This window comes from Vanellus vanellus (genome assembly GCF_965231255.1).
Source record: "Vanellus vanellus genome assembly, chromosome: 2".
Lineage (NCBI taxonomy): Eukaryota > Metazoa > Chordata > Aves > Charadriiformes > Charadriidae > Vanellus > Vanellus vanellus.
Window position 1 is genome coordinate 76,783,817 of NC_138906.1, and position 144,179 is coordinate 76,927,995.

The following is a 144,179-nucleotide window of genomic DNA, read 5'->3' on the forward strand; positions in this document are numbered from 1 at the left end:
TGCTGAGAGTTTTGGAAAGATTCGTAATTCTAGATAGAAGAGATTGTTTTTATTAGATGGGGATAATCTGCAGCTATCTGGGGTAAATGAATTTGCATTTGTGGTAAAAGAACTGCAACGATTTGGAGTAGCAAGGATATTTTTGGATGGAATATTATTGCAGAGATTAAGAAGACAGATAGCTCAAGGCATGCACCAGGTGGTCAGTGGAGGTGATTAACGAGAGTTGTGGACTAAGAACTTGGTATTTTAGATCCAGACTAGGAACAGTGGTACAAAAAGGCTATTCCTCCAGAATCACTGGTTGCCTGAGAATGAACCAGCAATCCAGCCAAGAAAAGTAAGGTAGAGCACTGTATAATTAGTTAGCTCCTGATTAGAGTTCATGTTTATATTTCTCTGTAGATAAAAATCTCTGTGTAAGTAAATGTGTCCAAGTCCAATTTCTTCTTGGGTGTCGGGAACTAAGCATATGCTGAGGTAAGAAAATGGTCCACATAACCAGAGGTTTCCAAAACCAGGCTTACAAAGACATCGGTGATTAATGCCCTTTGCTAACATTGTAGTTTCTTACACTATTCCCTACATTGCAGCAAAACTATGAAAACCTCTTTCCCACATGTATGAAATGGCTTGTCATCATCAATGCAAAAAAACATAATAATATCATCACACAAGTAAGTCCTGTAGGATTTATTGAACTGATTTTCAGGGGGATGGTGAACAAATCATCAAGATAACTTTCTGTTAAATATGTATTAAAGTTCCCTGTAGTGATAATGCAAAATCATTTGCCATGGAAATCAAATTCTGAATAATAAAGTACCCGAAACATCTGCTTCCTGGATAAACAATTTCTATCAAAGAGAGAACAGCTGCCTTGTCATGGTAAAGGATGACAAATATTCAACTCCTTAATAGTGAGTTCAGTTCAGTGACATTACAGAAAGCATATTTCAGAAAATCTATGAGAAAAACTGGCAAACACCCAACATAAAGACTGCAGAAATTATTGCAGAGATGCAAGAATTATCATTATGGCAAAAAAAGATGATTGTGCTGGTCAGATTGTAGAGTATTTTGCAATCTTGAAGAAACCAGGGGTGCAGATGATTCAGTGATTGCCTTGATGAATCAGAATCAGTTCCCATCACAAAATCACAGAATGCTAGGGGTTGGAAGGGACCTTTGCAGATCATCTAGTCCAACCCCCCTGACAAAGCGGGTTCACCTACACCAGGTTGGACAGGAACGCATCCAGAAGGGATTCGAATATCTCCAGAGCAGACTCCACAACCTCTCTGGGCAGCCTGTTCCAGTGCTCTGTCACCCTCAAAGTAAAGAAGTTTTTCCTTATGTTCAGACAGAATTTCCTGTATTCCAGCTTGTAACCATTGCCTCTTGCCCTGTCACCAGGCACCACTGAAGAAAGTCTGTCCTCATCCTCTTGACACTCACCCTTTGTAAGCATTGATGAGATCCCCCTCAGTCTTCTCTTCTTCAAGGTAAACAGACCCACGTCTCTCAGCCTTTCTTCATGAGAGGTGCTCTGTTCCCTTCACCATCTTTGTAGCCCTCTGCTGGACTCTCTCCAGTAGTTCCTTGTCTTTCTTGAACTGAGGAGCCCAGAACTGGACACAATACTCCAGATGCAGCCTCACCAGAGCAGAGTAGAGGGGGAGGATGACCTCCCTCGACCTGCTGGCCACACTCTTCTTGATGCACCCCAGGATGCCATTGGACTTCTTTGCCAAACGGGCACATTGCTGGCTCATGGTCATCCGGTTGTCCACCAGGATTCCCAGGTCTCTCTCTGCAGAGTTGCTTTCCAGCAGGTCAACCCCTAACCTGTACCGATGCATGGGGTTATTCCTCCCTAGGTGCAGGACCCTATGCTTTCCGTTGTTGAACTTCATTAGGTTCCTCTCTGCCCAGCTCTCCAGCCTCTCCAGGTCTCGCTGTATGGTGGCACAGCCTTCTGGTGTGTCAGCCACTCCTCTCAGTTTTTTATCATCAGCAAACTTGCTGAGGGTATACTCTGTCCCCTCATCCAGGTTGTTGATGAATACATTCAACAAGACTGGACCCAGTGCTGACCCCTAGGGAACACTGCTAGTTACTGACCTCCAACTACACTCTGCACTGCTGATCACAGCTCTCTGAGCTCTGCCATTCAGCCAGTTCTCAATCCACCTCACTGTCCATTCATCTAACCCACAATTCCTAAACTTACCTATGAGGATATTACAGGAGTCTGCATCAAAAGCCTTGCTGAAGTCAAGGTGGACAACGTCCACTGCTCTCCCCTCATCCACCCAGCCAGTGATGCCATCACAGAAGGTTATCACATTGGTCAAACATGATTTCCCCTTGCTGAATCCATGTTAACCACTCCTGATAACCTTCTTTTCCTCTACATGCTTAGAGATGACATCCAGGATGAGCTGTTCCATCACCTTTCCAGGGATGGAGGTGAGGCTGACCAGCCTGTAGTTTCCTGGGTCCTCCTTCTTGCCCTTTTTGAAGACTGGTGTGGCATTAGCTTTCCCCCAGTCCTCAGGCACCTCTCCTGTTCTCCATGACCTTTCAAAGATGATGCAGAGCAGCTTTGCAATAACGTGATGTCAGCACCTTTCCTCCCTTCCACTGTGAAGTTATACAAAACACTTCTTGTTCATGCTTGCATCAGCATGTCAAAGAACCTGCAATTATGCTGAAACACACAGCACTTAGGTATAGATTACAACAGCCAAACCACTCATTCTGCAACCAAAACATCAGGATCCAGTGGTGTGAAAACTTACTGTGTGATTTTGTGTTTTGTAATAAGGGCACAATAGTTTCTCTAGCATACACATAGCTTATAGTTATTATGACAGGACATATATGGTAAAATGTACTCATGCACATATACAAAGGGACGGAACAAAACTGTGTAACATTAAGCCACATTTAAATCCCATCCTGTGAGGTATGTGACTTTGGTCCCCCAAGATCCCACTTCCAGGAGCAAGAATACATTGCATAGAAGAAATGGTTAAAAGCATGACAAGAAAGTAAGTAATATCATGTACATAAGGAAAAGATATCACCACCAAAAGAACAGAAAGATGTTTATGTGACATGCTATTCACAAAATGCCTTTTTAATATTTTAGCTCACCCGAGCACTCAGATAAATGCTAAGTAGCTAAGTAGTTGAAAGGAAGTCAAGAGAAGAAAAAACGAGAAAAGAAAAAAGGAAGGGGGACATCTGGAGGTATAGGTTTCTAAAGACAGATACATACAGCAAATTTCACTCTTGTAGGCATAATACCTGGATTGTGATATGTACCTTACAGAGGTGATGTGAAAAAGAATTCACTGCAGTTACTACTTCTCTCTGACCCTCTCTGGTGAGCACTGAATACTGCTGGTGTCTGTATTTAATTCCTATAGCATACAATCCATCTTTGACTGAACCCAGAGATGCCTTTTTGTTGTCTTCAGGTAAAACTGGAAAATGTTCATTCAGTCTCAGAAGTTCCAGTGGGACTTTATTAAAAAAGGTAGGCCTATTTAAACAGACACGCATTCAATCAAAAGAAATTAAGAAAAATAAAATCTCAGATATTTAACAGCAAAAGCTTTCTGCAAGTGGAATTGGGTGAGAAGGAAGCTCCCAAATAAAGCACAGCTGCTCTGCTTTGTATTCAGCTGCATAGAGGCAATAGAAAACATACTGCAAGAGACTATGTCCCTGTCTATGGCAGGGGGGTTGGAACTCGATGATCTTCAAGGTCCTTTCCAACCTAAACCATTCTATGATTCTATGATTCTATGACTATTTTGCCTTGGAATTCAAATGGGTGAGCTAGGTCTAATGGGTCTCTTTCATTACTGTTAGTTATCTTCAACTAAGCACATATATAAAAGGCTCTTATGTTTTTAAGAGGGTGATAATTTAAGGACAAAGAGAACTGAGAAGTGCACTTTTTTTTTCCCTCCTCATATCGCTTCTAAACAGCAGCACAGAACATGAAGCTGTATTATTTTGAACTGAAGGAAAGAAAATGAGAATTTTACACAAGGATAAAAATACAGCCAGGAAAACCCCTTCATCTTACCATTAACAATAAAATGCTAGAGAGGGCATTGTCATTAGGGACTTGTTTGTCAAACAATAAATCTGAAGCAATTTACCAAAATGAGTTCTCTAGGGAGTCCTCTCTAGATTCATTACATTAGTGCTAACAGTACTATTACAGTAAACTTTCAACTCATGTTCATTATATTACATTTCTGCAATGATTTTTCTGGCCTTTTCAAGCTATGAGACTAAAACTGTTGTGTGCATAAGCTTTCAGTAAAAACATTGTAGTTATTTGACAAAACAAATGCTAGTATTTGAGAGCCAAATTCTCCTTTCTTATTCACAGAAGGCCTCATTCCCGTATCTCAGAGCAAAATTTAGCCCATAGTTTGGTTTTATGCATTCAAAATACTGTCTTTGTCTAACAAGATACGTACTTAAAAGCCATGAGTTTTGTTTCATTAGGGCTAAGTAAGGACAATACATTTGCAACAACAAATTGCATTTACTACATCTTCAGGAAGGTCCTTTCCTCCAGCAGGTCTTCTACAAACATGAATTAAATTCACCTCACAGCCCTGTGTAGCAGAGAAGGAAATAGACCCTGAGAAGCTAAAATACAAATTAAGTACCTATTTTAAGTAGGTCAGCTAGAGGTGCAAACCAGTAAAGGTTGTGTCTGAAATTGAGAAATGCTAGGCTTTTGGATCTGTAATCATAAGCAAAATTCAAGGTGTTATCAAGTTCAAAGAAGAACAGCCGTAGCTGAAATCCAAGGCTATGTTAGAAAAAGTCAGCTATGTGCGATTTGACCAGGGTCACACAACATGACCTTGGCAGTATGAGAAAAAAAAAAATGCTGTCCTAATTGTTAGTCCTGTTTGTTAACGTCCTAGATTAATGTTCTAATAGTTACGTACACTTTTGGAAAACTGCAATCAAATATTTAAGAAAGGAGAAGCCCACAGGTCATTAATAGCTTTGAAACGTTTATCCTTGAGGGAAAATTCGAAGTCTTAAATGCATTTACTTGTGGAGAGAAGAAAAAAAACAAAACAAACAAACAAAAAACATCAACGAACCAAAAAAAAGCCCACCAGGAATAAAAGGTAATTTTATTGGATGTGTTTTGAACAGAGATTGACAGAGCCAAGTATTTCAATTGTGAAGATCTTCCCAGCACCTGACCGACCACAGAAACATCTTTCACAGAGCAGATAACGCTGGCAAGGAAAAATTAAATATAACTTCTGGAGCAGAAGCTGAAAGAGCAAAAGCTTAGCAATAAACAGCAATATCTTCTAAGTTAGATGGGGCAGAGACTCCTGTTTATTCCACCTTTGCACGGCGCCAGCCTTACTGAGGTACAGACACGCACGGGGCTGTTCAGCAGCCCACCAGGTGACTCCTGTGGAAAAATGACAACGCAAACCTTTCCGACAGCTACATAGCACACAAAAATAGAAACATAATACAAGTAACGGCCCTGACTAATACCGGGATGTATGTCACAAGGCACTTTTGGGGGACCTGTGACTTTTTGCCCATGGAAGGTTCTGCTTTCACCCCCGTTCGTTTACCCCAAGATCGCTCTGGCGACTTTGGCCGCCCCTCCGGTTTGCATGGCCGCCTACTTCATTTCAGACTCCAAAGCCCCTTCTCTCGGGGTATGAGGGTGGTGAGCCCCTGACCCAGGTTGCCCAGAGAAGCTGTGACTGTCCCATCCCTGGAGGTGTTCAAGGCCAGGTTGGACAGGGCTTGGAGCAACCTGGGCTGGTGGGAGGTGTCCCTGCCCATGGCAGGGGGCTTAGAACTCGATGACCTTCAAGGTCCCTTCCAACCTAAACCAGTCTGTGATTCTATGGCTTCACAGCGCTGCCACACAGCCCTGCCTGGTTGCCTGTACCGACGAGGGTAGAGAAGGGATCCCGCCGCCCGGCCTCTCCCGCCGGCGGAGACCCACCCCGCCGCCTCACGGATACTTCCACCGACTCGCCCGTCCGCAGCCCACCCGAACCCCACCGCCGCCCCTCAGCGGCTCCCGGCCAAGCCACCACCCGCAGCCCGGCCTCCCCGCGGCGCTGGAGGCGGTGCCCCCCGCCTCAAGGGATGGTGTGGGCGGCTGCCAGCTCCTTAGCTGAGGGCGCGGCTGACTCCATTGGGGCGGGGTTTGCCGTCTCCTACTCCCGCCCTCACGCTCCCTTGTCATGGCGGTCCCGGCCCTGACCTTCGTCCGGAGGTTGTGCTGGCGGCCGCTCCGTGAAATAAGGTGAGGCTCCCATCTCCCTCGCACCGTCCCAGCGGCCTGGGGGCTCTGGCGCCGTCCTGCCCCGGGGAGGGACCGCTCCGCGAGCCGCTGGTCTCCTCGCCGCGCTGCCGGGGTGAGTGGCCGCCAGCGGGCTCTGGGCGGCCTTCCCCCCGCTCCCGCCGACCCGGGGGGATCCCCCTCGCAGGGGTCGGTGGCAGGAGGGGGGTGGAGGCAGGGGGAGGCCGGGGTCAGGCAGCGGTGGGGCCGGGGGCTGTAAGTGCGGTGGCGCGGCGGGAGGGCCGGCCGTTGCCTGAGGCCTGGGCAGCCCCATCTTCCTCCTGCCAGGGCCCGGCGTGGAAGCCGGGTGCCCTCCTGCCTGTGCCGCCTGGTGAGCTGGGTTAGCTGTCTCTGCGTGGCCCTCCGCCTGTGGGGTTTAACGTGCAGGGGGGGGGAGGCATTGCTTTCCTCCTGAGGCGAGGGAGGGAGACCGCTTTCTGCTTCGGAGACGGACCCTTCCAGCCATACTGCCTGCCCTCGGGGCGGCTGGAGCCGCTATGGGAGCGGGAGAGATGCCTTGGAGGCCTTCGGCAAGCAGGGCCTGCACCCTCGTATCTCTATCCCCTGAGAGAAATGTTTACCCACCGAAGAAACTGATGGTTAGGCTGGGGGTACAGCATCGGAAACCCTGCTGAAATACGAAGAATATGTGCTTCTGTTCTCCTGTTTATCCTCCCCCGTCCCATCCCATCCCACAAAAACAAGCTTAATTGTGTGTCCAACTAATTAAGGCTTCTTGCTAAGGCTACTCCGGCTTTCCAAATAGTGGTGTAATGTCTCCTGCCGCGTCCCTTTATTACATAGCACTTTTAAGCTGTTTCCAAATAAAGTGTCACATGCAGTAGTGAGCAGTGTGGCAGCTTCAGCATTAGTTGGGCTGTGGGAAGCAGAAGGGATGGCTTGGCTTGCAGATGGATTTTAAAAAAAATTGCAGGATCGCTGTTTTGTTTTTATTGAAAATGGTTAAATTGGGAATTCCGCTGTAAAACTGCTTGTGTATGAATCAGTATCACAACAGGTGCCAATTTGTAGAATTTCCTCTTCCTTTCAAAAATAAATATACTGTTAAAGAAAAGTAAGCATTTGGTGTGTTAAGTATACTCAGTGAGCAAGTTCCTAAGTAGAACGGTGAAGCAGGTATCATCATACCAATAGGTTAAAGACCTGTGACACTCTGTTAACAATATGCAAATTCCACTGTTATAATGTACACTTTCAGAATCGAAATGCTTTTACTCAAGTATGCAAGTATCTCCGTTAGGCATGAGTGCATCTTGACCAGAAAACTAGTCATTTATGCATGAAATTGTAATATCTTTCTCCCAAAGCTTTGTGAGAAATTGTTTGAAGCTTGTACATGACCATCTTAAGATATAGGGAGAAACAAAGAGAATGCGAATTGTGTGATCAGCTGGACTTCTGCCCTCATTTCAAAAAAATAACTAGGCAATCTTTCTACAGATAAATATTAATTTAATATAGCTAGGTTGCTACGATGAGAGGGAGGGAAAGCAATACTAAATTGGAAAACACGTAAAAGACTGGCCTGCTGGACTTCATTAGCCTAGTGAAATCAGATATATTTGAAGTGGCAGGATTTTGTATGTGAAATAAGGTCATAAATCAGTATTAATAATGGGCTAATGTTTTTAGTATATAGTACAGGAAAATGGTGTTTTTCCAATGATGGAACACCAGACAGGTGGGCTTTATTTTCTGTATCAGCAGTATACTAGCAGAATTATATCAAAGACACTGGCAACGTTGCTTCGCCAATGAATTTAGGAAGCTTTTTTTGCAGTCTAAACTTGAAAAAAAAGAGGCATGTCCTTTGAGTATTGGGAGGGGAAGACTCATACAAATATAAGGACAAAATGCAAGAAAATGCAAGAATTCCTCTTACTTTGTTGTTTTTTTCTGTGTGGTCATTTTTTTGTTTGTTTGTTTGGTTTTTTTTTTTTTGTTTGTTTCCTATGCATGACATTTCTAATCCCTTCAGACATGGAGCTGTGAGTTCCACAGGCTCTTCTTCTGTGTGCCCACTTCTTGTCTTACCCTGTCGCAACATGTAACCTCTCCAAGTTTAAATTTGCCTGGGGAGGGGGATCGCTGACACAAATGCACTTGCAGAAGTCCTTACTCAGTCTCTGCAGCCCTTGTCTATTTCTGTCAGAGAATTAATTGAACCTGCTCCCTGCATTGCTTATCCTTTACTTGGTAGTGCAGTTGCATTCTTTTGCCATTGTATCAAGGGCCCTTTGATACATTTATGGCAAAGCAGGACATTATAACCCTTGCATCTCCTCCTTTTCCTTTCCTGTCTCTCATTGCAGCCTTTAAGGCTCTTTTCTGCCTTCCCTCACACGAAGCCGGTCAGATGACGGTCCTGGGAAAGGGCCCAGGGGGTTTGTCGTTGCCTTGGAACTGTGTGCGTTATGAGGAAGCTCCTCTGTTGAGGGTGGAGGAAGAACTGATCTCTTGCAGCTGAGAGATTATTTCTGGCTTCATCGAATGGCTGTCATCTGGGGCCTCTCTTGGTCAGAAGAGGCTCAGTATTCCAGGTCATCCCCTGAAAATGCTTCTTTTTTGCTGTTAACGGTCTATCAATTGCATCATGGGTTTTTGTTTGCTTGTTTTTAATATGTGAGGAGGATAGAAACACAGTCTTCCCCTGCTACAGATAGGCAATAAAGTTTCCTGCATTTGAGGATAATTGCAGATGTCAGCACACCCAGAGCACATGTAAGCCTTGCTTTGTGGAAAACCTCTTTGACGCTACTATCATCCTGGAGGTGACCAGTAAGTTTAGTGGTATCCCTTCTTCTGTCCTGTTTCTTGTCCTGTTTCTTTCCTCCAGGTTTGGCCATGAGGAGCTAAGAGGCCTCAGAGGGAGTCTGCCTTGTATTCCTGTAGTGGGAAATGTCTTGTCCTTTTTGTCAATCCTGTTTGGATAGCTGTGGTTGGATACGGACATACAAATTTTAGTAGCTTTGTTCTGGTGTTCTCATGCTGGCTGAGTGAAAAGGACATTATTGCCTCTTCACTTCTCACCCACTTTCCCACTGCCAGGCACTATTTCTGTATTGCAGCAGCTGCTTTCCTTCTCTTTCCTGCTGCCTGCTCTCGCCCCCAGTCCAATCCCCTTTTTACAAGGAAGAGGACTGGATTTTTGTAGTGTTGCTCTCAAGTAATATATCAGACTATATTCTTAAAAACCCTATGTGCTAAAAGTCTTCTGTGTTTCCTGTGGGTCTGTACCAAAACCTCTGGTGCTGGCAGTAGAAGTTGCTTTTATGGCTGAAACTTTTGCCCAGATGTTAGGTCTTGCCTGAGTTGGATCTGTGGCATAGGCAGCAGGTGTCCTGCAGCCTCCTGAACATCTACCTGCCAACTTCCCCACCCACTAGCAGTTGGGTGGGAATGCATCCTGGCATAGGAAATGTGTCCATGTACAGACTTGTGTTTTATCCACAGCATAAAATGCCTACTGTGATTGTATATCAGGGATGCTTTGCGGAGTATGCTTTTTGCTTCCTGTTGCTGTCTTACACAGGTTCTTGTGTTTTAAGAGTCTTAAGTCATGCCTCTCGCTGCGGTGTCTCAGGCTGTACTAGCTTGCATTGCTCAACTGCTTGCTATTCCCTATCAGCCACCCAACATTTTTTTTTTTTTTTTTTCCTGTGACAGATTTCTCTTTATCAGCTCTCCTTGGCTTATGCTGGATTCTGTAGGTCTCAGGTACTCTGCTCTGTTCCTCCTGCTCAATATAACTGTGCTTATCTTTTCAAGCTTCCCCTTGATGGGTCAGTCCTCTATTTCTAGCCTGACCACTAGAAAAGCAAGCAGAGCACAGAACTGCAACTGTGCTGATTTTTAAACCTTTTTTTTTTTTTTTCCTCCCCAAGGTTAGTCTTTTCTCTTTTGGTGCAGAGCAATAAAATGTTTAGAAAGCTTGTCATACTTCCCTTACCTTTTAAGTAGTAAAAATTTTCTCTTTATCTGTATTTAAGAAAAAACACAAAACTTAATCACCTTTCCTTTCTTGAAACCTTGCTCAACCAGTTTGACTTTTGCAGTAACTTTTTGCAAAATAGCGGTAAAATCAGCTTCCCCTAACATTGTGACTGCAAGCTACTTTCAGAATTTTTCAGAAGGGGTCTTCACACCACCGATGAATCTTCAACTTCTCTCTTCGTTTCAGGGTTGGGATTCTGAAACATAGCCATTAGAGTAAACTCATCCACTGTCTTTTGAATACTGATCCTAACTAGTGAATGGAAAATGAACAGTTAAATCACTTAATGGGAGGCTTATTCTGCAGATACTAAAGCTAATTGCATGAGTTACTACAGCTTGTTTGCACATGCTGGTTTACCAATGAGGCTTAAAAGATGAAAGGTAGTGGTGAAATGATAGAACAGTGTCCACAAAACCATCTTAATAAACTTAAGTCCTTATTTAAGCATCCTCTTAAACTGTTTTGAACAGAAATACATGCAGCAGTTGAAATCAACAAAATGAAATCCGAAGCAGCAAGCACACTAACTGTATGTAATCATAGAATGGTTTAGGTTGGAAAGGACCTTGAAGATCATCAAGTTCCAACCCCACTGCCATAGGCAGGGACACCTCTCACTAGACCAGGTTGCCCAAGGTCATGTCCAGCCTGGCCTTGAACACCTCCAGGGATGGGGCCTCAACAGCCTCTCTGGGCAAACTGTTCCAGTGCCTTACCACCCTCAAAGTGAAAAACCTTTTCCAAATGTTTAATCCGAACCTGCCCTCTTCTAGTTTAAAGCCATTCCCTCTCGTCCTATCACTACATGCCCTTGCAAAAAGTCCTTCCCCAGCTCTCCTGTAGGCCCCTTTTAGGTACTGGAAGGTCGCAATAAGATCTCCCTGGAGCCTTCTCTTCTCCAGGCTGAATAGCCCCAACTCTCTCAGCCTCTCCTCATAGGAGAGGTGCTCTAGCCCTTGGATCATCCTTGTGGCTCTCCTCTGGACATGCTCCAGCAGGTCCATGTCCTTCTTATGTTGGGGACTCCAGAGCTGGATGCAGTACTCCAGGTGGGGTCTCACGAGAGCGGAGTAGAGGGGCAGAATCACCTCCTTTGACCTGCTGGCCACACTTCTTCTGATGCAGCCCAGGATGCGATTGGCCTTCTGGGCTGCTATTGCACATTGCTGGCTCATGTTGAGCTTCTCGTCAATCAGCACCCCCAGGTCCTCCTCAGGGCTGCTCTCCAGCCATTCCCCACTGAGCCTGTATTTGTGCTTGGGATTGCCCCGACCCAGATGTAAGACCTTGCACTTGGCCTTGTTGAATTGCATGAGGTTGCCTTGGGCCCACCTCTCCAACCTGTCCAGGTCCCTCTGTATGGCATCCCTCCCCTCCAGCGTGTCTACCTCGCCAAAAAGCTTGGTATCATCAACAAACTTGCTGAGGGTGCACTCGACCCCATTGTCCGTGTCGCCGACAAAGATGTTGAACAGTACAGGTCCCAGTACCAACCCCTGAGGAATGCCACTCATCACTGCTCTTCACTTGGACATCGAGCAACTCAGCAACTCTGAGTGCGACCGTCCAGCCAGTTCTTTATCCACCAAGTGGTCCATTTGTCGAATCCATGTCTCTCCAATTTAGAGACCAGGATATCGTGTGGGACAGTATTGAATGCTTTGCACGAGTCCAGGTAGATGACATCGGTTGCTCTTCCCTTGTCCGCTGCCGCTGTAACCTCTTTGTAGAAGGCCACCAAATCTGTCAGGCATGACTTGCCCTTGGTGAAGCCATGCTGGGTGTCACCAATCACCTCCTTGTTTTCTACGTGCCTCAGCAGAGTTTCCGGGAGGATCTGCTCCATGATCTTGCCAGGCACAGAGGTGAGACTGACTGGCCTGTAGTTCCCTGGGTCTTCCTTGTTACCCTTTTTGAAAATAGGGTTTATGTTTCCCCTTTTCCAGTTGGCAGAAACCTCACCAGGCTGCCACGACTTCTCAAATATGATGGCTAGTGGCTTAGTGACCTCATCTGCTAGCTCCCTCGGGACCCATGGATGTATCTCATCAGGTCCCATGGACTTGTGCACCTCCAGATTCCTCAGGTGGTTTCGTACTTGATCTTCACCTATAGTGGGTGGTTCTCCATTTTCCCAATCCTCATCTTTGCATTCTGCGTCAAGGGTAGTGTGGCTGCATCTTTTGTCCTTGCCAGTGAAGACTGAGGTAAAAAAGTCATTGAGTACTTCAGCTCTGTCCCAGGTAACCAGTTCTTGCGTTTCCTTTCGGAGAGGGCCCACAGTTTCCATAGTCTTTCTTTAATTGGGCCGGATTTGACATTTCACAGCTAATAACAAGCCAAGGAAGTCTTGGAGATGGATTGGCTTGGAACACAGCTTTCTGTTGTAGTTAATTTGCTTTGTAGCAACTGTTCATTGAAGTCAGCGTGACCTTGTCAGCTTTGTCTGCTTAAGTCAGTGATCACTAGGTGGTTCTGTAGCAGCTTTGCTGCCAAGTTCAAAAGAATCTGATAATGTGAATGCAAATACAGTGGTGATTAACTGCAGTTTTTGTCGTTGAATTTTGCTAGGCTTGACCAGCTATTCTGTCCAAAGTGGGCTCTCAGGTAGCTCTCACTTGACATGATGAACCGCAGTTTGTTTCTGCTCTTGCCTTTTAAAATTTCTCTCCCCATCAGAAATTAGTTAGGAGTTTCTTGTGGAGAATGTAAATATGCTTTCAAATGTTTGGGTTGTTGGTTTTTGGTTTTGTTTTTAATTTAATATGGTGCTAGGAATTAATTTTGAGCTTTTGCTAGGGTAGAATATACTGTCTTTGAATAGCACCATTCTAAGAAGCTACTTATTTCTCTCTTTCCTTGTACTTCTTCCCCTGTGCAAATTATGTTCTGTCTGCAACCATGATCTAGTGAAGAGAGCAAGCAAGCTATACTTCATTCTTGCATAGTAGTCCTCATTAGGATGGAAATTGATCTATTTAGCAAATTTTTTTGGAACATTGCATGTATGAAGAAATGAAAAATACTTGAATGTCAGGAAATCAGAATTCTTAGTGCAAAACATGACATCTACGTGGGCTTGATATGCAGACTCAATTCACTGTAATGAACCTTGTTTACAAGTAACCTCCGTTTATAGTAATGCCAAAGTAGATCCCAGAGGTTTCACCTTTCCCAGAGGTTACCTTTGTTAGAGTGAACACATACAGAAGATTGAACCAGTTATGTCAGTCTCTTCTTTTTTCCAATTTATTGTCATATTCAGTGTAAGAATATTTGTATTTTTTCCTATTTCCTGACTGATGCATTTTAAAAGAATAATTTAAATGTTGATCAATGTGAAATAATCTGCCTAAAACTATTATATATTGATATTCAGTTCAGATTGCATGCCTCTTCATTATTCTGAGGTAGTAAATGATTGAGCCTTTCTATTGTGATGAGCCCACTGATTACAGCAAACATTTTTCAGGTTCCCTTAAAGTTCATTATAATAAAATTTAGACTGTAGTCAGTTAACTCCAGCAAAACCTGTGAGCTAAGATTTTAAAGGTCTTGTTAAACCATCCTTGATTTCACAGAGAAACAGAAATCATTGCCAAATAATTCAGTACTAGATGCTCCACCAGCAAAGAGGAAGCAAAAGCTCTCTTGGAACGGGTTCTGGAAGGCTGCTTTCTTCCATCAGAACTCAGCCTTCAAGTCACTGAATAAGTGGTGCTATTTGTTCGGCTTTGGAGAGGTCTGTCAGTGATTAACATATAGCAACTTGACAGTTTGCCAGCATCCTGATTGTTAACTTATCCTGGCAGTAGTCCTTTATCTCTGAATGCAATGATATTAAAAAAAAATCACTCTTGCAATTGTGAGAATAGTATTTTATCAGCTAGTGCTTTTAATATGAGCAGCATTAAGTAGTGCAGGTTAGCCAGCCACAGAAAGGAGACCATAAGCATTATCGGTGAGCTAATAACTTCATTATTTTGTTCATAAGCTACTGACTTTTCATGTTGACATAAAAACCTACAGAAAGATAACAGCACTAGATAGCATTAAATTCTGTAGGTAGACAGATTGCATTTGTGCTGAAATCCAAAGAGAACTTGTGTAATGTGTTGTTTTGCTGTTGTTCTGCTGTGTGTATGAAAGCTACCTTTTTTCTGATAATGTGGAGTACTCCAAGTGGAAACTTCTGTGATCCAGTCAGTAAATGAGATCTATTTTAATCAAGTATTAAATGGAAATTATCACTGTGTTGGTTTAGAAATAAGTAAACACAATTTGTGCTCCGTGCTATCTAACCACATAGTCCATAGCAGCTTTTTGACCATGGTAGTGCAAAGCCACCTTTAAAACCAAACAAATTAAAAACTCCACCCCTGAAACCAAAACCTTCCTCCTATCTGAATCTCATAGAGTCCCTTTAACCTGCTCACAAGTGTTGTCTTCTGTTGGTGTCTGACTCCCCAGAGAGAAAGGTTGGGGTTTTTTTTCCTCTTCTCTTGTCTTTCCTTTACCCCTGCCTGTTTGGTTTTTTTTTTTCCCCTCCTCCCTCCCCTCCCCAGTAATCTTATTGTTCTGCCAAAAATAAGGTTAGGTTGGAGAAAGAAGCCACACTAAAGTTGTCCCTTGTAGGTCCTGATGTAATGCTTGGTATTTCACATATTTTGTCTGTAGCTAGGGTAGCTTTCAGATTTTCATCTTTCAGATAACTCTTTCATTGTGGCAGAGGAATGCACAACTCGCTCTTCATCCCAGCCTGGTCTGTGATTGTCTGAGCAGTGGCAGAGGGGGGAACTTTGCTTTTAGCAAATATTATGATTTCAAGGCGTTCATAGTGCATTTTGCTCTTTGGGAGATCTTTACTAATTTTTTTTCTGTCATGATCCTGCCAGTTGATCTTTGAGTGGACTTCCTGGCTACAAAGACTGGAAGTGTACATTCATCTCAGTCCTGGTTTTGTCCTTGAATATAGATTGACTTAGAGAGTGAGCCTGCCAGCTGAGAATTTAAACAATCGCAGTTCAATAGCAAATGGAGTCCTCCTAGTGTCCTAGAACAGATCATCCCCGTTCTTCCCCTGAAACAGACTCTGAAGGATTTCACATGAAGGCTAGAAGAGCTATAGCTTCGAAGTCTAGTCTAGCAGTGAACTGTTAAAAGTTAATGGGTCGCTTGTGTACTGCTTCAATATAGCTAGCAGGCTAAATGTGTTTGTTTTTCACAGAATCACACACTGGTTGAGGTTGGAAGGGGACCTCTGAAGGTCATCTGGTCCAACCCCCCTGCTCAAGCAGAGCCACCTAGACCTGGTTGCCCAGGACCGTGTCTGGACAGCTTTTTGATATCTCTAAGGATGAAGACTCTGCTACCTCGCTGAGCAACCTGTGCTAGTGCTCAGTCACCCTCACAGTAAGAAAGTGTTTCCTCGAGTTCAGAAGGGACCTCCTGTGTTTCAGTTCATGCCCACTGCCTCTGGTCCTGTCACTGGGTGTGACTGGAAAGAGCCTGATTCTGTTGTCTTTGTACCCTCCCTTTGGCTGTTTATATACATTAATAAGATTACCCTGAGTCTGTTCTTCTCCAGGCTGAACAATCTCAGCTTTCTCAGCCTCTCTTCATATGTGAGATGCTCCAATCCTTTAATCATCTTCATGGCCCTCTGCTGGACTCTTTCCAGTGTGTCTGTGTCTCTCTTGTACTGGGGAGCTCAGGACTGAACAAAGTGACCCAGCTGTGGCCTCACCAGTGCTGACTACAGGGGATTTCATTTTTAATTGGGAATAAAAATGATTTTTTGAGGATTAGATTAATTGTGTTGTATGGATTCTTTGCTGACTCTGTGGTCCTTCAAAAAAGTGTCTGCTGTTTTTGTAGTAAGGTGCTCTAATAATATTTATTCTGAAAATACGGTGTAAGAGGTGTATAACCTGTAGAATGCACAATAATTCTTGACTAATTTGGTCCTTAGAAGCCTACCATTAAAATGGAGTAAAATTTTTATTTCAAATGTGCTATCATTTTTATACCATGGTAAATGTGCTTGTAAAATGTGTACGCTTCAAACACATCAGTGTAGAAAGACTGTTCCTGAAAGAAAAGAAATCTCTCTGGTTGGTTTTGTGCTGTTTTTCTTGATTGCCAGTACAATGCCAGATGAAACACACTCTGGGGAAGAACTTCCAAATTATGTGGGTTGTCAGTCAGTTTCCCAGACCGATAGTTCTTCATAATATCTGCAATGATAGCAGAAGACAGTATGACTCTGTACATGTTGCATCCCCACTAATAACTGCCATGATCCAACGTGAGTCTCTGACCTCTGTCTTGGGAGCTGCTGCTATAGGTGCAGCCTTCTAAATGCTATGATGTAAGCTTTTTACAGTGCTTTAGTAAGACGTGACTTGAAGTCCCTTGGAATGTGTGTAACTTCCATTTCTAAAAGTGACAAATGTTCTCAGTGGTTTATTTCGTACACAAGTCTTAGTAGTGTGTCAAATCTAGAAGCTCATCTGTTTCTCTGATAAAACTAAGAGCAAGGTGTATTACAGAGAGTATCTAAAGAGAAAGTTATCACTTGGAAATTGATGAAACTTTTTAATAACGTTATTATTCATAGAGCAGCTGTAAATTCTGCTGCGACAGATATGTATTTGCAAGTCTTGCATGTACGCAAGAACTTTAGCTCTAAACCCAAGTCACCATCAGATTTTTTTATAGACTGAATTGGCCCAGGTCTTTACAGGACATCTGTAAGTTTGTCTGGTTGTGGGTGCTGGAAGTAGTGCCAAAACCGAGACCAGTGTGCTACTTTTGTGTTAAGACCTGATTTGCTTAATTCTAAAATATCTGGAGCTCAACAGGATAAGCCATTGTCAGATACTGTTTCAGTGTTGTCATATAGCTTGTTCAGTATTCTTTGTGTCCATCCTGATTGTATCTAGGTGTCATGGATTCAGGAGAGAAAGTAAGCTTCAGACAAATTGTTTGTCTCCTTTCACTGGTTCAGCTGAGCTAGCAGAAGTGTCAGTGGGTTTTCTAACGGAGATGGGAACTCCAGCAGCTGATTGTGTCCTTGTCAGAAACCTACCTACATTGGCCAAAAGCCATTAACATCAAAGTGTACACTTTCTTGCTCTCTATACAGTCATCAGGATTTGTCCCCAGAAGCCAAATAAAAGTGGCTTTTTCCTTTCTCCATTAGCAGCAAAATTATTTTGAGTATTTGTTCATAACTGTTTTATTAAAGTCACCTTGGATAATGATGTATAAAGAACCTATTTGAGTTTCTTGATCTCCAAATACTACAATAAACTTTTAATGATTCTCAGCAAATGTCACACGTAGGGGTATCAGAGTTCTATGTTTTTCTGGTAAGATTCGTGTTTATAACTTTTGAATGTGTTTCAGAGGATATCTGTCTATAAATCTTCCTGCTTGCAGAGATGTTTTACGTGGACTGAGAATGTACAGGAAATTCTCTCATGCTTTAGTCACTCGTCATTTCCAGTTAACTTAAGTCTGCTGGAAAGAGAGCTCTTGCAGAGATTTCGGGAGACGATCCCAGTTTCCCTCCCAGCAGCTGTGATGAGAGAATATCAACTGTGGCTGTATAGAGCACAAACAGCAGACCACATCTGATCTCAGTGAATGGTAATCTAGATCTTTGATTCTTAGCTATTCTTTAATATTGAAAAAAAAACCCCACCCAACTGTCAAGCACAGCTGAGCCACTTAAACTAAACAACAGTGATTCAGCACTTCAATTTGCCAACAGACACATCATTATTTTCTAGTTTTATATGTCAAAACAGTGTAGGCATGTAAAATAGGAAAAGCTGATAAGGATTTGTACACCAAACTTGTGTTTAGAACAACTATTGAAATGTTGTAATGTAAAGGAAGAAATAATTTGACTTTCATTTCTTTCTGTTTATTAAAGCAGCAGTAAGTTAAACGAGTGCAAATACTCTGTAACTCATCTTTTCTGCTGGCTAGATATATTGGAAATACAAGAACACTAGAAACATTCCTATTACCTGATAGCAGTACATTTTAGTTACTCCACACTAGGTACAGCATAATGGGGTACTGCCAGGGACTGTGCTGGTAGAACAGGGAGGGATAGTTATTTTCTTATGTTTTTTAGGAAAACTGGAGTTCTGTCTACTGAGTCATCGACACCTCCATGTTATCACAGTGATTAATAAAACTTTGTATTTCCCCAAGTGAACCAAATGCATTCATTTCTAGAGAATAACTTTGGTGCTGATAAGACTTGCTTAGGCTACTGGGTTGTTCTTTTGTCTAAGAGGTGATGCATTGTTACGATAGGTCTTTGCAGGAGCCTGGTGAAGGGTAGCATTGCTTTACCAAACAGACCTGTGCATTAGTTCTTGTTGCACGAAGAAATAAAACAACTCTGGCTGCTAAGCTGGTGTTAACCTACTGCTAACCTGCTGTGACCTACTAACTTGGATTACTACTATCTTCCTGCCATGGTGCATGTTAGCAGGTGATAGCAATGCAGGGCTTAACAGAGTGAGCCTATGAACTTATGTGGGGAAAGTACAGGCTACTTTGGGTGCAGTAGTTGCTGAGGGTTAGTTGACATGTTGATTGTAAGGTGTAAAAGTTGCTGTCATGAAAAGCGTGGGGGTTTAGGTTTAACTCAAAGGAGCAACTCAATTATTTAACTGTGTTTTATTCTTTTGTAGTTGCTAAATATTAGAAAATATACCAGTTACTGAAATTTGAAGAGTCAAAAATTATTAGAGGTAGTATCTGCTTCTCCATCTTCTGAATGAAGACTGAATTTCATCTGCCCATGTTCTGAATTCTTTTAGTTTTAACTAATGGCAGAAGATCTTGAAAGAGGTGCATACAAATGATGGGAAGTGGAAGTTTTCTCATGGGATGGTTGTGGAAACAGATGCAGGCTTTTCCAATGTAACAGAAGTCGCAAGGCAAGATGTTCGTGTGTTAAACATGGTTACTCCACATTTCTCAGTGTAAGAGAAGAAACTTGAAAGGACAGGACTAGAAATTAACAGCTGAAGTAATTTGACTTTATTAGTGTAAAAACTGTCAAGCTGAGGTTTCTCTAGTATGACACTGTCACTGCCTACTACACAACTCCTATTTGTAAGAAAGTCTCTCTGTACAACTTACACAGACACTGCTTTCCATTTAAGTCTGACAAAATATTGTAACAGACATCATATTCATTTGATAGACACTCATGAGAAACAAAATATTTCTGCAGGGTAAAAAACAACAACAACAAAAAACCACCGAAAAACAACCAACCTGAAAAGAGTATATGACAAGAAATAGTGTCAGATCAAATGATCGGAAGTTTTGTGGGAGAAGCCTGTAAGAGAATGACATAAAGAAAGAGAAGGTTCCTTTGTTTCTACAGCCAGAAGAACCTTCACCCAGAATTTCTGTATTAAATAACTATCTGCACCACTCCTTTTTTTCCTCCAGCAGCAAAGGAGGAATGATTGCTCCAAGCATGCCACAGGCTGCTCACTTTGCTTTAGCACTGTCTGGTGCCCCTTCTTTTCCCAGCTCGGCTTTAGGTAGCTTGTATGGAGAGAATAACCAGAGGACTGAGCAGTACAGCAGAAATGTGACGTGTGACTCTCTGCCTTCAGCTACATGGGAAAAGCTCTTATATTGCCATGTAATTGCTCGGACTACATGAAAACTTATGAATCCTTAATGTTACATTATTATGTAGGTAAATGTCTGTTTGGATTCAGTAGTATATAACCAACGGCATGACAAATGGTGATTTAGGCAACCTGCAGATTAAATTTCTAATGATTTTTGTGTTAATAGCATAGACAATAGCCTCCTGTTGCTCAGCAAAATAAAGTGAAGTTCAACTTTAAATTTTTTGCATGCAGAAAATACTGCAAGAGAATATTGAAAGCCTGCTTTATTTTCTTAGTTACTGAGAAAGCTACAAAATAGTGGTACTGCTGATGCTTTGCTCATTGTCATTATTAGGTTATCAACCTTTCTTTTTCCTTTTTTAATCTTCTTTTTAGAGGTTTTGATATGAAGTATTGGGGGGGGGGGGAATAAGAGACGTCGGTGTCAAGGGTTGAATTTCTTTTTCCAGATGGTCCACTTATTTTCTCATGGTTACGGTTTAAATACTGATTTCTATTCCCCTCACATGCCTCATTTCCTAACAGTTGCTGCAATTGCCAACAGTGGCAACCTTTCCCACCAGCTCTGCTCCTGCATCTCTTGATGTAGCTGAACTAATGATCAAAGGCTGCTATTCCTTCTCCAGATCCTTTTCTTTCTCCTCTGTCGATAAAAATCAGGATAATTTTGAGGGAGGATCAAAATGGGAGAAGTGCTACTGAAAGGGGGACTGAAGCTTGAGACTCTGCTTGGAGCGGGAATACTCCATGGCCAGGTGCCAGCAGGCGAGGACTACCCTGGTCACCCCACCAGGGAGAGCTTGTTCTTCCACTGTGGATGTGTGTGTCCCAACAGCAGTAGGACAGGGAGCAAGGAGGTTGCATTTGGCTGCTCCACTGCTTGACTTAGAGCAACCTTTCAAAGCAGTGGTTGCTGGTGCCAGAGCAGACCAGGTGAAATGCTTGGGGTAAGTTTCGGACTCCTGAATGTTGTAGAATGGTTCAGGCTCTGGCTGGTGCCTCCAAAATGGTGATGAGCTGGACTGAGCAATGTGTTTTCTCCTCATTGCTGGGACTCTGGAGAGGCACAGAATTAGAAACTTGGTTTAGGTTATAAGCAAACACTCGGCACCTTGAGGTTATGAGAATTGGTTGCTTTGTATCCTAACTAAAAAAAAAAATAAAATACCACATCCCATACAACTCTTTCTACAGTAGTAGAAGCAAAGAGGCAAAACAATATTTTAATTTTCTCTTAAGATGGAAAGAACATAAGCAGAAATATTGCCACTTTATGAAGCTGTAATACCAGGTCTGTGTGAAATGGCAAAAGGACTGTTACTGTGCTGCTCACTGTTCTGCATGAGGAATGTCTGGAAAGAGCAGCACAAAAGATCACAGCACCCTGAAACAGTGATCATTGCAAAGAAGACATCGTTTTGCACATAATGTGCAAAAGATATCCACATCTTCTATTAAACACATGTTCCAGGATTCATCCGAGTGACAGCTCAATGTACTGCTTGTTTCTGTCTAACACTTCCTATTCCTTTTTTTTTTCCTTGTCTCTCTCAAGCTAGTTACAATAATGCAAAATGAGCATTTTCAAGTTCTGCCGGGAGTTTCAAACCCACGTGTTTCTAGCACCACCCGCTGCTTTTAATTCTAATAGGACTTTTAACTGCTTTTGTCTGTGCTTTATTTCCCCAGGATCTACTAACGTTTAAAGAAAACCTTTATTAAGTAAATGGAAGATGGAGTTCAGGTATATCCGTCCCTTTCTTTTGCTGAGCATGTCGATGTTTCCTGTGCAAAGAGATCTTTTGGCTTCTGCTTAGTCTTAATGAGGAAACTGCTAAGTTGCTTTAAAAGTTAAAAAGTGAGCAGTCGGTATTTTACAAAAACTTGGTAATTTTAACTCTATAATAAAGACCTATGCAATAACAGAACTACACTAAAATGAGACGCTCCATCTTTAACAGGTTTTGTAGTCTTTGCTAATCATTTAAACAGTGAGGAACTACTTTCAGTGTAATTGGCTTTTAAAATCTTAATTAAGAGCCTTATGATTGAATGTTTATCAGGACAAGAGGCTTTTATGTGAACAGGTAGAGTGAATAGGATGAATGGCTGGCTTGCAAGATATCCTGAATGACCGAATGGCAACAAAGAGATGTCTGAGGCCAGGGAATAAATATGAAATGATTGTCAGCATGGGTGTTTCAGGTTCAGGCAGTGATGCCCAGGATTTATTTCTTTTTTCAGAGTGTACAGCCTGCGAAGTACCAAGTGAATGATCTTGCAGAAGTGCACAGGCATTTGTCGTGGACTCTGGCTGCTCTGCCAAGTTGTGGCTACTCTTGCTTCTCTCTTTCTGGTGGGAGCTGGCTTTTTACCCAGCTGGGGGAGGTTGCCAGACCCTCACAACTCTTCCATGGGTGCCAGTACAACAAAGGTAATTTGTAGTAGTAGGGCAGTGGCAGCTAGTTGCCCACAAAGCGCAGGGCAATAAAGAGGAAGCTTTGTGAAGGAAGTCATTTGGCTTAGTTGCAGCAAGTAGATGAGAAGGGGGAACACAGAGGGGGTTTTGATTACCTTTCCTTGGCTTCTTTTTCTGTGTAGATTGAAACAAGTGCAGGTTCGACACCAGTAGTTTATAGGTCAAGTTCCAGGCTCCCTGCCTTCCTTCTTTGGTTTCAGCAAAGTCTTGTGTGGTTTCAGTGAGGCCGCTAAAATGGGGCATGGATTTGCTCAATAAGGGATTAAGAAGGATTCGGTGTTCACAGACAGAGAGCGGCAGATGGAGGAGCAAGTCCTGCCTGTAGTGAGCTTCAACAGCCTCTCCTGCTCCTCAGTCTTTGGGATCGTGGCATGACATACTTATGTGGTCCCAGAGATGGCAGTGCTGTTGCATGTGCTGACAGGTGGCGAGTCATCTCCTCCTCACTCCTCATATGATCTACTTGGGGTCAAGGAGCTCTCTTCCTGCTATTCATGTGTCTGTCTGAAGAATGAGGTCCTGCTCGAGATGAATAAATTGTGAAATAACTTAATTTTTCCTTTGTGCTTTCATCCTTTGTTATTTTAATAGAGATATAGTAACAGTCAGCTTAGCTTTAGCATGGTGAGAACTGGTGATCGTCACTACTGTATAGTAAATGTCCTCTGAGATCAGAAGGCAGAGAGAAAGGAGTGAGTCATAGATATCCTGCAGAGAACTGAGCTACAAGCAGCAAGGAAGAACTAAAGAAAAGAGGCCTTTTCTTACAAACTTTAGACTTCAATAAACAGCTGAGTTGCACAGTCTCCTATTACAAAGCAGTAGGTAAGGAGGGAAAGAAGAATGAGAGTATTTGAGAGTATTTGAAGTGGATAGATAATGTATTTTAGCCAAACATTTTTGTAGCTAAGAAGTAAAACTGGATATAACCAAACAGCAAAGGAAAGTAGCTCTGATTCTGGACTTACTGAAAGATCATACCCCTTTTCCGCAGCCAGATGTTTTTATTCACCTAGTTGTTTTCTCATAGTCTTCTAACTTGTCCACTTTGCATCTTTAATAAGGAAGAGAACTTGTGACCTGCTAAATGCCAAAACCCCTGAACCCTGAATATACGTGCGTACATACCTTCAGACTGGCTGCTATGCTGTTCCCCTCCCCAACTCCCCATCTTCAACTCTTGTTAGTTTATGGTCAGTATCAAATTGTATATAAGAGATTCTTAAAATCTATTTATAATATTGACCATAGCCAAGCTGTTGTGAAGTCCAGATTTTCAAACATGTTGTAAACCCAAATCTCCCTTTATAAACATCGAATCCACTTCAATATAGTCATTGCCTAGACTGACAACATTTTTACCAGGTACATGGATCATCAGCATTTAAGTAGTTCCAAAGATGGCTAGCAAAATTGGAGGAAAAAAAAAACCCAAAGCCAACATAAACCTCTAGTCTCCTTCCTGCACTCTCATTTTCTTCTTCCTGTAAACGTGACTTCAGTAACATGTTTAGGGATAGGATCAGAAAGGACATATGTTCTGTGACTCCAGGACAGACTAATCAAAGAAACTCAGTATTAAACACTTGTATCTGTATCCATTTAGGTACACTTTTTCCTGTCAAAGGGCTTTTATTGATGCTGGAGGTAAAGTCCACAGGTTGGCGAAATAGCCTGCCAGTTGGTTAAGGGATAAACTTGTTGAACTCTGGCACAGTCTTCTGAACACATCAATTTGAATGTTAGTTAAATTGGCAGATGGTTAACCCATGTCTGTCTGGGTGCACTGCTGTGTTAATAAAGGGCTACAGCTGATCAATGTAAGGAAGACTTTCTGTTCCTGCAGCCTTTTTTGATAGCCAATTCCATTTTGTATTGTTCAGATAGATTCCTTTTTTACTAGCATAAAATTTTTGAAGCAAATTCTGTAATTCTCTCTTTTTGAAAGAATTTCTGTATATAACAGAAAACATTCTTTCCAATTCTTTCTGTCATCCAAACTCGGTAGCCCTAAAATACCAGGAACTTGGATTTTATTAATACAGAAGGGCTGTAATAGGACATAAAACCAATTGATATTACAAACATTTTTACAAGACAACTAAAACCTTCTATCTGCATGAAATGAAAGAGTAGTAAAATTAATTGGATATAGTTGGCATTCTTCACACTTCCTGCCTACAACTTTTAGACTTGCAACAGAAAATAATTTTTATTTAAGAAATAACAGCAATGAGGATGTTTTCGAAGTAGGCAGTAGAATTTCTCAAAAATTCTCATTAGGTGTGTATAAAAAGGCAGAATTTTCGTGTTGGGTATGATTTTTAAATGATGGTTCTGTAACTGAAATGTTGACAGTTTAAATTAATAATTAAACATTCTACCAGTTTGCATTTGAGATAATCATTGATTTTTCAAATGTGACTGGTAATGAAATCTGTCATATATGATGTTCTAACATGACAGCTGTGTCTGTAAGTTAGAATGGGGAAAGTTGGGGGGTTTTTGTTCTATTTTTACTAAAATAGAGAAGGAATGTTGATATATAAACTGCTAACATTTTAAAAATAGCAAAAATAATTAACATATTTTACAATTTAACCAAAGAAAGCTGAGACAACATGCTTTTGCCCTATTGAAACAAGCCGGGATTATTAGACTTTCTTGGCTTTTGGTTCCAAACTCTGTTCGCATAAACCTGCTTTTACAAAGCATTATAGGGTTGGGTTAGGTTTGATTCTTTGGAGTGGGGTTTGAGGTTTTGTTTTGGTTTTTGGTTGGTGTTTTTTTTTTTTTTTGATGGAATTACCTTTTTTTGTGGTGGAGAGTTTTTCTTTCAGAATATTTTGACCACCTTTTTCTCCCCCCCCCCAAGTGTCTACAGGCTGTTTTACAGCCAGCTCTTTCCAAAGTACATTTTGAAATTAGCCTTCACTTACGCTGCCCTGATTGGAGAACCAGGCTTTCAGACTGAAGTGTTTCTACATAGAAGTGCACAAACTTGAAAAGATCACCAAAAACAGGTAGTCTGTGTAGTTGTTTTAATTCCTAGATAAAGATGTTAATGTTGCATACAGAGATTTAAACCATTAAGTAAAATGTGCTGTGTTTCTTATTTGTTTGTCCTGGACAGAACCTGTAGGGCTCTGATTTATTCCAGAAACAGCAAAACATTAGTTTACCACTACTGCCATTTAGTGGTCTATATATGATTATCTGGTATATTACTGCATAGTTTCTTTGTCATCTGGCAGGATTAAATCTAGCACTTTACATACTAGAGAGTGATAACGTTGTGTTCTCCAAAGGTTAATTATGTTGCAGCTAAAGCAAACTTCTAAAGCAACTTTCTTGTAATTTTTAGTATCTTGGTTTTTGTTGTTCTTGTTTTATTCAGTGCAGGTACAAATACCTTTACTTTAAATGTCTTTAAAAACCAGCATATTTTTTTCTCCTCTAGTCTTGCACAAAACCCAAGCAATGGGATTTTTCTTCCAATTGTTAACAGGCAAACGCAAGCTGTTTGCGTTCCAGCAATTCACCTGCACATGACTGCAGCCACCATGCAAGTCAGCCAGAAGGACTTTGAAAAGGCTCAAGAACAACTGAAGCTTTTGAAAAAGGATCCTGGGAATGAAACTAAGTTGAAGCTCTACGCTTTGTTTAAACAGGTAGGTTTGACTTATTTTGTTTTGTAAGGGGCGTTTATAATCCGAGGGGATGGACCTGTAAAATATTTAGTTAAAATAGGCATTGTTCAAATGTATTGTGTCTTAACAAGCTCTTCATTTCAAGTGCTCAAATTCTGTTCTTGAAATGCCAGCCCCTCAAACCCTGTCTGAATTCTGAGGGAAGCCAAACCTGTTTCATCTTATAAATCATGCTGTGAATAGAAACCTATATTCAAAGAAATAGAGCCAATTTACATCAATTGTGTGATGCCTTCCATATAATATAGCATATATTGATGCGGCTCTGGAAAATGGCTTATGCCTAGAAAAAAAAGTGTGCCACACGCTTCCTCTTAAATTTATTGTGTCTATAGTCAGTCAGCTGGGCCTATAATATAATGGTGTTGGCATTTTAAGGTTGATTTCTGGGGTTTTTTTTCTTTCTTTTTTTTTTTTTTGTGTGGTGATTGTAGTGGTGGTATAGTTTGTTTTTTGGTTTTGTTTTTTTAAATTCAAGGAACTATTCCACACTTTGAGTGAAGGTTATTCTTTACTACAGCATGGAAGGAGACCTTTGTAGAAATAGCTGCAAGTCCTTAGCAGGGTTTGTACTGGTATTTGGGGGGAAGTATTTGTGTATCAAGATTGGCTGCAAGGTCAGTACAGGCTGTGGCTTGTTATATTGAAGAAGGCAATCAATCTCTCCGTTAAATAAAAACTTAGACAGCTGACTGTTCGAGGTAGTTTTATTAATTAATATTAATGAGCTCATAAATGTATTCTTTCTTTCCTGCCTCCCACTTGAAATGTTTCTCTCTGATAGTGTACTTTTCTTCTGGAAAACTGATCCTAGAATACTTCGATAGCTCAGACTCTTGCAGTTCAACTGGTTCAATGCTCTTGCTCGTAGTAGGGCCAACTTTGAAGTAAGGTCCAGCTGATTAGATCCTATGCAATGGTTTTCTCACACAACTTACAAGTCTTTTACGTATAAAACTTCCACAGTTTTTGAGATAGGACAACTTAACATGCGTTGGCATTTTGGAAACTAGTGTCTCATATTGGTTAGGTGCTTCTGAAAGCCCAGCACCAGGTATTAAGAAATAGCACATACTGAAAACTTCATGGTATGTGAACTGTCTGAATATTGCCCAACCAAGGCATATGAACATTAATCAAAGGTTGAAAGAAGTTTTGTTTCACTCTTTTCAGGCTACTGAAGGTCCCTGCAATTCTCCAAAACCAGGTATGCTGGACTTCGTCAAGAAAGCCAAGTGGGATGCTTGGAATTCTCTTGGCACTCTGTCTCAGGTGACAATACTTATAATTTCACTTAAATACTTTGTAGATTAGTCTACCTTGAAATGCCATGTCTGTAAGTGAATGGCTGATGTCTAAACATATTACATACTCATTGATTGACTGCTTTAGACACCGAACCATTTTGCACTGTATTCTACAGTCATTTCACTGCTTCAGTGTTTGGAGGTGGTTTGTTGTTTTGTTTTTTTTTTTTTTTTTAACTTTGTAAGCCTAGTTCTACATTATTACTACCAGCTTGTACCAGTGTAAGATATCTTACATATGTGTTGACTTTCAATATAGCGTTTTTCACAATGTTCTATTCTGCTCTTCCCTTTAAGAAAGATGGATTGAGTTTCTCAGTTCTTACAACAAAGACCAAGTTTGTGAATCCAGCATATTGACAACTTTGTCATTTTAAAAAATCAGTCTCTTATGCCACTGACTAAAAGACTAGAAAAAAGTGGTGTATTGAGAGCCTCTCATTCTTTCTCAGTATATCTTAACATCTTTAATACTTTTTGTAACCTTTAGAGAAGTCTTTACTTCAGATACTACAGTCTGCATGAAAAAAGAACATTTGTAAGTTTGACATCGCATATAGCTACCACAGTTTCTTCAGCTACTATTAAACGAAGGAAGCATACGCTTTACAAACCAGCGGTGTCACTGCTGCATTAGGCCTGCAGGAGTAGTTTCTGAGGTCAAAGATATTACTTAATACAGAGGGGGTTTTTTGCGTGTTTTCTTTTAAAAGAAATAATTTCATGAACATAACATATTCTAGTGCTGCTTTGGGCTTTTCAGGGTGTGTTTTGATTTTTTGTTTGTTTGGTTTTTTAGATGGCTCTGCAGCTTTTAGGAATAGCCAAGAAACGCTTCAGCAAAAGAATCTGCTCTTGAAATTATAGTGGAGAGGGAGTAGACAATTTCGTGTGCTACAGATTATGGATTATAGAATTGTTCAAAGTATATCATCCTTTCGAGAAAATAGGTTGTAACAACCAAGAACTTACAATTCTTTTAAGTCACTGCTTACTGTAGAAACAGGGAGGCAGGATTCTTTAGGCTTCAGCATGCCATGTTTGTGCTAAATGAAAACCAGTGTCTTCAAGCAATTTTAAAATGCCATAGACCCACTTCAGCTCTCTTATTTTCAGCAACATGTGTTCTAAAATAAATTTTTATTTTTTTTTTTTATTTTGTTGGAGAAATGTCCAACTGGAAAGAAGAAACAGAGGGTCCATACAAATGTGTAAATGCTGGGTATATGACAAAGGTCTCTCTGGTAGTCTTTGGTGTGGATGGGGACACGTCTCCAACAAAATAAATGTCATCATCCGAACATCTACGCACTTTTATTTTGTGGATCCATTGCTGCTGCTTTCCAGATGACTTTAAGCATGCTCTACAGTGTTTAAATACAGCGTGTTCTTCTCTTCCGAACTAGAATGCTTTCTAATTGAGGGTTGTTTTTTTTTTTCTTTTTGTCCTGAAACACAGTCCCCTATCCTCTCTCCCCCCAGGTACCTATTTTATGACTAGCATAACAAACTGATTTCCATTTCAGCCTTGGATAATCTTGTGTGATTTTTTTTTTTCTTTTTTTTTCCCTTTTCTTTCATTATAGGATAATGCCAGGCAGAAATATGCTGAGCTTGTCTCAAGTTTGGTCTCTGCAGAATCTGCTGGCCAAAAGAAAGATGCTTCTCCAGAAGAGGGCAGACATGATGGCTATGAAACAATACTGGTTACCACCAAAAACAATATCACAAAAATAATGTTTAACCGACCTGAAAAGAAAAATGCCATCAACCATAAGGTAAAGAAACTAACCTGGGAAGAGTAATGATTTTTTCCTTTCCTGGGCAAGCTACTTAAGTTTTTAAAGAGTCATTACTACAAGTTTAGCAAAACTGACTGAAGCATGGTGGTCTGAATTTTATGAGGGCTTGGTATCTTGACTCAGATGACAACCTAAGGAATAAATATCTAGTACAAAATTAAACCATTCAGTTAAAATTTAATGGATTGGGCTTTCCTGTGTCTTTTTGGTTTTGTTTTTGGGTTTTTTTTTTCCAATTTATTATAGGATTACAGTCTGCACTAAACTAAAATGGCAAACTGCAGGAAGACTAGCCTGTTTTGTGGATACAAGGTTTGCCTGTAGCCTTGTGTATAACAAAGCATGTGTGCAGCCTACTTTGGCTCAGCACTGTTATGCATATGTCTGGATAGTCTTCTGGTTCTCATAGCTGTCTTCATGAGGGAGTCTATCCTGTTGGAAACGTGATCATCCTGTTTCACAACTGCAAAAATACCAGAACAGGGACTACACCCCATTGCTGCAAATTCATTAATATATTATTTTGCCCGCCTTAACTACTTCTCAGTTTTTAAAACTAGCTGTTTCCAGTTATTGTCTGTTTTCCAAAGGACCTTATTTTGTCCTTTAGATTTGCATCAGAAGTCTTGAGCATTGCAACCATGTGCCTTCATGGTCAGAAGTGCCTCACATGTAATACTTAACTTTCTGTGGATGCAAATTTTTTTTCATACTTAAAAGGATCATAGTTAATCTGTCTCTCAAGCTCCTTGTTGTCAGTATGAATCTCCTTTTTTATGATGTCTTGCAGCATCACATTTGTACTTTGTTGATTTTCTTCTGATGCAGATGTACAGAGAAATTATCAAAGCACTTGAAGAAGCTGGAAAAGATGATTCTACCATAGCAGTTATTACTGGTAACGCACTTCATATACCTCTTTCAGATTTGTTTTATATTACGCCAAAGCACAGTACTGATGTGAACTATCTACCCGTATTTAGATTTAGATAGAATTGTGTAAGGGATGAAATTCTTTCTTCTAGTATAGACCAAAGATTTTCCAAAGTGTTTTGGCAAAATTCAAGGTGGTGTTTCAAATTCTTTGGCAAGCTTGCTGTTATATCAAAACATCTTTCTGAAATGAGAAGATAGACATGGAATACTCTTAAGAGTTTTATGGCTTTTAAGTAGCTGATATATCTGCACTACAGCATCTTCACTACTGCTTTTGTGGTTCATTGGTATGGGTTTAGTCAATTTTCTCTGCTGCTGTGATACACTAGAACATACTGAAAACAGGGCCTCAAATCCTGCACTGGCATGGCCAATAGAAAGTTTACACTGCATGTTTACCTATGATCATTGGAAAAAAGTGATGCTTTATATTGATTTTTTAAATCTTTTTTCCTGTGACTGCCATAGGACAGGATTCGCCAGGCAAGCTGCAACCTGGCCCAACTGTATACATCCCAGTCACCAGATGTGTGCAGCTGGATGACTGCAGTGACAATGTGAAAGGGCAGCCCAACTCATGCTGCCTTTAAAGTCTAGCTGCTCTGGAGACATATCATTTGGATCCTCTAGAGGACCTGTTGGTCCATCTCTGATGATGACTGAGTGACACAGTGGCAAGAGCAGGCAGAAGGGAAAGAATGGCTGAGAGCAGACGCTGCCTGTCTGGCCCATCCTTGTTGCAGATAGTTGTGCATTTAGGAAGTTAGCCAAAGTTTGAGCTTTGGCTGGTGGCTAAGTAGTGTGGACGCAAAGTGAATGTGGGCTTAAGCCCATTTACTCGTTACTTCTGAGGTAATACGTATTCTTCTCCACTTTCTTCTTTACCAGCACCTTGTATTCCCAGGATGCTGAGCTTCCTTTCAGTAGCAATGACTAGGCACAGCCCTTGCAAAATGAGAAGGGTAATGCACACACTGGAATGTCTAACACGTGTATAGCTAGGAGTAAATGGCAAACGCCTCTGCACAAATCTTTCTGTTCCATTTTACATAGTAAGAGCAATGCAGCGTAAAGTAATGGATATGCTAACCAGTGAAGGGTCTCATCCTGTGAATGTCCTCATGGAACATAGGATGATTTAGGCAATTAAATCATGCAGTCAAGCTTTTAAATACTCCTTGCTTTTTTGATGGTGCCTCAAACTGACTTATACGTTCACTAACAGGTTATCTGCTTCTTATTGAAGAGTATATATTTCAGTACAATGATTTCAGTGCAGTGCTGTCAGTCTTATCCTTAGAATGCTATACCTTTTTCCTTAATTGGTCATAAAAAACTTCTACCACATATTAAATAGGTTATTCTGTCTACTTTTGATTCCTTCATAAGTTTGAAGGGAGATGCATAAACTTCCATGTCCATTTTCCAGTTTAAAAAAAAAAGCTTCTCCCATCTTACTGTGTGAATGATTGTGAATTGACAGGAAAAAAAAACCAACAAAACAAAACAACAACTGAGCAAGTATGGAAGGAAGGAAATAAAATATATTTTTTTTTTCCATCTGACACTGTTATGGAAAAAAGAATTATTTTCTTTCCCCGTCAAGTCTTTCAAATTTAATATTCTTTGGCTTTTTGCCCATTGCTTTTCAGTGAATTGTCAGTCAAAAATTATTTTTAAACCGTAGATGTCCTTTAAGGTAATGTTGAGACAGTCCCTCTAATTACTTAATAAGGTTAGACACTTAGAATGAATTTTTTTTGTAAATATAATAAATGGAAGCTTCTCTGGTCTTACCTACTCAGAAACCATTGGTGCATTTATTCATATGTGTTCTCTGCAGGAAATGGAGACTACTATAGTAGTGGAAATGATCTGAATAATTTTGCTAATATCCAACCTGGGGAAATGGAGAAGATGGCAAAAGATGGAGCAGTATTACTCAAGTAGGACATCTTGGTTTCATATATCCATAAGTTACTGTAATGGGTAAAATATAATTTGCAGGCATTGTTAGAAAACATGACAGCAGGCGCCCATTTATGCTACAATACATCCATTGAAATCACTGTGTCTAAAGCCTCACCATGTATATAAACACAGAGATCGTGTGGGAGAAGTAGTATTAATTGTGTGAAATAAATGAGGAAATGAGATGAGTATTATAAATCTTCTTAAGTACAGTGATGCTAAAGACTCAATTTTGTTTTTTAGTCCCTGAAGTACATGCAGATATAATGACAAAAACATTATTTTGACTGTATAGTTTGCAAGCTGCAATGAAAAATTTGTGGGTTTTTTGCTGTCCAACATTGTCTACACTGGCAGGACATGCCAAAATACCTTCACTGTCAGACTTCTTTGAATAGAGGTGAGGTGTGATGAACTTGTTCAAAATAGACCAGGAATTCTGAGATCTTGGTTCCATCTTTGAGTCTGAATCTACCTGTTAAACTAATTTATTTTCTATGCCAAGGAGATCGGGTGTGTCATCTGACACAGTGGCTGAAATATTTTTTTGGGACAAACAACAGGTTTCTTTCATCCCTATTGAAGCAGATTTTGTCTTCTCTTTTACTTCTGTATGTGATGTTTACGTCTGAGGGATGCTTGCAAGTTGGATTGCTCCCTCAAGCACTTGCAACTGATGGAAAATCTAAAATACACAGAAAAGCAAACAATATTTTTGATTTATATTTTAAAGATGAACTGCAATTAAAGTACTCGGTTTTGCAGCTTTTACTTAGGCAAGCTGTCTGTGGATCACAGCTGTTCCTACAAAGTGATAATCCTGCAGTCCAAATCTGTTGCAAAGATTTTATTCAGTGGTATCTGGCAAGTGTTCCAGCCTGCAATGTTTTGTAGGTTGTTCAACACGCATAGTTTCACGTGGACTTTATGGTCTTTCATCTTGCTCTTCTGAGAAGACTGTATTTGCTATGCTGTTACTATTACACAAGCACAGTGCTTTCTTACGACTGAAGCACAAAGATGCCAGAGAAGTGGAGTTCTTACAACATGGAATCACGGAATTTTCAGAGTTGGAAGGGACCTCTAGAGATCATCTAGTCCAACTCCCCTGCTAAAGCAGGATTGCCTAGAGCACATTACTCAGGACTGCATCCAGGCGGGTCTTGAAAATCTCCAGAGAAGGGGACTCCACAACCTCCCTGGGCAGCCTGTGCCAGTGCTCTGTCACCCTCACCATAAAGAAGTGTTTCCGTGTATTTGAACGGAACTTCCTGTGTTCTAACTTGTGCCCATTACCCCTCGTCCTGTCACTGGGAACCATTGAAAAGAGCCTGGCTCCATCCTCCTTCAACCCACCCTTTAGATACTTATACACCATAATAAGGTCTCCCCTCAGCCTTCTCTTCTCCAGGCTACAGAGTCCTAGCTCTCTCAGCCTTTCCTCATAAGGGAGTTGCTCCAAGCCCTTAATCATCTTAGTTGCCCTTTGCTGGACTCGCTCCAGCAGTTCCCTGTCTCTCTTGAACTGGGGAGCCCAAAACTGAACACAGTATTCCAGTTGTGGCCTCACCAGTGCAGAGTAGAGGGGGAGAATGACCTCCCTCGACCTACTGGCCACGCTCTTCCCTATGCAGCCCAGGATTCCATTGGCCTTTTTGGCAACAAGGGCACATTGCTGGGCCATGGATAATTAACTGTCTACCACGATCCCCAGATCCTTCTCTTCAGAGCTACTTCCCAGCAGGTCCACCCCTAACCTATACTGGTGCCTAGCATTCTTCCTCCTCAGGTGCAGGACCTTGCACTTGCTTTTGTTGAACCTCATTAGGTTCTTCTCTGCCCAGCTCTCCAGCCTGTCCAGGTCACTCTGGATGGCGGCACGGCCCTCTGGGGTGTCAGCCACCCCACCCAGTTTGGTATCGTCAGCAAACTTGCTGAGGATACACTCTGTCCCCTCATCCAGGTCATTAATGAATATATTAAACAAAATTGGACAGAGTATTGACCCCTGGGGGACGCCACTGATTACAGGCCTCCAACTAGACTCTGTGCCGCTGATCACAACCCTCTGAGTTCTGTCCCGCAGCCAACTCTCAATCCACCTCAATGTCACCTCATCTAGCCCATACTTCCTCAGCTTCCTAATGAGGATGTTATGGGAGACAGTGTCAAAAGCCTTGCTAAAGTCAAGGTAGATGACATCTGCGACTCTCCCCTCATCCAGCCAACCAGTTATAACATCATAGAAAGCTATCAGATTGGTCAAGCACGATTTACCCTTGGTAAATCCATGTTGACCACTTCCAACACTGCTCACTTTTGAAAAATACTATTTTTTGAGAATGTACTTTACACTTCTTGGATGGTGTAGTGGCTGTCAAGTGAAACAAAGCACTGTTTCTCAAACCCGGGCAGAACAGCACTTGGAAATTCTGTACTGTGGTAGCGTCATAATTTTGGTGCCTGCTGGGGCTTCACTGCAGAACAGAATCTGTGAAGGGAATGGATATCCCATGGGTGGACTTGGGATGGATGTATAGGCAGATAGTCTTTTGCCCTGTCTATCTGTTCTTGTTAGTGAGCTGTATTCAGTAACTGTAGCTTAAGAGGACAGCACTTTCATAACTTGATTGCAGGAACTAGGAAAGCTGTGCTGACATGTACATGCTTGATTCTTAGTGGGTTAGGAAATGCAGGTATTTCAAATAGTTCTTATTTTCTTTGTCAGAATTCATTTGGGAAAGGGACAAAAACATATGCCGTGTAGAATCTTGCTCAAAGTTTTTGTTATGCAGTATCTAATCACCTATTTTGAAAGTTGTTTATATTTGATGAAAAAGACTAGGATGTCTCTCTCACATTGTGTCTTTCCTTCTCTCTAGAGAGTTTGTGGGTCATTTTATTGATTTTCCCAAACCACTGATTGCAGTGGTAAACGGCCCAGCTGTTGGAATCTGTGTAACAGTCCTTGGATTGTGTGACATTGTCTATGCTTCTGACAGGGTAAGTACATTACATAGCTGATCCCAGGGCAGTCTTTAAGCCTCTTTCTGTAGGAAATATTATTTTGGTTTGGGGTAATCTGACAGAAAAGTACACACAGATGTAAAGGCTTTTTATATCATGTCAAGGAACACCTATATTAATTACCATCACAGGGGTGCATCAGCCGGTGGTTAACATGCATGAAATTTCCCTACTGTAGTTGAGGTTATCAAGTTACTAACTCCAGTTTAGAAACTCTTTACTGTATCAGTGGGTAAAGTAAAGAGTAGCTGATGTGAAATAATGGTTATAAGGCCCCTTTCCAGTGTGGGAAGGGGAGCAAAAGATTATTATGAAATGGAAGTGCAGTAACTGGCATTTTATCTAATCTGTGTCCCAAGTAACTTTGTAAGAGCTTTGGTTTATTCAGCTTAAGTTTCTTTTTAAGGTAACTTGCCAAATACATAACCAAAAGCTATATTAAGGCATAGCACAGAATCCCATTTTATGGCTTATTTTTTATATTTTATACTGTTCATTTGTATAAGGTTATTAAACAGATACAGAACTTAGCCCAAGGTCTTAATTAATTTTAGGCAATCTTTTGCTTGCAGAATCATAGAATCATTTTGGCTGGAAAATACCTTTAAGATCATCAAGTCCAACTGTTATCTAACTCTACCACTTCTAAACCATATCCCTGAGCACCATATCTAGACAGCTTTTAAATATGTCCAAGGATGGTGATCCCCAACACAGAGGGACTGGTGGAGGATGTTAAGGTTGGGGGCACCCTAGGCTGTAGCGATCATGAAAAGATAGAGTTCAGGATCATGGGTACTACACACAAAACAACAAGAAGCAAAATCACAACCTTAGACTTCAGGAGGGCTAACTTTGATCTTTTCAAGAAACTGCTTGGGGAGATCCCGTGGACTAGGGTTCTGGAAGGCAAAGGGGCTCAAGAAAGCTGGTTGGTATTCAAAGACCACTTCCTCCAAGCTCAGGATTGGTGCATCCCGAAGAGCAAGAAATCGGCCAAGGGACGCAGAAGGCCTGCCTGGTTGAGCAGGGAGCTTCTGAACAAGCTCAAGTGGAAGAAGGAAGTTTACACTCAGTGGAAAAATGGCCTAACCCCTTGGGAAGATTACAAGAATGCTGCCAGAGTGTGCAGGAATGAAACAAGGAAAGCCAAGGCTGCCTTGGAACTAAACCTGGCAAGGGATATCAAACAGGAGGGGCTTCTTCAAGTATATTGGAGGCAAAAGGAAGACCGGAGAAGCTGTGGGCCCACTGTTGAATGAGACAGGAGCCATGGTGACGGAGGATGCGGAGAAGGCGGAGTTATTGAATGCCTTCTTTGAGTCGGTCTTTACTACCCGGCTGAGCCCTAAGGAGTCCCAGGCCTTGGAGAAAGTAACGGGGAAAGAGGAAGACTTCCCTTGGGTTGAGGAGGATCAAGTGAGGGACCAATTAGGTCAATTAGATATTCACAAGTCCATGGGCCCTGATGGGATGCACCCGAGAGTGCTGAGGGAGCTGGCAGAGGTCATTGCTGGGCCACACTCCACCATCTTTGAAAGGTTCTGGGGAACAGGCGAGGTGCCTGAGGACTGGAGGAAAGCCAATGTCACTCCAGTCTTCAAAAAGGGCAAGGAGGACCTGGGGAACTGCAGGCTGGTCAGCCTCATCACCATCCCTGGAAAAATGATGGAACAGCTTGTTCTGGGCGTCATCTCAAGGCATGAGGAGGAAAAGAAGGCTATCAGAAGTACTCAGCATGGATTCACCAAGGGGAAATCATGCCTGACAAATCTGATAGCCTTCTATGATGGTGTGACTGGATGGATAGATGAGGGAAGAGCGGTAGATGTGGTCTACCTTGACTTCAGCAAGGCATTCGACACGGTCTCCCACAGCATCCTCATAGGGAAGCTTAGGAAGAGTGGGTTAGATGAATGGACAGTAAAGTGGATAGAAAACTGGTTGCAAGACAGAGCTCAGAGGGTTGTGGTTAGGGGCGCAGAGTCTAGTTGGAGGTCAGTGCCGAGTGGTGTTCCCCAGGGGTCAGTACTGGGTCCAGTCCTGTTCAATACATTCATCAACGACTTGGATGAGGGGATAGAGTGCACCCTCAGCAAGTTTGCTGATGATACAAAGCTGGGAGGGGTGGCTGACACACCAGAAGGCTGTGCCGCCATACAGAGAGACCAGGACAGGCTGGAGAGTTGGGCGGAGAGGAATCTTATGAAATTCAATAAGGGCAAGTGTAGGGTGCTGCACCTGGGGAATAACCCCATGCAGCAGTACAGGTTGGGGGCTGACCCTGCTGGAGAGCAGCTCTGTAGAAAGAGACCTGGGAGTCCTGGTGGACAACAGGATGACCATGAGCCAGCAATGTGCCCTTGTGGCCAAGAAGGCCAATGGCATCCTGGAGTGCATCAAGAAGAGTGTGGCCAGCAGGTCGAGGCAGGTCATCCTCCCCCTCTACTCTGCCTTGGTGAGGCCGCACCTGGAGTACTGCGTCCAGTTCTGGGCTCTCCAGCTCAAGGAGGACAGGGAACTGCTGGAGAGGGTGCAGCATAGGGCTACCAAGATGATTAAGGGACTGGAACACCTCTCTTATGAAGAAAGACTGAGGGAATTGGGTCTCTTTAGTCTGGAAAAAAGATGGTTGAGGGGGAACCTGATCCATGCTTAGAAATACTTAAAGGGTGGGTGCCAGGAGGATGGGGCCAGTCTCTTTTCGGTGGTGCCCAGTGACAGGACAAGAGGTAACGGGCACAAACTTGAGTATAGGAAGTTCCACCTAAACATGAGGAGGAACTGCTTTACCTTGAGGGTGGCAGAGCACTGGAATGGGCTGCCCAGGGAGGTGGTGGAGTCTCCATCTCTGGAGACATTCAAAACCCGCCTGGACGCGTTCCTGTGCAACCTGCTCTAAGGTGTCCCTGCTCTGGCAGGGGGGTTAGACTAGATGATCTCCAGAGGTCCCTTCCAACCCTATGATTCTATGATGGTGATTCAACCACTTCCCTGGGCACCATGTTCAGTCTTTGATAACCCTTTCAGTGTAGAAGTTTTTCCTAATGTCTAACCTAAACCTCCCCTGGCACAACTTGACACCATTTCCTCTTGTCCTATTGGTTGTAACTTGTGAGAAGAGACCAACTCCCACCTCTCTGCAACCTCCTTTCAGGTAGTTGTAGAGAATGATAAGGTCTCCCCTCAGCATCCTTTTCTTCAGACTAAACAACCCCAAGTCCCTCAGCCACTGCTCATAAGACTTATTCTCAAGACCCCTCACCAGCTGCTTTGCCCTTCTCTGGATCCTCTCCAGCACCTCAATGTCCTCCTTATACTGTGGTGCCCAATATTGAACACAGAAGTGTCTATGATGGGTGGTACGTTGATTCCTGCCTCAGCACTGTGTCACGTTTTTCCTTAAGGTCCCTGCTGGATTGAGTTTGTCACTATAAGACTTAAGAAAATTGAGCTGCAAGGGACCAACTACTTTTGCTTGCCCCATAACATGATCAGCTAGGACCATGTCACACCTGACATATGCTTGTATAATGTGCATGATTTATGCAGTCTATTCCAGTCCCTAGATATCTTCTCTTACTAGAGAATTGTTGGGTTCTCTCTCTTGCTCCTCTCCCATATGATCTTTTTTTGCTGCAGGGTGAACCTATTGTTTCTTGTTCCTGAATTTAAAGAATAGACTATCCTCATCCTCCCTTACAATAGCCATCAGTGTACTTAGACTGTTAGATATATCTCAGCTTTACATCTACTGTTTCAATCTTTTCTTTTTTTGAGCTAAACAGCTGCAATTCATTCAGTTTTTCCTCATGTGCTTTCTTTTGCCTGCAGTAATGTTGTTCTGGCTCCTTCCAGTTGTTCTGTGTCTCTTTAAACATAGTCGTACAAACTGGACACATCACTCCAGCTCATGTCTTAGTGATGTTAAGTAGAGCAGAACAACTTCTTCACGTTCTGCAGACTGGATTTCTGTTTTGACATCCCACAATGTTACTTAATTTACATACTTATGATCTGCCATAGCACCTGGAGTAAAGAGTTGCCAGTTAAACAGTTGTCCCTATCGTATATGTATACTGTATACCAAGTTATTCTTGCCAAACTTTTAACTTGTCTGTATTAAATAGCAGCTTCTTACTCATACCTCTTCAGTTTATTAAGACTATTTTGTATTCTCATCACTTCCCCCTCAGCATAATATCTCCTACAGCCATAAGACAGTATAGATTTAGTTGAAGTTTAATCCAAATAACCATGTAAAGTTTTGTCCTATTAATAGTATCCTTCTTTCTTGAAGGACTCATACTTTGAGATTCATACTTGAACTTCCTTTTACTACTCTTATACTTAATCATTGGTAAATGCATCTTAATTTTGCCTCGTAATTCTATTTTTTTAATCCCTGCATGCTTGTATTCATTTCATACTTATTGTCTGATGTAGTTTTCACTTGTATTATTTTCACTTGTATTTAAAGTCAGTGATGAACTCATGATTTAGCTGAGACAATCTGTTAGTACCTTCCTACCTGCACTGGGACAGCTTTTGCTTGTACCCTTTGTAACAGGATTTCTGTAGGGTCTAACAGCTTTTCACTTAGATCAGTCTTCAGAGAACTTTTCCATTAACTTCAAGTTATTGAAGCCTTCTAAAAGGTGATTGTTCTCTATTCTTCCCTTTCCAGAATTGTGAAGTCCAGTGCAGTAAGGTTATTCTCATCCAAATTACTGCTTAATTTCACATTCTCCAGTAGTTTGGTTGGAGTGCCTTAGGCATTGACTACCTACTCCAGACATGGCCACCTTTGCTATGTCCAGGATCTGGTTTTAATTCTCAGCCAGGTATTCCCAGAGCAGATCATTACCAACCACATTTACAGGACACTGCACAGCCCAGTCTGACAACAAATAAGGATTTTGAGTGGACAGTTAACATTGCCTTCTGCACTGGATTTTCCTCCGGTTCCTGGGGCACCAGTTTGTACCCCTGGTATAGTTCATCTCCCCTTGCTAAAGCAGGGCCAATTACACTAGCCTGTATCCTGGCAGATGTTGTCTAATCTTTTCTTACGATGATATAATTGTCACTTTCTTTCTAGGAAGTCTGTTGATCTGTCTTACTGTACAGCCATCTGCAGTAATGTAGGAGATTATTACCTTCTATTAGAGTGAAAGCTGCATTGGCAACTTCTGCACTCTTTGTGTATCAGTTCATATTTTTAAATAGAAATAAAGGCAATCATTTTGTCTTCCTTGCTTAAAGTCAATGTAAGTTGTCAAAACATAAAGTAGTGCAGTTCAGTTCTAACTTGCAATTAGGATATTGTTTTGTACGGTTGCATGATGCATTTCTGCCATAGGTTCTTTTTAAATTTGCATAAAATTTGAGGAAATAAGATTCAATGACTTGAATTTTTCAGGAGTAGAATAAGTTGAAGGCACTAAGTTGTGTGCCTTCAGAAAGCAAATTGCTCTTTACCTCTTAAGTTATTTGAGCTATGTATTTAATAACTTTTAGCGCAGATGTGTGTGAACATCTTTTCTGTACAGATTTTGCATATGCAAATTAGTTTCTTTAAGCACTGTATTCAAATAAGGTAACTTCAATGGGGTTGTTACGATAAGGGAATTGAATTATACAGACTAAGTCAGCTCTTAGGTGCATTGAGAGGATGAAGCAGTGTTACCGGATGGTATTTAAAGAGTATTGTTCAAATGTATTTCTGGTGAACTCTGTCACAGTAAAAACTTTAAAATGAAAACTAAATTCTAGTACATTAGTCTTGTGCTCTGTTGTGAGATTTGCTTTGTTTTGTTCTGTTGTTTGGTTTTTTATTTCTCCAGGCTACATTTCACAGCCCATTTAGTCAACTTGGACAGAGCCCAGAAGGATGTTCCTCTTACCTGTTTCCAAAAATCATGGGCTTAGCTAAGGTAAGAATGTCTACACTGTATGTGGGACCACGTGACATTTGTGTGTTGGTACCTCCACCAGTGGAGCAAGTGGAGTCACAGCAAGAGCCCTCAAAGAAAGCTCCTGTTTGCATCTTTTGAAACAAAGATCAAGAAATGTAATGACAGTGTCAGCACAGGCACTGTAAGAGAGTATTGACCACTTGTAACGCCGTACTGTGATACTGATGAAGGTTGTTTTTTTTCCTCTTGCCTTCCTCCACATTCTTGAGATAATTTCTGTATGGCGAAAGGCAGTATCTTTCTTCCAGCAATGGGAGTGAATGATGCAAAGAAGGATTAAAAAAAGAAAATAAGAGCACTCAGAAGAAATGTCTTGGTAGGCTGCATTTATCAGGCAGGGGAGCAAGTGTTGTGGTGGTTTCTGCCAACCCTGTGGGAAACTTGTATTCACCGATTATTCCAAATGCATGTGAAGCAATCCATTTATATGTTTACTTACAGACTTTTTAGATTACCTGTTTTGTTCTAATATATATTGGTCTTCTGTCCAGACTCTTATTTTCTCTGTCTATTCTAAAATAAGGAAATTAAATAATATTAATTAAAAAAAATAGGAAAAAAAAAAGAGAGCAGAATCTAAATTTTCTTTTCTTAGAATGGGGTAATTCCCTTTCTGCTTCTTTTGATGTCCCACAGAAAAAAAAATGGATAGTTTCAAACACTGCATTAATATAGCGCATTTTTTCTGAGCAGAGTTTAAATCTGTAAGGAGTAGAGCCAGTGCTTCGTGAACATCCAAGTATGAAGGGTAGTCTATTCAGTGAGATATAACCTACCAGTATGTGTTCTAGAAATCTTGAAGTCACTGCAGGAAGTAAACACACACATTTATGATGAGGTAATTTCAGGTGACAACCTTGGAACTCTGCTCACAAAGACACATAGACTCTTGGTGAACAAAAGGAGCTGGACAGCAGTCACTAGTGATGTACCCCAACGGTTGATACTGGGTCTAATACTTATCTGATCTCTTCATTGTGGCCCAGTTGATGGGACTGAGTACACCCTCAGCAGATGATACAAAACTGAGAGGAACGATTGATACACCAGATGCATTGCCATTCCAAGGGACCTGGACAGTCTGGATAAATGGAGAATCTCATAGACTTTGGCAAAGGAAAAGGCAAAATCCTGTACCTGGGAAGAAATAATCCCACACACCAGTGCATGCTGGGGGCTTACTGGCTGGAAAACAGCTTTGCGGAGAAGGACCTGTGTGTCCTGGTGGACAGCAAGTTGCTCATGAGCCAGCAATGCACCCTCGCAGCAAAGAAGGCCAGTGGTATCCCTGGGTTGTGTTAGATGGAGCGTTGACAGCAGGCTGAGGGAGGTGACTCTTCACCTCTGCTCAACATTGGTGATATCACAGCTGGAGCACTCTGTTTCGGGTCTGGGCTCCATCTACAAGAGAGACATGGACATACTGGAGCAGGCCCAGCAAAGAGCTGCAAAGATGACTAAGGCACTGGAGCATATCACATGTGAGAAGAGGCTAAGAGAGCTGGGACTGTGTTTCCCGGAGCAGGGAGGGCTTGGGGGAATCTTACCGATGTTTATAAATACCTGATGGGAGGGTGTAAAGAAGATAGAGGCAGATTCTTGTCAGTGCTGCCCAGTGACAGGACAAGAGGAAAGGGGTACAAATTCAAACACAGAAAATTCTATCTGAATGGAAAAAAAAAATTATAGTGAGGGTGGTGAAACATGGGAACAGGTTGTGCAGAGATGCTGTGAAGTCTTCATCCTTGGAGATACTCAGAACCTAACAGGACACAGTCCTGGGCAGCCTGCTCCAGCTGACCCTGCTTAAGCAGAGGATTCGAACTAGACAATATCTGGAGGTCCCTCATCTATTCTGTGTTCTTTTCAGAGGGCAGACATTAAGGAGCAAGAGAGTAAAATAAATGTGACTTGGAAGCTTGTACGTCTCCTGTTAGATTACTCAAGTCTTGTGTCTCATTGAATCACACTTTCTACTTTTCTTTATGTAGGCAAATGAGATTTTGCTTTTCAATAAAAAGCTGACTGCAGCAGAAGCCTGTGCCCAGGGAATTGTGACTGAAGTCTTCCCCGACAGCACTTTTCAGAAGGAAGTTTGGACAAGATTAGAAGCTTATGCAAGCCTCCCCAAAAATGTCAGTATTTTAAATTTATCTCCACTTTGTAAGCCTGTAACATTCCCAGTCCTCCTGCCAAACCTATCCTGTTACTTGGTTTCACTTCATCCTTAATTGAAATAGCAAGGCTCAGTATATTTTCCTTCAAGCACAGATCTGTCTCTGTCTCTCTTGCATGGTGAAACAAACCTTTCTTCTACCCTGGCTGAATCTAAGACAGTGCACCAGACAGAGATTCAATGGCTGAAAAGCCTTAAAAACTAATTAATCCTCTTGTAGTCTGTGTGTGAATGCCTTGGGTGCCTTCTCTTAGATTTTTATTTTGGCAATAGTTTAGGTTTAAGAGCCTTACCACTGGTTCTACAATATTAATTGTACTGTGTGCACTGCAAGTGCTCAAGATGAAGCTGGGTGGCTTTACTTTTTGCTGAATTCATTCATCCTGCTCACTAGTTGAGGTTTTTGAGTCATAATGGTATTAACGTTATGTTGGACAAGAGGAGACACTCCTGCCAGCTGCTGATAACATAGGTTTCATTTGGCACTGCAGACAGTTGAACAGGTTTCACTTCTTACACCCATCTACTCTGATTATGAGCACTTAGTGGACTGCTGTTTGCTTCCCATGAACCTCCTCCACCTTGTTAGCAGTCTTAATAATTAAATGCAGTAATTACTTGCAGCGAAAAGGTTGACTAAAAGCTAAAAAGTACAACATTAATACAACTCTGAATTCCAATGTGTTTGTTGTGCTATTTTCTGAAACATTAAATTAAGGTATAGAAAACATAACTTCCTAATGTTCCTGTATTTCTCCTCCAGTCTTTGGCAGTGTCAAAGCAACTGTTACGAAGTGTGGAAAAGGAGAAGCTCCATGAAGTCAACAGTAAAGAGTGTGAAGTCCTGAAGGAGAGGTGGTTATCTGATGAATGTGTAAATGCTATTGTCAGCTTCTTTCAGAAGAAATCAAAACTCTGATCTTCACCAGTAGAATAATTCACCTTCTGGCAATAGCTTAGTCTGCCCTTATCATTAATAAACTTTCTCTTCAAGTAATAATTCTTATACCTTTTGATGTGGTATATTTCTGTTTTCAGTACTGGGTTAAAACTGGTTCATAAAATTAATGAAATGTTACGTGCCTTGGATCCATTATGGATATTTGGGTTGGGGAAAAAAGGTTCATTATTCTGTAGGCAGCAGTGATGTTTCTGAACAATACTGAAGCAGATTGTCTTCCAAAAGAAGCAACAGATTCAATAGCACCATATTTTGATAGCTCTTCAATAAATCTTATGAGTGATTCCTTTTATTCCTCTGTGGGGAAGGAAATACTGTATTAATGAAAAAATAAATGGAATCATTTAATTACTGTTGTGCTGATTCTTACTTCTTCTGTTAAACATCTATAGTGAAGGGAAATTAGTTCCTGGAGGTGTATTAATATGATAGTTAAATGAATACTTTTTTGTAAGACTAACTTGAAGATTCTCAAGCATGTTTGTTGTGAGCTTTATGGTTCTAGTCTTAAATATATTTTTCCATGAATTGCTACTGCTTCTTCTGTGAAAAGTCCCATTAAAGATAGTATGACCTCTTCATGTGGCCATTTTGGAGTTAAAGTAACAAAAGAATTATTTTTTCAACAGAAAATTTCACCACGGTTTGTGGGTGCCTTTGGGTAGAGAGTGTACCAGGCACTGCAGAGGACAGGGTCATGCTGCTAGAAGTAGGTACGCATTTAGCTCATGTCAGTGAAAGGAAACTGTGGAGAAGCAGCAGTTACTTGTCAAGAAAAGCCTCTTGGTGACAAGGAGCTGATTGTTGTGTAAAAATAAAAAAAAAAAAAACACAAACAAACAAACAAAAAAAAACCACCAGGCTTTAATTTCAGTACTCTAGACTCTGATCTCGAGAGCAGTGGCAGTGAGGAGCTCAAAATGTCCTGGCCCCGTGCACGTAGGCGGGTACGTACATTGAAGCAGGGGTGCAGCGGCTGCCTACAGGCAGCACAGAGGGCAGCTGGTGTAGGTGCAGCAGAGGTTGAGGTGGATGCCCATTTCTCGTCTGGGTGCGAGCACTGGGGTGCAGCACAGGGGTGGTGGGAGCTGCTGGAGCAGAGCAGCGAGCCACCAGAAATGGATGGCTTCAGGTGCCACCAGAGCCGAAGCATGGAAGGTCTCCTGCACCGGGGCAGCACAGATATGTAGGGTGGCTGCTCGGCAGTGGCACTGCTGCCTCGCGTGGTAAGCAGGTCTTAAAATCCAGAATTTGCCACCAACGTGGTACCTGGCCCTTGGGATTTGACTACTGAGAAAGAAAAAAGACGAATGGGATCGGAGAAAAAGAAAACGAGAAGTGTGGATGTGCATCACTCAGGTATGCTACAGCAGTTAAATTTGATGCTAAGGAAGTATTAAATGTATTTGGGGTTCTCCTTAACCCTCTGCAAGGGTGGATGCTGCCACACAGGATTACCGGCAAAAACAAGTCTGCCGTTGCACACAGGATGGCAGAAGCAGGGACAGCAGAAACAGGGAGAGAGCAGTAGCGGAGTACAGGGGAGAAGGAGAGGGTAAATCTGCCAGGGAGACCGGAGACCAACCTTCCACCCAGCTGACAGGAACAAGAGGGAAGCCAAAATAACTTCCTGTTAACATGAAATAACATGGAAAAGGGCCAGAAATGGCGTGCTTCCAGCAGATGGGAAACAGCTGAGGCGCAGTGGGGCTCTTCCAGCACCCGGAGAGGGGAGGTGGCCCCAGGCCCCAAGGCATGGCAGTGGGAGGAAGAAGGGATGTCTCTGTGGGGCCACGTGCACGGGCAATGCTGCAGGGCCACTGCCGTGGTGGGACTGAGGGGTGGCTAAGGCCCAGGGGGTGGTGGCAGGAGAGGCAATGAGAGAAGAAGCTGAGGGAGAAACCCAGGTGGGAAGCGAGTGCTGCCAGCGAGCTCAGGACCACACATCCTTGAAGGTAATGTAGTAGATCTCATATCTAAACAAGGACCTTTAAGTTTTTCAAACAAATGAGAATTTATGATGAAAAACTCTAAACCATTGCCATTCTTGAAAGGTTTCCTCCATAACCAAGAAAGGTTATAACCTTTCTTAGATACTTAAGGACAGACAACTGTACAAATTATATAATCTTTTTGTAGTAACTAAAGAAAACATTTCATTCACAAAATTTTCTTGGAGGATTAGTTTTCCTTTTTGATTTGCAACCGAGCAAACTTTAAAACACACTCCATATTGCCTGTAACAAATGAAATATAATATTAACACATTTTAGCACTAAGTAGGTGGAATAGGTTGAGAATGTGACATCTAAAACCTGGGGAAAAAACACCAAAACCGAATTCTTTTGTGACTTATTAACCACTTCCCCATTCAGTATCATCAAGATGCATAAAGTTGAAAGCAGTTTGTACAGAGTGTTTAACATGATATTGCTTTAATTAATTAGGTGCGGTGGAGCACAGCTGCGACAGCAGTTCAGCAGCTTCTCACCAAGAAGGTTACACAGCACAAGACAACGATGAACAGAACCGGCAACAAAGCCTGCAGAGCTTTGCAAGGCAACCAGTTCAGGGTTTGCAGAGGGCTGGAGCAAAAAGATGCCGTTGACATATTGACTGAACCTTTGGGATTAAAATATAAATCTGTACAGCTGAAAATTCAATAGTAGCTGGTTAGGCAGTAGCTACTCTCTGAATCAAAGGGTTGTGGTTTTTTTCCCTTCTTCTGACAGAAAACCTGCAGACTCTCCTCGGGCCTTCTCTCATCACCACCCAAAGGGCAGGTTGAGAGCTGGTAGGACGCTGATGAGAACCTCATAGCTATTAGTCTGCCACAAGGGGATACAGGTGAGAAGTGTCATGTGAAGGAGTGCCAAGGTGCATATGGATGGTTGGTCACAGCACTGCTGCGCAGAGGTTGCAGCGCAGTGTTCGTCCCTACCTGAATCCTCCTGCTGTCCCGGGGTGCCCTGAGCTCTGCACTCCAGCCTGAGATGTTCTTTTCCGGGACTTGCAGACCTCATGAACCAGCGCTTTTCATGAGTGCAAAGTTTACGCGCACCTATATTACCTTAGAGACACAGAGTGCTAAGAATATAAACAAAACAAGGTTTGTAGGAAGAGATCCTTTGCGAGAGTGGTTAGTGTAGTGTAAAAAGTGGAAAATCTTTCTGGCACATAACTCTTTCTTCACGCGTCCTCAAAAGCACACCTCTTTTCTCCACCTATGGTAGGTGGTTCTGTAGGAGTTATTTCTCCCTACCTACAATCCCCACCTTGTTCAAATGCAGACACAAAATTTGGGGCATGTTGTTAAAAGCCAAGTTCAACTCACTTGATACTAACAACTAACAACTAACAGATACGTGCTTGAAACAGGTTAAAACTTTCTAGTAAAAGATCAAAGAAAAAAAGTAAGTGATAATTTCTGAGAAGTGTTTTCACATGCACTGTATCCCAAATTGTTTTGTTCTTTTCACAGGGCTCTTGCAGACCTATTGCTAGATTTGAGGTCATCTGAAAATAAGTGTAGCACAACACAGGTGGACTTCATTGGCCAAACAAATTAGGTATCCTGTTTTATTTTTTATTCTTTATGCTCATTCTGAAACAGGTTTTTGATATATAAACAAAACTGTTTTCCTTACTTTACTTAACTCAAAATATCAGCGAAGAAGGAATGTTTCGTGCCTGGAAGAAGACACACAACAAAGGCAAAATTGCTGTGAGAAGGTAAAAAAATGCTTTAATAATTATATGAAATGAAATTGAGTAGTTAATATTATAGGCATCCAGCCAGGCTGAACAGGTGAGAGCAATGCATGCAAAGACATGTTACCACTCTGTGGAATTAAATATCAACAGGTAATTATCAGCTTATGTATTTTCTAATTGGAGTGCTCAAAGGGCTTTTATTAATTGATGTAAATTTGTTTTCATTTAAGTTAGGGAAGGGCACTTAGGAGCTTACAAACAGTACGTTCAAGTAAAGGCCTTTAGTCTCTTCTAGAGCATATTATTTTGTACCATAGTTACACCCCGAGGATGCTTGTAGATATCTAAGTATACGATTCACTAACTTCATTATTAGTGTAATTTCTTCAGTAGATTCTCTGTATATTCTGCCTGATGCTGGTTTTCATTATTAAGGGAGTAGCATACAGCAGAAGGGGAGATTTTTGTTTGTCTGTTTTTGTTTTATTGGTACTGGGCTTTCTTTTCCAATTAGTTAAGACCCTAGAACTGTAAGAACAACATCAGTACTTTCGGTTACAAACATTTCTTATGTACCACATGTTCTAGTGTACTGGAAATCGTTATGCAGATTGAAAACTTCAACTTTGAATAATTCATTTGCCTTGTTTTCCCCAAACATATATGTAAATAAACTGATGGTATCTCCAGTTGTATCCCTCATGATAGTATATGTTCATCTTAATTAACCTTTTGTGATGTGTAGGGTTTCATATTTTTCAGCCAGTAAAATATCTATTGCAAATGTATTTTTTACCTGGCGTTTCAAATAAAAGTAGCATAGCTAATTTTACAGATATGAAATAAGTAATTCTTTACCCATTGATATGAAGGCTAATTTTAAAATCTAGAAAAGATTTGCATAGATAAAAAAAAATTAGAAATTAAGTACTTACAGAAATTCTGTGGAGTGTGTAACAACATACCTAAAAGGAGATAACGAAACAATTTCTAAGTTGTTACACTTTGCATTGATTGAATGGATATTTTTGCTGTCTCACAGCACTGCTGAATATTGTTCTGTTTCTTTTTGACATCTAAAGTGATTAGATTTGAGTAACATTTAAAAACTTTTTTTAAAAACAAAACACTTGAGCAACAAAAGGGCAGAAGCTAACTTCTGATCACATTGTTCCATTAGCCCTGATCTTCCAAATATATGTGACTTTACGTTTCTTTTGTGATACAAGGACAGAACACTAAGGGTTTTTTTTTATCAAGATCTACTATTGAACAAGGAGAAGAAGCAGAAGGTACGGTTAAGTACATAAAGTTAGTGGAGGAGTTTCTTGGAAATCTCCTCCCTATTCTGCAGTAATAAAACAGAAGAAAACATAGTCTGTATTTGTCAAGGACAAACAATATCAAACTGATCTAATTTCCTTCATTAGTGTGACTGGCCTGCTGTGTAAGCGAACAGCAGTGAATGTAATTTAAAGCTTAGAAAGGTTTTTGTGCTGTTCTGCTATGCAGCTGCTGTAAACAGTTCCAGGAAATGTGATCTAGATTAAATCACAATTGTAGAGTTGTAGAATTGGCCGAAACACTCTACTAAGCAGGAGCCATCAGGTTATCAAAGTGAGAGGGCACAGGCTGGCATCTGACAGGAGTTTATTCTGGTGTTGCTTTTGCCTAGCGCGTTCAGGAATGAGTTGTATGTCAGGAGAAAGCACTGTATTATAAAATGTGTGTCTAACACCAAGCTTTAAGATCATCTTGGTGAGTTGGATTGTTCATAATTAACAGGATGCATTTCAATAAAGAGAAGCACCTTTCCACTCATACTACTACTGATGAATTTTCTTTTGATGATCAGATCATCTCCTAGTGATGCTGAAACATAGCATACAGACTGCTTGTTAATTACAGTTGTAGGACTTAGCATAAATACACTGAAACTGTAAAAGTGGTGGTATGACTTAGATATGGCCTCTGGACCACATTCCAACTGCCTAAAACTGGTGCGGGCTGAAAGCTTTTCAGGTTCCAGTGGAATTGTTCGTATTTACTCCTAGCTTGACTGTTGCCTGAGACCAAATAATGGGTGGCCTTGTAAATCAAATACATATGTGATTTAAATAAATACATTTACCCCTCTCTCAGAATGTAGGACTAGAACATGTTCCGGTGGACTCTTGGATTTTGCAGGACGATAACTATTCCAAGAAAACTTCCTTAAACTTTTATGAGTAAGTTACATACTGGATTTCATCTTTTTGTCTCTAAGAGGGGCGTTTATATTAAGTATGTATTTAGAATGCATTCATTTGTCTGTGTACAGGAGCTTCCCACACATGAATTTTGCTAGTTTTGTCGCTTTAAAATTCATCTGTGGCTTCAGGTATGCAGGTCTTCTGTGAGATGTCTTAAATTGTTCTTACTTGCGTATACGCAATTACTGCATAATTTACCACACGGTAAGAGAATTCCCGGGTTAATTTAAAGAAGACCAAATTATTTTTAAAGAGCATGTTGATCTAGGCATTATTTGGAATCCTCATGTAAACATAGCTGATTTTTTTTACTAAGCCTTTCTGAACAGAAATAGATTAAATGCTTGCAAATAGGAATGTACTTGTTATATTAGCTTTAATGAGCTAGCAGAGCAATTTGGGACAGCTTGTGAAATCACCCGTTTCCTATCCCGTCAGAGCGTCTGGACAGCCTGTAAAAGAGGCAGGGAGCTCCATGCCTCAATTTGCTCTGCCAGATTATTTAATTTAAGGCTCCTAGGGGAAGACAATGGATAGGCATTGTCCATGTTTCAGATTCAACTTGAAAACTCCCAGAAAGGGTGACTGAACTGCGTGATCTTCCAGCGTGTAGGAGACCATTCAAAGGAAGAGCGATTGCAGACAGTCCTCTTGTTCGGCCATGATGAGGCATCTTCATTCAAGAGGCTGAAGGGAATGGTGCCATTACCGGATTCAGCCAGCTGGCTTAATCTCTCTGGATATTAAATCCAGACTAAATTTTGTAAAAACATATATGGAATTCTGTGTGTTACCTTTCCAGATGGCTAGTAGATACGCAAGTAGGCATGGCATGAATGTCAGCTTGGCTTTAGTTGAGCAGAACTTTGTTCTTTCCCCTGGAAAGACTGCAGCCCAAAGGTAGGGCTGTTCTATACCGAGCATCTCATCCAGATAATGTTTTTAGGATGAGCTTTTATTTTAACATAGGAGATAGATTTGTAGAATGTCTGAGCTGTAGGTGTATTCAGATAAGGTAGAGCTCCTTTTATATGTAGCACTTGAATTTCAGCTTCCCCATTTGAGAATAAGGTTTAGGAGCAGAAAGAACGCAGATAAATTCACAGATTGGTGAGTGTGACAGCTCAAAGCCGCTGTCAAGAGTATTTGCAGAAGAAACTTGTTTTTGTCAAAAATCATGAATATTAGTTCTGCTGCTCCTTCTTGCAATGTGTTCTGTGCCGTTCTTACTCTTTGCTAGAGTTCAGCTACAATTCAATACATTGCAGGAATAATATTCTCCCATTTATTCTAATTGAGGTTTTTATACATTGGGTAAGAATTATGGTAACAGTGAGGTATGGCACTTATGAAAGGATAAGACATAAACATTTTTATCACTTTAGAACCAAAACTTCACTCATCGCAAGGAACTTAGCATAAAAATCAATGTGCTAGTAAACGAAACTTTACAGATAACAGAAAAAAAGAACACAAATCATCACAGTCCTCTCAAATCTATATTCTACGGGTCATTTGGTCTTGCTCCATGCTTGAAGCAGGGCCAGCTGTGCAGTTAAATTAATTTGCTTGGCATCATTGTGTCTTGTTCAACGCTGAGTGCCTCCAAGGGTGGACATTTCACAGCCTGAGTCACCAGTTTGATACGTGCTGCTGGCCTCCCATTACATCGCCATAATTCTCCGCAGCCTACAAGGCAGGCTGCTTTCCTCTCCACGTATTTTCCTTCCATTGTGATCTGCAGAAGAGGCTGCACCAATCCATTTTTAGACCCTTATGCTCCACTCAGAATGCAAGGAATGAAGTGGCTGTATTTCCAGCTTGTGCTACAAAAAAAATCCACCTCTACAAGTGGCAGAGTCAAGAGCAGCTATGGAACTGTTAGAAAAGTGGATATGCAGAATGTCAAAACCAGATTATTACCATTTCTTCTGCTTAGACAGTGGAAGACTTAAGGTGGGTGCCAGTCTTTCAATAAGTGCAGAAATTCACTTGCATCCTCGGTCTAAGAAATTGTACTTCTGCCTGATAATGTATCCGTTTCTATGGTAAATCTACCTACTCAAAGGAAGAGGTCTGTTGTAGCTGCAGGTCTAAATAGGCTTCAAAGAATTGTAGAACATGTCAGAGAGACAGTTTAACCAATAGTCTATGAAAAGATCCTTTCCTATAACACTATAGAATCAGGATTTTTGACATGTTACTGGAAAGCAGAGTGCTTTCTTTTCTGAAGAGGAGGATTGGTTTGCCCCTTATGAATGCAGAAGGGTTGTTATGGGGCCGTTATTGTGTCTCCATGGCAAGATTTTGGTAGCAGGGGGGCTGCAGGGGTTGCTTCTGTGAGAAGATGGCAGAAGCTTCCCCTGTGTCCGATACAACCAGTGCCAGCCAGCTCCAAGACAGACCTGCTGCTGGCCAAGGCTGAGTAATCAGCGAGGGTAGTAGCATCTCTGGGGTAACATAGTTAAGAAGGTGGAAATGTTGCTGCACAGCAGCAGCCAGAGGAGAGGACTGAGAATATGTGAGAAACAACTCTGCAGACACCAAGGTCGGTGAAGAATGAGGGGGAGGACCCCATACCAGAGCAGGCGGATGCCTGAAGGAGACTGTGACCCCATGGGAAGCCTGCGCTGGAGCAGGCTCCTGGCAGGACCTGTGGACCCATGGAAAGAGGAGCCCACGCTGGAGCAGATTTGCTGGCAGGACTTGTGACCTCGTGGGGGACCTACACTGGAGCAGCCTGTTCCTGAAGGACTGCAACCCATGGAAAGGACCTATGCTGGAGCAGTGCGTAAACTGCAGCCCATGGGAAGGACTCACGTTGGAGAAGTTAATGGAGGACTGGCTCCTGTGGGAGGGACACCACGCTGGAGCAGGGGAAGAGTGTGAGGAGTCCTCTCCCTGAGGAGGAAGGAGCAGCAGAGATAACGTGTGAACTGACTGCAATCCCCATTCTCTGTCCCCCTGAGCTGCTTGGGGGGAGGAGGTAGAGAAAAATCAGGCGTGAAGTTAAGCCCAGGAAGAAGGGAGGGGTGAGGGGGAAAGTGTTTCGAGATTTTTTTTTTATTATTTATTTCTAATTACTCTAATTTAATTAGTAATAAATTAATTTCCCCAAGTCAAGTCTGTTTTGCCCATGACAGTAACTACTGAGGGATCTCCCCATCCTTATCTCGACCCACAAGCCTTTCATTAGATTTTCCTCTCCCTTCTCCAGCTGAGAAGGCAGAGTGTTAGAGCAGCCTGGGTCCAGCTAGGGTCTACCCACCACAGGATAGCCCAGGTTCAGGTGCTGGCGTCCTGTCCTTGCTTTTAATGGGAACCCTTGGAGAGAAAGCAGCCCCCCAGAAACACGGGGCACCTTGCACTTGCAGCTAGTACAGGGCAGAAGAGTCCAAAGAGGGCTCAGTTTTTTTTCCACTCTGGCATGACTGCAGATGCCTTCTTGTGCCCAATATCCTCCTTTACCAACTCTTGTGTTTCTTTTTAAAGCCATACAGACTTTGCCTATTATTCTTGGTAGCAACTATTAGTCATATTCTTTTAATAGGGGGTACTGTAGTTGTCCTCAGTTACACCCTCCTAGTTTCTTTTTACAAGAACACAGCGCCACATTTCTTGCACTCTTAACTTAAAAGTGCAACACTTCTGAGACTGAACTATGAGCAGTTATAGAGAGTGACTGGGTCAGTATCTACTTTCTGGGTTATGACCTATTTATTTCTACCTGCCCAGAAGTAGCTTTACATTATGTCTCATTAACTAAACATTGAATCTTCTTAAACATCCTTCACGCATTTTCACTATTTTAGGAATAATTAGCTCATACCTACTTTATAGAAAGATCTGGGCCACAATCATAAAAATTGATGTTTATACAGAAGCAACTAAGATGATGAAACATAACACGGAAGGAAGGGCCAAGTTTTTCATTTGGAGAAAGTAACTGTTTGTCACAAGTTTAAATCAAGTTTTACTTATTTAAGTATTTAGCTGAACAAAACATGAAAAGACATGAAAGACTGAGACTTACATTAGTTTTGCTTCTGTACCCACAAAATGAGCATAACAAATACTCAGATTCATAATTTGATACATAACTCAAGAAATGAAAGTACACGCTCTGTCCCACTTCACCATGCTGCTTCTCCTATGTGACTAGCCTCAATTTTTTCTTATAAAGATTAATCTATAAATATATCTGGCTTCCTGTCCCTGTAATACAATGTAATTCTTTCATCCCCTAACCATACAGGCTAGTACCTCCCTGTAAAAGCTAAAAAAAGGCATGGGGAAAAGCAAAGTGAAATCCACACAAATTCTCTGGCGCTCACAGGGCTTCCAAAACCAGGAGAAAAGCAACTTCACAAAAGACAACAGCTCCATTTTACACATATTCAAGAGACTTTTTCCACAGATTCTTTAGTACCTCTGATAACTAAGCAGACAACCCCATTCAAAGAACTATGCTTTGGTTTTAGTGTGTTTAAAAATTGTTCATATATTTAGCAGCTTCACAGTATGACATTTGTAAACACAAAAGAAGACAGGATGCAAAGTAAGTTTTAAGCGTTTTTTATTGATCTCAAGCAATTGCCACTTCCCAACATCCTCCACCCAAGTTACAGTTTTACACATACTGTAGAAGATCGCTCTATCTCCAGTAGTATCACAGACGGGTCTCCCTTCCGTGTATGGGTCAATATACACATAAAGGTTCTTCACAGGTTTAATGCCACTTACCCTATGTATGGAGATAAAGTATTACTAAAAAGGTTTTAAAGGAATCATTCTAGCAAAAACTCTTAAACAGTTTTTAATTTTTAGATTATAGTAATATACACCAAGGTAATAAAATCACATTCTAACTGCATAATGCTGGTATCTTGTTTGTTCTGAATGACTGGCAAACTAAGTACGTTAAATGTCAAGCTCCTTGTCACCATGAAACAGAAATTAGCACAGTAGATTTAGCCAAATTTTCTGTACGTAGGACCTTGGGTGAAGATACAAATTACATCTTCACGTACAGGAGGAAAAGATAAATTATCCTCCCTCTTAGATCAGTTGAGAATTAGTTTAACAAGAAAACTGTTGCACAGCTGCTCTGTTTGCCACCAGCTGCAGCCGCAGGAGTTCAGCTGGCTGCAGCGGCACTAGCAGCTACTCTGCTCTCCTCAGGGACCACAGGCTTCTGGGATAGGCACTGCCTACAGCTGGAGAGGTTCCTTAACAGTGTCTAAAAGTCCTCAATTCCTGAGGATTTTGAAGCCAGAACTAAAGACTTTCTATTGTTGCCAACAAGAAGTACCAGCTGAAGCCGATACTGGATGGAGGACTGAAATACACATTCTGAATAACCCCTATCCGCTAGTCTCTGTATCAACAATAAAGTCTGACAGATTTAAAATAAATAATGAACCTGCTGAAGTCAAGGAAAAAAGTGCATCATCTGCTTGAATATTTACTAGTTAACAGATGCATTTTAACCAAATATAAAGGCAGATTTTTTCCTAAATTTCATAGGTTTTGTACATATCATTCGATCACTTTAAGAAAATTGCATTTAAACAGTAATGCTTATTTACCTACATTAAATCACAATAATGAAACCTCTTCAACCAGAAATTAAGCAAACACATCTATGTAACAAGTTCTGATACAGTAAGTATGTTTGAGGAATTATCAGTACTGCAGCAGTGTTAATCAATTCTAAATAGGAATGCTGGAAACCAAAAGATTAAGACAGAACTACACAAAGAGTATTTTTCGTATCATTTATAGGACAGAAACCTTTGTTCATGTCTTCTGGGAGCCATCATCTTCTTTTGAGCTGCACCTACAACACAAAGAACAAGTAAACGAGCAACTTTATGCTTCTCCAGAATAGCTTAAAACAGTTCTGTAGGCATTAAGGGGCATCTTTTCTACTGCTTTGTTTCTGTATCACCAACTCATTTCATTGGTTTATACTCCAAGAATAAATTACAAAGCAACAGAAAGAATAAGCTATTACTACATCTGTGTAAAATTGCCCTCAGAAGTGCTGCCTATGCTGTAAAAGTGCAAGTTACTTTCTATACTTAACTAGCAAGCAACTAGTATTTCATTAAACGTGAAAGTTTTTTTAAAATCTCCTGGTATGGACAAGATACCTTCATACGTGGAAATAAGGAGAGATTATTTTTTATTAAGACTTTTACAATATAAATTGAGAAGAGACAGGTTGAAGGTCCCAAATAAGCATACAAAACCACCCATCTCCTGCTTGTTTTCGTAGTTAGTTCATTACATCTCCTTGGTGGGGTATCCCCCACCAGCAGAATGACTGCTTTGTGTCATTTTTCCATTCTTGAGTGCACTAGAGTGCATGACTGTTGCCATTATGTACCTAGATGGATACAAAAACCCTTCTTAGTTCAAAGTAGTATTATAAAGTACGTGAAACCAGTGGGGGTTTCACAGCTTTTCAGAATATATTAATAAAAATGAAAGATGAACATCTTAATTCAGTCAGAGAGAACATTAAAACAGCAGTATGGACCTGCAAAGTTTGATTCTGGTTTCCTCACGCTGTATAACCAACTCAAATGTTTCAAGCTGTTCTAACTTGTTGCTAAATGTTTATCTACACATGCTGTCAGAAATAACCTTGTTAGGAAGGTGAAGTTGGTGTCTCAGCAAATCAGACCCATGGAGTAGGCGTTGAGTGGCCTGTGACTCGCTTTCCTTTTTCTCTTTCAGCACCATCAAAAGGAAAAGTGAGAAAAACAGCACAAACATTAGTTAAAGCCTGAATTTAATCCCACATCCTACAGGAATAATTTCATTACAATGAAAGCAGACAGACATTATCTGTAGGGCTTTTTGCTTTGTTTTTGTTTAAGCAGTGATAATTATATATCTAATTAACATAGCCTATAGCTCTCCCAAAGATCATAATGTTTAATAATCCCTTTAATTAAACGATTAATAGGAAATGCAGGGGCGGTTCTTACAAATTACCTGATTTACCATCACTGAAGACAGATTCTTTTAAAAATGGCTACAAATGCCTTGTTCACAAAAGACTTTATTATCTAATGATGCATACTGAAAACATACAGAAATCTGCATGGTCCACTTTACATGCAGCAGAACAATCTTCACTTTACAATAAGTAAGTGTCAACTGTTTTATGCAAGCGACAACACTTTAAAGTCACATTTCTTAAAGAAAAGCTTCATTTACAAAAGAAATAAAAGGTAAAGAAGCAATTACCGCTTTTAAAAAGCAGCTGCTTTGTTCAAGAGTGGAAGGTTTATGCCTGTATTGAAAGACAACATGATCACAAATAATGAAAACAATGAACAAATGAAACACTTTTAGCATAAAGCAGTACACTTTCAAAATGACATACAAATAGTTAAAAATCTCATTATGTTGTCTAGCTATCCTTTAGATAGAAGGTCTTTCGAATGAGATCCCAACATATGTAATTACTAAATGAAAACTCTTCTGTAAGTATTGGTTCTATGTCATAGTGAATTGTATTTAACAAAATGTATACAAAATCTATAGCAAGTTGATTAAAAAAATTAAAGTAATAAGAAACAGTACACTGAAGGCGCTCTATCCATCAAGTGCGCACTCTCGAAATTTTAAATGTGATGAACAGAACAGAAGTTGTAACTATGCCACGGTTGCAATGCCAGAAAAGAAAACAAGATCATTTATCAAACATGCAGGGAATTCTGCCACAACGCTATTGTCTCTCATTTGTCAGTTGTTCCAGTAAAATAACAGCTTAAACACCGGTGATGTTGATGGGTTAGCTTACCTTCAGTGTACTGAAAGTTGTACACAACCTGCTTTAAAAGAGGAGACCATCCCTGCGGGCAGGCTCAAGAAGGAACAGACCCCCTTCGGCACTGACTACACCAAGGGCATGCTGCTGTGGCCTGCACACACACACCTAGGAAAATGTGAATATAAACAGCATTTATGCTGGCCATTTTTTAAAGACAAAAATGAAGCCAAGTCTGCTAAAAACAAGTCAACCACCCAGTATTACTGCTCTTTTTTTTTTTCTTTCTTTTTTTTTTTTTTATAACAGATGCTTTTTTCTTTTTATAATATATACGAACTGCAACCATATACATTAGCATTTGTACTTCTGTGCAGTCTTGGCAATTAAAACAGTTCTACAGTGAAAATTTTCACATAAGACACAAAACAGAATTACTCTAACATTTCTAAAAGAAATATCAGCCTTGATGTTAATTCAAATGTATCATTTCTTCCTCAACTTTGCAGGGGAAATATTTATGTTTATATACATTAATAACTGCTGTGAGATTTCTTCAGTCTTTGTATCTTAATTACTCAAACCCTTTGAACTTCTTCATCTGGTTTATATTTTTTCCTGGATGAAGGCGTGCTGCAGAGCCTGGTTGATGCTAATCCGTTTAGCTGGGTCTAACATTAGAATCTGGTCCAACAAGTCCTTTAGCTGGTGTACTTTTTTACGCTGGTCTTCAGGGAGTCGTTGGCACCCAATCAAGTCTGCTAATAGGTCCTTGGTTGGATTAATGGTGCTCATAACAGTAACTTTCTCCTACAAATACAAAAAGGGCAACCTTGTAGAACAGAAGTAACGCACGAATCCCCTATCCCTTTTACAGAGCTTCAGCAGCAAACTTTCTATGGGCTTATCTCATATCTGGCCAGCAATGCCCTTCGTCATCATACGGCCTCATAAATCCTCATGCAGGCAAAGGAAAAGAGTGGAAATAACGCTGCCAGGGGTAGACCAGGCCACATCTTTCACCAGCAGCAGGCACACACGTGAACCTAACATCCCAGTTAACTGAGAACATCCAAATTCCACGTGGAAAGCTCCCACATCTGACACCTAATTCTGTGATTCTTGATAAACATACTATGTTAAAATGATACAGAAAGTAATACATACTACATATGTAGTAATGTAATTACAGAAAGTAATACATACAACATAAGCACATCATACTGAAGTTGGACATACATCTCTAAAATGAAGGCAGAATTTCTTTTATTGGTAATTTAAGGATAGATTATGCGGAGATACCCTGCCCACCTACCAAGATTAAACTTCAATTTCTCTTAAACGCGTTCCTAAATCATAGGAAAAAAATCTCTGTTGCCAGTTTATAACTATGTATCCTGTCCATACTGCTGCAAAACAACATTCTAACAGTTTATAAAATCTTATTTTTAATTAAGATGTCAAGATACATTTGGAAGACTGCAATAGTAGGAAAGCTTGGATGTAGTAATAGGTTAGTTGACACATTAAGGACTTACCCTTTCTGTCACTTTATCTACTTCTATATACATAAAGTTGAGATTTTGATCAAAGTGCTGATCTTTGAACACACCTTTTCGAATCATCTGGAAAATGAGGAAGAAGGAAGAGTTTCAGGGAAGTTCTCCGTGTTTTACAAATTCCACAATTAGCATCAATGTCTACTAACTTATTGCAACATGAATAATTTAATACTACTGAAAAATATATCAAAAGGACAGCAAGAAATGTCTAAATTGAATAAAAAAAATACAGTTCAAACCAGCTGAAAAAGAACACAGTATCTTCCATTGACTTACGTATTTATTTTTCAGGTCAGTGCTTCTGCTTTCACTTTATACTTAGTCTATGAAAAAGAAGCTGTATACTTTCACTTCAAAAGATTTTAAATCAATATTAATTATACAGTCAGAGAGATGTCTGATATTTACTTGCTATTAAGAGAAGATATGATAAGAAACAGAATTCAGGAAGAAAAAAGAAAGTATGTTCTACTGTTCACTACAGCAGTTTCAGATATTAAAAATCATATACTTTTCTTTCTTACCTTGTTTGGCATCTTTCCTTTGAGATCCATGGCTAGTTTCAACATATGGTTATTGGTTTTGCCAGGAAAGAGTATTTTTCCTGTATAAAGTTCATATAATGTGCAGCCTACAGACCACATATCTATACCATAGTCATAGATTTTTCCTATAACTGAAACAGAGCAATTCCAGTTAATTCCATAAAGGCAGACTTAAAAAAAATATAGTATCACAAAACCAGACAGATGAAAAAATTCTGATTCATAAACTATATTGGTGCTCCTCTTCTTAGGAATAAGAAGTCACCATAAAAAAAGGGATGCAAACCTTTTAAATTTTACAGTATCCCTATTTTAGATAGGGAGATTTTTACCTAACACCCAGCATGAGTTAAGTTAGTAAAAAGCAAGGTCAGAACAATACCTCTAAATTAAAACATAACTATAACCAATCAGAACGACTCCTCCCTGTCCTCACTGAGCTGACCACCAACATACATGAAGAGTCACACACGCATGCTTTCAAAGTCTGAATTTTTGACTGCCATCATATTTCCAGAGTGGTGTTTTGCTAAGACCAAACAGAGAGTAAATTCAAGTCAAATTCTCATTTGCTAGTACTGGTATATCCTGCTACTGCTTATGATACATGTAGCCAATCCAAGTGTACTTACTAATTTCTGGAGCTCGATAAAATCTACTAACTAGATACGGTGTGATGTCATTATCTGCAACATGTGAAGCTGATCCAAAATCACAAAGCTTTAATATCGTTTTAGACTCATTCACCTGAAAGTTAAACATAAATATCCATGAGCACTGTTTGTAGAGACAACTACCAATAGCACTGTGAAAGTAACAATAAATTTAAGTCAGAGATAAGAAAAACATTCAGCTTTTAAATTGTAAGTTCTTCCCATATTTCAATCTTTCCTCTGTGTACTCTAAGGAAAATGTAAAGCCTTCTTCAATTGAAAGTGACAGTTAATGTCTTCGGATGCTAGGAAGTACAAAGAAGGTCAGTTTCACATACTTTTCCCTTACCAAAATATCCTTGGTGGACCTGCATTTCATTCCAGATACTGAAATTATATGTTTAGACTTCCAGCTCCAGTATACAGAGTACGACTCATAAACCAGCATATTATTCACATATCTCACGCTTACATAGATTTTATTGCTGTGATGGCAAAAAGCAAACATTTTAAATAAAGTAAAAATTTGACTTCTTCACAGGGATGACCACCAAGAAAACCAAAGGAAACAAGGTTGATTCCTCTGATGTAGCTCTCACACTCTGCTAAGCAGAATGTTTAATGGAAACACAAAAGAAAAAAAAAAAAGGCATTAAGGACTTTTCCCCATTATCTCATGCACATAAACAAATTCTCCATCCAGACTCAAACAAACTACTTCCATTTTGCAGAAGGCAAGAACATTTCGCAACTATTCATGGAACAAGTCCCAACAGTTCTCCTACGAGAGGATACCATCTTACTTTGGAAGATACGCTTTCTAGAAAGATACAAGTGCATGCAGGTTTGTTTGAGAAAGATTGTACTAAATAAATTATTTTATTTAGATGCTGTATTATATTTCTTATGTACTATTTACATCACGATAGCTTTTTGTATCAAACACGAACCGTTAACATTTTCAGTTAAGGTAAATTTTGACTTCACCTAAATTAACAGAATTATATTCATTTCAAATAATTAATTTTACACAGTAGACTGTGAAAAGTAAGTTTCAATTATTTATTACTTACCAAAATATTATCTGGTTTAATATCTGCATGTAGGATATTACATCTTTTAAGAAGTTTTAAAGCCAGGAACAACTGCTGGCTGTAGGAACGCACAGCTTTAATATGGAGTCCAACATCTTTCCCGTACTTTTTCAACACTTCTCGTAAATTCATACTATTTTAAGAAAGGGAGAGAGAAAGAATAGAAAAGAGCTTAACAAGGAAAAATATAGTGGCCTCCTAAACTGTAAGACAAACTTGAGGAAACCAGTTAGCTTTAAACATTTTTGGAGAAAAGCAACATTCAACTTAACATACATACCACTCTGTCAGCTACAGCAATGAAACAAAAATGCTGGTCAATCAGATCTGTCCTATACTGTACAATTACTTACTAGACTGGACTTACTTAGTTCAGAACACATTTTTACTCAAGATTAATCTGAAAGGATTTATCTGCACAAGAACAGCATTTTCTTAACAAGTCTACTGCCCTTGTATGCATTTTCTGAAGAAATAAATAAAAAATTAAGTATGCAGAAGATGAGGTGTTGAGGAGGTGATTTTTTGATGTCTTAAACAGCAGATAAAAAGACCACAATTTCAGGACAAAAACATTACTGGATATAAATAATATACAAGCATGTCATAAAGAAATAGTGCAACACAAGAAGCATATATAACTTATCTTCACCTCAAATACAGCAAAAATTAAAATATGACACACACAGGACACTTAGGATACAAAAAACATGTTTCTAAGCAGGAATGGGAACTAAGGCAATGACTATATCCAGATATATCACGAAACACAGTGTCTACAATTAACCTGTCGAAAGAGCCCAATTAATTACCAGAAAAAGTGGGCATGTAAAGCACTAACAATTTTTTTCCTTAGGCTATTATATATGTACTCTTCATAGAATATCTAGTATTTGCTGAACCCCTCTGGGAATGTGTTCTTAATCCAAACCCATAAAATAAAGAATAAGTACTTTACTTTTTGCAGAGAACCCCAAACTTTTTTCATCTTACCTGAGTGGCTCAAATACAAGACAGAGATGTTGTTTGTGGTAGAAATGCCTGAACAATCGTAGACAATGAAACTTGTCATCAGGATCTGCATCATTGAGCTTCTTCAAAAATTCCAGTTCTTTCAGGCCAGTTTTTTGCCTGAAAACAAAGAAATATGATTAGAAAGCAAAATCAGTGAAATTCTTTTTTAAATCTAGCCATTCACTTGCATGGTTATAATTATCAGGAAATGAGAAGTGTCTTGTCATTACTTAAGGTACCACTGCTTAAACCAAAATAAAATAATAAATCAGACCAGTGGTTTGCTGTCAGTGTCTACACATTGGGTAAGTTTATTTAATTCTTTAATCTTCACTGTGCCTTTGTAACCTACTTATCCTCTTGTCCTCCCTCCTGGTTGCACGTAAAGCTAAAATTAGATTTCTTCTTGTAATACAACACTCTAGTTTCAAACAGCACTCACTTGAGAAGCTTACTTTTTTTAAAAGAAGTACTTAACCATGTACATTATTTAAAAAGTCTTAAGCTAAACTGACTAGAGAGTCAAGTACATGCCCCAAGTGATTATCTATACAACATAAACTGAAATAGCTTATAACCCCCCTATCTTTTTAGACTTTTCTAGATACTTATTCAAATAACTCAAAATAATCCAGTTATACACACAGCAAGACAACTTTTGAAACTTTCAAGGTAAAATGCATGGAAAAGATTTTCATTTAAGTTGTCTTTAATGGAAGAGGACATAATACATGACTCCAGAAATGTTGCAGCAGATACTGAAAATTAATATTATAGACAAGTCCTCACCTAACGCAGTTTAATAGATCATACTTAATGTTTGCTCATTCTGAAAGACCTAATTTTTTTTTTATTTCGACAGGGAGAGTCCCATCCCTTTCTAAATATCTTGCTTACATGCCAACATGTAGAGAATACACAAAAACGATTAATGTACAGATGTCTTTCTGTAAATTGCAGGTGATCAATTAGGATCCAACCCATAGCCTGCCAAATCAATTTGGGCCATCAAAACGAGATTTTTTTTGTTTTACAGTCCACAACTCCCATCTCAAAAATTTCAGGGCTAGGCAGGCCTTATAATGAACTGTAACCTTGTTTCTTGCTACCACTGTTCCCTGCAGTTTTGAAAATGAGAAAGTGCCTGATGAAAATGCAAGTACCCTTCTCCTGTGATAGCTGTAAAGAAGTGTGGATACATAGTCCTCAAGCGCTTCCCATTATCTGGCTCATATTAGCAGAAAAGGCAGGAATCACAGCTGTAATCTGTTACTTCACTTGAAACAAAGGGAGATTCAAATCACATCACGAAAAACTTCCAACTGTTACATATGCTTTATTATCATTAAACAGAGAAACATTACTTACATAAGTTCATTGTTCCTGATGATTTTAACCGCTACTTCTTGGTTTGCTCTTGCCATGTCCCTGGCTCGCACTACGTTACTGAAGACGCCCTGACCAGTATAACCATAGACATTGTAACGCTTATCTAGAACTTCGCCTATATTAACACCTGAAGAATAAAATCAAGCAATTTAAGAGAGTTATGAGTGACATACATAACGAAACTTTTTATGAAAAATAAACCATTCTGTATAATTCAGAAAAACAGGATAAATGATATAATCACTTAATTTCATAGCATACAATGTTCTATATCACCTAGCTTTGTGGAAATTATGGGGAACAAACTGATTCTGTAAGTCTGGGGTCTTTTCATAACTGAGGTTAAAACCTGCATGCTCATTTCATGCATTACGTTACACACTCAGCGAAGTCACTGCAGTACATTTATGTTACATTTCAGTACTTTTTACATGAGGGTCTTTTCCATTCAGCACAATCATTCTAGCTGTCCTTGCAAATCAACAAATAAAACTTACGGTAATAGCCTTCCGCATCAGTCCAGTTATCCCTGAGATTGGGGTTTTCTTTGAAGTCTTTTCCAAACCCAGCAGCCCTTAGACGAGCACTCTGAAATAAAAAGAAAAGTAACAGCTTTGCTTGTGTGCTCTATCTTTTCCCTTGATGTTTAATTACCAAAAGCCCTTTTTTCCCCTACCAAAACACCATTCTTCTCCACAGTACAAACACACTTATCTTGTAGGACGGAGAAACTACTGAACACAAAATGCTATTTACATACCAGTATCTAAAGACTGATGCAAGGAAAGAAGATGGGAACAACCAACAGAACTATTATTAATCATAAATAGGCAAAGTTTCAATTAATATCCACAAGAAATCTATACAAGTCATGCTGGAATGCACATTTAGGACCATCTAAGCAAGACTTTTTACTTATAGTATGTTTGTATAGTATGTTGTAGTCTATCAATTTGCAGGGAAAACATTAACTGTTTAAGCCCTGAATTTCTGTTCATTCAACGTACTTGTGATCATAAAATTACTACAATTGCTGTTGACATCCCTTAAGAGATTTGGCAACGTATTACCACAAATTCAAACCCATGAGTAGTAAAGAATATCTTCAATTGAACAAGAGGTTCTGGAAGGCGGAACTATTAACTTACAAGCCATTTAAATCCCTAATTCTAACTTTCAAATTTTGAAAAGCACATCCCCCACACTATCCTTCAAGGACTTATCTTTTTCCAGGTCAAAGGAATTTTGATTTTTGTAATTTTATTATTATTATTACCAGTTTTACTAGAGTGACAACAAGGCAGCCTTTTGTCACCAAAACTTCTGTCATAACTAATAAATTATGTCTGGCATAAACCAAAATTAACTGGAGAGTAACTTGTCAAGTTATTTCTCAGTATTGTGCAGCAGCAACAATGAAGTAGATTTACAGCAAACAGCAAGTCAAGTCTCAAAACTAGTCACTTGACTGCCAAGATTTGCAGGCCACTTCAGCATATTTAGAGAAAAGCCACTGGAATAGCGCAAAAGTAAAAGCAGGAAATGCATCTCTTCAGCCAGAAAAACCCCACTAAAAACCCCACTGCATTACTCCAACACAGCATCATTAGCAAATTAAAACTTCTTACACAGACACCTTAATTAACCATACATGAACCTCTGAAAAAAGCAGATATTTAGAACAGTGCAGCATGGTAATGTTAACATAAAGCACAACTTATAAATAAGTTTGTTACTGTGTGCCATTATAGGCCCTATTCAAACAACAGGTGAATTCCCTAATTGATTACCACTGGTAAGACTCCCACTAATTTCAGCAGGTATTCTTTCACCGAAATATTAATTAAGAACTAATTTGCCTTGGCTGATCAAAAGATGCAGAACATACTATCCACTCAATTACACATGCTTTTCCAAATCAAAGCTCCCACAAACCTCAAGTGACAGTAACTCTCTAACAAAAATAAAGAAGAAAAAAAAAATATTCATACATTTCATCTCAAGAATTACCTACATCAAAGTACGCAGCGAACATATCATCTGATTCTGTGAACATATCAGGAGCTAGCAGTTTCTTCTGAGCTGAACCTTAAAATGAAATTTAGATTACTCAACATGAAAAAGATGACAAACTAATAACTCTGTTATCAGTATAATTCATGACTTGGTAACTTTACAATATAACTTAAGATCAGTATGTTGGCAAACAGGTAGCTCTACTAATGTTTCTAGCAAATACCATTTTACATTCTAGAAACATAAAACTCAGATAAGTTCTTCAAAGCACTCAAAAATTTACACCTCCTTGAAAAATTAAGCATTATAGCTTTCAAATCACACTGCAGAGAAAGTACATACTTACACGATCCCTACAGATAATGACTCTATATATGTATAAAAAGAAATATAAAATGACTGTGTGTGTATATAAAAAAATACAGACATGTTTTCAATATACAAGTTCCAGCTTTTCTGCTGATCACAAGGTATTTTACTAAAAACCAAATCTGTAAAGCCCAGAGGTTGGTTTTTTTTGAAAATGTTTTCTTCAACCCTGGCAAAAAGGACCTCGTGTAGCTTTTAGTCAGAGACAATGTTAACTATTATGTTTAAGAGAAACATTTTTAACGTGGGCAAGATTATCCCTTTCTCACCTTTTAATCATCTTTAAAGTCCCAAAGACATTTTACTTGGTTGATAAGATAAAAGCAAAGAGATATAAATTAAGTACATGTTAGTGAAAGCAAGTGAACTTCAAATTATTTCATAACACACATTATGGTAGCATCCCTTCATGACCATGGTAAATCTCCCTTCAGGGTGTTAAGCAACAGAGAAAAAGCAACAGTTAACCTCAGATTCTTCAGGTCTCACAATGCATATAGCCAACCACTTTCATACAAAATAACTACACTGAAATCTTCTGACAGCACCAAAAACTCTCACTGATCATGCCGGCACTGTCGTTTCAAGGTATAGACCTGTCACCTGCCACTATAGGGAGACAGGTTACACCATTCTTTCAAGATATAGCCCCTTCCAGCAACTTCCTCAAATTTGCTTTTTAGTTCCAGTTACAATTGCACTGGGCTACAATGAGTTATTAACTAGTTCCTTTACAACTTACTATCCTGCCTCTATATGAGCTTAGGATATAAATAAAAAATGGATTTTGCAAAAAAAGGTGATCCACTGCTTCCATCTGTTGTTGTAGCCACCTCCAACCCAGAATCCTACCAATAGATGAGTTACACTCAAATCTGGGAATTTTCATATGTTTTTAAACACAACCCTTTTTCATATCTTAAAAACATCTAGGTAGTTAACAGTTATATTTTCATATACTTCAGTGGACAAAATTAGAAAGAAGCACATGCCTCTGACAAAAAGGAAAACGATAATGTCTGTTATACATAAGAAGACTAAGTCTAGATTTGTCGTATGCAAATAAGGAAGAGTGCATAAGATAGTTCTTTCCACCTACATTGCAGGAGAACATCTGAAAACATATTGCTGAAGGGAACACCAGGACAAACTACAGAGCAATACACCAGTCCCAAAGAGCTGCAGCTTTATTACTTCAAGGAGAATGATCCACTATAACATAGCACATTTAGCCCCCAAGGGTACATCTAGTGCATGACATGAAATACAAGCTAACTGTCCAACCATTTCCTGAGGGGTTGGGCAGGTTTCACAGCCCTTGTCAAATAGTATGCTGTTGCAATTAAACTGTAAAGAGAAACTGAAGAAGTTAAGACTAGCTCAAGTATGTTCACACAGCAACGAGTCACACCTTTTCACTACTTGGAAGGTGTACAGTAATCCCATTTCAAAAGAAAAAAAAACAAAACCAACAAACAAGCAGATTTTCGATATTACAGGGTACACTAGGAAATGGTCTATGTTCAATAGACTATGTGCAGGGAGGAAGAGGAGGAAATAGCCATTTCTTCAGCAAGAAGTTATGTTACCAAAACTGACTTAGTAGCAATGAGTCTCAAAAGCCTTAACCATTTGAAATTACTATAGACCCACCTATACGCTTCTAACACAGTGGCTTTAAGCAAAAAAAATGGACAAAAGGGGCATGGTTTCCAACCCATCCCAAAATAAAGACTAGGACTATATTAAGCTTCTAAGAAAACAAGAAACTAAGAAAACAAGAAAAATTTGGAAGTTAGAAAGGGTGATTCTTAACTATAAAGACAGACACTGTTATTTGCTCTTCCAAGCTTATAGCATGAATTAAGATTTATTAGAAATACAGAGAGGATATTCCATTCATATCATCCTCCTTAACAAGCAAGCTTTATTTTAATGTTAAATTTTTAAGTACTGTAATATTAATGGAAACATTCCCAAATTCTGTCTAAAAGGCCAATCTACTTCCAAGTCTGGAAGTATGTAAGGAAACTAAGCAAAACATCTCTTTTGAAGTGCTCTGCATAAGAGCTGAGCTTTCATAAATTGCATCATACAGTGAGATTTCAGATTCTTACCATTGTTCTGTTCAACCGTCATGAGGTTGTGCTTGGCTTTTACTGATGCCTCAAATGTGTCCACGTTTTCCCGTTCATACTCCTTAACATCAGCAGCTACTCTTTCTAGGATGTCATCTGGCGAATTTGAGCGACTACGTGTACTACTTTGAGGACTGCTTGGTTCAGATGGTACAGACATATTACTGTCTTCCGTCTGGCCTTTGTATTTCTAAAAAGAAACTTAATTATTAATCTCACCATCACAGCCTACCACAATTTAAATATTTTTATATTCAGTCTTTCAATGGTTTGTGCTAAACCTTAATCTTTGCTGTCATAATCACCTACATCTCTAATGGCAACAGATTATTTGCAGAATACAGCTTTTGAAAACTCATTTTGCTACAATGCACAACAGGCCAGACCACAAAAGACAACTGAAAAAATCATGTGCGTCCTTTAGGCTTTTACATTTCTGTAAAAAGCAATTTTTATTGAAGATTACCTATTACATTGTGTGACAAAATGTCAGTACCAATAGATTTATTACTAAACCAATCTGGCACACAAGTAGTGAAATAAAGTCTTTAAGGAAAAAAATCATGGTGTTATATCGTACATCCTAGAATCTTTTCCATTTTTATTAGTGTTATGGTACAGAAAAGTAGTCTTTAGGTTCAGTTCTTTCACTTGAATCGCAAATTCTGTTTATTCATTCACTCTTGTTGAAAAATTTCAGATGCATTAAGAAAGTTCAAGACAACACCTTTACAAATTATTTCTTTTTTAACTCAAGTAGTATGAAATCATAGAAATGTCACTTGCTCTCCCAAGAGTTAAAAATCAAACTTAACAAATGCCTATACCACTCAGTTATCAAGGTTGAACTATTCAACAATACAAGCAGAGGCTTCCCATTTAGGGAATGAAGCTCTGGAATTTCCTTCCTGCATGGACCAACAAGAAGCGTAACCGTCCTTTAAAAATAATTCACTTTCTATGGTTTTACTCAGTCAGTGTTCTGAAGGATTTTACACTGAGCTTTTCATACAAGTCAAATAATGAACAGTATTTTTAATGCTGCTTATTTTAAGCAGCATAAACCCCAGTGGCTTTATAACTAAAAATTAAGTAAATATGCTACAGCATTTTTGCTTACTATGTTCTAACTGCATACCAAATCCCAACTTTAAAAAAAGATACCCAAACTTGTACTGTAGAATTATATTCCTTTGGCCACACCTTCCTTTCAGGGGTCTCAATCGCATATTACCTGTCACTACTGTTACTTTCTTACCAGGAATAAGAATTTCATGGGAACTCACATGCGTAATTGAATACATTATCTACTTTCATGAAGAGGGAACCCGTGTCAATGGCTTTATGAAGTTTTGGAAATGGACAACTACTTGAAACAAACTGAACAGTTAGGTTAATTGATATGTAACTTAATGCTATATTGATTATGATACCAATGATACAGCTACAAAAAAACCCTAGAGGTTAAGATAATTGAAGAACATTATTTAACATGTCATAGGACTGTCATAGAAGGTTTAATCATAGCACAAAAATGAGTCACAGAAGAGTTGCTTAAGTCTCAAAAGCAATGCTGTTGCAGTAGAAGTGTAAAGTTTAACTGAAACTAACATTTGCAATCAATTAATTGGAAAAAAACGTAACTACTATTGTAACATAGTATTAGGCTAAGAACCTTCCTTTATCACAACATTTTACATGAAAAACCTAAAATTAGTTTCTGTAACCCATAGGATAATATAACCATGTACCTGAACAATTGCTTGCCGCTGTAGTCTTCTTTGTCTTATCTCTGCTTCTTCATCCTCTTCTTCCAAATCAAAGTCTTCAAGACTATAAAAATATGATTACTTTTTATATAACATCATAAACATGATTATCTACTGAATTTTACCAAATGCAGTTCTTTGACATAGAAAGCACACAATATATTAAACAATAACTGTTCAACTGACTCAGAAAGCAAAGGTGTATTAAATCCCAGTGCACACATTTACATCTCCTTACAGAGAAAATTTCTTTTGGTATTTCATTGGGAATTTTGAGTATTTCATTTTTAACTAAAAAAAAAAACAAACAAACCAAAACAAAAAACAACCCACAAAACAAAACAAACCCAAAAAAACCCTTGTTCGCTTTCTTTCCATCATCATTCTTCCTGGACAATTTGATTAAGAATGCATACTCTTGTGCAATTGGATTAACTAGATATTTAGCATATATCAAAACAATTTGCAGATAGCAATTAATCCTTTCAACTGTTACAATTTTTTCTGAAGCAATAAGCTTGATTAAACGGACCAAATATTTTCACAAGATACTCATCAAGCTGAATTTAGAAACCAAACAATGTATCATCTCCTCGGACCTGACCACTAGCCAACAGGTCTTGATATTTCTTGCATACTCCAAAGTTTTCCAGATCATCCCAACAGTAAGTTGGCAAGATTACAAGTACTAAAACATGATTAATGTTTTAGGTGACAACCCGTAAACTACACCATGAAGATAAATGTCAGTTCATTGTCAATATCAGCAAATCCGTATTTTTGGATAATCAGTGCAAGTTAGAAATTAATTCTTACTTTTCATCTGATGAAGACTCCTGTTCAGCTTTCATACCCTCAGAAAGACTACCTTTAAATTTGTCTTCTTTAGCTTTGCTTCTGCTCCTACGTCTATGGCCACCACGTGACCTGGACCTCCTTCGAAGGCGAGATCTACTTCTTCGGCCTCTATCCCTGGCAACAATAAGAGGGGTTTAGATTTGGGGGGATTTTGGTTTGGTTTTTTGAAGAAAAGAAGGAAAACCTATTCATAAAACAAAGGTACATAATGACTCAAGTAATAAAATAAATGAATTCATGAAGGACAAAATGAATTAAACTATGCTAACATACATAAATATGGACAAAAAATTTATTGTCTTTTTACACATAAGACAGCAATCTTTATTATTTTAGCAATATTTTACAGGATACACTAAAAAAACTGCAGTGTGTCTTTACCTCCTCCGAGGAGATCTACTCCGCCTTCTTGGAGATCGGCTACGTCGAAGGGGTGAACGAGACCTCCTTCTAATGGGGGACCGAGACCTTCTTCTGGATGGGGACCATCTACTGGGTGGGCTAATATCTTTTGATCTTTCACGTCTAGACAAAATATCATCTCTGGTCCGCGTTCTTAAAATAGAGGAAGAGAATGGTAGTAAAATCAGGAGCAAGCTGAAAACAAAAATCACAATTCCCTCTAAAAGCTCACTTTAAAATCTTACTGCAGATCACCAGATGGGCTTTGAAGGGAGGGATGGATAAGTGTGCTGCAGAGCTGGCTGCTTTTATGCGTTTCTGCCCAACCTCGTAAATATGTGCCCATACATAGGTCTAGTTCAGGACAACTGTGAAAACAGAACTTCTTAATTACTACCACAAAGCTAAGAGAGGTTTTAAAACAAAGCTTGTATTTAAGTCTTACACAAATAGCAGCCTGTTTTCATGTTTATCAGAAACAGTATTTAAACATTAAACAAACCCTAACAACTACTTATTGAGTATTTTCTCAGCAACTTTACAACACTATTGAAATTTAGGACCATGCTACTCTGAAGCAATGACTTTAATATCTATTTGGATTTGGGCACTAGAACTGTACAGCTTCAACATTTCACATATTCTAATACAGCAGCTGAAAACTAAAATTTGTAATTACCATGTAAACTAACCCATCTCAAAATAAAAAATAATTCAAGTTTGACACTAATATCATTCAAAAATTTGCTCATTGTTGTCTATACAGATTCACAATTATGCAAGAAAAAAAATCCTCGATGGGAAAATTACATTAAAAAGCTTAATTGTATTCCACAACAGCAAGACTCCAATTAAAAATTGGAAAGGATAGAAGTTAAAAAAATTTAACTAGCCTAATGATGCTGCAACACAAATTCTTGGAAAATATTTCCACACCATTGTTCAAAGAAAATGTTGCTACTTCATCTCTTCTCACCCCGCCTTGCCTCTTTTTTTTCTTTAATCAAACTGGGACAAGTTATTTCAGGTGGAAAGATTTATATTCCCTTCAGTTACATTAGCTACATATAATGACCAGGCATACAGAGCTGATGCAAAATAGTAAACAGTGGGACAAAGAGAAAATTTATGCATATCAGAAGTACTGGCAGTTTCTACAAGAAATTACTGAAGACTCAAATGATGGAGCAGGCTGATCTCTTTAACCCATTTAATTTATGCTATGTTCTTGTGAACAGTATTACAGAAAAAGTCACAGGATGAACTGACAGTTCCAGGTTTCCGGGCTAACAAAGTGGTTGTACTGCCAAAACCCAATCAAAATAACTGCAAAAAAATAAAATCACTTCAACGATCACAGGCATGAGATAAAAGGTAGAAGCTGACTAGGAATTCATAGTAATGTCATACAACAAGTGACTTCAGTCAAAGACCTGAGAAATATCTTACATGATTAGAACAATGGAAACAAACATGAAAAATTAATTTACTGGGAATTTTGGTTAAAATGTTCATTAAAGCTCCTGAAATTCTCTGGCAACCTGAGTAATTACAGGTAGTTAAATCTCCCAACACAGTTGGAGTTAGTTCAGGATGTCCCACAACGAAAGATTATTCCTGCTGATTTGCAAACACTTTCAGCAAAAAATATTTCTTAGTAGTCCCCCACTCCCATACTGTTGCAGAAGTATGAATTTTATAGCAAAATTCTAGACACACGCATCACTTGAAATAGTGTCTAGACAACTAATTCAAACTGTCTGCAATGCAAGCTGTCATGAGAAATGAAAACTGAAAGATGCAAAATGCCACAGAAGAAAAGTCAAATACTATGTCGAAGAAACGTAGTGGTTGCGGTGATACATTCCTGATTCACCAGACAGCAGTCAGATAAACTGCTAGCATTTACAAGACTTGTTTACTCTGGTTAACACCACTGGAGTCAACCTCCAAAGTACCTGCAGTATTGCTAAGCAGTAGTACAGACAAATAAGCTGATAATGTGCCTGTAGAAGATACCTCATACTTGAAACCAGGATAACCTTCAGTGATGCAGCCAGAAAGACTTTCACAGTTATAAGGCACTTATATACTGAGCTAGATCTTTGTGGTTCCAATACCCAGTTTTGAATTCATGCTTCCTTGCTCTTAATTGTCAGAGTGGGTGAAGCTAAACCCCACGATAAAACATTTTAAATTATTCATTATCCAAAAGTAATGCTGAACTCTTCTGCCTGTTGAACTTCTTACCTTTAATGAATTAACTTCCAAAAATGTATACACTTACATTGTTCTCTGCTTGGGAACTTACCATCCAGGCCTTATCAGCTTTAAAGAAGGAAATGTTAGTAATTATTGTCTCATGGTTTACACTAAATTTCAAGGTAACTGCTCACAGGCTAAGCCGTCTTTTTAAAAAATGCTAAAGACTAAAAATACATTAAAAATATTTCAATCTTTCTCCTTTAAGTGTATGCAAAACATAGTAATGATATACAACAGACCAATAACGAAGCAACACTACCATACCTCTAGCAAATCAAAAATACAAAATATAAATATTTTTAAGAAAAAAATTACTGTGAGAAGGACATCTCGATATAAAAGATTTGCTTACATTCACACATGCTGACTCTATCTTTAGTTTTGTTTTTTGGTTTTGGGGTTTTGTTTTTTTTTTTTGAGAGCAGAAAAGGAGTTAATTACCCACTTTTAGCAAACACTGATATCTAAGACTGGATGGGACTCTCACTCCACAGAAATTCCTGAAAGCAACAGAACTACTAACTGAGAAACAAAGTAGATGCCAAATTCTGAATCCAACTGAGTGACAAACCCAAAAACCTGAGCTACAAAACTTGTTCCCAGCAATGGTGTGAGCAGCAAATAACTCAGCACTTTAACAACCAAAGCTGAATTTGCATGTCTGACAGCTGGGGGGAGTATTTTTTAAAAGATGTTTACGTACAAAGCAAGGTCATAATATAATGCACAATCTGATTACCTTTTTTAATAGCTATTTTCAGTACAAGACAGATAGATAAACACCAAATAAGAATACAGTTCATCCTGTAATGCATTTTTTTGACAGTTCACGACAAGTTACCTGGGAGAAGAAAGACGCCTCCTTTCCGATTCTCTTCTTTTCCTTTCTGCAGACCTACTCCTCACTCTTCTAACTGGAGATCGGGTTCGAGAGGGGGATTTACTCTGTTTAGATCTACGATCATTGAAGAGAGGAGATCTGCTTCTTCTTGACTTTTCACGTTGTTTGGGAGATAAGCTTCTTCCTTTTGGGCTACGGCCAGGTCGTCTAGGGGACCTGTTTTCTTTCCCTGAAGAAGCATCTTTAGAAGGAGATTTAATTGGCTTTTTTTCTTTGTCAGTCTCTGATCTCCTAGGTTTTCTATCTTTGGACCGTGATCTTCTATCTTTGGATTTGCTTCTTAGTTCTGTTGGAGATTTAGATTTTCTGCCACGATCTCTACTTTTGTTTTCATTTACAACTGGAGACTTTCTGCGATCTCTTGATTTACTTTTATCTTCAGCCTTACTTCTATCCTCTGGGGGAGATTTAGACTTTCTGTTTTTCTCCTGAGATCGCCTTTTAAGCATTGGAGACCTGGATTTCCTTGTCTGATCTTGAGACTTACTCCTCTTGTAAGGGCTTTTGGATTTCCTCCTCTCTTTTGACTTGCTTCTAGCCGTCTTCTCTTTGATTCCATCAACTCCTACCTTGCCTTTCTTTTTGTCAGATCTGTGCCTAGTCCTTTCTTTTGATTCACTCTTACTTCCTTTCTTGGAACTAGTTTTATTGTCCACAGGTTCTAACTTCCCCTTAGTGTTTGATTTAGCTGTAGGTCTCGTTCCATTTCGTGCTTTTTCATTAATCTCCCCCTCTTCTTCAGATCCTGACTCATAACCTTGTAATATTAATCCCATGCCAGACTGTACTTTTCCTTCCATTAATTCATTTTCAAGCTCAGCTTTCAATAATGCTCTTTGTTTCTCCAAGTCTTCCAGAGGAGCTAAAAAATCAATTTTAGTTCTTTTAGCTGGTCCATCTTCCTTGTCAGAGGTATCAGCTACCTCTTTCCGTTTATGTTTCTTATGTTTGTGTCTGTGTTTATGTTTTTTGTCCTTATCTTCTTCTGAAGAATGTTTATGTTTCTTGTGTTTACTTCGGTGTTTGTGTTTCTTTTTTTTGTGTCGGCTGTGCTTGTTCTGAGGTTGGTCTGCCTCTGATACTTCCCCATTTTCTTCATTTACACTTTTCTCAGATGCATCAGCATCCTCAACCCTGCAAAAAATAAAAAATACAGATCAGTACTATCAACTCGCTGCAGTCCTTAATCACATGTTGACAGTCTTTTTTATGATAGAAACCAACTGCCATTTAATTACCTACCTTTTGGAGAATTAAAAAGGTACGATTAATATAACTAAGTTATAACAGCAGATACACTTCCCCCTGAACAGACAGCTGTGATGGCAAAAAGAAATACTGCGGAAGGGAGATACAGCAAATGCACTAACAAAACAAAACGTGTGGGTGCAATCAATGCTTATGCTTTTAGGTTCAATACTGACTATATCTGTTAATAGTATACAACAGTGCTGCTTATTTATGCATCCTGTCAGTCCATCATCTACCTGCTGCTCCACTCTGATGCCTAACCCAAGCTATGCCTTTTAAAGTATTTTCAAATGGCAGAACACAGTTGCGCTCCAAAGATCAAACTTATTTCAAGGGATGACATTGACTACCTTAATGAAACCATCTTGTAAAATCTCACGCAGAGTTGACTGATTCTCTTAACTGCTATTTCTTTTTGTAAATGTTCACACCTGTTAGAAAATGAAGAACTGTTCTTGCATTTCTATTATTGATGCAATACAGGGAACAGGATAAATTAAAGAAGCCTAATTTCAGAAAAGCTTTCTGATAGTATACAGCAGACTTGCAGCTTCCCAAGAAAAAAAGCTGTAATCTTCAGACTTGTAAAACGGCATTGGCCAAAAAAGCAGAAAATAAGACTACAGCAGGTTATTAAAGTAATAACTCGAAGTGTTTCTCCTAAAAAAAAAATAAAAATCATTTCAACTAGCTAGTCACAGCAACAATTTAGTGTATTTCTAACTTCAAAAGTTATAAACTTCAGTCCTGTCATTATGCATTCACTTTTCCTTAGATGCTGAAACTGGCTTACCAATAGATTTTTTTAGCGTTTAGCAAATACCTCCTGATGTCCTCCAGAACATCAATTAAGTTGCTGTCTATGGTAAAACAGGTATTTGCCTTTTGAAATCTGTTGCCAAATATTACAGGTGCTAGAGTTCACCTTTCTACAAACTCACCCCATCTAAGCTACAGTTCTGGAATTTACTAGCTAACACTTTAATAACTTAAATATAGCTCTTTCTGTATCCCAGGCCTCATTCACTGAAAAGAAATTCCCTAAATATGATGGTCTGGAGTGGTGGAGGGATGTACACAGATATCTTCCAAACTCTACTAGTTTCATATGACAGACGTTTCTGAAGAATATGATCAACAATCCAATAGAATAAATATATCAGAGGTATTCTAAGCCAGGCCTAAAGGAAGACACTTCACTATAAATCCAGTTAGTGCCTTACTAATTAAAGATAGGATCTTCAAACAGCACAGTTACTGATTCTCTCCTGCTTGAGTTAATGCAAATTCTAGTACTAGTAAATAATTCAGACTTTTCTGCAACATACACTAGAATTATTCACTAAAACCATTAACACTTTAGTACTCTGAAATGAGAAACTTCCAAAGGGAGCAGACTGAGTTAAAAAATATGCAGTATTCAGAGGCTTAAGTCGGAACGCTATATGCTTTTTCTTCTACATATTTCTCACTACTTCTGCTTACCCAAAGCATAAAGAAATGTGTTTTTCTTAATTGCTTCACCTTGACACTCTACATCATTATGACAACAAAATAACAGAAAGAGGACAAACTGCTTTGAAATAAGTTTGTTCTACGTTGCATTTAGCACAAGACACATAAAGAAGGAAAAAGTACTACATGTAAAACTTGCATGTGCAATCCAGAGCAAGTACGTCAGTGATATAAGTGGGCTAATGGGCACAGAAATGTCACAAGGAAAATCTTAAATCTTGAAAGATGCACAGTTCCCTTCTTTTAGTTTGATACAGGATGCTGGATAAGTCCACAACAACACATTAATGGTACTTCAATACATTATAAAAGTATTACAGAACAAGAATCATGCTCATTTAAGCTGCTCCAGATTAAGTCTTCCTTCTCCTAATAGCAGAAAGTGACACTGAATCTATAAGGAAGTTATTCTGTTGTTATACGTATGTTAATGTTATATAATAACCTCGCCTTACATTCCATAAAAGCAAGCTGGTAGCGAAGGTGCCAGATGAGATACAGCACCACAGCAGCATCTCAGGCCACTACAGACCACTAATACAACTGCCACCTTTCTTTGCATTTGTACCTCAACTATAAAATTACTATTAATTTAGTTAATATGCACGAAATATTTCAGAGTTTATTCATGTACAAGAATCTGTTTATTTCAAGTAATTCTATCAAAACATGGATAAACCTTAACTTCATTCAAATGCTTCAGATGTATAATGACATGGATGAGAAACCTTTTACGGTTTCAGAAGGTGATGAGGCAGATCCTCGACTACATGTTTAGGTGCTAATGGCTTTAACTAAGGAGGAATTGTGACGTGATCTTATTATAGCCCTGCTTTTTCTTACTTCTGAATTCAAGAACGATAGGAAATTCATTAAGATCTATGAAGATATTTCACCCATCATTTCCTACATTCAGGCTTCATATTGCCAGTTTTTACCATATTGCTCTGAGTTATGTTTCTCTGTACCATACTAAATACTCTTCATGTGCTCATGTATTTTACGCAGTTCACATGTACATCAACTGCTTTTCCTCACCTGTTTTGTACTCCCACGATTAACAACAACAACAACCAAAACCCCTCAAATCACTACTTTTAAAGGGAGAAAAAAAATATAGAAAGAGGTTCATATGACTAAAACATTTCTATAGTGAAGAGCAGCAATAAAATAAGCACCAAGTTGTCAACTCCGGGCAAAAGTTCCAGAGAATAAAGTGTTCAGGAGCTCGTCAGCGTCGACAAACTGAAACCTCACGGCGCGAACCGGGGTGTCAAGAAAACGCACCCTGGGAGCCCCGGTCCGGCGGGGAGGCGGCAGCTCCATCTTCGCTTCCCAACGGGAGCCGGGAGTTGCCAGTCATTTCGAGGGCTGGAAGGAGGGGCTGCCGGCAACAAATCGCTTTTTTGCTTCCACCACAGGAAATTTTTCTACCGCGAGAGCGCCCGGGACTCGGGGGAGGTGGGCTCGCCGCAGGGCGGGCGGGCGGGCAGCGGCTCGGCGGCAGGCGGAAGGGAAGCCCCGAGTCACCCGCCGGCCCGGCTTCCCCGGGGAGGCCCGGCTCGGACAGACAGCCGCGGACTACAGAGGGGGGTGCGCGGGGAAGGAAACCGGGGAGCGCCGGCCCGCCTTCCCCTCCGGGATGCCCGAGCTCCGCCGGGCACCCACCCGCCCCGGGAGGGCAGCGGCCTCCCAGCCAGCCGGAGGGCGAGGATCCCCCCCTCCCGCCTCCTCCGCCCCGCGGCAAACCCGCTTCCCCGGGAGTGGCGGGGAGGTGCCGGGGCGAGGAGGGCAGCGCCGGAGTCCCCCCCACTCCCCCCCGCCCCGAGGCGGGAAGGCGCACGCGGAACTGAGGACACGCGCCCGCAGGTCCCGGCTCCGCTTCCCCTCCCCCCACCCCCAACGGGCCGGCCGCCGCGCGCCCGGCTCGCGGCCTCCTGCGCGCGCGCCCCCCCCCCTCCCCTCCCTTCCCTCCGCCGCCACCGCCGCCTTCCCGATCCAAATCCGGCGGGAGGTGGCTCCGGCGCCCCGGCCCCACTGGGCCGCCTCACGGCGGGGCGAGCGGCTCCTATAGCAACCCCTCTCCCTCAGAGCGGCCGCCTTTCCCCATCTCCCCCCTCCCCCTTCTCCTCCTCCCTCGCCACCTCCATCCGGGCCGCTTCTCGTCCTCCCCTCACCCGCGCTTCTCCCTCTGCCTCCCTCCTCCCCCAAAGCGCCACACAAGAAGGAGCCTCCCCAGCCGGTCTCTTACTCGGGCGCTCGCAGCTCGGGCTCCGCCGCGGCGGCCATTTTGAACTTCCAAACTCCTTCGCTGCCGCTGGGGAGACGCGGGGCCGCGGCGCAGGCGCACGGAGGCGCCGCGAGGGGAGGGGACCGGTTGAGGCGGGGGCAGCGGCCGCCGGAAGTGAACCCCGCGTCCTGGGCCGGGAACAGACCGGAAGTTCCGCCATTTCCCTCGTTTTGGGGGGGAGTCTGTGGTAGCGGTGGCTACTCATCTCGCTCCCGTCGCCAAGAAATCTTCGTGCAGTTTGCCGTTCTCGGGATGCGCTTAAATGTCTGCATGGTGATTTTACCAGTAGGTCAGATTATTATTATTTTTTTTTAATTTTTGTGCAAATTGCTTCAGCTATAAATTTCTCTGTGCGCGTAACTATTTGGTCGATGCAGGATTCATGAGGGAGTTTCGGCACGAGCTGTAAATGCTGTCATGAGGAGCTGCGGTAAAACATCTTCATGCTGGTTTAAACAAAAGAAAATACAAGGATTGTAAAAATTCATAAAAGTGTTGTAAATGTTCACTTTTTGCTGATGTTCCTTCATTCTGCAAAGTTCTGTCTCATTTTATATTGTGGCTTCTGAATACTTCTATGAGTAGTTAACCATCATCTTCTAATAATTTCAATTTTATTAGCTTTTTAATGGCTTGCTAACATTAATGTAAAGGTACTTCTATCAAGGTTAATGCTTTTTATCTCTAAGTTTTGTGACACTGCTGATAGCTAAATATTCTCTCCAGTTATAAATGGAGAACCTTGGCAGAGTAACGTAATTTGTGTCTCTTAAATCACAAAAGGGAATAATTCCAGTTTTCTAGTGCTGTTCTGCTTTGCATTGACTACAAATGTTGCTTTTGTACCAATTGTACACTAAGCAAGGAGGGAAAAACATAAAAGTGTTTGTTACTAGTTGCAGATGTTTTGCCCTTAGTAAAGCCATGTGTTTACTGCTTACCTCCAAGTCTGCAGGTAAAATCTTGAAAGATTTGTGTACAAAAGTAGTCAGGGCATTTTTCTGTTTAATCATTTAGCGTTGCAGGTGATTGCAGTGATGGATTGATTGATTGACTTTAGCAAGGTTTCTATGGCTGCTACTGCTAATGTAGACCAAATTCTTGTTTTCTGGGTCGAACTACTGAATTAGTTCTGATTGCTCAGTAAAACCAGTGCAAAACGAGGTAATTTATGTGAAATAAGATGATGGGTCACAGGAGTGCTCTGGAGTTTGTAGTTGTGGTCAGATAAGAAAACAGGCAATGTTAGGAGCATTGGGAAATGTGGACTAACAGGGCTTCCTGTGATTGTAGCTAGGCTGGGCATTGCATCTGTATTGCAGTGTAGGCTTTGAAGGATTTAGATTAAATATGTGTTGCGCAGTCTATCTAATTTTGAAGTCTTCTTTGTCTTTGGGATAGGTGGGATCGTTCTGAGTTTTTACTGTTTAAAAGGGTAGGAGATAGAATTTTCATACAAGGTTATTGCAGAATTTCTGAAGGAAAAGTAACTAAAAAAACCCTAAAAGGAAAATGAGCTATCTTTTTGCTTCACAATGACATATGGTGTCTACACTTAATTGTATGCGACTGTAAGCCACCAATGAGGCTGCAGTCCAGTCTGACTTTTTCTCCTAAGAGGTTGGGAAGGAGTGCACGTAGATAGATGAAATTCACAATATTTCCAAATACAGATAACTACAACAGTGAAAAGATTTATGAGTGCTTATACAAACAACGTTTCCTTAAGTGAAGGAGAACTGTTTTGTATTGACAAATTGTAAGTTGTATTTTGAATAAATAATTTCCTTCTGGGCGGGGGTGTCAAAAATATATCTTCCTTATAACTGTAGTGAGAAGACAACTTGGGACTAGGTTTTCTGGGATGATTCTTTGACAATTTCCATCAGGTCTGGGGCAATGAAGTTTGAAGCTTATAACTTACCATGCAGTGTTACATTAACGTGCGGAAAGTTTACTTAATTCTAGCTTTCTCTTGAAAAATTTAGTGGGTTAAATACTTGTTAACTTTTTAAGCTCTTGGTAGTGTTATAGAATTGTAAATATTTTAGATTTCTTTTGAATATTGTTAACATTTTTGTGATAAATGTAAGCAAAGGAAGCCTTTCTAAATATCTTTTTAACATACTGTGCTAACTTCTGTACATTTTTGAGGTGGAGAAGAAACGCTAAAGAAATTGTGAGAAGTCTTCAGCTTGCTAGTGTTTTTCAGATGCTTAATTCCATCAAAGGGAGTTTTACTGTAACATTACAAAGAACTGCCCATTTATTATGCTTGTGGAGCTGATATAATGGGTATGTGAGCCTTTCTGCTTGCTGTGAGGATAGTTTTTGAAGTTTTAGCTGTATCTTCTTAGCACCAAGCTTGTCTTTAACTTAGTGTCAAGTTTTAGGTGTAATTGCTAACATTATTTGCTACAGTATAACTTCTATAACTGTTAAAACTTTTAACCAACATGAAAACCTAACTGGTTAGTGGAAAAAAGTGTACATATTGCTAAACTACTTTGGAGTATACTGAAGTTTCTTCTTAACTTCTTATTTAGGACAAAGCTACCAATTTGTCGTGCTGAGAGATTTTAGTATGTGATTATGCGATGTTATTTGTTGTTTACTTTTCTCAGTTGAAACAATTGTCGATATTTGTATAGGCTCTATAGTGACAGTTTACCATCTGCATCAGGGATAAAGAGGCAAAAGACCTGAAAGACTAATCATGCTGCCTGTCATCATTTTGGGTCTTTGAATCTTAAACCTTAAAAAAGAGTCCAGAAGTTGCTACAAAGTTGAGCAATTTTATATTAAAACCTTTACAGGAAAGAGTTAGTGGTCTTGATTGCATTTCCCATTAAATAGAAATCCTCTGTGCAAAACCCACAACCTTGAACCAGTACTTTCTCCAGACCAAATTTAGACAGTCAGCTGATGTGCTTAGAAGAAAATGGACAAGTAAAGTGTGTTGTAACTCACCACTAAAAATAGTCCTTTGAAACTTGGGTATTTTGATGTTTCATAAGTGTCTCTTCCTTCAATATTTTTCACACACTCTATAAGTCACATCAAAATAACTCCACTGCAAGTATATATTTTGCTAACTCATTTTAACTTGTGGTTTGTAATCTTTGAGAACTGCTTATTATCCTAATTTTTCTTTTTTCGTTTTGACGTTGTGGGCAGAGGAGTGCATTGAGCATCCTTAGAGCTGAGCTACCCTTGCTTTTGCTGTCAGTCCAGTGGTCAGATTGTGTCTTCATGATTGATAATTGCTCTTTCTTCTGAAATACTGCACATCTCAGCCAAATTCAGCCTCATACTGCTTAAATAAGCAAAAACCCACTTTAAAACTACATAGGATTTAAGTTTGAACTTTTATGTTAATAATTCTTTAACATGGAGGAACGTCTTCTATTTTAAATTAAGATATTTAATCCAATTTTAAACTATTATAACAAACTGTGGCTTTTAATACAGCTAAGGAATGCATCAAGGTCTACAGGCATCTGTGCAACCATGGCTACAGTTTCAAACTGCATCCATGTACTGAATGTGAGAGATGTGAGAGACGTTTTTTCCAAATATAGGTGGATTTATTTTTTAATTTTTTTATTCCCCCACACTTCAATAGGTCTTTCTTTTACTTTTTTTTTTTAACTGCCTGATTTATAAAGTGCCACAAATGCTTTGTAAGTACTATAAACATGTACTGGAATTCTGATTAAATGTTTTACTTCTGTCTGCTTTCACAGAATTTCCCAGTGCCAAATATTTGATTAATGCAAGTGTACCTACAAGTAAATTTGGTTTAATTGGTGGAAGAAGGCTTTGCAATTCATTAAGCTAGATTGAAACTGTGGTTGGAGGGAGGTAAAAGGATTAAGGACTTCTTACAATTTGCTTGAGGGCACTAAACAAGGATCCCCATCTTCAAAGGCTGTTGGTGGCAGTGGGATGTAGTGGCTGCATTGAGCTCACAGCTGAGCAGCTGTTAAGTAGAAAGAGGAGAAAAGACACAACACTCAGTGCAGGGAATCTGGATGCAGGACAGGTTGAAATGCTTGGGGTTTGGATACGTTTTATGTTGATTTGAGTTTTTGATGGGGTTATTTTGGCAATTGATAATTTTCTGGTTGTTTACTAGCTTGTTGGTTAGTTTAAAAGAAAATTCTTTGTTAAGTTAGTAGTAGCAAGTTTATATTCTTTCATCAATTTTGCTCCATCTTACTCAGTGAGAGCTTTATTTGTCTGCAATAGGTAGAGATTCTTGCTTCATACAGGGAAGACATTGTATTACCTCATAGTTTTATTCTTTTTTTGTTATCAAACTGGGCCCTTCACTTGGAAGGGAGGGAGGTACTGTACTGCTTAAAGCGTCAAAGCTGAGGATGCTTCATGTCTGAAGCTTTTCTGACTTTAGCTTTGTGACAATGTGACTGGAATAACACCAGAATTGTAATACTCTGAATGATGGCCAGCCAGGTTCAGTCTACAATTTAGATCTTTTTTCACCAAGAGTTTAGTCTTTCTGATTCATTTTTTTGACATTTAATGATGTCAAATGGTCACGTCACAGTTCATACTCGTAGCAGTTCCAATTTCTCAGACCTTGACCTACAAAGTCTTAGACTTGTGGTTAGAACAGAGCTATGTGGAGAGACTTGTCCCTGCGTCTCTGATTTCTAACTGCTGTCTTCAGATAATCTTGTTAACTGAAGCAGGGTGAATCTGATGGGGAAATGTTTAGCAGCCTGTCAATCAATATATATTGACTTTAGTTCCATCAAATGAGCAATACTTGAACTTCAACACTTCTTAAGTCCTACAGCAACTTTCAAAGGACTCTATCCAGCTTTGTCATTTGCAGGGTGAACAAAACAGGGGGTGGGAGCAGTGCATTCTTACACAATCAAATTTGATTTTGTAATTTATTTTTTAGTAGTAGTGGATGCTATACCTCTCTACCAATGGTTCCTCTTCATGCTGATAAATATACTTTCTGCAAGATTATCTTAAAATAAGCCCCCTTCCTCTGAAAACAGAAATTAAATTATGCCTGCATTAACTGCTTACTTCATAATTAGTGTTATAAAACCACACTGCATTTTTTTACTACTCTAGATGCTCTGCTTTGTTACTACACTGCTATTTATTTATAAGATACTATTTCACTTGCTTACCTGTCCTGATTTTTGTTTGTTTGTTTAAACTGTATTGGATGAAATTTTTTATGTTGGTTCTTTGCCTCTAACTGACACTTTTCCTTTAAAAACAAGTCAAGCAAAATGATTCAACCAGTTTTCTAGAATGCATTGGGGGGAAACCTTTCTGTTTATAATATTTTTCAAGTGGAACCAGTAAGACTGTGGATACCTTCTGTTTAAAAAGCCCTAATAGTCCATGGCTTGCAGGAAAGATCTAAGCATTTTTCAGATGGTGTCTTCTTTTAGAATAGATGAAAGGCACACTCTTAATGCAAAAGTCTTTCAAGATTTTTTTTCCTCCAGGAAACTCTGTTAAGGCACATAGAAAGCAAGGAGGTGATTGGTAACAGCCAGCATGGCTTCACCAAGGGCAAGTCGTGCCTGACAAATTTGGTGGCCTTCTACAAAGGGGTTACAGCGGCAGTGGACAAGGGAAGAGCAACTGATGTCATCTACTTGGACTTGTGCAAAGCATTCAACACTGCCCCACATGATATCCTGGTTTCTATATTGGAGAGACATGTATTCGACAAATGGACCATTTGGTGGATAAAGGACTGGCTGGACGGTCACACTCAAAGAGTTGCAGTCAACGGCTCAATGTCCAAGTGGAGACCAGTGATGAGCGGCGTTCCTCAGGGGTCGGTACTGGGACCTGTACTGTTCAATGTCTTTGTCGGTGACATGGACAGTGGGGTAGAGTGCACCCTCAGCAAGTTTGTTGATGATACCAAGCTCTTTGGCGAGGTAGACACGCTGGAGGGGAGGGATTCCATCCAGAGGGACCTGGACAGGCTGGAGAGGTGGGCCCAAGGCAACCTCATGCAGTTCAACAAGGCCAAGTGCAAGGTCTTACATCTGGGTCGGGGCAATCCCAAGCACAAATACAGGCTTGGTGGAGAATGGCTGGAGAGCAGCCCTGAGGAGAAGGACCTGGGGGTGCTGATTGACAAGATGCTCAACACGAGCCAGCAATGTGCGACCGCAGCCCAGAAGGCCAATCGCATCCTGGGCTGCATCAGAAGAAGTGTAGCCAGCAGGTCAAAGGAGGTGATTCTGCCCCTCTACTCCGCTCTCGTGAGTACCTGGAGTACTGCATCCAGCTCTGGAGTCCTCAACATAAGAAGGACATGGACCTGTTGGAGTGCGTCCAGAGGAGGGCCATGAGGATGATCCGAGGGCTAGACTGCCTCTCCTATGAGGAGAGGCTGAAAGAGTTGGGGCTGTTCAGCCTGGAGAAGAGAAGGCTCCAGGGAGATCTTATTGCAGCCTTCCAGTACCTAAAGGGGGCCTACAGGAGAGCTGGGGAAGGACTTTTTACTAGGGCATGTAGTGATACGACGAGGGGGAATGGCTTTAAACTGGAAGAGGGTAGGTTTAGATTAAACATTTGGAAGAGGTTTTTCACTTTGAGGGTGGTAAGGCACTGGAACAGGTTGCCCAGAGAAGCTGTGGATGCCCCATCCCTGGAGGTGTTCAAGGCCAGGCTGGATGGGGCTTTGAGCAATCTGATCTAGTGGGAGGTGTCCCTGCCCATGGCAGTGGGGTTGGAACTTGATGATCTTCAAGGTCCTTTCCAACCTAAACCCTTCTATGATTTGGCCTCCTCACGACCTCTGAAAAATACGATGAACAGTGAAGATACCTTACTGAAGGAAGCTAATTGTGACAGACTGGTTTAGGAGGCAGGGACAGGAATTAAGAAAACTTGCCAATTTTCTTTGGTACCTGGCTGCAAAGGTATTTAATTCTTTTGTAGGGAGCATGTTAAAAAAGTTGGATACTAAAGATCAGTGAGGCTGGAAAACCTGTGAGAAGTTGCTAGAGGACATGATGAGATAAGGAGATGAACTCAAGCAGAATTTGGCACCTTAGGAAAACTGCTACTGGGACAAGGCACAGTGGGCAGAGAATAAAATAGTGGGGGGTTTCACAGAATGCAAGTAATTTGGGCAACACGTTGGCCTGAAGCGGACAGAAAGGATTTAGAGTCTGATATGTGAACCAGCATTAATATAATCGGGTCCTTAATCACTTCTATTTGCTATTGCTGTCATTACTCAAATAGTTATAGCATCAGAGGTTTCTGGTGTATCTAAGGGTTTCAGTGATGCCAGTCAGCCCAAATATAATTCCTCATTGTGAAATCTGGAATTTATGTTTTAACTTCTTAGGTATTTTGTTTCAAAAAATAAAGCCTAAAGTATGTTAAACTTTTTTTTTTTTTTTTTTTTAAAACGAAAACAAAACCAAACACAAAAAATTGAAGAAAATTCACAGTAAAGGTTGCAAAGTCAAACACTCGTCATCTGTGTGGGTAGGTACACTTGCAAAATCTTCAGCTGCCTGACTTGACTGCATACAATTTTTTTTTTTTTCCTCCCACACGATATTTCCAAAATTCAGTGTGTAGAATGGGTAGTACTTCATTAACCTTGGTTATTGTTTAGTGGGCATAGCATATATACACAGAAAGCGACTAAATTAAGGTTACCAAGGCAAATTCAATTTTGTCAATTCCTAATTTCTATTTCTTGGCTTAGCAACCTTAATGAGCTGGCATTTTGTTTGCATTGTCTGAAATATGTTTGTAATCTACTTTAACATACTAAAATAATTTACCAAAAATGCCATCGTCTTTAGCAGTATGTACTGTATGCTCTTAGTTACTAGGCTGTGAGACCATACAGTACATTGCTGTATAAAGTTCACATATTTCTTCCTTAGGTCCTGTGACATCTAGACCCTTTAGGGTCGCTGGCTTCAGCTTCGCTATGACATCCTTAAATATACTGTGTTGACGGTGATGTATTGACCACCGAACCACACTGAAGCATGGAGCTGGTGTACACGGAATGGAGGGTCAGGTAAGTGTTTGTTTATTCGTAATGCTGTCTTGAATATACCATCTCAAAAAAGGATAAAACAATTAATTTTTTTTTAATCTGTAAATGGTCCTGAAATTGGCAATTTATCCTCCCTTCTTCCTCAGTCACCCGAGGCTCCATAATCCATCAGGGTTTGTAATCAGATGCTTGCTGTGCCATCAAGTTAAAAGGAATTGGCAATTTAATAAATAAGGCTTGATGACACTGGGTGAGGAAGATTTTTTTTTTTTTTTTTTTTTCCCTTGCTGTAAACAATATTGTGCTGAAATGTCCTACATTATCAAACCCTTGCAGGGAGCATTTGATACATACTGCTTAAGTTGATGGATTTACAAGTCACCTTCAGAGTTGATGCAACCGTTTTGAGATTGAATAATTTACATAATGATTAACATCACTTTTCATATCTTGCTCCCCCCTCCACCCCAAACAAAAAGAGAATTTTTGGTACTTTGTTGCTAAAATGATTAACTCATACAAAAACAGTAATACGCAAACTACATCAGGACCAACAAGATTGAGTCAAATTAAGTGATTCTGTGACAAATGATATTTTCTGTGGATGAAAGTATTACCCTTGCTCTGAAATGAATACTGGCAACCTTCTCAATCATCTATTGGGCTTATTTAATTTTTTTCCTAGTCTTACAAAATATGCTATATATTTAAAAGTGTATGCAGCACTGTGGTTTTTAGGCTTATATTTTAGGTTGGAAATGCTGTCATTTCACGGGTCTTGATATTAGTCTTTACAATGTAATTAGAATTTTATGCTATTTTAACAACAGTACAAGAAAGGGAACTTAATATTTAGATATTTGTAACATAAAAATAATTCAGTTCCTTGCAACGTAATAGTTATGTAAATATGTTGCTTGTTCTTTATCTACATTTATAATGATCATTGGAAGTTTAGCTGAGGAAACTTAGAAAAGACAACTACTTAAAATGTTCATTGTTAGATAAAGCTTTTGTATGATAAATACATTGTAATCTGTTAAACCCAAGGAATTCAAGTCAAATGAGATTCCTGAAAATCATGTTCTCCTTTTTGCTTTGTCACTTTTAAAAAACAGGAATATTTATTGTGGTGACAAGTGTGTCAACCACAGTAGTGACTTTCCAAATGCTATGGTTTTTATGATTATAATTTGTTCTTATTTCACTTTGTTTTTCTCTTTGTGCTGAGCAGCACTGTGCAATTTTATAATGAAAGCGTGCATCCAAGAATGATAATCTGTACTTCCAGGGTAGCTGTGAACAGCAGTTAAACATTGCTGTAAGTTATCTGCTTAGTCATTAAATTTACAATATATGCAAAAGTAAAATAGTTCTTTCCTCAACATTACCTATATTTAGAAATTTGCATCTAATTCAGCCCTACAGTTAAAAAAAACAAAACAAAACTACCCCCAAACAATACCCCCTCTCCCCCAAAAAATGGAAACAAAACAAACCAAAACCAGAAGAACAAACCAAAACCAGAAGAACAAACCAAAACCAGAAGAACAAACCAAAACCCAAATAAATGGCTTGTCTAGCTTTTTTGAGAAGCTATTATTTTCCCATTGTGTGTGTGTTTCACAAATATAACACAGAACAATTGGCAAGGTTTGTTTTCCTCTGCTAGTGGACTGAATTATGAGGGTTACACTATCTCAAAAGTCCGTCTACAACTTTGTCTTTAACCTGAAAATATCTTATCTCAAATTCTTAAGTCTTTTCCATCACTGATGGTAATGCAAAATACTGGTTGATACTGTATTTTGTGTTTCTTTTTGAATTAGTTTAATTGCTCTAGATTGCCAATTAAGAAATAAGTTAGAGTTGAACAAGCATATAGAAAATCACAAAACTCCTGCAGCCCTTCTGTCTTCATTTTGGGATGTAGTACTCAAAACCAGACATCAGATGAATGGACATCATCAGAAAAAAACCCAAAGGAAAAACAAATGAAAGAGAAGAAAGAAGGTTGAAGATGATCCTGGGTGCTCCAATGCAAAAGCAACTGCAAAGGATTCAAGTTAATTTGCATGTAGTACCTACGGTAGGTATGACCCATATTGTAGCAAAACTTGCATCTTGTTTGTTGTGCTCCAAGTACTTCTGTAGACTTTCAATGCAGAACAATTGATAATGTGGCACATGTTTGTTTATTTACTTACTTATTTTTACAAGAAAGTTGCCCACAAAAATAAGATACCCTATTCAAACAGATGTCTTCTACTTGGTTTATAATAGTACCAGTCTTTTGAATAAAGTAAACAGGGGCGGATCAAAAGTTGTTTCTAAAGGTTTTCTTTTACATTTTCCTACAAGGAGTTACAAAGGAGGGCCACTGAGATGTGCGCTTTCAAGAGCCAAGAGATGTGCTGTGAGACTTCTTGGAATTCTGCACATAAACTAGTTGAAAATCTGTGACAGTGTACAGCTTTCTTTGCAGTCATGGCTGCATTTCTCAGAGGCATATTTATTGAAGCACCAATTTTATGAACTTGTGCAAAATTCCACTTATCTGCAGTTTTAAGAGTTTGGACTAGGATTTTGTCTGACCTCAAGTGTGTCTTCTCTTCCAAAGAGAACTTCGGAATGCATTTGATGCTTTCCTATTATTCAGAAAAGTTTTTTTCTTGATAAAGAAGATGGTGATCTCTGATAGCCACCCATCCAAGAGTTGACACCACGCAATATTCTAATGATAGCTTTTATAGTGTGTATGTAGAGATGTTCATGTACGTTCTGTTTCTTTAGGTTTCTTCTAAGTATGTTAATTTGGTTTTGGGGGTTTTCTTTGTTGTTTTGTTTCTTTTTGTTGATGTTTATGGCCCTACATGTCTCTTATGTTATTAGAAAACATTTTCACAATAGACGCCTTCAGTTTAATTAATCACTTTCTGACTTTTAAAGTTGTGTATTATAATCTAATTAATCCAAATTGCCAGAGTTTTTTCCCCAAATAGCTTCTTTACCCCACTTTTTTTAAATACATGTTTGAGTAGCTTGCTGAAATTGGTGTAATAAAAAGAAAAAAAAGGAATTTAGGTTTGGATAGTCAAAGGCCTGATTACTTGTAGTGAACTAGTGGCTTTGCTAGTAGGTAGGAGTAGGCCGACATGCTGATGATATACATTTCATGTAGGCATCTGTGTCACTCTTCTTTTGTGTGTGTTTTTTTTTTTTTTTTTTTTAATGAAGTAGTCAGTTAACAAGCCTTGTCATAGTCAAAGCACAGTTCAGTCATTACAAATTCACAAAGCAGGTAGACAGGTTGCTCCCTTGTTCACAGTGAGGTATTTTGAAGTAACTTGTCTCAGTTTTAAAGAAGTTGGAGAAGTATAAGGTTAAGCACTTTACATCATTATATCATTACAGCAGTTATTTTTGAACCAGCGGAGTATGGCAGGCCAAATTTAGTCTGAGGTTACATATGAAATGTGTTGTTATCTGATGAATACATTACCTTTCTGTTTCAGAAGTATAAAAATCACTTACGAACTGGGTCTCTGGAGCTCTCCCTGAAGTGATGCTTGTAATTACTGCAAAGATTAAGAACTTGAACTTTTCATACCTAGTTCTGACTTGAGTCTTGCTGTGTTATCTGTACAGCAAAGCAAACTTCATGTTAACGCTGTTTCTTTCTTACAACCTCTTTGAAGAGCAAACTAACGGAACTAGCAATGAGCCATATTACCAGCCTGTGGCTGTGTCTTTATTTCTTTCCACTAAAGGCCCAGGCAGGACTGGCAGAACAGAATCTGTTGTGAACCACAGCCAGTTCAATGTTGTGTTCCACAGCTTATGTTGAATAGCTGGTGGCAGAATGGCATAAAGATAATGCTGCTGTGCTGGCCGTGACTCTGAGTGTGCAGTTTGTGCTGCTACGCAGAGCTCCAGAGTGCCAAAGCAAGTAGCCTCACTTTCCTTTCTTCCCAGAATCATCTCTCATTACACTTAGATTAACAGACTCACTTGGGAAATATATTTTAGTCGGTTGATATTTTTAAATTAAAACTTTTTTTTTTTTTTTAAAAAGAGCCTTTAAACTGAAAAAGGTGTGCTGTCATACAGTTGAGTTATCTGAGAGATGTAGGTAACGGTAGGCAGGGAGCAGTTGTTTTTCTGGCTGTCTTGCTGTGCTTTTTTTGTTTGTTTTGTTTTTCCCCAGAAGGGGGCAGCAAATGAACATCGTCGTGCTGGCTTTTATTTTTTAAATACTTTTTCAGTGTTCTTTGCCTTTAAACCTCAGTGTAGACTACCTACTGATGGGTGAGTTTAAAATGATGATTTCTACCTAATTTGTTTGCTACAAGGATAGATGCAATGTATAAATTGGAAGTCTTTATTCTTTTCATTATTAGGCAGTAAAATGCATTTAGTAAAATCTATTTCAAGTTTATGAAAAAGGCAGTTCTATATGAAGGTTTAAGATTTTTATGACTATGACATTAGGGGTGTGTATATTTTAAAGAATAAAATAGCTGAACAGCCAAACCATTATTAGTTAATGTCACCTAAGTCTTGCTTACTTCAATCAAATATTTACTTTCTGTGTTTCAAGTTAAATTAATGTAATATTACAATTCAAAATAATGTTCTCATGGCCATTTTTGTCCCATCAGAAAATAAAACTGAGAATACACTAAATATAGTGATGCTTTTAATTCACATATTAATTAATGCATTCACGTACAAGGATGTCTTGTGCATTCTGCTGACAGTGCATGCGAGCTCCCAATTCACAGGGAATACTAGCGGTACTAAACAATATAATCAAATTTTATTGTCTTATTTCAGAAATTAATTACAGTTTTATCATCTAAAACTTTATGGAGGCGTACCATATTAGTGATTTGTAGTATAGGGATTTTTATGATTATATGGGAAAATGCTGATTAATACCTACAATTTTGAGTTCCTTGAAAGTATGTGGCCATAATTCTGTTTGTTACAAGTAGTTAGCAAGAAGCCGGAGAGAGAGGGCGGTCTAACCTTTTCAGTTGCTGAGTTTTATCCAATAGTTCATATAAAGAAGGGAAGATCACTTTGGCAACTGTGAGTATCAGCTGCCTATAATCAGTGTTCAAAAGTTAACTGGGAACAATGAAACCAATTCCTAACAAGACTCATTTATTGATAGTCTTGCCTGACTGTTTCATTAAAATCATTAGTGTTATAATTCATATAGGACATTTATGGAGCCTAAAACTTGATCAAGAGTACCCAAGACCCTTTGGTCTCAATGGGTCTGAATTTCCCACTGTCTCAAACACCACCTGATTTATATCTGAAGGATGAAAGGTTAAATCATCCATGTTACATTTCCAGGTTCCTTTGGATTTCACTCCTTAACCTTAAAGGATTGGACCGACCCTCCTAGTAACAGTGTCACCTTTCTTTTCTCCTAAAAGAAAAAAGAATGTATCAGTATTTGTGGGGAGTTTGCATCACAAGTGCTGCATAAGATAGGCACTACCTGCAACATTATCAGAATTCTGAAATCTGCATTTAAAGCTATTACGTGTTCTAGAAATAGGTAGCTATGCTTACGCGTTTTTTTTAAGGAGTAATTCAAATAGCTAGAAAATCCAAATTGCTCTACTTTTCTACAAAGCATTTGATCTCTTAACAAATGAAAGTTGTTCTGCTATGTCATTGTGAAAGACATGTTCCTTAAATACATAAAAAATACAGTTTTAATTGTGATTTCAATGAGTAGAAATGGTAACAAAGAATATTTTCCTAGTCTGTGAATTGGCATGAACTTACCTTTGAACTACTGTACTTGGAGTCACACAGATACTACAGAAATTAGCATCTGCATTTTTGGTTTCTACTTCATAGCTCTAAAAAAGTTCTGTCTGTGCTGTAGGAGTTTAGAATCTAGATCTTTGACAATTTTGTTGTGGTGGATTTTCCTCTTGAAAGATCACAAATGTTTAGGGAAAAGGGAAAAACTATTGCAAAGTTTTAAAATTTAAAAATTATTTAAAATGGCACTGCTTGCCTTTCAGAGTTGGCTTTCATCTTGAAGGCAGCTGTTTAAATCTCAGATTTTTTGATACAGGCCCTTGATCCTACTGAGATCACTGGTTTAGCTTTCACACCTTTTATGCCTTGAACACTTCAACAACTCCCCCGCATTCTCTCATGCAAGTTAAGGGCTTTATTCTTTGAGCAATGTAAGCTTTCTTTCTCTAGTGCAAGAAGGTGTTAATCCACACAAATAACTGAGGATTAAATCCCCTTTTGCATCTTTCTTGTTTTGAATACTGTTGCATAAAATAACAGCTGTATGATTCACTCTTAATTTAGAATTAGCAGGGATACTTTTACCAGTAGAAGTTTTGAGTATAATATTCATTGTTATCAAAATAGCAGAACTTTAATTACCTTCACAAATGTGTCATGAAAAATAGCTGTGTTTTCATTATAGAGTGTTTACAGAATGAGTAATCCTATTTATAACATCTAACATGTGAATGAAGTGCATGTATTTGGAAATAGTATTTACTTAGTAATTAATTATTTACAGGTATGATTCAAAAGTACACTGTTTCCTTTTGCTGAATGCTGATCAATAATCTGTATAGAGAGGTAAGCACCTTTTAAACCTGCTATAGCTGACTTCCACAGAACAAGAAGTTTAAAGCTCTTTTATGCTTATATTTCTCCCTTTGAAATTATTGCATGTTAAAGATGTGACTTTACAGCATTATAGACTTGTGTTTGAATTTGTGAACAACCAGTGCTGCTTCTGTTGTTGCTGAGTTTTGAGGAACTTCAGGTGCTTAAGACATAGAATTAAATGGTTTTGAGGTATTCTAACCATGGTGCAGGGAAGAATCTGGAAAATCAAGGAACTTGGAACAGTACATCTGTGATCTGTGTAGGCCTTTTCAAATGTTTTACAATTTTACAATTACAATCCTCTCTTTGTATATAAGCACGCATAGGATTTTCATATGCAGTATTTTTCCTTCAAAATAAATTCTACTTGCTGGTCTGAAAGAGCAGCATGTCATGCAATTGAGAAGGTAGAATCTTTTTCATGTACACAAAAAATTATAAAAGACTTAGTTGGACTATTCAAACATCAAAATACAACAATCCAATATAATCATGTTGTATTATGCAGTATTGGCTGCTAGTAAATTACTGAACACAGCAAAGTATGTCATTCTCAGGGTATAAATAGTTGAAAGATAATCAAATAATAACTGAAATACTTGATTGTAGACAGGTCTGATAGGACTCTCTGTGCTGTCATCCCTCCCATAAAGATATCAGTCTTTCCTAACTAATAGCTTTAAACACTCATGATAAAAGGCATTAAGAGCCTAAATTAACAACAGCAACCTGCTCTAAGGTGGCCCTGCTCTGGCAGGGGGGTTGGACTAGATGATCTCCAGAGGTCCCTTCCAACCCTATGATTCTATGATTCTATCTGAGAAATGTCATCCCTTCAGACCACTTACACAGGAAGAATAGATGATGATTTTCCAGCTGTGACAAGGTTCACTTCCTTTCTGATAGGAAGTGTTCTTGTAGTTAGCTGTGCAGAAACACACAGAATGCATGCTGGCATGAAAGCCTTTCACTGCCAGTACTGGGAGTATGAAACAAGGCTCAAAGCCTCTCTGATGCAGCATATGTTATTTCATACAGGTGGATTACCTTATGTGTTCTTTATGTTACTGCTTAGATAAACTGTTTAGGTAGGAAAAAAAAAGTGCTGTACAGTTGAATGTTGAATGCTGTGTAGGAGTGCTCATTTTGTGCCATGGAAAAGGGGTATTTTTTTACCTATTGGTAGTTCTCCATCTTGTGTTGAATATGCAAAAACCAAACACTTTGATCATGATTTAATGTAACAGTCAAATTTTTAACTTAAGTGGTTTTTTGTGGCATTGAAGGATATTGATCTCTAAAGATATGTTTGATTTGTCTTCTTGAATATAGATATATTTACAGAGATCTTCGTTTAGGTTTTATATTCAGATGACAAAGGTATAGATACTGCAAAGACAAGGAGAGCTTATGTCCCTGGGTCGTTAACCGAGGAAGATACCTTTGCTGGTTCAGATGGATCTGGACTTCAACCAGTTCTTAATTTTATTTTTTACTGGTACTCCATGGCCAGGAAAGAATGGGAATGTCTGCTCAAAACTTTTTAAGTCAACTTGCACATATTGGCATATTTCAGATTTTTTAATATAATACATTGTTGTTTTTCTACCTTGGCTACATTCCTTTTCATTTTCTGGAAAGCTTCCTGCTTCAGTTTTCTGTTTTGAAGTTCAATGTTGAACTTCTATCAAAGGCCCAGCCTCTCTATGACTGATGCTCTGGGGTTCTTTCTGTCTTGGTCAAGTGATTTGTTTACATAGAATTTGCGTTGCCATGGTTATATTAAGTCTGTCAGTCTGCCAAAAAAGGCACTTGCATTAGAAATTCTGAATTGACACAGAAGAATGTACTTTGTATCACTGTCTGCATGGAACTGTTGGATCTGCTCCATCTTGTTGCTATTTAAAAAGCAAAGCCTTTCTCCTTTCTTCCAAACCGAGCATTTTACAGGGTTAGAAAATAAGTTTACCTGAACGAATAGGATGGGAATGTGCTGTGTTGCATTAATGACCTTCTGAAACCTGCTCCTTGATGTGTGCAGTGAGTGGGTAGACAGGACAGTGGGGAGCCAATAGCTGCTTGTGATAATATTTAAATAAATCAGCTTGCGGTGAACTCATCCTGTAGGACCTGGCAGCATAGTGAATAGGGAATATCCACCTTTTTCCACGCTGGCAAAATTAACTTTTCAGTGAGTTGAAGAAATGAAATACTCTTGCAGTGGTTTGGCAGGAGTGCAGTGCTCTGACACTTGAGCAATGTGGGTGGTGCTCCATCCTGCAGTGTTGGAGCCATGGCATCACACACGGCAGCAGAGGAGAGTGGGCAGATGTCTGGCAGGAAACATAGGTGTGAAGGGGGCTGATAGACGTCTTATGCTACTGGGACAGATGGCTCTCAATCTCTGTGGTAGCAAGTATGCCATGTTCAAAGCCAGACATTTGCTCTATTAAACATTCTTAGCTTATGTAGAAAGCAGCTGACAGGGCTTCAAAAGGTACAGGAAGAGGAGAGTGATACCCAAAGAGGTAACCAACTTCTCCTAGGGGGCTGGCTAGGCAGTGTGTCTGGGCACTGTTAATGATGTTCTGGTGCATAAGTAGACAAGTGACTAAAAACATCCAAAATAAATTTAACTTTGGCAAAAAATGAACAAAATAAGTCATTGTCTAGAAGAAGGATTGCAAATCCAGAACTGTCTCTTTCTTGTTCTGCAGCTGACATGCTATGTAACCTACAGCAAACATATTTAATGAGTTTTAGGGAGCTGCTTATCTTCTATGAAAATGTAATTTGTCATCTAGATATCAAGCCATTGACAACTGCTCCTGAAAACGTCATTAGCCTCTTCTGTTTGCTTCTCCATTGACAACTGGGGGTGAACATAAAAAAAATGCTTTGATTTCCGCATCATACTGAGTACGCAATGATCACTCAATGCGATATCCCCTGCATTAATTCTTGAAAGGTAATACTAATAAAACTGGAGCCGAAGTGTTACTTCTTATAACATTGGCATAAAATGCTGTCTTGAGGAGAATTATTAGTGTACCAAGGTTGGTGTTAGGACTTCGATTCTTAAAAATATGTTCACTTTTCATTATTTTTTAACTCAAATGTATTTGTTTGGTTTGTGGGGGTGTGGTGGTTGGCTGCAAAAATGAAAATAGGTTTGCATATTTGGGGGTTGGACCAAATGACCTCTAAAGATTCCATTCAACTTCAACCATTCTGTGATTCTGTTAAGGTTTTGTTTGTTTTGTTTTTTTTTTTAGTTGGTGGTTTCTAGTACATCAGAAAAATATGAAGATAAATACTTTAAATCAGAAATTGTCAGTGGAAATGTAGATGAAGGGGAAGGCTAGTCCTTTAAGGATGTACTTGTCAATGTTTTTGTTATTGAAAGTAATTGTTTTCCTTTGTATTTGTGACCTAAATGTTGTCCTTGCTGTCTTCACAGAAAATTCTTTGTGTTTTCTTCATTAACTTAAAATAACTTTCCCTTAATGTCATTTCCTTTGACTTCTTGAAAATTTCCTGTTCTGCTACATTTCCCATTTCTGAGGGATTTTGTTTGTTTGTTTGTTTTTAATTGGTGACACAGAGTATGCTGAAAGCTGGCCCTCTGAACTCTGATTCAGAAAAAAAGAACAAAATTAAATTCGGAAATGGTTCTGTCGAGTTTTTCTTGATTAGACTTATGGTGGAAGCCAAATTTAGATGCAGTAGATCTCCTACTGGTAAAACAGACTGTAACCTTTAACTGCCTAGACCATTATCTAAGATCACGCTTCATTAGCAACAAGATCATGTGAAAGATGAGCTGTGGCTTTGAGGATGTGCTGTAAATGCTAATCCACTGATTTTCTTTTGAATTTCCCCCACATGCTTTGTGTTCCCATAGAAGATATGAAGGATGTAGTATTTGCTTTGTATTTCCTGGTAGGTGATAAGGCTTTCAAATGTAAGATCTGCTCTTGCACCTCTATTGACGCAAGCTCTCTGCAGCGGCACTACTGAACATGCGCTGGTGAGAGGCCCTACAAATGTTGACTCTGTTCATATAGCGTAGATAATCCCTCTGTTGGACAAATTCTGTAAATCTGTTGGTGTTTAGAAAAAACAGTAACAACAAAACCCCACGCTTTAAGGTATGCGCTCCTACCCATTAATAAAAGCCACATCAAGCATTTAAATATATTCCTGTTAGGAGCTTAGCTCTATGAAGGCTTTTTTGTTTAAAGGAGTTGCTTTCTGTCCCCTCTTTACAGCTCTTTCTGTATATAACTGCGTAAGACTGTGGAAGACGTATGGAACACTAATGTGGTACATACAAAATATCCGGTAGAAGAAGTTGATAGTATCTGTGTCTGTGTGTGAAAGGGTACTGGGACAAATGGTAGTGACTTGTATAAAACCGAAAATGCGTTCATTCACTAACTCTATGCCTTAATTTGCTGTATTAGGTGCACCATGCTGCTTTTTCACACTGATTTTTGTCTGCAACTTTGCTTGTAGTGTTTTGATTCCACCCTCCCACCCCCACCGATTGAGGAAATGATCACATTTCTGACAGTGCTAACACATTTCATTTTGCAGTATTGGTAGAGTGCATCACGTGATGAGTGGGAGCATTAACTAGTCTTAATAAAGCCAAAGTACATGTTAAAAGTATGTACTTAGCAGCCTTAAAGGCTGTTTAAATGTTAAATTCCTGTGTGTTTAAACTCTGTATGCTAGATGGTATACCGTTTGCTTTGTTTTTGTTTTTGTTTTTTTTAAAGGTTTCAACTAAGATAAGCCAATGTCCACAAGTCCCTTCTTGTGGTATGCAGCGGTTGGTGAAGAGACAGCTTGATTAGTTTTGGTTTATTACTTATGTGGGGGAAAGCTTAATTTGTTCTGTTTCTTTATCTGTCATAACAAAGGTAATTCTGATTACAAAACTAGTGCTCCTTTTGGAGAGTCTTTTGATGTCAGAATTAAAATCTGGAAATGCATCTATCAAAAGTGATAAGATACCTTGAGCTTAAAGTAAGTTTCTTCTTCACCAAGAGCTTTTTAGTATCTGGTAATGGAATAACAGAGAAAATGTTTTTTTCCTATTTTTTGTGATAGCTGTATAAAAATTCAGAATTGTAAACGTTATCCAAATGTTGTAAGAAAAAATGAAGGAAATCTATGTAATGGAATGGTTCCTTGCTGGCCTTGTTACAAAGGCACATATTTGGTTGCAGATATTTACTTTCAAAGGAGTATCACCTATGTCCCAATACATGAGCAGGAGAAAATAGTGGTTGGAAAAGTTGAGAGGAATGGTAGTGGTGAACTCCACAGACTACGGAGTGGAATACCAGTAACCTCTTATTCTGTATGCATTGCTGTAGTAGGCACAAGAAATCCAGTTTCCTCTCCTATCAGAAAGCTTTAGTTACAGGATACAGCTAAGCATGACAGGGGACTGTCATTAAGTCCTGTACTGCTAAAAATGTATTTTTTTAATAAAACATTCTGTAATACCTGTCACAGTGTTTTGTCTCTTGCAGTATTACTTTACGAGCATATAGCTTTTCATTTATTTGTAATAAGTCAGCCCAGCTTACAGGGATGAAAGATTTTGTTGCTTGCAAATTAACAGTGTGCCCCCTTCCACCAGCCTACCTTGCCTTGTTAGATGTACATTATCCATCATAATATAAACACTGGCATGGTTAACTTTTGCTGTGGAACTAGTTCCATTTGAAGTTAATAAACTTGTTCTTTAGTAAGTTAAGAACTTATATAATGAGATCAGAAAGTGAATGTTTTAACCAGTGTCTGTAAGAGTAAACGTTAACACTCTCTGAAAGCACTGCTTGTATGTAGAATCTATACTTACGAAATATTTAATTCCTGTCTGCATAGTGGCAAATGCCTGCATATTGTTCCAGACCTAAATAGTTTAGATGTTTGAAATTTGCACTTGTGAAAAAGTTTGCCTGAATTGGGTAAATACAGTTAAGTTGGGGTTTTTTTGTTTGTTTTTTTTTTTTTCTCCTTTCCTTAAATAATTATTTCAGGTCTGTAGTAGTCTTAAGATTTTTAAGTACACTAGAATATAACACGCTCTATTTCTGAAATTGTATCAAAAATACAACAAAATGCAAGAATTCTAAAGAAAAAAAAATTAAAAAAAAAAAAAACCTAAGCAAACCCAGCCCTTTTCCAGTCCCCAAGCATGTACTTTACACCCACACAGAACCCACTGACTGGTTCAGTGGGCTGTATCCAAAAGTGAGGTGTAAAGGGTAGAAATCACATGCAGATCTGAGTGTAAGAAAGAGTAAGGATGGCATAACTGTAGTTATGAAATATACAGAAAAGTGTAATCTCTAAACTTTTCCAGTATTCTGATTTAGTTTGTGAATATGTATATATTATTTACTAATATTCAATTAGAAAAAAAGTTTCATTATTCAAGCTCTCACCCATTAAGATTATTTCTGCTTTGAGTTTACCAGGTAGATCTAATGAAAAACAATACAGTGAAATCTGCAGTGGCTACTACTTATCAAAATTCAGGATTATGGTGAAACTTAATTTTAAAGTGCATCTCTGCGTGTATTGATATGTATATATATTTATGTGTGTGTATGTATAATGAACGTGACTTAAAATGTGTATATAACTGGTCTATTTACAACAGGTAGAGTTTTTACTTCAAGGCTGTTGTCTTATCAGGAGCTTAGAGCTATGTAGAAGAAGAGATGTAAATTTGCTTGAGATATCTGCCTTGCCTAGTGACTTGGAAGAGTCAGATGGCTGCTTCTGATGGCATAGAATCTGGCAGGTTCACATTTTTGGTAGTTTTGCTGTCAAAAACTGCAAGGGGATTTCCTGAAAGTTGTGCGTTCCTGATGATAATAGAGATAAGAGAGTGTCGTGATGCTTTATAAGAATGTATGGGGAAAATATTTAATCTTTTGTGTAAATCTTAGTTTGAAAATGCAAGTTATTCTATGCCTCTGTAGTAAAGTACTTTCTTACATGCCAGATCAACCAGTTACACTTTTTGTTAGGTATGAGGGGAAACAAAGGTTAAGGTATGCTTTTCTGATTAAGCATACTTTAAGTCTAGCATTCATATAAATGGCACTACCACCAAAGTACCACAACCCCAAATATAGAAAACCTGTAAATATTTGTGGCACCAACCGTGAGGTTTTTAAACTGGTATGCTGTATACGTTGCTAAGTCTAAGAATTAATTTTAGCCAACTTCATTGATTATTCTGACCTCTCTGTGGATCCCCTTCTGTACTCAATGGAGAATGATGGGCATTCCCAAAGGACATCTTAATTTCACATGAGACATTACTTAAATGTGTGGGCTAATTCACCCCCGTTAGGGTTACTGTTGGCTAACATGTGGGATGAATCCTACTGCGGGTGATTTTTTTTTTTTTTTTTTTTTTTTTTTTTTAATTATCTAGCTCACAGGGCTGTAAATAGTTGTTGGCAAAATAAACAGGTCCTCATTGTCTTTCTAAAGGAGACCTTAAATTCAGAGAAGCTTACCAATTTGTAATGTAAATTTTGAAATCTGATTGTTTGGTGTTAGGTAACAAGTGCTGAGACTAGCCCACAAGTCTCAGCCTGGGTTCACTTACAGCCTGTATACAGCTGTATTCTAGGTTGGCCTTGTATGGAGTAAGTGCCAAAACCCAAAGGCTTAGATTCTAGATTTGGTATTCCCCGAATCTAAAAGAACTGAGGTTTTGATTAGAATCAAATGATAATTCCCCTGTCTCAGGGCAGGATTTAGACATGTAGTGAGTGTATAGCAGACCTCACATTTTAGTATAGAACGGATCCTTGATAGTATTTGTGTTACGGTCAAAACTTTTCAGTATATGCAGACTGGTTTCCAGCTTTCATTACGCTGAGCTGGAATTATATGCAGATGCACATGCAAACATGTGCATCTGTGGTGTGTGTGGCTGCATGCTGGTGCAATTGTATCCTAAGGGTGTAAATGCATATAGGTCCTATTAAGACTAAAAAGTAAATTGGGACACTCGTGCTTGTAGGAGGTTAGATTCTAATTGCCTGTATAAAGGTTTTATTTTCAAAGAATAGATATATCCACAGGTTCACAACTGACACTAAAATAGAAATACTGCTGAAACCATGGTGCAAAACTCCACTAACTTACTCCAGTGGTAGGGAAAAAAATGATGAAAGATGTCATCTTGCTTGTGTGAAATGAGAGGCATTTTAGGTCTAGAAACCCTCACTTGGGAATACAGCTAGCTGCAAGTGAAATCATTGGGTTAGGAGTCAGGAGTGCTGTGTTCTGCCACTGGCCAGAGCCATGAGATCTTGCCTAGGGATGACTCATCCCCTGACCTACTGTGTGACTATTTTGGATTTGTGAACACTCCAGCTGGAGACTGACTGACTGTGTTTGTGCAGTGGTCACTGCTACTGACGGTACTAACATCTGATACATTTTTAATTTTTTACAGCATTCAGAAGAAGAGCTTGGACCTTCACATACACTGACATCACACTAGTGAGGCATTTGGGTGTAGTTTTTGCTGCTATTCTTCCCCTGACAAACAACTTCTCCAAAAACACGTTAAAAAAGATCACCTGGGTTCAGGAACCTCATTAACCAGTTCCCAGCCCACCTTTACCCTGAAATCACTTCCTGTGGAACATGAGGTTCTTCACTCTTAAACTTCCACCAGACCATCCCAGCAAATAAGGAAGCTGTTGGCATTGTCAGACTTCTCTGCTGAAAGTCAGGGGTTCCCTGGAAGATGAGAAGAAACGGTCCTCATGTGGCAATTAAAAGCATTTAGAATGGACTTCCCCAGCTTTGTGTGCGCTATGGTACAGGTAGTAACTCCAGCATGCTGAGATGAGCGTGAAGATTTGTGTTGCACAAAGGGTGGACATGTCGATTTTTGTTCTAGTTACCTCTGGCTTATATATTCTGCTTACTTACAATTGAAGAGTTTGACATTTCAAGGCAGAATCTGTTGAAATGTACCAAAGCTGACGGTGAACTCTACAGGTGGTTTCTGTACTGCGTCTTTCATTTTTAATACAGGTCTCTATATAAAACTGTAAATGATTAAAGAAAGTCTGCTGATGCCATAGCACTCATAATGGGGTAAAAAAATCATTAAGTTTCTTCATGGTTATTTTTTATAACAAAATGTGTCTATTATTGTAAACTAATCCAATGTTGAAGTAAAAATGCAAACTATTGAAATATGACAAAATAAACTTGACTTTATTAAATGCATCTGTACCTTATTTAGACAAATAGAAATCATTCACTTCAAAAAAAGATTAAATGAGAAGAATGGAGTAGTTTCTTATTTTAGGTTGTTAGAAGACTGGTTTTACCCTAAGACTCCACATTTATTCTTTGACTATGGTGGTGTATGGAGCCTGTTATTAGCTATGAATGTTACTCAGGAAATGTAACTCTTGCTAAAAATAAAAAACCTAATATCACAACTTCCTGCTAGACAGAAGCAAATAGTGACTGAAGTGTGCCTACACTGTTCTCTTAAACACAATTGTAAAGAATATATTACTTAAATAGGATAAATTTTCCCTTCAGGTAAGTTGTAGATTTCTTGATGTACAGGAAAATGTTAGTAAAAGAGTTCTGTGGGGAGTAGCTACTGGCAAATTGTAGGTAGTCTTTATTAAAGAATTAAAGAGAAACTTTTTTTGGAGAAGAAAATTCTTATATTGTTAGAAACTGATGAGCATCAGACCTCGTCTTCCTGTTGTACAGTTGGAACAGAAAAGGTTGGAAATGCATATCAAACGTAAATACTTGGTTCCTCTTCATTTGGAAGTATAATAGCTGGACATTTGCAGCTGAGCACATACGTAATTACTAATGGGAAATATTTTCTTTCCTTAATACAATTTACATTGCAGCATTTTAACTTGTTTGTACAACAGTCTGATGGTTCTTTAACTTGAAATTGCTTGAATGGTAAGTACTCATTTATGACAACAGCAGTACTTTACTCTGAAGGATTCCAGCAGCTTTTCACTAACTTTGCATTGGGGAAATATTTTGATCCTTGTTGATGTTAGGCCCAGAGGACATTAACTTAACATGTTCGTTGTTTAATAGCACTTAGCAGCAGCAAAAGACGTGAACTGCAGAGGGGATGTAGATATGTGGAATTTAATTAACCAAACTGGAATTCAGCCAAAACTCAGATCAACAGTCCCAATCTTGCAAAAAGCGCGAGGGGACTTCTAATAGTTGGTAAGTGAACTGAGCTTTCATTTTGATGTCACCTTGACAATTGTGGTGTAAACAATCTCGTACCTACTTTTCTAGGGAATTTATTCAGTGATGTTGTGAAGGATGGTCTGTACCACTTACTAAATTACTCGGTATTACTTCTGGCAGTATTCTGTCTTGTTTTTACGTCTTTCATATAAGCACCAAGTTCAAGCTTAGCATTTGAGAGCAGGCAAGAGTACAGCTTGGATTAGCAGAGCTGCAGGCATGGCATGGTGCAGTTGCATGCCCACCAGAATTTTTAATATGCTGTGATTTATTCCCCCCCCGTTGTTAGTGCAGGCTGTATAATAGGCTTGATAAGTTAATTAGGAATGGGATCTTGAATATAAAATAAGTGCTTTATTTCTTTTTTTTGTTTATTTATCAGCCTATTGTAAGTGGGCGGAAATAATTCAGCATTAGCTAGTTTACTGAAAAGACTGACTGCTGATAGCAGTTTGTGTATGTATAAGGTATGATTTACAGAGCCAAATTCTAATCTGTTCTTTATACCAGCCTCAGGCAGTACAGTTGTTCTGCAGTAAACTGAAGGATTTTGGTGTGTCCTTGTAAGTGATCTTTCAATATGAATATGATGCGGTCTATCAGAATTACTTCCTTGCTCTCTAGAAAAGGAACAAAATTTAGATACAGAAACTAATAATCCTGGTGTTTCTTTTTTGTTGTGTAAGACATCTTGAAATACTAGCCTTCTATCAATAGTCCACACTGGTCATTCAGGAGTAGCTATCAATGGAAAACTAACGTGGCTATAGTGCAAAACTATCATTCATTAATATAAAATATTTTAGATATAGTTAGATCAGCAAACAATTAGTTCTTAATTCAACTGTCACATATACTGGAAATTTTCCAAGTCTGCTTCTGGCTCCAAGCACAATTTTTCTAGGAATATCTGAGTTAGTATGCTTTGTTTTGTTTCTGTATAAACCAGCAAGCAGTGATGTGTGTGGTTTTTTGAATGTCAACTATGCGAGTCCAAGGGAAAGCTGGGGTGGGTTTTCTGTGTGACTGTTACAAAGCTGTTAACTGTGCTTCCTCTTGAACAAACTGTCCCTTGCATTCCCTTCCTTCTTACTTCCCTTTGCTGTCAGGAAAGACCTTTCATAGAGCAGTAGTTCCAGAAAGTGCAGCCTCAGCGTAGGTTAGGGGCTGTAACAGCATTGATGAAGGACTCTGTCTTATATTCAGGCAAAGGTTCTACTGCTATAAATAATGCATGTTTTAATTGGAAACTGCAAATGGAAATATTAGTCTCTACAGGCTTGTTGATTTCAGTGTAATCTGTTAGGGACAGGTTCCACTTACACGCGGAACACACAACACGTTCCCCAGATTTGTGGTTGGTTGTTTTTATTAGTACTATCTGCGCTAGTGAGTTCCTTCCTATAAATTGAGACAAATGTGGTATCAAGCTAATCATCTGGGAATTCTATCACTGTATATTATGAAAGTTGCCCAAAACACTATTACAAGACTGGGTACCCCGTGATGTTAAGTGTTCTAGATTCCTTTTCCCTTGGTCAGTATTGATAGGATTGTGCACTGTACCTACTGAAAGTAAATTTAACTATTAGTAGGGGATGAGCTTAAAAGCACATAGTAAACATACTCATTTCTTGGCAGATTTCCCTGGGATTAATCACACTGTGCCAGATGTTAGCCACAAGTTTAGGCTTGCATGCACAATTACTGTGGTTAAGATGATACCTGGCTAATTCATGAAGCTGGAACACTAATTGCATCTAAGAGGATGAGCACAACTTTTTGTACCATTTTAATTAAGTTGGTTTAAAACCACACCTTAAGGCCTCTTCTAAACATAACATCCTACCAACTTCAGTAAAGGTGTCTGACAGTTACCTCAGTGGTACATAAGTGTGTAAATACAAATCTGTGTGAAGGCTATTAGTTTGCTTGGAGCTAGATCAGTTTTTGCTTTAATTTGGATCATTTCCATTTGCGTGCACTCACCAGTCTTGTTTTAAACTCATTCAACAGTGTCAAGATGAATTTTGCACCTTTTTTTTTTAGTAGTTTATAGATATTAAAATATTTAATGGCACACACCCCAACTTGCAGAACTGTAGAAAAAAGGAGAAATAGAAATTTTATTACTGTCCAGTGTGGGCATCCTAGTCTCCTGCTGTTTGTGGGCAAGCCTGAGCAATATATACCTAGAATGTTTCTAAGAAGTAGAATTTAGGATTAAAATAGGTTTTAAATGTGTAGAACTCCTCAGTCCTTCCAGAAGTGACAGAAGGCTAATTTCAGAAAATGCTGTAGGAACACCAGATCCCAAGCTTTGAGTGCCTAGGGCAACCCAGTGTCCCAGCACGGGCATGCATTAAGCTACAGGTGAGCTGGGTGCCTCAGAGTCCAATCCAGAAGATGCTGACGCTGAGCGGGGTGCCTTCAAGTTAAGAGACCAGGCTGAACGTAGGATTGAGTTTGACCCACAGTCTTCAGTCTTAGGTACCTCTGGCTTGTCATGATTCTCTCATGACCTCTTCCGTCCTTGTTTGTTGGCTGGAGTTTGTTTTGACAAAACACAACCAGGGCAAGTCCTGGGGCCCCTACTTCAATTTATTTGCCTGTGTGTGGATATCCCATGGCAGTTCAGATCACTCCTTTGCACAGAGAACAGGGTTTCATATTCTGTGTTTCCCAAGAGAGTGTAGAAGTGTAAAACCTTTTGGAAGTGGGGTTTATCAAGTGCCCCTAGGAAAGTGTTATTTATGCATGAGGAGACCAGGCTTCTAATTTCTGTTACAGAGAATATGTAAATCTTCTGTATTAAATGGAACAGGTCTCTCCATTTCGTGTAGCATTTCTTAAATGGTGTGTTGTGCAGACATTCTCTTCTCTTTCTGTTGGCTAAAAATGACTGAATTAGTCTGTGTGTGAAGCAGTGGTTTCAGAGGTTCTAGCTTTACGGTCTGGGCCCTTTCTTTAGAGGTGATGGGGCTATCATCAGGCAGAAGAGGTTTTTTTAATTTTTCCTTTACTGAGGTTACAAAGCAAGTTGGGGGCAGAAGTTAGGTGGGGAAAAATACTTCTGTCTTATGCATCAGTGTCTTAAAATATACCTGTCCTTTGTAGGACAGTAGTAAAACTAGAGACAAAAGATAGCTTCCTTCCCCTCTTGAAACCAAATTCTTCTTGAAAGTTTCTTCTTGAGAACAAATTCAGGATAGCTAGTAAAACTAAAAAGGTATGAAGGAGAAGTCTGACTCAGATGGAATTGTTAAACCCTGATTTTTTTTGTTGGAATATCCATAGTTAAAGGATTAACTGTGTTCTGCAAGGTAATGCATTATATTAGTACATTATTCTTTTCTTGATCATAATTTAGCAGAGCTTAGTGATGTATATGATGTACATTCTTGGGTTGCATTGCTTCAAAGTATCTTGGATAATTTTTCAAGTTTATTGAAAATCTAAATCAACGTCTTTAGCTTGACGTTCTTCTTTTCAAAGGTCATTCTGCATATAACAGGAAATGTGAAAGGCCAAAAGAAATAAATTGGCTACAAACACAGCAGCAGTGTCTGCAGAAAATATCTCAAAAATGTTTATGGATTATGCTTCTTCATTTACAGTGTATTGATTGTTTTCACAGCAAGCAGCTGCCTGTGGACTTTTAGATAAAGAAAACATATGCCAAGAGATGGCATGTGAAGATGAACCAAGAGATGTGGGGTGGGTGAAAGTTCCACACTGTGAACTGATATTCAGCATTCTTTTGGGTCATTGCCTTGATAACTCCACACCCAGTAAGTAATATGGTCATACAGCAGTGACAAGCCACTATAGCCCAGGGAGAAGGAAGCTCTTTTTGTGTTCCTAACCAGGCATATTCAAAGGTATGCCCATAAGCTGTTGCTGAAAGTGCTGACTGCATCTAATTGCTGTTAATATATTCTGGTCTGAATTGTACTGATTAATAGCTGTTAGCAGGAGCAGAGGAATTTTCCTCTTTATAGGTGGGGCACAGAGCCTTGTCGATTCAAGTCTTGCTGGAGAACAGAGTGTGCTGCTATAATTATTAGTAATTCTTATCCCTGGGGAAAGGAATCTGTAGCGCTCTTTTGTGTCATGAGGAGTATTTTGGCCAGAATTTTATTATTCTTGCCAGTATGGGTTGGCAAGAAATTGTGGCTCCTTGCCCCGTTTGTCTCTCCAGTGGCCCTGCCACTGGGGTACGTTCCCTAGCAGCTCTTGTCCAGAGTGAGTTTGCTCAGGGGGGGTCTTCCCAGATTTTTGCTACTGACGCACTTGCTGTGAGATGATCTCTTTCTTTGGCCCCTGGTTTTTAGGGTTGGGTGTGTCCAGTGTTAGTGTTGCAGGATTAGAAAAATGCCATGCAATAGTGAATAGCTGCATTACTGTTTATTGTTGTTACTCTTTGTTCATACGCAAATACAAGGAAAACAACAACCTAATATAATCTTTGGTGCGGCTGGCTCAAGGCGTTTGATTGTTGTCTGAATTTCGGAAATGATGTCTTGGTGATTGGAATGCCTTTTCTTCACTTGCCAGCTGCTGCGTGGAGGTGCAGCAGTTCCATTTTCACGTGGCAGCTTTAATTTGTGTTTCCTTAACAGAAAGTGAGCAATGCAGCACACCTTTTACAGATGCAATTAAACCTGCCTTAGTCACTGGCAGGAGGAGGAACACGCAGAAACAGGTCATTTAACAGAAACTGTCTCTAATAAAACTGAGACAAACATGTCCTGTTAAAGATTTGGGGAAATCTCCTCAGGCAAAAAACCTGCTTCCTAAGGATGGACTTTGCATGGCCTTCCTTCAATTGTGCTTTCCTTCCTGTAGATGACAGATATGGTTAAATGCTGGTACCAGTTGTGTTATTGAGAGTGAAGCCAGGATTTCATGTGCCATGTCTGCAGGCAGTGGCTTTACTCCCCATGCTGCTAAAAGGGGGTCATGCTGGCTGCTACTAAATCTGCCTGACCTGATCTATTAATTTCAAACTCTCCTGAAGCCAGATGCGCGATTGATCTTTCCAAACTTTAGTAGCCTAAGAAGTCGTGCATTCCGTCTAAAATTAGGCACTTGGATTCCTTCTAGAGCCACTAGAGGCAGCATTTATTTTCTGGGAGTAGTTAATCCCACCCTGATTGGGGGTGGTGGGGTAGCACGGTGGTTGCTTCCCAGATGTAGCCACAGCAGGAAGTGTTCTAACAGCCGGCGCCTCTGCTCTCTGCAAACCTGGTGTTGCGACAGCATCTGCTGAGGGATCTTTCCAAGTTACGTTTTCAGTTAAATGAAATGCTGTTGATACTCAGACTGGTTATTAAAACTCGGTTTTGGGATCTGTCTGAAAATTTCAATGGCATTTTAAAAAAAGAACAGTCATTGCAGTCTAGTGCTGAATATAGAATTCAGATGAGTAAGAAAAGCAGTATTGTCCATCATGGTTTTTGTCTACTATGTTTTAGAGAGCTCCTCAGGCAAAGATTGATGAAAGACTCCTAATATATGACAAATTTGAAGAAAAAGTAACACATTAGGATAGTTTTTAAGGCCCAAAGAGATCATCAGATCAAGCATGCAGACCTTGTTTAGCTTGGAAGATAAACTATCAGTAGCCATAGTACAAAATTGCTTTTGTAATATTCTCACTTAAACAATTCCATGAACAGCAAAACTAATGAAGCCTTGTTTCCAAAGTGTGTGTATGCATGTCTCGCCTCCTCCCATGTGGGTTCTCTGCTGTCTAATGCTGTGTCCAGTTCCTCTCTGGCGAATATGAGATCCTCTCTTTTGTCTATTTTCACAGATTATTTAAGAGTTAAGTATTTCAGAAATCACCTACCTTTCTGTTGAAGTTGGTTAAAGTTTGCCACTGGCTTCCAGAATTACTAAGAGGCAGTGGACAGACCCATGGCTATGTGGAGCACAAAGACACATGTTTTATTTTCATAGGAAACTTGGCAACAAATTTAGAGTGAGGGCTGTGGTGATGTGGTAGAGTATTGAGCAATGACTGATTTCACAGTGTGGTTGGCCCCAAAAAGCACAGAAAGGCTCTTGTGTCAGATCTCCGGCCTCACCTCTTCTCTGTGGTCCATTCCACAGAACTTCTGTGTGCCAGCTCCCGTTAGACAAGAGGTGGCTTGTGTTTTGTAAAACTACTATATCATTTAAAACCAAAAAAGAAATGTACTGATTCTGTTCATAATCTGTCTCAGCAATGTGTCACAGTTAGTGTTGCTTATTTTATTTCTAAATTTGTGTTGGTTTTTAGCTTTAAGTTTTTACTGTTGATTCTTGCGCTGCATTTCTCTGCTGGGTTAGACAACCCTCTGAGACCAGCTATTTTTCATTGTGAAGGTGTGTGTGTGCCATAATTGGATCATTCTTGATTTTGTTTTTGATGAATGAAGCACATTGAACTCTTTACATCCCTATAGTAGGGCATTTTCTATAGCCGTCGTATTACTCTGGCTCTTCTCTTCACTGTAATTGCAATCAGTGTGGTCAAAAAACAATTTATAAATTACTTGTCAGATTCTGTCTATAGTATGCTTTTTGGCTGGCAGACCCGCAGAAAGAGAGTGATATCCTGTTTCCTATCTGCTTTGCACAATAAAAATGTATGATAATGTAAGGATGGCAACATCAGTTGTCGGTTTGGTTTTTTTTTTTCCAATGTTGCTGTGAAGATGCTAGTTCAGTACAAGCTGTAAAACGAGCTAATTTATGAAGTTGCATTTTTATAATATTTATCTTTAGCTTTCCTTTTACAACTCTTGCATTCATTAGCAAGCATTTGTTGAACCATGCTGTTCCTTTGAGATCCTCAAATGCCCTGCTCAAAGCCAAGCGGTGAGTGTGTGCATTCATGAAGATGTTGGCCTATCATAACATGTTTCCCTTTTCCTCTTTATGAAGATGAATTTAAATTTATTATTGCCAGCTGTTTCTTTCTATGATGTATTTTTTCTCATGTGGTTAGCGATCCTGATTGATTCAAATCCTTGCCCTGCACAGGGAAAGCATCAGAGCTGTTGTGTTATGTTAACTTGTCTGGCAAACTAGAATCACAAAAGATTTAAAACCGTAAGCAGAAAGAGCATGTGTTTGACCAGATTTTGCTCATCTAAAAGTGCCTTCGGAAGTAGTAATTTATTTATTTTTTAATTACAATAATAAGTGTGGTTAAGTTTACAGTTTGTCTCAGTTCTATCCAGAGTGGTCATCCTATCGTGTTTTTCTTGGGTAAATACGTGCACCAGTTTTGTTTGCTTGGCCTTGTCTGACGCATGGGAGCGTCATCTCATGGACTGCTGAACCCTCTTGCTCATGGAACAGCGACTGTTCCATGCAGACACAGTGATACACTTAATCCTTGGTCGCTGAGGGCGATCAATAGATTCAAGTTAACCATTTCACCTTATGGCTAAACATTAATTATGCAGAGTGTACTAGTGTCCCCTTTTTTTTTTTTTTTCTTTCAGAAACATTTTAACCTTATGCATTCAGTGATTAAGTGCTGGCTGGCAGGTCATTTTTTTCCTGCGCTGCTGCAGAGCAAAGTTAAACTTAGCTGGCTGCAACTGTGCCTCTAGCCGGGTGATGAGTTGTATGGGTTTAAGACGACGCTGCTGACAAAATGGATGGGTTGAAAATCAGATTCTTCTGTTGTTACAAAGCAGTCAGGCTAGAGTGAAATGGCAGTGATTCAAGCGCATGCTAGACAGACCATATGTTCCTTACGGTGAAATGAAGTGGTGGTGTATATCTGTATTGCTAAGCATAAGGACAACAGCTCCAGCTTCCAGAACTGCTGGCAGGAGACCTACATAGAAGAAATGTACTCTTCTGTCCTTTAAAAGTCATTTAGGAGTGAAGCCAGTGCCTGTTCCTGCCTGTCTCATGCTAGAGCAAGATGTACTAGGAAAACATTGATGTATTTCAACTATGTGTGCAACCAAGTTCTAAAATGGTCAGCTAAATTCTCCACAAAACTATCACTTCTGAAATAACAGGACTGCAAAGGATCTCTTGGGTCATTGAGTTTCATCCCTCTTCACCCAAGAATTATATGACTTGAGATTAATTTATCAAATTCCATTTTGAGAGTTGTCATTTCCTGCCCTGTTGGAATACTGCTCCAGAGCTCTGATTCTCTCCTACCTTAAAGTAATTTTTCTAATTCTCACCACAAATTCTAGATCTATTCTCTACATTTTGATGTCTGTTTGCATTTCCTCTGAGAACTCTTCTTTCTCTCCCTGGTGCTTCTTTTGAGAAAGCACCCTCTCTAGAAAAGCACTTTTCTGCAGAGGTTGTAAGCAACCAGAAGCAACAGGTACACTTCCATGTGATGTCTGGTAAACAAGACTTGAGAGCAAGACTTCCTTTATGAACTGTGCTTGACACCTTAAAAGTGATGATAAGTTCAAGAAAAGCCCAGTCTTAAGAACATGTTTACATTAACTTCAAACACATTACTCTGGATTGGAACCATATGGTTTAGAGTTCTCAAAGTATTTTTTTAGATTATAATCACTATAATGATGAGGGAAAATAATAATGGGAACTGTCAAATCAAAAGTTGTGGGTCTGCAAGAGATCTTCAGCAAAGAGGAAATGAGGGACTTGTCACTGAGAAGGTGGTGTGTCAGCCTGTGGGCTTTTGTGGGACTTTGGATGGGTAAAAACACAGGGAGCAGTGTATAAGTAATCCCATATAAGTTTAGATGCCAATTTTCTAAAACTATCAAAACTGTCAATTTTCTAAAACTATAAAGTCCGCGCTAGAACATTTCTGGTGGTGAAGGGATAGGGGTGCAGTGCCAGAAATGCGAATATAACTTGACTCAGCTGTTCGAGTAATTTATTGAGAAAGTTCTGGCTGTAAGGTGCATCATCTGTGTCCGAGACTGTCCTCAGGTGAAACGCTGTCTGCCTGTGTTGCTAGACATTGAAAACTTGCTCTAGAAGGTGGAAACCAGCCCCTGTTGTTTTACTTGAATGTTAATATTGAAACAAATGGGAGCTTAATTTTAGTCTACCCTTAAAACTGCATTTTTCTCTTTTCCAATTTAAGTCACTTAAAATCTAACTCCACAATTGTGTGTTTGACCTGGGGTATGAGTATTTCAGGTCTTGTCGAGATTGCTTAAGGAGGGTGAGGTGATGTGCACTGGCAGAAACCAAGGCGAAAGAAACATTCTCTGTATCTTCTGTAGGTGAGAGATTCTTCAATGTGTTAACTAAGGCTGCTGCTTCTTCAACGTTTCTTCTTTCTGCAGAGAAATCCTCAGATTCACAAATCCCACTGTCTTTTGTGTGGTGCTCTTAACTAAATCAGAACAGGGATAAAAACAACTAAGCCCTGCTGTGACTCAGGCATGGGTAAGACAATGACAACACAGTCATATGCTGAGGTAAGTTGCTCTTAAAGCGAAGTGTAGCTCTACACCCTTCATCACCTACCCCCCAATTCCCACTCCCTGTCTTTCACCCTCGGGGTCTTTTCTGCTTACTTCAGGTCATGATGTTATTTGCTCTGGTGCTGTGCTCCACATACTGAGTAGCAGAATGAAGTGCATGTGCATGTCACATAGAAGGTAAATCTCACAGGTTTGCTTTGGCTTTGCCTTCTGACTTATGCTCTCCTGGGCTTGGTTATGATGTCATTTGCTAAAAAGAAGAAGGGATTAAGCCAATGGCAATAAGTCATTTCCTTCTCATTTTATTTTCTTTTCATGAAATGCTTTCACACTGTTAGGCAGAGCATTGGCTCTGCATCAGCCCTGCCTGTAATTGTGTGTTGTGCTGGCTGCCGTCCAGGAAAGGAGAGAACAATTTAAACACCTCCCCATGCAGTGACAAAAAAAAAATATTGGGAACTACTAAGCAGTTGGGAAGTGTGAGGGGCATGTGGTTTAGTGGTTTCCTCAGTGCTGACAACAAGTATAAGGGACCAGTTTCATCCTAGTGCTGTGTGTATGTGGCAGAAGTAGCAGGAAGCCCACAGAATCAGAAGAAACTAATATAAACCCCAAACTTTGTCACTGAGTCTCCCAAGAGAGTATGAAAAATACAGTGCTGCTAGAAGGAGGCTTGGGACTGAGAAATGGCATTGTGTTGTACAGTTTGGTTTGCACTGTGTACATCAGTATGGGGTTTTGAGGTCAGGTCTGCAGCTGGTATAAATCATGACAGTGAAAAGAAATGTTGATGCAAATTTCCCTCATAATCTTGAATTCATTTTTCTAAATCATATGGCAACTGCAAAGCAATTTGTCTTCATTAGCATAAGGCAAAAATCCTAAACACTTGGATAATTTAAGTAAAAAAAAAACCCAACACATCTTCAGATGAAGATGTAACTTGGGTCCAGCTGCAAACCACCAAACGCAATCACCTTAATAGAAAGAATTTCAGAATTCAATATTACTAGCACCAAACACTGCAGCAGCATTGGATTTAAAGCCAAGTTGTCTTCTGCTCTTGCACTGGTGTAAATTTAGGTCATAGCCAAAGAAATTGGCAGGCTTGCACTGGTTCTGCACTGGTGTAAGTGAACAGACTGGTGATCTCCACTGGAGTGTCTGGGCCTCTTCTACAGAATTGCGGTTCCCTCTCTTATAAGGGATGGTGTCAGATTAGGATGGTAACTTAAATCCCTTTATGTACTGTAAATATAGCTGTGCTGTTGGACATGACCAAAATCCCTTTGGAGAGCCACACAGCTGGGAGATCTGTAGCCAGATCTATGTTGCAGACTTCTGTTGGCACAGCAGTATGAGCCAGGGATACGAAAAGGTGTGATCTCTGGCTGGTGGAGCCAGGCTAGGAAAATCTCCTGATACAAATGCAGCTACACCAATGTAACTATTATATAGCTATAGGCTGACTTGTAGAAGGGTTGCTGAATACAGTGGTTCTGCTGCTGCTGAGTTACATCCACTGTAGGATGCATAGGCTGAAATAATTACTCCAGGAAAAGGTCCTATTAGTATAGATCAGATACAGATCTCTTAAGACCTGCCTTCTTTATCACTGCAGTTAATAATTAGCAGGCTTTAGGCAAATGGGGGTTCTGAGTTTTTCAGCGAACTGTGGAAGACAGGTTAAAGCTGCCAAAACCAGCCTGTGTGTCGTGGCACTTGTGAAGCAGTAACTGCAGTCACCCCTTGCAAGCACAACGTGGAAGAAAAATATGTGGTTTATTCATAAGCCAATAGGTTTCTTTGGGTTTTGGTGGTGATTGTTGTCAAGAGTTACCAAAATACATGATGTGTAATACCAATGGAACTAGAAATGTTTTGCAGGGATTTAAAAGCATAACACAGTGTTTGCTTTGAAGTGACGAAGGAGAAGCAATACTGCATCTCATCTGGATATAGATGTTTATCCTGCAACCTAACTCCCAGTGTTTTTTGAGCCCATCCGTGTACCCTTATTTATGGATCCTTTCTCCTGGTCTGAAAAAAACACTGGTGATATTTTGCCTAGTTAAAAATAAATGGTGTTCCAGAAATGAATAATAAACAGGGCTAGTAATAATATTAAATAAGCAAGCTGATCTCTTTGAGGAAAAAAAAAAAAAAAAAAAAAGAAAGTAAATCTAGCTTTTTCCAGCAATTTGCTTTATTTTAGTAACGTGATTTGCAGTAATGCTTCCAGCACAGAGGTTCTTGGAGAGCTGTAACTCTTCTGCTCTGTAATTTGTTGCAGTTTTGGACAATCTAGGCACTGATACCAATGGCAGAATGGGGAAAGTGGGACAAATTTGTTCTTCTGTGCACACTAGCACTTGCATTAATCTCTGGTTTATATGTGCCTGGAAGGATTCACATCCCTCCCCTCCAAGTATGGCCTCCATGTGTCTGGGATTTGTTACATTCCAGTCAGTGCAGCATAAATCCTTATTAGATAGGTCGTAATGATTCTTACTATTCAGCTAGGGCATGTATCTGATGACTAGCCATTTACTAGTAGAATTTGAAACAGGCTTCTACTGAAACATAATAAAGCAATCTTTGAATTTTTAATATCTCTTATTGCATAAGCTAGTTTTATTAATTCTGTCCCTTCACACTGACTTCTTAAGGCATCTTCCTGAATCTGTTCCCAAATTAAGATATTGCAGAGAAAAATATCAGAAGAGAAGGAAAAAACCTCTACAGCCAAACAGCAAGAGAAAGAAGTTTCTATTTGTGCGATCTGAAATGGGGCTGAGAACTAGTGAAGCAAAGTACCACCAGGAAAACTGCTGCAGTCAACACTGCTGGGAAGAGCTGTGGTGGAACAGCTGGTTCTGGTAGGCAAATGCAGAAACCTTGAGGCTCTGTTGCTCTGCAGCACATCTGGGACACTTAAACCCATTTTTAATGACATGAACGCAAAAGGATGGAAAATAAAGCTCAGCAGTTAGTTTTAGTGTAATGCAGTAAATGATCCTAGGGCCTGATCCAGCGGTGTGGTGAGCGTTCTCCGATATCATCCAGTAAAAGCAGTCAAGAAAAATGAACTTTTTCCAGATGGACTCTTGCAGATCATCCACCGCGTATCCAAATATTTCATAGGAGAGCACACCAACTAATAACATTCAGAGTAAGTAGTAGCAAGATTATGAGCTCCTCTCACAGATCCAAAACTGTCCTCTCTGCTATGTTTTAAAAAGAATCTTTTCTAGAATTTCTACCATGTGTCTCTTAAGGAGATAACCATTTGAGGTTTTACCCTTCAAGTCTTCTATTTGCTGTTACAGTGTCTCTTGTGAGAGCCAATGGAACGTGATTTTGAAATCATTTGTTATGGAGCATACACTGTGGTTTGGTATCTGTTCGTTGCTGATCAGATTGGCACCACTGAACTTTTTCGCATGCTTATCACAGGGGATGAACAGGCAGACTTCCAGAGAGTGATGGAGACCTTTACAGTTTTTTAAAAAAAAAAATGTTCTGATTATGTTGGATGGACTTTGTCGAAAATGTTACAACTCCACACGCTTATTGAGGAAAGGGTTTTAGTATTTGAAAACTCCAGACTTTCACCTGAATCTTACCAGTGGGACAATGTGGTTGTGCTACATCTAGTAGGCCCTGAAGCAAAGAATGTAGTTTTGATAGCTGTTACGTGATTTGGCCTGCATCACAGGCTTTACTTCACAGTTTGCTCATAAACAACTGGAAATGTCTAAATATACAAGGTCGAATTTGCTTCCTTCCTGGGAAGAAAAACCAACCAACCAACCAGTCCCTTCCCCACTGAAGGAGGCTGAGGGGAGACCTTATCGCTCTCTGCAGTTACCTGAAAGGAGGTTGTAGCGAGGTGTGGGGGGGCTCTCTCTTCTCCCAAGTAATAAGCAATAGGACAAGAGGAAGCGGCCTCAAGTTGCACCAGGGGAGGTTTAGGATGAATATTAGGAAAAATTTGTTCACAGAAAGGGTTATCAAACATTGGAACAGGCTGCCCAGGGAAGTGGTGGAGTTGCCATCCCTGGAGGTATTTAAAAGACAGATAGACGTGGCACTTAAGGTTGTGGTTTAGTGGTGGTTTTGGCAGCGTTAAGTTGATGGTTGGACTCAAAGACCTTAAAGGCCCCTTCTGACCTAGATGATTCTATGATTGTATGATTTATGGGAGAGTGAGCTTGGGAACTTAACCCTCTAAAGGAGAGGGGTGTTTTGATATCTAAATGAGTTTTGTTAATTCAAATAACTGTACAAATTTCAGATCTCTTTATTTACTGTTGAAGTTTCTAAAATCTGATTTCCAGATGGAAGCCTAGTACGTCTTTTCATCACCAAATTTACTCCCTCCCTTCTTATTGATGGACTTTACATTTTCAGAGTGAACCTGTTTTAAAGTACAGAGCAGGAATAACAAGCTACCTGGAACTGGCAGGGGAGTTTTATGTGAGAGTGAGAAGATGAGAAATTTTACTGCATCAAGAAAAAGAAGATACAGGATTTAAAACTAGTAGCAGGAAAAGCTTTTTAAAAAGAACTGCCAAAGCTTATGCTGGTCTGACATGATGAAAAAACCTGACCAGTTCACCTGGAAATGGAAGGCATCCCTAAAGAAAATTCAGGAGGCTGCTCCAGTTTACTCGCTTTCAAGGTACAAGATCTGTCCAGATGTTTGAGCTATTCTCACAGTGTTTGGAAGTGCATATTTATTACTCTGCTTGGGGGAACTCTGCCGTTCTCATTAGCCTGAGAAATGGATAATGCAAGCTGGAGATAGACACGGTACAGCCATCTCTCTGAAAGGCCCCTGATGGTTCATTCAGAATTTTCAGTAACCTTGTTATAACTGCTCTTCTGGGTTTCTCCTTGGAGGGCTATTCCTGGTGCATCATAACTCACCTAACCAGCTGCAGTAGTTTGAGAGCATCCACTGTGGCTGTGCAGGCCGAATGGAAGACGTACTTGGAGGTTCTTGTTAGGTTTCATAAGTTTACATTAGCCAAACTGTATTCCTAGGTGTTCATGGGTCACTCTAGCAGGCCTGCTTCCAATCTCTGTCCTCAAAGTCAGTGAAGCAGGATGCCAAGCTTTGACTCCATCAGGTCATGGCAGCAGGATAGGCTGCATCAGAGTAGACGAATTTTCACACTACATACATGTGATGTAATAGCTGTGGTGCTGATGCACTGGGCTAAGTATGGTGATGGACAGAAAGCCAGGGTAGATGCAACTCTGAGACCTTGCTGACCTGCATCTGTCATCATGTAAGCAGGTAATGCTCTGCCAAGGCAACACAGCGCAGAAGACGGCCCTGCAGCATAGAATCATAGAATTGTCTAAGTTGGAAGAGACCCTTGGGATCATCGAGTCCAACCATCTACCCTACTCTACAAAGTTCTCCCCTACACCATATCCCCCAACACCACATCTAAATGTCTCTTAAACACATCCAGGGATGGTGACTCAACCACCTCCCTGGGCAGTAGGGCAACAGCAATCTCGTCTTGACTGTCTTTGGTTTTCCCAACTCTCAATTTTGGTTAACTGGAATAGAAGACTGTACGAACAGCATTTCACTGCCTCTTCTCCTGATCTTAAACAGAAATTTTAAGTAGCGTGCGGCAACCGATTCACTTCCTGACCTGAAATGCCATATGAATTATCACTGTGGAACAGTGAGATTTAAGGTAGTTCAGTTTCAAGCTTGGGCTTTCTTATCCAAAGCTTTAGGGAGCAAGACGCACCTGCCTCTCCAGACAGCAAAGCCTGGAGGGACCCAAAGGGATCAGGATCTGCTGCAGCTTTGCTCCTGTTCTCCCTCAGCTCAATTCCCTGCCCATGGTGATGTTGTAAGTACAGTTGCAAGGAGGTGCAGCACAAGGTAGTTTTGAGTATTTTAGGTTTCATTTCCAGTCAGTCCCTTTTTGTTTGTTTGTGCTGAACCTGTAACAACCTGTCTGGATAAGAAACAATTCCAGAGTAAACAGAGAGCAGCTGCCAAGTCAGGTGCATGTGTAAATACACCATCAGTGGTAGCAGAATGGTGATGGTGCCTCTACTGTCAGACTATTTGCCGCTTTGAAGGGGCCGGTGTCCCTTCACATAGCACAGTTTGGGGACCTCATTCCAAGTAATACGTTTTCTAGAAAGAAAGTTGGTTTACAACTTACAGTGGTCAAAACTGAGGCACACAGTATATTAAATCCCAACCTCTGAAGTGGTGGGTCCTCAAAATAGACGAGTCCTCAGCTGCTCTTCAGAGCTCTTTCTGCCTTGCAGACATACACCCAATACTTAATTGCCGCAGAGTGCTAGAACTATGCTAAAAAATCAAATTATTTAAGAGCCTTAGTGCTATGCAGGGTATATTAAACTACATTTTCTCTGGGTTTAATGCAGATTTTTTGCAAAGTTTTTGCTCTTTGCTATTACTTACTTGTTTAAAAATATGCGGAGGGAAGGTAGAGTTTCCATTTGAAAACTAGGAATGATGAAAGTGTTATTTGCTGAAATGTGGGAAATGAATATTTTGATCTAGGCCAGTTTGTTTTGGCATCTGGGAGGATGGAAGTCCTCAGCTGGTTGCTAAGCATCATTTCGCGCTCTTCAGATAGTCTAATCCAGCATTTCCTTCTTTGGTTCATACTTGTCCTACTTGTTCTTGGTATATCAATAGTTTTTGTCTTTCTTTCTGGAACTTTAGCTGTTTTAAAAAACAAACAAACAAGAAAAAAATGTTTCATTTTCTTCTCCTGGAAAAAAAAAAAAGAAAACCTTTGTAGCATTTTTATACTGATATTTGTCCTCAGCAAGAGACAGTGGAAACATGTTTGACAGAAACCAGGGCCCTCATTAAGGAAAACATTCTTAAGTACCATCTGAAGTTTTAGTTTCTGATTGTAACTGGACTTGCAGCACATTGGCATAAACCTGAAATTAAGCATATGTTTGAATTTTTTTACTGGACCGCTATCTCTAGGTAGCTGGTATGTCTTTTGGTGCCAGGAAGAAACAAGTTCTCAGAGGACTGGATTAACAGTCTCTTAAAAATCTGTTTCTTTTGCGTATACTGTTATTGGTCATACAATAAACCAAGTTGTCTCTGCATTTCATTAGCTTTGCCCATGCATGCGTACATAAATAGTATGGCAATGCCCATTGAATAGACAGTCTCTCAGTACTCCATTGTGTTTGCACATGCATGCATAAGAATGTTACATTTTAATATATAAAGGCTCTTGTTATGTGGTCTGTGATGATGTTTGTGGAAGTAAGCAAGCTTCCTGGAGCGAATGTCCTGTCTTACGCTGCCAAAGACCCTGTCTCACTGTTTATCTGCAGTGGGCAAAGCGGTTTGGTTTTCCAGACCCAATACTCTTGTTTCATATGATGGGATTTCTGTATTAAAAATAATCTGCCCTCTGTCCTGGGCTTTCCTACTTTCCTTGTTTAAAAAAATAAATAAAATTTTGCTCCCTTTGCAATGTGTGTTATAGTTCAGACTTTTCCACTTTAAACCCATCATTGATCCCATTGTGATCAGTGGCACAGAGTCTAGTTGGAGGCCTGTAACCAGTGGTGTCACCCAGGGGTCAATACTCGGTCCAATTTTGTTTAATATATTCATTAATGACCTGGATGAGGGGACAGAGTGTATCCAAACTGGGTGGGGTGGCCGTGCTGCCATCCAGCACGACCTGGACAGGCTGGAGAGCTGGGCAGAGAAGAACCTAATGAGGTTCAACAAAAGCGAGTGCAAGGTCCTGCATCTGGGGAGGAAGAATGCTGGGCACCAGTACAGGTTAGGGGTGGACCTGCTGGGAAGTAGCTCGGAGGAGAAGGATCTGGGGGTTGTGGTAGACAGTAAATTATCTATGGCCCAGCAATGTGCCCTTGTCGCCAAAAAGGCCAATGGAATCCTGGGCTGCATAGGGAAGAGTGTCGCCAGTAGGTTGAGGGAGGTCATTCTCCCCCTCTACTCAGCACTGGTGAGGCCACAACTGGAATACTGTGTCCAATTTTGGGCTCCCCAGTTCAAGAGGGACAGGGAACTGCTGGAGCGAGTCCAGCGAGGGGCAGCTAAGATGATTAAGGGCTTGGAGCATCTCCCTTATGAGGAAAGGCTGAGAGAGCTGGGACTCTTTAGCCTGGAGAAGAGAAGGCTGAGGGGAGACCTTATTATGGTGTACAAGTATCTAAAGGGTGGGTTGAAGGAGGATGGAGCCAGGCTCTTTTCAATGGTTCCAAGTGACAGGACGAGGGGTGATGGGCACAAGTTAGAACACAGGAAGTTCTGTTCAAATACACGGAAAAACTTCTTTACGGTGAGGGTGACAGAGCACTGGCACAGGCTGCCCAGGGAGGTTGTGGAGTCCCCTTCCCTGGAGATTTTCAAGACCCGCCCGGATGCAGTCCTGAGTAATGTGCTCTAGGCAATCCTGCTTTAGCAGGGGAGTTGGACTAGATGATCTCTAGAGGTCCCTTCCAACTCTGAAAATTCTGTGATTTTAATTCTATAGAAGGAAGCGTTCAGGTGGGACAAAATTACACAGACCCGTGCAGCAAATTATGTTTGCAAGTTAGGTATCAATGTGACACCCAGAACCACAAAGAAATTAAATTGTTTTAAAATGTTACTGCATTTCCAGACAACATCTTTTCTGTGGAGGGAACAAGACCAGGTTCTTATGGATCAAACAGCACATGATCAAATGATATAGTGTATAGTGTGGAGGAAACATGATTAAAAATCGTGTTGGGGCTCCTAATGTGGATTTCTGTGTAGGAAGAGGGAGGCAGTACTTAAGAGTGTGAACCACCAATTGAAAGCTATATAATATATATGTGCTAGCACATATATTAAAAAACTGTGTGGTGGAGAACATAGGTGATGGGAATAACTAGCAGTGTAAGATGATGCTGAGTTGAAAGTTTACTTCTTCACATGAAATGAATGTGCTTTGGCTGTGAACAAAATGGTATCTCCCCCCTGTTCTAGTCTAGAGAAGGCTGTGGAGCGGTGGTGATCTTCCTTGTTTGTGTGATAGTGCAAGGTGTTATCAGTGGACGATTAGGTCAGTGCTGCCTCGTTCAGGTCAGATTTTATTCAAAGTCCAGTTTAAATACTAGTCGTGACAGAGGAAAGCGTTTTACAGAATTGCTCAACCTGAAGTCTCTTTCTAGACATCCTTGCAGACCAGCAATGCCACTCTCCCCCAGCTTTCCTCCATATCCCCCTGCCCTGTGGGCTCTTTCTGTTTCTCCCTGGGAGGTGGGGGCAGGTTATGCTGACTCCTCTGTAGGAGCGTGTGCTGATGCCTTCTGAAGTCAGTGGCCATCTGCTTATTTAATCAAATGATTGTCAAAACAAACCCTCATCTGGGGCAGTTGTGGTGCTTCCCATAGCCAGTGGGGAAAACATTAACTTCTGACCTGGCAGTTTTTGGGTACCATCTGCCCAGCCAGGCTGTCAGAAAGCACAGCTCAGTAATCCAGCTGGTATTTGAGGATATGGCATGGATAAATATGAGCAGAAGATGGGGGTTGCTTCTCCATCCTCAGTTATTGCCCTAAAGTGGCCTTTCAGGAGGCTTCCAGCTGACACGGAAAAAATCTTAGAAACCAATGTAAATACAGCAGGGAGTGGTGACTCACCACATTTCCTCTCATCAGCCCCATCATTTCTATGAAGACACTGCTCCTGGAGGAAAGCGAGCAGCTAAATCCCGGCCCTGCTGGGGATGGTCAAATAATGTCCCAGGTAGTGCCACAGGCAGACACATAAGCCGACAGATAATGCTTGACTGACCAGCCCTGAACTGATGCTCTAAAAGTGAAAGCCGCCATGATCATTCATCAGTTTCCTGTGTCTGAAACACAATCCGTGAAATGATTTGGGTTTGAAGTGCTCAGAAAATTAGACTTTATCTGCCCGTAGAGAGAGACGGGGCAGGGAGCAGGAGGAGAAGATCAACGGTTTTGATTATTTCTCTGCTTTTAGCTCCACAGTTCTGTGTTATGCATTATTCATGGCACCAGCGTATGGTACTGCTGACATTTGTCATTGCTGGTTTCATTATATGTAAATGTGCACGCCCCTTTTGTAGACACTACATGAGACTTTTTTCATTATGTGAAAGAGTGAATGTGTAATTAACAGTATACCAGTGAAAAACCAGCGCTTACTTGGCCTATCGTAACAGGAATCTGTTCTTCTCTAATAGCATTTTCAGTTCATCACACACACGGTATCTCCTTGGGATATGAGTAATAACCTTGCCTTTCTTGAGTAACATTCAAATGCCTTCTTTTTTTTTTTTTTTTTTTTATTATTCCTTATTGCTGTAAAAGGAGTCCGAGCACTGTTGTACATGGTAATATAAGCTACCCCTTTTCTGATATTGTTGGCCTCTGCTGGTACATAAACCTCTGCAACATCGGGCTTTCATTAGCCATAAGTATGAGAATTAAGCTCTGAACGTGGTTATCCTGATATATTTCTGGAATATATCCGCTGAGATCCACAGCCTGACTGCAGATGTTGGGTTGTACCTGGGGTGATGGAGAGAGCATGCCTTGGGAAATGAGTCAAGGCAACTGGTACCCTGTGAATAAGGCCCCTAGATTTATGTGTAAATAAGAGAGGATTTTGGCTCCAAAGTACTAAATGATACTCAGGGGATGGTGCTTTCATTGCATTTATTTTAAGAAAAATCTGCTGTTGGAGCAGGAGCAATTTAACTCTTATTATGCTCATTTCTATGTGGCTCACCGAAATATTCCCTGCTGCAATATTATTCAGAGGCTTATTATCCCTGTATAAAGCTCCTCATTTATATAACATTCCTTAAGTTAAAACCTCACGTACTGAAGAGGACATTATAACGAATACTTTCTATATCTCAGAGTTCAGCCACCAATAAACAAAAAAATATTGCCCTTTCCCTGCCCTCTTTTCTTTAGGTCCGTGTTTTGCTGTTTGCAGCTCTTTGCAGGAAGAGAGGGGGAACAGAGAAAAAAAATGATTTATACAAATTTTTGTTACTTCAGCGTGGAGGAGAAACCACCACCGAATCTTTCTGGAGCCGCTGCAGTCTGTGTCAGGGACTGAGCGGGGAGATGTGGACTAAGCCACCCGCGAGCAGCACAGACATGCCTCACAGGAGACTTTCCTCCCCTCGGTCTGTTGTTTCTGCAAGCTCAGCAGTAAAGGAAGTAAGAGCAGGGAAATTTAAATATATGCTTTTTAAAACATCCAGTGTGTACTGTCTTCTGGCCTGCCATGGCTTTACCAGAAGGCAAAGCTTCCCCAGAATATTTGCAGAAGTTGTTCAAAACCCTTTTCCCCCTCCCCCTCTCAGTTGGAATTTTAATTTTGGCCAAAACCGGATTTTTCACTAAAAATGAAAATGCTTCATTCAAAAGTCTTTACAGCAGAAAATCTTTTTGTTTGTTAAATTAAAACCAAAGTATTTTACTTCAGAAACCCCTTCCTCGCCTTGTTTAAAGTCTCCATGGAAAATAATTTGAATTTTTTTGGTTGGTTTGTTTTGTTTTGTTGTTTTTTGGGGTTTTTTTTCCACCAGCTAAACTAATAAAATATACTAGACTCTTAGGAATATTCTATTGTTAAAATATCTTAGCAATTGAAGCCTTCCCTAATCTGTGATTTCATCTCATTACCTCTGCACACGCTGTAACCTCAGCAGTACTCAAAAGCCATTCACTGTACTGAAACCAGACTGAGCCCTGCTGTAGCTCCTGCAACGCAGTGGGTGCATTTGCCCTCTGGAAACTCCAAGGCAATTTAGCAAACCTCATATGCAGGAGGCATCAGGTGAGAAATTGTTGCTGTTCTATGTTAATCTCCTTCAATTTTCCAGATGAGAAGGGGCTGTTGATCCTCCTGTTCTGCAGCAGGATTTTCAGTGCGTTGTGGAGGTCAGGCACGTGAAAGTCACGCACACCCCGCTTCAGCTGTGTGTTTTTTACCTCCAGAAACAAGAACTTCTCAAAAAAGGCACAATCGTTATTGCTACTTATACTTATGCCTTGAAAGAGCTGCTATTATGTAGTAAATTACAGTGTTTATATATGGGTTTGGGACCTTGAACAAAAATAGAGAGTTTTCTTAATCCTGTTTGTCAGAGGCTAAGATTAAGTGTAGATGATCCACTAAAAGAAAAATTGAAAGTGTCTGGATTTGATCCTAACCTGACAGAAGTGCTAAACTAAAGATGAAGCTATTCACTCCTAAAGCTGAGCCAGCGATTCTCCTGGAAACCATTATGGCCAGTGATAAATTCTATAGAAATCCTTAATGTATGAAAATATAGTACGCACGACATCCAGAGAGATATAAATGAAGCCAAGCAGAATTCCTAGACGTTTCTGGCACTGCTGCACAGAGAAGTCATTGTGGTGTTGTGAATAAAAAGTATTTAACCCCTGGCAAAAGCGGTTTGCAAGTACTGTACGTTTCAGAGTAGACGATGGCTTAACAACGTGGCAAAGGGAGAAACTGTGACATCCCGCCCGCTGTAACCCTAGACATTCTCCGGGGCTCGGGTTGTGCATCTGGAACTTCTGAAGCGTCTTTTGCATTGTAGCCTGATGCCATGGCAGGGAACAAGCTCCCACCAGTTGTGGAGGCCGGGTTTGCAAGGTGCGGCTGGAAGCATGAGTCTGGCTCTATGAGTCGTGTCTATTATCGGGGAAAGGCAGGGGGATGATTAGACTACAGAAGTTCAGAGGTAACTGGGTTAAAGATCATAGGGCAGATCGCTGTCGTTAGTAGTAGAAGCCTGGGACTGCTGTTGTGCTTGTGCAAAATAATATGCGTTTAAAGGAACTCCAAGAAAAATATGGCATGCGCACTGATCCTTTTTGCCTAACGCGAAAAGGAGCGCTGTACTAGTACTCCTTCCCTTTAATAGGGCACATCAGAAGGCAGCCACGAGTTGGCCAATTTATTCCAAGGAAGAAAATGGGAAATGGAAAGGAGGCAAGATTTTTGTAAAAGTTTTTCAGTGTGGAAATTTAAAAAACAGCACTGTTCAGATGTCTCTGAGCAATTGCAGGCTGCTCAGGCTGAAGTGAAGGAAACTTCATAAGCTTAATGCCAGTGCAGAGTGTTTTCTGCTATGTCTGACTGTAGTGGAAATGTATCTCTAAGAATTTGTAGTGCCTGTCTCAGGATTCAAATGCATCTTGATGTATAAGAAGAGCCTGGATGGTTAAACAAGGCTTCAAAGGTGACAAGTGTGTTGAGAGCTTTAAAGCCATTTGGATCAGCTATAGAAGTACAAAAGTAAGTCTTCTGCTCAAAGCATTTGGGAAACGTAACAGGAAAAGGTACATGAATAAGTATTTATTAAGAGTTTGCAACTGAAGTTCACACATCTATGACAGAAAAGAAAATATGCTGCTCGCTTATGGCTGAAACTATCAAAGCCTTATGGTCAGCAAATGCTGAAATGCAGTTTATTTTATTGCCTCTGGAAGCGATCACTGTGAGAAGTCACTGTGATCAGCAATATGTAACCTTACTCTCAGCAGGAGAGGGGAATGTTTTTTCTGCTTTCAAAAATTCAAGAGTTGACTTCAAAACAAGTTGTAGTACATCTATCTCTATGCAGGAGTCGGAATTTGGCTACAACATGCTAGGTAAAAAACCCCAGATGAATTTTCTGTGATGGTCTAAAAATCTATTCTTTTCCAAGAAAAAGCTAGTAGTGAAGAAAAGTGGAACAATACAGACCGGTTAGTGGTATATAACGGTGCTGCCCAAATATTTCCCTGTTCTAGCCTGGGAGACGTGCAGAAGGACAAAAGGCAGTTAAATCCATGCAAACCTATCAGCCAGACCTGAATCACTGCTATTTCATACAGCGTAGTGCCCCCACCAGCGTTTCTGCTGTGCCTTTGCTGTTTGTTTCTGCCGAGTGTAGAAGCAGACCCTTGCTTACTCTTTGGTAATGGAGAATACACATATTAAGCAAACTGTAGTGATAAAATCCCTGCTTTGATAAGTACAACCTTTGAAAAGGGACTTTCTTCCAGAAAAGGATATGATGTTGTCCCTGTGCCCCAGATTCCCCTACCCCAACAGTCAAACTAAAAGTCTCTGAACAAAATCAAGTTCAGAAATAAACCCGCTCCCTCATGAACTGCCGCCCCAAGCACAGCTCCTACCCCCAAAGGCGGCCACTGGTGTCATTCTTTAGTGGGCACTCACATGATTTGAATGTCTCTGAATGGCACTTTTCTATTTAACTCTCTTTTCTTCCGCTCTTCCATTATCTGTGACGCTGGTCTTGCTCATCTGCATTCAGTTTATTTTGAGGGTTTGAGAACTGCAGTAGTTAATGCTGAAAGCCGTGAAGGCCGATAGCAAATTACAAATCCTTTCAGTAAATTCTTCTGAAATGAGCCCAGTGCTTGAGAAAGGTCCTGAGCAGACGGGATCGGGACCCAAAGTCTCTTCCTGCCATACTTGTGTAAGAAGATCTACCGAGGCAACTTTCCCTTGTTTTAGCGAGGTGTTTCCTTGTGTGTGGCTGACTCGACAGGACGTGGCCGCAGAGCTTGAGGGACTTGGCTGCTGTTCTTGGCTCAGCTGGTGAGCTGCCAGCCAGCTGCTCTGCCTACCCGTGCCTCCTCCTCCTCTGCAGAATGGGGAGAGAGCTGCTAGCCATACGGGCACGTGGTGGGAGAACGCTCTGAAGGGAAAGGGAGAGCGGCTGGACAGTTATTCTAGACCCACAGGCAAACAGCAGTTTGTGTATGTGTGTACTGCTATCTCATTAGCGTTACTCAGCCCTCACTTGGACCATTTATAGCTCTGAGAAAGTCTGTCTCTGACCGCATTGTATAATTCATACAATATTCTATGTCATTAGCTAATAAATATATTTATGCTTTTTAACATGGATACACCTGGCCAGTACTGGACTCCATGAATGGACTCGTTGCCTTTTTTGTTACCCTAGAAATACATGGTGAAATATCCCTTAAATGATAGGATGATGTTAAAATTAATCTTCTAGCAGGCTTCATTGTAAAGCTTAATTAGCTAGTAGCCGGAGTAGTGCACAGCCGAACTGCTTCTGAGTATTGCTATTAATTATGTATTATCATTTATTAATAATTGATATTGCTTTTTTAGACAGGCATAGGGGCTTGGAGCTAGTTAAATGTGCCTGAGAAAACGTCCTCTGCAGCGAGGGGTTGAAATCGGCAGGAACTGCTCTTGGGGGGCAGCACGAATGCGACCACGCAGTTTGTTGTTGTTTCTGACAGTGCCGCTATTGTGGGGCAGGAAGGGAGGGAAGGGGAAGCACAACCACAGCTGGAATGTTCCCCTCTGCGCCCTGCTGCCCCCCTCGCCGCGCCTCGCAGCGAAACCGTGAGGCGCTTTTGAGCTGGCGGGGCTTGGGGTGCAGTAGCATCCCCACGGTTGCTGTCCCCCAGGGTGAATTTCACAATTTGCCAGGTAACAGCTGGGCTGGGGTGTGCCAGCAAGAGGGACTGTGAGCTGCGGCGTGCTGGGGAAAGGCAGCGGGCACCGGCTGAACCGGGCGGTGCTGGGAATAGGGAAAGGGTAACCCTAGTGCTTTAGTTAATACTAGATCACGATCCCACTTGTACTCATGTGAGCATGGATTTCTTTTTGCCTGACCCTTTCAGACCAGAGGAGAGCCCAAGCCGAAATCGTGCGCTGTCTGGGCTTACTCTCTTAGGGTCTGGATGGAAAGAGCATGCATCTCAGCCGTTGTGGAGGTTTCGCCTCCGGAGCTCATTGCCTTTTGGGTCCGTTTCTGCATTGTTTTTAGCAGGCAGCAGATTTGCTGGGGGGCTGAGCTATAGAAAACCCAAGGTTATTATAGTAATTTGAAACTTTAATGCTGAGAATGAGAAGTAAATCCAGAGGTGTTCCTGTTGTCTCTTTCTAACAAACATAAAATAGTACCCAAGGAGTCCCACTCAGGCACAGAATTCAACCCCCTGAGCAGACCTTTTGTTTTGGATGGCGACTTTTACCCATGTTTTGGGGAAAGTTCCTTAAGTTACCTGTTTCCTTCAAGAAACTTAATGGCTTTGTGAAACTATCTTAAATGCATGACAACTCTTCAAGCCCCTGTTCCTCTTCCTCTGTAAGGTTCAATGATTTTTAACAATACAGAATACTAGAAGAGGTCACTGCAGACTTCACTAATCACATATATCAAATATTCAACATCCTTTCTTCCTGGAAGGAACTGTCTGGAGCATCCTTCAAGACTAGATAAATAATGAGGGCATTGCTTCTATTTTTCATGAGTCAGTATAATAACATGTCAAAAGATAAATATGCTCAATATAAAAAAAGTTATTGCTTGTGCTACAGGGGATTTATTACTTCACTAGTAATACTATTTAACAGATGTATGTGCTATTTTATAATTGCATTAAGAAGTGAAATAAAATGGCAGCACAACGAAGACTGTTTTGCAGGGCTACAAGACAACCATGCCATAAGTAGATTTGAGGTAACAGTATTACAATGCGACATCAATTAATGCACGTTCCACTACCAGACACGGGACTGAAGGCAGGGAACATGTATTAACAAAAATGGTTAAAGGCTTATGCAGCCTAAGTTTCAGGCAGAACCTGAACAAGGTAGCCTAGAATACAGGTGTTATTTCTGATTATATCCTTTCATGGAGCTATGGAGGTGTTTTCATGAGTTATCACAGTGCCTTGTTACTCAAGTGAAAACTCCCACTCCATACAACAGCATCTTAAAATGCCCCAAAGGTGGTCATACAGCCCTTATGGTTTGGGCTACAACAACTTCAGCATGTCTGCAACCCTTTCCCTCTGAGGACCACCACTCTGGCATCTCCTGAGGAAAAGCATCATGGATATATGGAAGTTCACAAACCTCAAACTGAGAATTGCTGCTGTAGGTGATGGTATATTTCTTGTGTTTATCCATCGTAGGTAATGATTTTGGAGGTAGTTGGGACAGAGAACAAAAAACCAACCAACCAAAAAAAAGATAGGATGTATTTTGAAATATTTGTAGTTTTCCAAATTTGGTTTCAGGACCGAGATGAAGATTTTTCTTTCTTTTTTTCTCTTTTTTTTTCTTATTAATTAATAAGAGCCCTGCAGACATTTTGCTCTAATTGGAAGCTGCAAATAACTGAGAAAGAAAAGAATTTAAACAGAATAGAGAGCTGCAATAGGGAGCCAGAACTGTGGGTGGGCCTTCCACAGAGCTAAGGCCTTCCACAGAGCTAAAGAAAAGAAGAAAAAAATGGGAAAGTAGACTGTCTCTGGGGGATTGTCCTCCAAAAGGCCTTTGTGAAATGGGAATTCAGCTACCAGCGGTTGAGGAGGCAATAATCCGAATGACACACGTACGAAAAAATCTATAGCTCTTCTGGCGCACCATTGCTTTCTTCATGCAGGCTGCTTCAGAGCTTGAATTCTGTAGTTTTGGTTTTTGATGGTGGTGGGTTTTGTTCACCTGATGTCCCCGAATTTGCAACTCATTGTGGAGCAGTAAGGCTCATGTTGGTGCAGTGCAGTGCAGTGGCTGCCTGTACTACCCTCAGCTCTTGGGGCTGTTGATTTGCTGATGTTGCTGATGGAATCAAACACATAAAAGGGATCAGCAGAACCAATCCGAAACAGGAAGCTCTTCAGAGAGGCTTAGAGATTCAGAGACTACTAGTTAGTCGGATTACGGTTACTTCACTTATTACTACGTTTTTACTCTATTAATTTCCTGTCCAGGAGAGCTACACTTTTAAAAGCAGATATCAAGAGTCTTTTAGATGTCCTAGTACATGTCAGAGATTTTAAGACTTGTGCAGTAATAAAGACCAATAAAACTCCGCAGTTTTATTGCTGAAGCGCTGAGCTCGTGGTTTGATCAGATTAGCGTTATACAGGCCTTTCTTTTAAAACACTGACAAGTATGACTGCGGTAACATGTATTACAACTGGATTGTATCCCAGGGATCAGTACACATCCTCCAATAGTTTGGCAGAATAGTTTGGACCAGCCTTAGGAGTGACCAAATGCTGAAATAGCTTCTTTTAGTGTAATGTTTTATGTATGGGTCTCTGATAGATACACAGCTTAAGGCTAGGCTTTTCCTGTTGTTGCTGGAGTTTTAAAATAAGTATCTGAAAGGTGGCTGAGCTGCTTAGAGGACTCACTGCACTTCATGGGAACTGGTGACATTCAGATGAACTGATAGCACTAGAGGAATTTTGAAAGTGTGTTTGTGTGAGTTTGCCTAGTGCTGATCTTTTCTAACACATCCAGATTTTAAAATCTTGACTCATATTTATTTGCTAATCCCCAAGAGTTAATTGCTTCCTTGTGGAAATCCAGTGTGGAAAATCAAAATGTACTCCCTGCACTGTCCTTGGAGAGAGGCAGAATACACATTTCTTAATGTACATTTCTTTTTTTGAGGCTTTTGACGGTGGCGTTTGATTAATTTTCTTCACTCCTCACTGATACAGGTGAATGAGGAAGGAGTCATGATCCCTCCTCAAACTTGTCTTAGAATATTTGGTCGCTTAATAAACCCATGAACTGGCAATCAGGAGGCACATTTGTGAATTGGTTTCTATGGCTGTGGCCACAAACAACCCAAGCGGTTGGTTGGCTGCCTATCTGGGACAGCTTGCCTCTGGGATAGGGGGGCTATCATCACCTCCACAATAGGTTTGTCACAGGTGACCCACCTCTTGGGAAAAGTCCCTAGACCATTCTAATTGCCAGACCATGTCTGGCGGTGGTTTGAGGAGAGTGTGTCTGGAAGCAGTAAATTTGTGACGGAGAGGACGTTCAGGTAGTTAACTGGAGGAGAGGAGCACATTGGAGCCCTTGGGAATGCTCTTGGACATGGTTTGTCAATGTGGCCTAAATGGATAGTGTGTGCTGATGCTCTCTTTCATGTGGAAACCATATCATATATGGCAAAAGCACTGGAACAAGAGTCACAAGAGTTAACTTCAAACTCCACCTCAAAAGCAGATCTATTGCTAGATCCTCATCAAGGTAGCTGTCACTGTGCCTCTGGCTGAAAACATGGGGAAAATTACATTTCTTAAATGACTTGTGATCATATTACTATTGCTGCTATTACTACTACTTAGGAGCAGTTTGTGGATCTACACAATCTGGATGTAGCCACTACTGCTGCTCCAGACAGGGATTATTGCAATTTCAATGTCACCTGACAGGCACGAAGCCAGTTTGAGAATGTTAATTCTCAGAAGTTTGAGTACTCTTACCATTATATCAGCACACGCAAATGTTAGTAGTGATTGTAAAATTATGCAGCCTTCAAAAAAAAAATAATCCAGACACATGCCAGTTCTGTTATAGACCCCATCTGTGCATCTACTGGTTCAAAATGGAAAAAAAATCCCTTGCCTAGCGTGTTGATCAACTAATTATTATAAACTACATCTCGCAGTAACATCCTGTTTCAATGGTGTGCAGCTGTTTCTGTCTCTCTGTGTTTCTTTCTCCATTTTATATCTTTTCCCAGGCTTCCTTCTCAGTGCTTTGTAGCCAGTGGAAAAATTGATAAAGTCTTTAAAATATTTGATCTGAAGTCTCGATCCAAAACAGTGCACTCAGTAAGAGTCTTTCAAATGAATTATGTGGGCTTTAGATCAGTATCTCATCATAAAAGGCAAGGAGCAATCAAACATACCCTCTGCTTTTTTCCCCTACAACACTACAGATTTTTTATCTTCTTTTGAAGGCCCACAGGAATTTAAATCTGCTTCTCAGGCTGCCCCGTGGTGTGGCATGATCAGACGGGTGCCGCAGGAGCAGCAGTGGTGGCTTACGGAGCTACTGTCCCTGTCGGGTCAGGTAAGGGTTTCACAAGCCGTTGTGCTCAGCAGCAAGACTTGCTCCATCTCTGCCTGCCCTCATTTCCCCTTCTCCTTTCCAGGCTCCCCACTCGGTTGGGCTGACACAGTGGCGTGTGGGATCCCACCCTAAATGGGTCAGAGAACCAATTTGGTTATAACTCCTGATTCCCTTCCTCTCCCCCAAATTCCCATGGTCTTTTTTTGAAGCTGGACTCCTCCCCTTACTGGTTTTACAGTTTGGCCATGCAAAGAGCCATGTTGGCAGAGCTGAAGACGAACAGCATGGGCTGAGGAGCAGGGAAGCCCGGGGAACGAGCCAGGAACTATTTGAAGGTTGTTTTCTCCTGACCAGTCAGTGCAGAAGCCAAGGAAACGGAGTTAAACCGGAAGACTAAATTGTGAGGCTCCTGCTCAGGGTTCCTCCTGTAATCTGTGAGTGTTTCCACTGAAATTGCTGCTGCTGCTCCCAGGAAGGAAGTGTGAGCGCAGTCTAACTCTGTCAGCCCCTGGCTCCAAGGCAGGCCCATCTGGCGATGGATCTCTTTCAAACATGAAGTAAATTTGGACTGATTTACGCTTTTACCTAAAAATCACACAGCGCTTCCAGAGCTGAATATTCAGTTGACTCAGAACCAGGCAGTGTTATAGCCATGTTTATTTTAGTTGTTTGTCTTTGCAAATCAGCTCAGACTGAAGGCAGAGAAAGATTTGCATGAATGATTGCAAACAAAAAACTGCTGATTTCCCCAAACTCTAGTTAATTGACCATCCACCAACTCTAGGGAAAACAGATGGCAACTGTGGCCAGAAAAATAATTTTTAAAATAAAATCCTTGAAACAGCAACCAGGAACCTGCAGCACAAGCAACGGCTTGTGTTTTGAGGATCTTTAGTTTTCATTTAGAATAGGTGGCAGAGCAGGGCATACGTGACCCTTGGACCTCACTTCTTGTTGGCTGAGAGCTGCCCAATTGTTGCACATTATAAATATCGCCTCCTCTTCCTTGGCACTGACAGGTTTTCCCACGGATGGTCAAGACCGGCAGCACCAAAGGCTTTCTGAGGGTTTCTCAAAGAAAGAGGTCGTGTCGGAAAACTGGAGTCCAAGTGGCAAGCCCAGGAAAGGGCTCTGCAACACGCCAGCTAGAAAAGATAGAAAACCCTTTGTCTGAGGAGGAAGCTCTTTGCCCTGAGTTTCAAAGAATATCTCTGAGGAAATGCCTGTGGATCCTATGAATATACCCAAGGAATTCTTCTCCTGTCATTTTACAATTTGGATTGCAATTTTATTGCAGTGTATAAACCAAATCCAAGATCTAAGTCTCTAATCCCTGTTGGTCTCTTGGCTGTTCACATAGGAGGGATGAGGAGAGAACATACAAATGTCCTCATTTGCACTTCTTGTTTGAAGGCTGTATTGTGCAGTCTAGACAATGGGGGAGATTAGTGCTTAAAAGAAGTTGTATATTAAAGATAATCTTTGGGAGATGGCTGGTCCTGAGGGAGGGATATGAAGCCTGTGTCAATGCCTGAGGAAGAGAGAGCTGCTTAGTGTTTCACTGCAGGCTAACCCTTGACATTCATCTGCTGGCCCTAATCTCCAGACTGATGATATGACACATGTTCCTCTTCAACCGCTGGAAGAAAGAAGCGGTTTTGTACAATGACTGTGCTGGGGTTGGAACTATTTCTGAATTCAGTGAGAAAAATTATTATAGAAGATGATGGGATAGCATTTTTGAAACTCCTGCTGTCACCATTTCAAGTGAGAGGATCCAAGGAGTTTGCCCTGTAAACTGAGGCCTCTGAGGAAGCCTGGACCCTTCAACCTAGTGATTCTTTTTTTCCAAGACAAAAGTTATTATGGTCTGGGGACCAGAGAACATTATCTTCGCTTGCCCTTACAGAACAACTTACAGGAAACTTCCCTACAAATTAAAGATGTGATACTGAACATCAAAAGCCATGACTACCGTATGTGCTTCAGGAAGAGAACATGAGACATCAGGGGACATCTCTTTGATTTTTTTTTTTTTTCTCTACAGTTTTAAATCACTCCACAGTTTCTAACTGCATAGATATTCCCACAATGACTGAAAATACATTAGGATACTTTATGAACACAGTGATATTTTCTCCCTACCCTTTCAAGGCAGACTCAGGTCTCCCCTCCAGTTCCATGAGCACTTGTAGCTGTCTCAGGTTTCACAGGGAGCTTTTCTTCCTCTGAGTGTCTTAAGATATTTCTCTAGTTGAGCTTCATAGATGTGAGCTTCATAGATGTGAGCTTCATAGCTCCACCATCCAAGAAGGTGTGTCTATCAAGTCCTTGCCACATCAGGCAGTGATTAGAAATTAAGTAGCTTAATCCTCAGCCATGAGGCAACCAAATAGCAGTGTGTATGAAAAAGAGAGGCATTACACACTCCACCAAGGGGTCGGTCGCTCGGAAGGTACACCACCTTACTTCAAGCACCCTATTTTTCTACCTCCAGTTTTGCTGTTATCACTCACCACATCTTTTTTAAACCTTCCAGGTCATTGCACGAGTCACACCTTGGTTGAGGCCTCCCTTCCTGAAGGAGGACAGTTTCACTATGGTTGAAGCCAGTTCAAGTCCAGCTGGCCATCAGTCCCTACGTGCTCCCACCCCGAGTAGTTCTGTTATCAGGCAGTGGAGTGGTTCAAGGAATTGATCTGGCTAAAAATGAGTTTAGCAAAAAGTTAAAAATTAATTTTAAGCTCCTTGACGTGGCTTATTTTCCCATTGCTATGCTACTTATGGCTGGCACAAATGAAAAAGTAGGGAGACAATCTACAAAGACAGAATATCTGGGTGATTCAGCACCCTGCAATATGCTTAAGGTCAAGTTAGACACAGCCATAGTGATTCCATGCTTGCTGTTGGATAAGGGGACAGACAGTTTCCTTCTGAATGATGGTAAAGAAGCAGAACTTTAAATGTCTTTAACCTTGCCTCCATCGATGAGTTCTGTAGGAATGTCATGGATGTCTTGTGAAGGATGAAATGCAAGCAATGTTCTGCTTGCAAGGATCAGGGCAGAAACAGCCCATCTAAGGATGCAAAATCGGATATTTTGTTCCACTCTTGGAGAGCTGAGACCGGTCTAACACACTTTTCTAATTTACCAAGCAAGCGTGGTGTGATGGGAAGCTTGCTGCACAGGCTGCTGTGAGATAAACAGGCACGCGAGTGGCGGGGGCTTGCTGACTCAGCCGTAGCAACTCCACCGCTTCCCCACGTCCTGCTGCTTTGCATCCTCAGCGCTGGTGTCACTGCTTTCAATCACAGACGTGTCACCTCCTGCAGTCATGAAACGCAGACAGGGAGGCGAGCACGCACACAGACACACACACAGACACACACACACCCCTGCTGCACACAGTTTCGCAGCAGCAGTGCCCTTACGGCTCACGCAGCTGCTCTGCATCCGAGGCAGGGATGTCCCCCATGCCGCGACGGCAGATGTCAGACACGGCAATTTAAGGGAGAGGGTGCCACTGCAGCCCCAGCCAGGAGGCCCTGAAAGAAAGGGCACAAAGCAAGGCCGCATCTGTTCTGGAACAAAGGACATCTGTCCCTGGCCCGAGCAGCTTTTTGGCATGGTTTCACAAGGACAAAGGCTCAGGTTGACCGATACAAGGCTGGTACTCCCTAAAACAAGCTGTAGGGTCTTAGGCTGTCCAAATGTGTGCTGACAGTGAGACAGGGCTGTGGTAGGCTTGATGTTTTATTCTTCCATCTGAGGGGAGAGCGTAGCACAGGATGGGGACCATCCTGTGCGCAGCCTTTAACCACACATCTGCCTGTGTTTTAGGACCTCTTTGTGCCGTACAAAACCGAGGCTACTATCAGATTATAGACAACAGATGTTCTGTTCAAGTAGTTTTGTGCATGACATCCTAGTTGCGGGAGAATTTATTTTGCTTTTTTAGAAGCTGGGTTCATGTGTTGCGTTCTCCAGGTTGTTAAAATTCAGTTGTGAGGGCCACTTATTTATTGAAAGGCTGCAAACCACAGATGCACATCTGCCTTCTGCATGAATGTGAGTATTACAGGAGAAAATCTTTTAGAAAGGACAGACTTCTAATGTGCCTGCAGTAAAGTGTTCTGGAATGAAGCTGACCGTAGCAAATTCTAATTATTAGCTTGCTTAGCATCATTGTTAAAAAGTATGCTGTACCTTCTTCCCTTCTCTGCTGGTGCCAGTAGTGGCTGTAATGCTTTTTAGCTGGGGGGATCACAGCAGAAAATTTTGTAGCAGAGTGTGTACGCACGTGTGCACACAAGTATAATGCAGTGGAGATTTAGGAGAACAATATCATACAAAACCAGAACAGTCTGGGTTAGTCACTGCTAAGATTGTACTAGCAAGATGAGTATATTTGGTCGTTACATACTGAAAAACAGAAGCAAATGACCATTAACATTTTAAGACCTTGTAACTTTTTCCTACACACTCATTTTTATTTTCAGCCCAAGATGCCACATGCCTGTCTCTGAGAGCGTGGGAGACAGCCAGTGAAATCCTCACTGTGGGCTGTTGCACAAGCGCACAAATGCACAAGAACTCTGTAATGCGTTTAGGCATTAAAACCCCCCCAAATCTATGGAAGCTTGTTACATGGTACCTCTTAATCACATGCTGGGTCCATTGTGTTATGCTGCCTGTGCTTGATAGTGTTAAGACAGAACAAGGAAGAAAGATTTTAGCATGGTGTATAAAGCTCTGGAGGGGATGGTGCGCCCACTCTCTTGCAGGTAAGAGCCTTTGGCCTCTGACCTTGCATCTCACAATGATAGTGGCTGAAACTGTTGGCCTTGCTCAGCTGTTTAAGAAGCTAATTTTCCTACTGCATCTTTGAAGAAAAAGCAAATAAAGTGTATTTACAGGGAATCAGGATGGGAGATACCTATCCTCACTCTACTCAATGAATGGGAAACATGACTCAGAAAAAAAGAAAGGAGGATTTCAGAGCTGTAACATTCTGCTAGATGGTCTGAAACTTTTAACACCTGCTGCTGCATCTGCTACATCTGCAGTCTTAACAGAGAGGTGTGACGCACAAAGTTCACACTGGGATCCAGATGAACTCTGTATACCACTAAATACAGAGTTAAAATGAAGAAGGAGGAAATCATTCCTGTGTATATAAGGGTGTCCAGATAGAATTTCAAATGTCCAGTGATGGTATGAGAAACAGCAATAAGAGAATGGTTAAAAAAAGATCTAATTTTCAAGTGCTAAGTGAAGATTTTTGTCTTCAGAACCATTTGTTACACTGCTGTTTGATGGCTTTTGCAAACACGCATCTGTAAAACTGTTTCTGGGATTTGAGCAGTCTGCAATGTTAGAGCCCCCGTTCATTTCCTTTAGCCCTCAAAGTGACAAAAGACACGGTAAGTACAGAGACGTGTATGGAGTGTTCACATTGTCTGGCTTTGTTTTCATCTAGCTTGAGAACCTAAATTAAAATTGCAGGCATCATATGCAGCCAATGGGACCTTCAGAGAGTGACTGAGTGTGCCTAAATGGTGGAGCTTTCCTCCATCCATTCCTTATACAAGCAGTTGAAGCTTGGGCAGTGTGAATCCTCCACTTGAACTGAGCTGTTGTGCTGGATCCTGAGATACTCTCTGAAGTCCAACTAGAACTCAATCTGGCTATTGCTGTAAAAGACAATTAAAGATGCTTCTGTCAAAACATTAACAACAAAAGGAGGACTAAGGAGAACCTTCCTCTTTTATTGGATGCAGGGGGAAACACAGTGACTAAGGATGAGGAAAAGGCTGAGGTACTTAACACCTTCTTTGCCTCAATCTTTAATAGCAGGACTAGTTGTTTGTTGGGTACCCAGCCCCTTGAGCTGGAAGACAGGGGAAGAGAATGAGACCTCCATAATCCAAGAGGCAACAGTCAGTGACCTGCTGCACCACCTAGACATACACAAGTCTATGGGGCCAGATGGGTTACACCCAAGATTACTGAAGGAGTTGGCAGATGCGCCCACCAGACCTCTCTTCATAATTTATCAGCAGTCCTGGCTAACCGGGGAGATCCCAAAGAATTGGAGATTAGCAGGTATGACGCCCATCTACAAGAAGGGCCAGAAGGAGGATCCAGGGAACTACAGCCCTGTCAGTCTGACCTCGGTGCTGGGGAAGCTTATGGAGCAGATCATCTTGAGTGCCGTTACATATTATTTACAGGACAACCAGATGATCAGGCCCAGTCCTGCTTAACGAACCTGATCTCCTTCTATGACAAGGTGACCCACTTGGTGGATGAGGGAAAGGCTGTGGATGTTATTTACCTGGACTTTAGTAAAGCCTTCGATACTGTTCCCCAAAGCAGTCTCATGAAAAAAATGGCTACCCAAGGCTTAGACAGGTGTACACTCTGCTGGAACAAACACTGGCTGGATGGCCAGGCCCAGAGAGTGGTGGTGAATGGAATTAAATCCAGTTGGCAGCCAGTCACAAGTGGTGTTCCACAGGGCTCAGTATTGGGGCCACTCCTGTTTAATACCTTTATTAATGATCTTGACAAGGAGATTGAGAGCACCCTCAGTACGTTTGCAGAAAACACCAAGTTAGGTGGGAGTGTTGACCTGCTTGAGGGTAGGATGGCTTTTCAGAGGGACCTGGATAGGCTGGATCTATGTGCTGAGGCCAATAGTACGAACTTCAAAAAGGCCAAGTGCTTAGTTCTGCACTTGGGCCAAAACAACCCCATGCAATGCTACAGGCTTGGGGAGGAGTGGCTAAAAACCCACCTGGCAGAAAAGGACCTGGGGGTGTTGGTTGACAGCCGGCTGAACATGAGCCAGTGGTGTGCCCAGGTGGCCAAGAAGGCCAATGGCATCCTGACCTGCATCAGTAATAGTATAGCCAGCAGGGCTAGAGAAGTGATTGTCCCCCTGGACTCGGCGCTGGTGAGGCCTCACCTTGAGTACTGTGTTCAAGGTTCAAATGCCGCAGTATAAGAAGGTGCTGGATTGTGTCCAGAGAAGGGCAACAAAGCTGGTGAAGGGTCTTGAGAATAAGTCTTATGAGGAGTGGCTGAGGGACTTGGGGTGTTTAATCTGAAGAAAAGGAGGCTGAGGGAAGACCTTATCACTCTCTACCACTACCTGAAAGGAGGTTGCAGAGAAGTGGGCACTGGTCTCTTCCTCATGAGTTATAACCCACAGGACAAGAGGAAATGGTGTCAGGTTGCGCCAGGGGAGATTTAGGTTAGACATTAAAAAACACTTCTACACTGAAAGGGTTATCAAAGACTGGACCAGGCTGCCCAGGGAAGTGGTTGAATCGCCATCCTTGGACATATTTAAAAGCTGTCTAGATATGGTGCTCAGGGACATGGTTGAGAAGTGAGCCTGGTAGAGTTAGATAACAGTTGGACTTGATGATCTTAAAGGTATTTTCCAGCCAAAACAATTCTGTGATTCTAAGTCTTTCCTATTCATTTTATCCAGTTCCTGTCCACCTCTGGCCAGAGGGTTGGCACTCTGTTAGCACATGCTGAGCACAGAAGACAGAGCCCTCCTCCAGATCATTGTGTTTTCATCCAAACCCACTACCACTGGCAAAGGATGAACTCTTTGAATGCTCTTCCTGGTTCTTGCTTGGGAAGCTGCTCTTAGGCTTAATTTGTGGCCTACGTGGATGTTGGTATGCTCCATCAGCAGCAGGTAAGAGAAAGCCATCAATTTTGGCATAAAGCAGTTTGGTAGAGGCTTGTGGGCATAGAAAGAGAGTTTAAGACATCTATGGATATTCTTGATGCTAGTGCCACCTTCAGCACCACCAGTCTCCTCATTTTTGTTTTATTCTTCATTAGTTATACTGATGAATCAGATCAGGTAGCTTATTTGGGTTAAAAATATCCTGATTTAAAACCTGGATCAATTCCCTGATCAGTTCACCTTGCGATGTTTATAGCTACATTATATAACCACATCCTGAATAGATGTTCCCTAAGAGCAAAATGAGACCACCTGAGGTTTGTTCAAACATGAGTTTCTAATCAGGAAGTGTCCTGGCACCTCTGAGGGGGTGGTGAAGAAGGGGAAATGAATAGCTGTGAAGGCTGTTCAGAGGTTCACATAGCTGGGGGAGGTTCACATGAGCACTGCCACTAAGAAAGACATGCAGAAGCCAGGGTCTGCGTGGATTGTAGATGTAATGTACTCTGCTGAGGCCAGCAAAATAGGTATTCCTGAATTACCGTTAATTAAGAAATGCAGAGGTAGGTCTCAAGCTTCTGCTACAGACCCGTGCAAATTAATCTGTTGGAGGTTTTTCATTCCCCAAATTCCTCAAACACTCTAGTAGTTATATATAGCCAAAGTTGTTGGAAGGCAGCCATTTATGAGGAAAAGGACAGTAGTTGGCACATACTGCTACTATGACTGGCACTCAGAGAAACTGTAATGATATGCAAAGTCAAAGAGGTGTTGTGTTTAAAGGTAACGAATGCTTTAAGCAATCATTATTATCAGTGTTCACCCAAGAGGATGAAGCTATGTTTATTTTATTAGCAAAATAAGAAAAGCTGGACTTGATTTTTTCTGGTTTTGCACTGTGATTTGGCCGCCCCCCCAGCTATCTGAAACAAAATAATAAGAGGTATTGTGTATTTACTGGTTTAAAGCCAGTTTCTTACACTGAACTTTTCTAAGTTCAGTATTGTAAGGATCAGTACTTTGCAATGTATATTTTAGCCTTTTAACATGTATTTTAGTATATGTTGTTTCAAAATTAAGTGCCTAAGGTATTCACAGTAATGACTGAAAGAAATGAAGAAGGTTCATCTCTTGCAAAATGTCATTCCTACTCTTCCTAGTTAGCCTTAGCCCTCAGCCAAAATTTATATCCAAGTTATATACCACACCCCAAAGAAATACTAACGTTTCATAAGAGAAAAAGAATGCTTTGGGATTGCCAGAATAAAAGCTTCCAGAATTATCTCGGTGATTGAGTCATAAACAAAGTCGCTCTGTAATGGAGGGATAAAAGACATAGGGATTAATACCAGATCTTGCATGTTTGTAACTGTTTAAACTTCTCCAGTCCTGCTGTGGAGGTGAACGGATGCTCCAGATGCATGCTGAGTCCACAGATGTCCAGGTTTAGCTTTGGTTCTGGTCCCTGTTGCTCTCTCCTGTCTCTACAGTTAGCCAAATCCAAGCTCTAGGGAAAAATATCTCAGTGTCTTGGATTGACACTGAGACCTGAATGACCCTGCTTGCTCCTGTAAAATCCTGTGCCCTAAAAACGAGTCAAGACAGCTGTAAGGAATGGAAAGGAGATTGTTTATTAATGCTACTGGTAGCAGGTAGAACCCACTGTTTCTCTACAGGATTTAGTGTCTGAGTTATTTAAACACACTCTGGGTTGTCTACTGTCACCAGAGAGAGCCATGCCCGGGGCTGGATGAAGAACTTTACAGGTCTCTTGATCATTTCTCGACAGTTTTTGACATTACAATGAGCCATTTATTTACCAGTGGAAAGTTTAAAAATGAACACTGGAAATTCTTAAATAAT

The 144,179-nt window shown here is 40.2% G+C and overlaps 2 protein-coding genes and 1 long non-coding RNA gene across 10 annotated transcripts; 2 read left to right on the forward strand and 1 right to left on the reverse strand.

Moving 5' to 3' along the window:
* The first annotated feature begins 6,255 nt into the window (after window positions 1-6,255).
* ECI2 (enoyl-CoA delta isomerase 2) lies at window positions 6,256-44,770 on the forward strand. Of its 3 annotated transcripts, XM_082479285.1 has the most exons (11): window positions 6,277-6,340; window positions 15,622-15,806; window positions 26,065-26,227; window positions 27,440-27,538; window positions 29,160-29,351; window positions 30,204-30,273; window positions 32,155-32,257; window positions 35,165-35,285; window positions 41,156-41,245; window positions 43,279-43,422; window positions 44,227-44,770. In XM_082479285.1, the coding sequence occupies exons 3-11, from the start codon at window positions 26,105-26,107 to the stop codon at window positions 44,380-44,382; spliced, it is 1,098 nt and encodes a 365-aa protein (XP_082335411.1). In that variant the 5' UTR covers window positions 6,277-6,340; window positions 15,622-15,806; window positions 26,065-26,104; the 3' UTR covers window positions 44,383-44,770. The 3 variants fall into 3 exon arrangements, with proteins under 3 accessions (XP_082335410.1, XP_082335411.1, XP_082335412.1); XM_082479284.1 differs by lacking the exon at window positions 15,622-15,806 and having other exon boundaries at window positions 6,256-6,340; XM_082479286.1 differs by lacking the exons at window positions 6,277-6,340; window positions 15,622-15,806 and adding an exon at window positions 6,441-6,452.
* Window positions 44,771-54,979: 10,209 nt separating this feature from the next.
* On the reverse strand, window positions 54,980-80,260 carry PRP4K (pre-mRNA processing factor kinase PRP4K). Of its 3 annotated transcripts, XR_014268881.1 has the most exons (20): window positions 80,169-80,257; window positions 75,092-76,285; window positions 71,965-72,138; window positions 71,542-71,697; window positions 70,708-70,789; window positions 68,936-69,146; window positions 66,448-66,521; window positions 64,931-65,021; window positions 64,413-64,560; window positions 63,024-63,161; window positions 62,010-62,163; window positions 60,916-61,030; window positions 60,263-60,414; window positions 59,715-59,801; window positions 58,709-58,986; window positions 58,210-58,344; window positions 57,651-57,696; window positions 57,042-57,127; window positions 56,184-56,229; window positions 54,980-55,134 (listed from the first exon to the last, which is right to left on the reverse strand). XR_014268881.1 is itself a non-coding variant. In XM_082479635.1 (15 exons), the coding sequence occupies exons 1-15, from the start codon at window positions 80,204-80,206 to the stop codon at window positions 58,783-58,785; spliced, it is 3,018 nt and encodes a 1,005-aa protein (XP_082335761.1). In that variant the 5' UTR covers window positions 80,207-80,257; the 3' UTR covers window positions 57,445-58,782. The 3 variants fall into 3 exon arrangements, 1 of the variants encoding a protein (XP_082335761.1); XR_014268880.1 differs by having other exon boundaries at window positions 58,210-58,986; window positions 80,169-80,260; XM_082479635.1 differs by lacking the exons at window positions 54,980-55,134; window positions 56,184-56,229; window positions 57,042-57,127 and having other exon boundaries at window positions 57,445-58,986.
* Window positions 80,261-80,382: 122 nt separating this feature from the next.
* LOC309686735 lies at window positions 80,383-104,227 on the forward strand. Of its 4 annotated transcripts, none has more exons than XR_014270569.1 (5): window positions 80,383-80,492; window positions 88,133-88,272; window positions 90,158-90,340; window positions 94,826-94,887; window positions 103,427-104,227. It is a non-coding gene; the product is annotated as an uncharacterized lncRNA (long non-coding RNA). The 4 variants fall into 4 exon arrangements; XR_014270570.1 differs by having other exon boundaries at window positions 90,185-90,340; XR_014270571.1 differs by having other exon boundaries at window positions 80,389-80,496; window positions 90,185-90,340.
* The last annotated feature ends 39,952 nt before the right edge of the window (window positions 104,228-144,179 follow it).

What these genes read in the sequence shown, in the direction of transcription:
- PRP4K (XM_082479635.1), bottom strand. Translation starts at nt 80,206, where the DNA reads ATGGCCGCCGCGGCGGAGCCCGAGCTGCGAGCGCCCGA. An exon ending in GAGTCTTCATCAGATGAAAA is followed by an intron (nt 70,790 to 71,541) that starts GTAAGAATTAAT and finishes ATATTTTTATAG; the next exon opens with TCTTGAAGACTTTGATTTGG. An exon ending in AAGGAAAGATGCCAAACAAG is followed by an intron (nt 59,802 to 60,262) that starts GTAAGAAAGAAA and finishes CTCATTTTCCAG; the next exon opens with ATGATTCGAAAAGGTGTGTT.
- ECI2 (XM_082479284.1), top strand. Translation starts at nt 6,279, where the DNA reads ATGGCGGTCCCGGCCCTGACCTTCGTCCGGAGGTTGTGCTGGCGGCCG. An exon ending in TACCATAGCAGTTATTACTG is followed by an intron (nt 30,274 to 32,154) that starts GTAACGCACTTC and finishes TGTTCTCTGCAG; the next exon opens with GAAATGGAGACTACTATAGT. An exon ending in GATGGAGCAGTATTACTCAA is followed by an intron (nt 32,258 to 35,164) that starts GTAGGACATCTT and finishes CCTTCTCTCTAG; the next exon opens with AGAGTTTGTGGGTCATTTTA.